The sequence below is a fragment of the Cyprinus carpio genome, chromosome B5 (assembly GCF_018340385.1).
Source record: "Cyprinus carpio isolate SPL01 chromosome B5, ASM1834038v1, whole genome shotgun sequence".
Lineage (NCBI taxonomy): Eukaryota > Metazoa > Chordata > Actinopteri > Cypriniformes > Cyprinidae > Cyprinus > Cyprinus carpio.
This window is the reverse complement of record NC_056601.1, coordinates 4,960,344-5,104,522: the sequence shown is the minus strand read 5'-3', so window position 1 is coordinate 5,104,522 and position 144,179 is coordinate 4,960,344. Positions and strand designations below refer to the sequence as shown.

General features: G+C 37.1%; 5 protein-coding genes and 1 pseudogene across 12 annotated transcripts in view; 5 read left to right on the top strand and 1 right to left on the bottom strand.

The window, feature by feature from the left end:
• The window catches only part of LOC109095783 (globoside alpha-1,3-N-acetylgalactosaminyltransferase 1-like), a 27,363-nt gene extending 9,395 nt beyond the window's left edge, over nucleotides 1-17,968 (top strand). Inside the window, exons 2-5 of the mRNA XM_042723784.1 lie at nucleotides 5,374-5,409; nucleotides 15,744-15,773; nucleotides 15,874-16,011; nucleotides 16,391-17,968. Of these exons, the coding sequence (XP_042579718.1) occupies nucleotides 5,374-5,409; nucleotides 15,744-15,773; nucleotides 15,874-16,011; nucleotides 16,391-17,081 (895 nt within the window). The 3' untranslated portion in view covers nucleotides 17,082-17,968. The remainder of the gene's footprint in view (nucleotides 1-5,373; nucleotides 5,410-15,743; nucleotides 15,774-15,873; nucleotides 16,012-16,390) is intronic.
• A 28,045-nt stretch (nucleotides 17,969-46,013) lies between these two features.
• On the top strand, nucleotides 46,014-64,759 carry LOC109090452 (globoside alpha-1,3-N-acetylgalactosaminyltransferase 1-like). 3 transcript variants are annotated; one of them, XM_042723779.1, is made up of 8 exons: nucleotides 51,269-51,670; nucleotides 51,872-51,976; nucleotides 58,426-58,461; nucleotides 58,912-58,938; nucleotides 59,697-59,744; nucleotides 60,026-60,055; nucleotides 60,162-60,299; nucleotides 62,630-64,759. In XM_042723779.1, the coding sequence occupies exons 2-8, from the start codon at nucleotides 51,918-51,920 to the stop codon at nucleotides 63,318-63,320; spliced, it is 1,029 nt and encodes a 342-aa protein (XP_042579713.1). In that variant the 5' UTR covers nucleotides 51,269-51,670; nucleotides 51,872-51,917; the 3' UTR covers nucleotides 63,321-64,759. The 3 variants fall into 3 exon arrangements, with proteins under 3 accessions (XP_042579711.1, XP_042579713.1, XP_042579712.1); XM_042723777.1 differs by lacking the exons at nucleotides 51,269-51,670; nucleotides 51,872-51,976 and adding an exon at nucleotides 46,014-46,140 and having other exon boundaries at nucleotides 62,630-63,503; XM_042723778.1 differs by lacking the exon at nucleotides 51,269-51,670 and having other exon boundaries at nucleotides 51,698-51,976.
• A 1,553-nt stretch (nucleotides 64,760-66,312) lies between these two features.
• On the top strand, nucleotides 66,313-92,981 carry LOC109090450 (globoside alpha-1,3-N-acetylgalactosaminyltransferase 1-like). 3 transcript variants are annotated; one of them, XM_042723780.1, is made up of 7 exons: nucleotides 66,313-66,423; nucleotides 76,784-76,813; nucleotides 76,922-76,957; nucleotides 77,161-77,205; nucleotides 77,432-77,464; nucleotides 89,545-89,679; nucleotides 91,840-92,981. In XM_042723780.1, the coding sequence occupies exons 1-7, from the start codon at nucleotides 66,365-66,367 to the stop codon at nucleotides 92,528-92,530; spliced, it is 1,029 nt and encodes a 342-aa protein (XP_042579714.1). In that variant the 5' UTR covers nucleotides 66,313-66,364; the 3' UTR covers nucleotides 92,531-92,981. The 3 variants fall into 3 exon arrangements, with proteins under 3 accessions (XP_042579714.1, XP_042579715.1, XP_042579717.1); XM_042723781.1 differs by lacking the exon at nucleotides 66,313-66,423 and adding an exon at nucleotides 75,732-76,203; XM_042723783.1 differs by lacking the exons at nucleotides 66,313-66,423; nucleotides 76,784-76,813; nucleotides 76,922-76,957; nucleotides 77,161-77,205; nucleotides 77,432-77,464 and adding exons at nucleotides 85,655-85,712; nucleotides 85,759-85,980; nucleotides 88,336-88,371; nucleotides 89,205-89,228.
• A 5,788-nt stretch (nucleotides 92,982-98,769) lies between these two features.
• Nucleotides 98,770-109,948, top strand: LOC109090444 (E3 ubiquitin-protein ligase RNF128-like). Its single transcript, XM_042723776.1, has 7 exons — nucleotides 98,770-99,360; nucleotides 100,600-100,850; nucleotides 104,830-104,901; nucleotides 105,101-105,183; nucleotides 105,305-105,401; nucleotides 107,825-107,996; nucleotides 109,205-109,948. The coding sequence occupies exons 1-7, from the start codon at nucleotides 98,937-98,939 to the stop codon at nucleotides 109,300-109,302; spliced, it is 1,197 nt and encodes a 398-aa protein (XP_042579710.1). The 5' UTR covers nucleotides 98,770-98,936; the 3' UTR covers nucleotides 109,303-109,948.
• Nucleotides 109,949-112,793: 2,845 nt separating this feature from the next.
• On the top strand, nucleotides 112,794-128,045 carry LOC109090448 (TBC1 domain family member 8B-like). Of its 4 annotated transcripts, none has more exons than XM_042723771.1 (21): nucleotides 112,796-113,196; nucleotides 115,836-115,946; nucleotides 116,048-116,166; nucleotides 116,298-116,520; nucleotides 117,879-118,119; nucleotides 118,195-118,402; nucleotides 119,163-119,330; nucleotides 119,479-119,580; nucleotides 119,913-120,063; nucleotides 120,138-120,352; nucleotides 121,256-121,373; nucleotides 121,676-121,961; nucleotides 122,307-122,433; nucleotides 122,805-122,903; nucleotides 123,419-123,487; nucleotides 123,598-123,838; nucleotides 123,970-124,035; nucleotides 125,502-125,582; nucleotides 125,988-126,029; nucleotides 126,326-126,423; nucleotides 127,276-128,045. In XM_042723771.1, exons 1-21 carry the CDS (start codon nucleotides 113,070-113,072, stop codon nucleotides 127,840-127,842), a joined length of 3,459 nt encoding a protein of 1,152 aa, XP_042579705.1. In that variant the 5' UTR covers nucleotides 112,796-113,069; the 3' UTR covers nucleotides 127,843-128,045. The 4 variants fall into 4 exon arrangements, with proteins under 4 accessions (XP_042579706.1, XP_042579705.1, XP_042579708.1 ...); XM_042723774.1 differs by having other exon boundaries at nucleotides 112,802-113,196; nucleotides 125,502-125,513; XM_042723772.1 differs by lacking the exon at nucleotides 125,988-126,029 and having other exon boundaries at nucleotides 112,794-113,196.
• An 11,474-nt stretch (nucleotides 128,046-139,519) lies between these two features.
• Nucleotides 139,520-140,388, bottom strand: LOC122137352 (annotated as a pseudogene).
• Between the last annotated feature and the right edge of the window lie 3,791 nt (nucleotides 140,389-144,179).

Genomic DNA, 144,179 nt, shown 5'->3' with positions numbered 1-144,179 from the left:
TTACATATGAAATATACCACAAAGTTTACCAAAAACATTTTTGAATATAAAAATGAAACCTGTTAATATATATATATATATATGAGACAGATCCTTACCATGAAATATTAATTTTTAACTTTTGAAATGAAACTTATCATTATGAATATCGCCTTCAGATATTTTGATAAGACTCGAGTGGGGGATTGGTGTGTGGAGATTCTAAGAAATCCACATGGTGATAGAGATTCTGAGAAGAAGTCAACGTATTTAAATTAAACCCAAGTGTTGTTGAGAGATTCTGAGAAGTCACGTACTCAAAATACGTTATATTAATAATGATAAGTTTCATTTCAAAAGTTAAAAATTAATATTTCATGGTAAGGATCTGTCTCATATATATATATATATAAACAGGTTTCATTTTTATATAAAAAACATTCAATTTCCCCTTGTGAGTAAAAACATTTTTGACTGATCGAGCAAGCCATTAGGAATGGCACAGAATAATCATTTAGAAGATTGCTGGTAATCAAACAGTTGGTGGTTCCCACTGAATTCCATAGTAGGAAAATAAATACTATGGAAGTCAATGGGAACCACCAACTGTTTGATTAACAGCAATCTTCAAAATATCTTTTATGTTCAACATAAGAAAGCAACCCATACAGGTTTGGAACAACATGAGGGTGAGAAAATGATGACAGATTTTTCATTTTTGGGTGAACTATCCCTTTAATAGAACGACTAATTATACAGGTCCTTCTCAAAAAATTAGCATATTGTGATAAAAGTTCATTATTTTCCATAATGTAATGATAAAAATTAAACTTTCATATATTTTAGATTCATTGCACACCAACTGAAATATTTCAGGTCTTTTATTGTTTTAATACTGATGATTTTGGCATACAGCTCATGAAAACCCAAAATTCCTATCTCAAAAAATTAGCATATTTTCATCCGACCAATAAAAGAAAGTGTTTTTAATACAAAAAAGTAAACCTTCAAATAATTATGTTCAGTTATGCACTCAATACTTGGTCGGGAATCCTTTTGCAGAAATGACTGCTTCAATGCGGCGTGGCATGGAGGCAATCAGCCTGTGGCACTGCTGAGGTGTTATGGAGGCCCAGGATGCTTCGATAGCGGCCTTAAGCTCATCCAGAGTGTTGGGTCTTGCGTCTCTCAACTTTCTCTTCACAATAGCCCACAGATTCTCTATGGGGTTCAGGTCAGGAGAGTTGGCAGGCCAATTGAGCACAGTAATACCATGGTCAGTAAACCATTTACCAGTGGTTTTGGCACTGAGAGCAGGTGCCAGGTCGTGCTGAAAAACGAAATCTTCATCTCCATAAAGCTTTTCAGCAGATGGAAGCATGAAGTGCTCCAAAATCTCCTGATAGCTAGCTGCATTGACCCTGCCCTTGATAAAACACAGTGGACCAACACCAGCAGCTGACATGGCACCCCAGACCATCACTGACTGTGGGTACTTGACACTGGACTTCAGGCATTTTGGGCATTTCCTTCTCCCCAGTCTTTCCTCCAGACTCTGGCACCTTGATTTCCGAATGACATAAAAATTTTGCTTTCATCTGAAAAAAAGTACTTTGGACCACTGAGCAACAGTCCAGTGCTGCTTCTCTGTAGCCCGGGTCAGGCGCTTCTGCCGCTGTTTCTGGTTCAAAAGCACACGCCTGTGCACGGTGGCTCTGGATGTTTCTACTCCAGACTCAGTCCACTGCTTCCGCAGGTCCCCCAAGGTCTGGAATCGGTCCTTCTCCACAATCTTCCTCAGGGTCCGCTCACCTCTTCTCGTTGTGCAGCGTTTTTTGCCACACTTTTTCCTTCCCACAGACTTCCCACTGAGGTGCCTTGATACAGCACTCTGGGAACAGCCTATTCGTTCAGAAATTTCTTTCTGTGTCTTACCCTCTCGCTTGAGGGTGTCAGGTCGGCAGTCTTACCCATGATTGCGGTTTTGAGTAATGAACCAGGCTGGGAGTTTTTAAAAGCCTCAGGAATCTTTTGCAGGTGTTTAGAGTTAATTAGTTGATTCAGATGATTAGGTTAATAGCTCGTTTAGAGAACCTTTTCATGATATGCTAATTTTTTGAGATAGGAATTTTGGGTTTTCATGAGCTGTATGCCAAAATCATCAGTATTAAAACAATAAAAGACCTGAAATATTTCAGTTGGTGTGTATGAATCTCAAATATATGAAAGTTTAATTTTATCATTACATTATTGAAAATAATGAACTTTTATCACAATATGCTAATTTTTTGAGAAGGACCTGTATGTGGACACCACAGCATCATGTAACCTATGAGAGAGCAGACCAATTTACATAAATGATGTTGCTCGTGCTGCGGGCAACTCTCTTATTCATCTCTACGCAGACAACACCGTTCAGTACACTTCAGGCTCAACATTGGAAAACGTTTTAGAAAAACTCCAAAAGAGTTTTGAAGACATTCAATTAGCCTTCTGTGATCTTCAATTGTCTTTAAACTCTAGTAAAAGAAAATGCATGATTTTTAATCGGACACATTCTGTATCTTCGTGCCCAATAAACATCACCACCCTAAATGGGTCTAAGCTGGAATATGTGGAGAAATATAAATACCTAGGGGTCTGGCTAGACCCCTCGCTTTCCTTTCAAACCCACATAAACCATCTCCAGTCAAAGATCAAGTACAGGATTGGGTTTCTATTTCGAAATAAAGGTTCATTTACTCTTCCTGCAAAACAGGCACTTGTGAAAATGACCATCATCCCAATGCTTGACATTAGTGATGTTGTCTACAGAACTGCTTCTAATTCTTTACTCAAGAAATTGGACGTTGTTTACCACAGTGCTATTCGCTTTATTACTAAAGCCCCATACAACACCCACCACTGTACTCTTTACTCACTAGTTGGATGGCCTTCGTTACACAACCGGCGCCTAAATCACTGGTATCGGTTAATTTATAAGTCCATATTAGGCAAAACACCATCTTACCTAAGTACTTTAATAACCATATCAGTGCCTGTATTTAGTAAATTCGAGTAAGTTCGAGTAAATATATCTCTCTAGACCCTACAAAATCCCGCACCTCTTTTGGCCGCTCTTCTTTTAAATTTTCTTCTGCAAATGATTGGAACACTTTACAAAAGTCTCGATCACTACTTTTAAAGTTTTACTCTCAAATTTACTGACGGACCACTGTACATGTTGATGCTCTTTGCGAACAAAGTCTTATGTATTTTTTTGCACATATTCAACTGAATGGCTGTTATTGCATTTATTTGCACATTATCAATTTACCCATGTTGGACTATACTATTATCATACTGCTATTTTTCTTGCACTGCCATTTTACATTTTTAAACTATTAAGTTTTTTAATTTTTATTTTTATACATTGTCCAGTACTTTTAACTGAATCTGAATGTCTTCTATATTTATGACTGTGTATTTGAATGTCGGTATGTCATGTGTAACTTCATGTTGCCTTGTACTCTGCGTCTTATCTCGGCCAGGTCGCGGTTGCAAATGAGAACCTGTTCTCAACCGATTAACCTGGTTAAATAAAGGTAAAAAAACAAAAAAAACAAAAACAAAAACAAAGAGGAGAGCAATAGAGAAAGAAAGAAACAGAGCAATACAATACAACAAAAATAATCAAAGAAACTGTCATAACAGTAGTGTAAGCAAGTATAGTTTGAAATAGTTTAATAGTAAATAAGACAATTCCACAGTATTTGAATAAAATAATACTAATAAGAATACATATTTATTTGCAACAACTGTTGGAGCGCTGAATGCTGCATGCACGCGCAGTGTTGTCAAGGTAACTTTCTGTCAGTCATTCCCTTTGCCAAGGGAGTTCCAAATGCTTTTAGGACACATAAATGCCCTACACCCTTTAAAGAACACACTTCAAGGGCTCCGCCCTTCGAAAAGAGTAGGGCATAGGGATGCTCACTTCTGTTTGGAATTCACCCAATATATTAAGCAGGTTAAACTGTGTTCTTTGTGACAGTGTCACAACTGTGTGGAATGGAAGGATGCCAGATGGAAGGGTATTTTGAGATATATGCCGTAACCACCACCACAGCTGTAAAATGTATTTTGTCATCTTTATTTCCTACAAATACAAAAGCAACAGTTTTTTTTGTTCCTGTTGGATTTTAATATTCTTCCAATACTGGGTATTATGGCCATCATCTGTTCTTCATTATTTTGCAAGCCTTGCTGTAGGCTGAGTAGAACTCAAATGTTAATTTTCTTACTCTAATTAAGAAATTTGTGTGGAGCACTTTTTATGATGGATGGATGCACTTTTTTGGGCTTCAAAATCTCCACAGCTATTCACTGCCATTTTAAAGCTTGGAAGAGCCAGGACATTTTATATATATATAACTCAGGTTATATTAATTTGAAAGAAGAAAGTCATGTACACTTATGGCTTGAGGGTGAGTAAATCATAGGATAATTTGCATTTTTGGGTGAACTATCCCTTTAAAACTGCAGTGAAAGATGCATCAAAACACTTGGAGAACGCGTAAGATTCTGTAGAGATTTGCTTGTTTTCTTAGTAGTCATTTGATAAAAAAAGAATAAATAAGATAATCATCAAAAGTTGCATGTTAGGATGTATAGAAAGCTAGTTTTTCTCAAAATGTAGCATATATCCTAAAGTATAGAATTATTCCTTCAATGTTTTCCCCTAGTTCTCATACAGTTTTTTTTTTTTTTTTTTACTGAAAGACATGAATTTTGCTTGTATAATATTTTTGTTCTACAATTATGCAGACCAGTGTTTGAACTGACATGTGTACTGGACATTATGAATTCATTGTGCTTACTTTTAAATAAAATATGTAGACTCGGGGCCTAAATATTGATGTTTGTGAAGGAACCTCCTGCTACTGCTAAAATAACAATCAAATCGAAGCAGCGGCACATTTACCTCCACGTAGACTAAATATATATTCCTGCAGGGATTTCAGTCTGACTAAAAAAAATATCAAAATCACTAAGCACATTATATAGCATATATAATATTGTCCAATCATAACATCAGTGCATCAATGCAATAATAATTCACCACATTTATTACTGTTACATCAGTTATGTAAATGGAGAGACAGACAGTGGTATGTTGCAGCAGATGAACAATACATTTTAATCCATGACTTCACTGCTGGTGGAGCCCCATCTCGTTCTTTTCACAAATGTGCGTTATGCCACTGCTACCATCTAAAGACATTAATAAATGTATTAAATGAATATGGTAATAAAAGAACAAAACTTTAAGTTTGTTTTGTAGACAGGTAAGCACGCAGAGATATGGTCAGTTTTACATTATCATTTACATCCTGTTATTCTGTTTCTTCACAGACTCGTTTATCTGGGCTTTACATCCCGCTGGAGCAAGTAAGTGTAACTAAACACATCCATCAAAACACAAAGTGAGAATGTCGATCAAAAGAATTTCAGTTGAATTAACAACAGTTTACTGAGATGTACTTAATCCACGAAATATAATGCAAAGTAATGTTTAATTTTATTAGCGTAGTAGCAGGACTACTGAAAAATAAACAGCAATTCCTTAGTACCTATCAAGTATTCTGTTTATAGACAGTTACACCCAACCCCAAGTATGGAGTGATTCTGTATTATAACCTTCAGGTATATTTCAGATATAAAAAGCAGAGAAGGTGGTTCATGTAAGTAAAATTTATTATAGAAAGAAATAAACAAATATGGGCTACACAAAATAGTATAGGCAGCTGTAAAAAAAAAAAAAAAAAAAACACCTTTAAAATATGTTTTTTATTAGGAGTACAAGGGAGCCCCTTAAGAATTTGTACTCACCACAAGGGTGAGTGTAAACACACTTCACTTTTTATCTAGACTATAGACTATATCAGTCTCCAAACTCTGTCCTGGGGCCCATTCTTCATACCTTGCTAAATTTGTTAGCTGGATTTGGATTTGATTGTTGACAATTTGGCATGATTTTGGATTATTTGGTTCTTTGACGCTTATCCTGGACTTGCTGTCATAGCAACAGGTCTCTAAACGTAAACCTGCTCGGGTTTATTTCATGTGAACAGGATTAGATCGCATCTTTTTAAGCAGAACTGATACTCAAAATCTGTCCCAAACACTGCTACTTTATTACAAGAGCATCCTATTGATCGCAGGACAATAATATTTAAAATAATAACAATTTAAAAATTAATTTAAAAATAATATTATAATGTTGTGTAATCTATTATACTACAGTATAGACACAGCCAGTTTTACTCATTTAAATATTTATTTGTGATAAAATAATTACTTTATAATTGTATTCGAGGCTTACACACGTGCTATATAATTAATCTGAGTCATGCATTAATTTGAGTGCTGACAGCTATTATGGGAGTGGCTTGATGGAGCGCAGGAGATGCAGGTCGATAACTGGATCTTGACCCTTAAGAAACTTTAATTATTGCTGTCACATAACAAATCTGCTTCAAAGATAAAATTACATGAATTGCTAATTACAACACTGAAATAAGTAGAGCCTGTACAAATAGCTACTAGAAACTGTGAATATAAATAATTGCAAAAATAATAAAATACTAAATAAAACAAATGAAAACAGTAAACATTTATATAATAACATTTATGTAGTTTTGTTCACTTGGCTGTTTCCTTATAAAGGTCTAGAAAAGTTTAGTCAGGTGTCTTTTTTAATTATATGATGTCATTACGTTGCTGTCTTGCCGCCAGCCAATCGCTACATTGCTGACCGTGGTTTCCAGTATCGATACATCTGCCCTTTATGGGGAACATGAGAATACGCAGTAGTCTTAGACAACTTAATCCAGATATTTGAATCAAATACGCAAATTTGATTAAAGAACCAAATTAGCCAGAGATCAGTTATCACGATTAGAAAATCTGGCATCTTTCAAATCATCTCAGATGTATTAATCAGGGTAGAAGAATGGGCCCCTGGAGGGCCAGTGTCCTGCAGAGTTTAGCTCCAACTTGCCTCAACACACCTGCCTGGAAGTTTCTAGTATGAATAACAAGACCTTGATAAACTGGTTCAGGTGTGTTTAATTATAGGGTGGGTGTCCTGGGAGCTGTTTCATAAAAGATGCTAAGAAAGGCGGGGATTAAAGTCCAAAACCTGACTTGAAATGACCTAACAACGAACGAGTGCTGCTGACGCTACACAGACGGAGCAGAATAAAACAATAGCAGAATAATTCTGAATAAAATATACATTCTGCAAAAATATTTGTTGTTGGACATAAAATGTGACACAAATAGAATTTTAAACCTTCATATAAGTGTTTATGATATCAGTAACTGTAAATCAAATAGCTCATACAGCCCTACAAGCTGAAATGATTTAAATGTGTGTTCCTCTTATCAGTTAAAATGTTGTCTGGTTTCTATTATTTATTTTCATTTTTAACTCAGTGATTTTAACTTTTAATAGTGTTTTCAATGCTTTAAAGAGCCATTTTAGATTGTAATGTTTTAATGTTCTACTAGTAATAACCATAAAAGGCACAGCTGTCATAAAATCAAAGAGAAAGGCTGCATGGCTAGAAACTGCTGATCAACTGAATTCACAAGTAGCAACTGTGCGTTTTGGGCACAATACATCAAATACAGTTGGTTGTAGCCTATATTTTTATTTATTTGTTTATTTAAGTTGCATTTTCTGTATAGCTACTTTTATTTTTGGACTTTTGGAGAGTCAGTGGTTATATCAATGTGTTCCTATTGGTCAGTGTTAGAGGAACTCAGCTTAGCCTGACAGTTAGCCTGCTCCTGACCAGGTTAGTTTCTCAGCATAAGTTGCCACAGTGACTGAGCTTGAGCTATGACAATTTTGCTTTCGGAAACCAAATCAAGTGACAATAAGTCAGAATAACTGAAATAAGACTCACTATAAAAAAAAAAAAATCTGTAAAATTTACAGTAAAAAAACAGCAGCTGAAATTTTACCGTACAAAATACGGTAGCAACATTTGAGGTTTTTATGGTTTTAACCACTGATCTATATATGACTGGATCGCTCATCGCGTTCTAAACTGCCAACCGGCAGTGAAGCCACCAGAAGTGTTCGATCCGCCAATCCCTACCGGCAGAGAGCACCATTGAGTCACATACAAACCACTGACCAAAAATCACCCGATTTGAAGCAAATCAGTCAAACGGGATTATTTTTTATGTTGTGTGCATGTAAATTCATTTTTACTTCAGATGTTATCTGCAATGTTTATGGTCTTTTTGGGCAGTATAAGAGATATATTTAAACCATTTAGGTGGGTGTGTCTGCTGCGCACTGACTACACAGGTAACTGATCCAACACAAAATATAGCCCATTTCTTTATGTAGGCTACATAATTATTCAAGAATTATTAAACATGAACGTGTTAGTATCAGAAATTGATTTGAATATATTACAATAAATAATACAATAGCCTCTGTTAATATTGCTCTATACTGAAATGAAATTCTTAACTTACTATCTTGGAAATAAAGCCTTTAAATGTCTTTAAATCTGTATTTAGTCAGTTATTTCTCTGAATAAATTATGAGGTGTATATTTTTAATGTCCTGATTGAGCAACATCTATTTCAGACTCTCCAAGATCGCTTAAATATGTTTACTAGCATTACTGTTTCCATGTAAAATGTTGTATGCTAAATTAATAATTAATTCAACCACCGTTTAAATCATTACCTGCTTCAAAGTGAATGCTGTTAACAAAATTATTGCTGAAACATTTGCACTTAGCGCCGAATTACAAATAAAAACACTATAATAAAATAATATAAACAATGAATAACTGTACAAGGCAAATAAAGGTATACAAAGCATAAGCATCTTTCTTCAGATTTGAGAATGAGCACTTTGTCATTTGTTATATATATATATATACACAGTACAGACCAAAAGTTTGGAAACATTACTATTTTTAATGTTTTTGAAAGAAGTTTCTTCTGCTCATCAAGCCTGCATTTATTTGATCAAAAATACAGAAACAAAAAAATGTAATATTGTGATATATTATTACAATTTAAAATAATTGTTTTTAAATTTATTATACTTTAAATTATCATTTATTTCTGTGATCATTCTAATATGATGATTCATTATCAAAGTTGGAAACAGTTCTGCTGCTTAATATTTTTTCAGAACATGTGATACTTTTTTAAGATACTTTGATGAATAAAAAGTAAAAAAAAAAAAAAAAAATAAGAAGCTATGTTTTTAAAATATAAATATTTTGTAATAACAATACACACTACTGGTCAGTAATTTGGGGTCAGTAATTTTTTTTCTTTCTTTTTTCTTAAATAAAATCAATACTTTTATTCAGCAAGGATGTGTTAAATTGATAAAAAGTGATAGTAAAGAAAATGTATTATTAGAATATATATTATTAGAATTTTTTTTTATTTTGAATAAATGCAGTTCTTTTTAACCTTTAATTCATCAAATATATTAGACAGCAGAACTGTTTCCAACACTCATAATAAATCAGAATATTAGAATGATTTCTAAATGATCATGTGATAGACTGGATGTTACATGTGACACTGAAGGCTGGAGTAATGATGCTGAAAATTCAGCTTTGCATCACAGGAATAAATTATTTTTTTTAAGTATATTCAAATAGAAAACTATTATTTTAAGTTGTAATAATATATCACAATATTACTGTTTTTTCTGTATTTTTGATCAAATAAATGCAGGCTTGATGAGCAGACGAAACTTCTTTCAAAAACATTAAAAATAGTAATGTTTCCAAACTTTTGGTCTGTACTGTATATATATATATATATATGTTGAGGTCATGTCCGTCTGATGTTTATCATGTTCATGATGTTCGCTACTGTAATGTACGTAGCTTTTTAATAAGTAGGGGAAATTCCCGACACGTTTACATGCCTAGGGTGTTTGCATTGTAAGAATTTACAGAGATACTTCAGATTTAAAAACGCTGACTTGTTATGTGATGTTTTCTCATTAAAATCACACAATTTCCTATTAATTCAATAGAATGTTTAAGCACACTAGGGATTACCAATATGGCAGTGCGGCGGCTTCACTTTCATGACGTCATGAGCAATCCAGTTCTCCATTATAAATCAGTGGTTTTAACTTAAATTTACAGTTAAATACCGTAATTTCATTAACATATAATGTTAATATACCAACCTATTGAAGTACTGAAATCTGTTTTGTACCTTTGTAATACACTGATAACCACCAAGTGCAGGTGGTAATGAGAAAGTCACATGATGAACCAAAGCCCATCACAAGCAGCTTTTAAATAATAACATATATAGAGGGTGCACAGTGTCATTCACACAAACACTAAACACCATCATGGTAACACACATGAAACTGAAACAATGCAATAAGCATTAATTTAACAACATTAGGTGTAACACACAAAACTAATGTACAAAAATGATAATAAAAAACTAAGAAACATAGTTATTTCAACAAACAATTGTCAATTTACGGTTTGTCAATTTACGGTTATTCAGCGTATATACTAGGGGAAATTTACTGTTAATCATTTAACAGGTTTTTACCGTCATTTTTAACAGTGTAGCTGGCTTATTTGTTAAACTAGTTTTAGTAAACAGCCCCCTGCAGAGTTTAGCTCCAACTTGCCTCAACACACCTGCCTTGAAGCAGGGATGGGCAAAGACACATCAAGATATATTTTAAAGTATAATTCCAAATACCTTAATTTTAAGTGTATCAAATTAAACTACAAAATGCAGCAGCCACACCATGTATTAAAATAAACTACTGTATTTTTGTATTTTAAAAATTCTAAAAAAATACTTGTACAACGGAGCATGAAATTTCCTCGCAAACCTTCCATCAATTGCCCTGTGTGATCTATCCCTTCACAATTACACTGACTCAGTTGATTAAGTAAACCATGTTTGATAGCAACAGCTTTTCTCTGCCCGAGTCATGCAATAAAGCAAATACAGGCAACCAGTTAACAGATCAAATATTGACATATCCCTGTGATCTCCCAGATGAAGGTTTAAAAGGTAACCAGTGGTTTATTGTTTAACAGTTTGCAAATGACTCATAATTGTATACTTGTTTGATAACACTGACATAATGACGAGTCCTTCATAAGAAGACAACTGATGGTACCTGTATACATAACTAGTTTCTAACTATTAATCATTTGATTGTTAATCATAAATATAATATATTGTGTGTCAGGCAGTCATTCATGCAATGGCATGCAAAATCATGATCCTACTACAGCTACTTCAATTAGGGTACAAAATTCAGCAATCAAATATTTATTTATTAGTCATTGGACACCTATTCGTAGCTGAAAACAAACATTTTAGCATTTTAACGATTATTAAATGATCAACATGTTTCACTTTAAATATGATTTTAAATGCAGCCAGAAACGTTATCAAAAAGTAGCAACAGGACAATACCGTTCTAAAGTTTCCAATTTGTTTTATTCAACTTATTTTTTTTTAAAGAAATTAATAGATTTATTCAAAAGGATTTGTTAAATTGATGCTGAAAATTCAGCTATGACTATATAGATATTTTAAAGTATGGTAAGAAAAATGTAAAAAAAATTTAAGCCTCACAATATTATAGTTATTTCTGTATTTCTGATCAAAAAAATAACTTGTACTATAACAAGCACATACTATAACACTACAAATGCATTAGAGCATGTAACAAGATCGGCTCCTTAAAGGGACTTTGTTTGCAAGTAGTTAGAACAGAAACCAAATTCAGGAAATTTTGAAGTTCAAACACTCAAACATACACTCATTAGAAAAAGGGAAGTAAATGTGTAAATAAGGGAGAGTCAGTTAACCACCAAAGCAGAACCATCAGTGCTTTGGTAACAAGGGTTCCACAGCTTATAGCTGCTTTCAGTAGTTTGTTAGTGGAGAAGTTGTAACAGTTTCTTCTGGGTTGAAGACAGCCAAACTTCAGATGTTAGCCTGATTCAGTTGTGGTTGGGAGACAGTAGCGGCTCCTGACCGTAAATTTAGGTGGGGCAGATTCTGTGTTGAAGCACTAATATATGAAAAATATTTTTTACATTTTATATTATAATCTCTGAACACATGCGGACAAAGTTTTGGCAGAGATGCCCTTGCGTTATCTTGAGGGTGGTACGCTAATGTTGATTGACAGGCTCGGAGAACATGCAAAAAATGCTGTATTATAATTGCCTTAATATAGCATTTATCACCTCCAAATGTTGATTTAGAATGTTACAAGTTGTGGAGCAATTCAGGTGAGGAAAGACGATCATATGTCTATTCTCAGAATAATAATAAAACCAGCACAATATAACCATATAAAGGCTATTCATGTGAGCACATTTAAATTAAATGATTTATACTTTGGTAATTTGGTCCACTACTCCACATAGAAAAAAAATAGACATGCCAACTAGTTACTGACCTAGGGCCCGTTCTTCGTACGTCACTTAGCCTTTTACAACCTAGAAGAAATGTCACATCCAAGATGATATCATTGCGCTAATCAGGATCTGGCTAATTCGGTTCTTCGAATGCACCTGCTGTTGATGATTAGTATGGCTGGATTGAGTTATCTGAGATAATTGCATGTTCATGGGTTGGTTTAAAAGGGGTTATGTATCGATACTTGAAACCATGATCAGCAATGCAGTGATTGGCTGGTAGCAAGACAGCAATGTAATGACATCATTTAATTAAAGGGTAAGTTCACCCAAAAATGAAAATTCTGTCATTAATTACTCACCTTCATGTTGTTTAAGACCTTCGGAACACAAATTAAGATATTTCTGATTGAATCTGAGAGCTGTATGACCCTGCATAGATAGCAACGCAACTGAAATGTTCCCAAGTCCGGACACATAGCAAGGAGATCTGTAAAATAATCCATGTGACATCATTTACATTTACATTTAGTCATTTAGCAGATGCTTTTATCCAAAGCGACTTACAAATGAGGACAATGGAAGCAATCAAAAACAACAAAAGAGCAATGATATATAAGTGCTATAACAAGTCTCAGTTAGCTTAAACGCAGTACACGTAGCAAGGGCTTTTAAATAATATAATAAATAAAAAGAAAACAGATAGAATAGAAAAAGAACAGAGCAAGCTAGTGTTAGAGGTCTTTTTTTTAATTGTATAATAAATGAAAAGAAAATAGAATACAAAAAGATTGGAAAGATAGTTTTTTTTTTTTGTTTTTTTTTTTTTTTTTTTAAATAGAATTAGAATAGTGAGTGCAAAAGTTAGAGGGTAAAATAAAGATGGAAGAGATGTGTTTTAAGCTGATTCTTGAAGATGGCTAAGGACTCAGCTGCTCGGATTGAGTTGGGCAGGTCATTCCACCAGGAGGGAACATTTAATTTAAAAGTTCGTAAAAGTGACTTTGTGCTTCTTTGGGATGGCTCAATCAAGCGACGTTCACTTGCAGAAAGCAAGGTTCTAGAGGGCACATAAGTCTGAAGTAATGAATTTAGGTAAAGGGGTGCAGAGCCAGTGGTGGTTATGTATGCAAACATCAATGCCTTGAATTTTATGCGAGCAGCTATTGGTAGCCAGTGCAAATTGATAAACAGAGGTGTGACGTGTATTCTTTTCGGCTCATCAGTGGTTCCTCCGCAAATACAAAACTAAGATAATACAATACTTTTTCAAAACAAAATAAAAACAACAACCAAACAATTCGTCTCCTCTGCATCACCCTGGTGCCATTTTGGAGAATATCCATAAACGTATGCTGTTGTGTGTCAGTTGCGTCACGCCGATACGCTGTTTCCGTTCAGATCAAATCACAACAACGTAGGAAATGGATCCGGTGTGATGCTCAGCATACGTTTATGGATATTCTCCAAAATGGCACCAGGGTGATGCGGAGGAGACAAATTTTTTAATAACAATCTCCTTGCTACGTTTCTGGACTTGGGAACATTTCATTTGCGTTGCTGTCTATTCAGGGTCAGACAGCTCTCAGATTCCATCAATAAAATATTAATTTGTGTTCCAAAGATGAACAAAGGTTTTACGGGTTTGAAACAACATGAGGGTGAGTAATTAATGACAGAAATGTCATTTTTGGGTGAACTAACCCTTTAAAAAGACACCTGACAAAAAACATGACAAATTTCTGGACTTTTTTAAGGAAACAGCCAAGAGAACAAAACTACATAAATGTAATAACAGATAAATGAAATGTGCACTGTTTTTTTTTTTTTTTTTTTTTTTTTTTTTTTTTTTACAGGATTCTCAATTATTTATATTCACGACTTCTAATATTTGTACAGGCTTTACATTTTTATTTCAATGTAGTAATTAGCAATATTTCACATTTAATTTTATATTTGAACAGATTTGTTACGTGACAGCATTAATTAAAATCGGGTCAAAATCGTGTTATCTGCATCTCCTGCGCTCCATCAAGCCATTCCCATAATAGCTGTCACCCCTCAAATTAATGCACGACTCTACATTATCTGTGTGTAAGACTCTAATACAATTATGAAGTAATTGTTTTATGACGAATAAATCTTTCAGTGAGTAAAACTCGCTGTAGTATTAAAGACTACACAACATTATTATATTATCTTTAAATTATTTTTTAAATGATTATTATCTTAAATTATTGTCCCTGGATCATTAGGATACTCTAGTTATAAAGTAGTGGTGGTAGCGGACAGATTTTAAGTATCAATTCTGCTTTAAAATATGCAATCTAATCCTGTTTACATTAAATAAGCGTGCTCCCTAGCAGGTTTAATTTATGAACCTGTTGCTATGACAGCAACTCCGGGATGAGCTTTAAAGAACCAAATGATCTAAGATAATGCCAAATCATCAACAATCAAATCCAGCTAACTGAGTTAGCAACGTACGGGCCCCTGATGCAGACACATAGCTAAAGCGAATTGATATCGTCTTGGTGGAGCGAGGTTCCGCTTAGTATCATGTATACTGTACATGCCTGCTAAAGCCATGAGCAGGATTTTAATATATACTGCTTGCTTTATGACTTAAAATAGTATTGAAAATCTTAAAAATATTTTTTTGTAGAATGCTGAACACATTTACAATTTATTATTGTTTCAGTTTATATAGAGGTCTATTTTGGTGGGACTCTGCCCTTATAGACGAGCCGCGCCTAATGGGAGAGCTCTTTCCCAAGTGGATTGTGCAATATAGCTTGTTGTAACTTTTAGGTCCTGCCGGCCCAGCCCATGGTGTCTTGGTCAGACTAGATGTCTCCCATCTTCTCCACACAAACCGCAACTTGAAGAAGGGTCCAGGAGTGCAAGGGAGGGAGGTCACTGAGTAGTGGCCTTTTAACTTCTGGCAAGGTGACACCTTCTGAGATTGGCTTGACCATCGAAAAAGGTGTATTTTTTGGAGAGAGTTGCTTTGTTTGGAAACTGGCTCATTTGCATGATTAGAGTGGGCTGGCAGATAGGGGTCCCTTTATTCTCTCATTAATATATATCAAGAGTCCCATTGAAGTTATAAAGATGTCCTTTAGCCCATTACTCAAGAAATTAACAGACGATCATTTTGATATGAAACTCAACACCAGGAAGAATACATATTCTCAGCTAATGATCTGATCATAAAGCATGCATAAAGCATGTTCATGCTCATGTTCATAGGGTTAGAGCACTGAGGAATAACAAGCTTCTTATTTGTTTATTGTACAGGCTTTTATACACACGGCCCAATGTGTTTGAGTAAGTAAATAAATACTGAATGTATGCAAATAGGTTTTAAAATATCAGTTTTCAGTGCATTTAGAGTTGCATTACCTGCAATTGTGTGTGATTTTTCCAGCTCAGAAGGCAACTTTCTTCCCATGGCACCATGGTTAGCCCCAATTGTACGGGAAGGAACTTTTGATCCCACACTGATTGATGCGATATATAAGAAAAAAAACATCACCATAGCAACTGCAGTCTTCGCTCTTGGAAAGTGAGTTCCTTTTTTTCAGCATTCTTTATTTTCTAGGTGTAGGCTAGTATATTTAAGGCATAGTTCACCCAAAATGCTAGGGTCGCAGTTGTGTACCTGCTTTATTTATTTATTTAAAATATTTGTTTTGCTCATGCCTATTATTTTATGCCCTAGTGGTCTGCACCTAAAATAAAAGGCCTGTTTTATCTGTAGATATTGTTACAATTTGTTATATGTTAAATATTGGAATTTGCTATATGTTTGGGTTTTTCCATTAAACTTGGGTTCTTTATTGCACTTTGCCTGGGCATTATCAATGCCTTTGTATTTTTTATGGGGAAAAATTTAATTGCCATTTAATTTTTTTTTTCTAGCTCTCTCCTTCTCTGTTTTTCAGGTACACACAGTTTCTTAAAGATTTCCTGGAGTCCGCGGAGCAAAATTACTTTGTTGGATTTCGTGTACATTATTACGTGTTCACTGATCTCCCGGAACAGGTTCCTGCAGTGAAACTGGGCAAAGACCATCATCTGACGGTGTTGAGAGTGGCTAGTTCTAACAGATGGCAGGAGATCAGTTTGCGCAGGATGGAAAGGCTGGAGAAACTGATTGAGAGTCCATTGTTGAAAGAAGCCGACTACGTTTTCAGCCTTGATGTGGATTCAAAGTTCTATGGGCGATGGGGGGTAGAGTCTTTGGATCGTCTTGTAGGTGCCATACATCCATGGTATTATAAAACCCATCATGTATGGTTCCCATATGAGCGCAGGCCTGAGTCTCAAGCATACATTCCTTATTCTGAGGGTGATTATTATTATGGAGGAGCTGTGATTGGTGGCTTACCGAAAGATGTATATCAGCTTGTTAAAACCTGCAGGGAACACCTGGACATTGATGCAGCTAACTCCATTGAGGCGGCATGGCAGGAGGAGTCTCATTTGAACAAGTACTTCCTGTATAACAAACCCAGTAAACTGCTTTCACCCGAGTATCTATGGGATGACAGAAAATCTAAAACACAAGAGATAAAAATCATCCGTTTCTCTCAAGTTAATAAAAACTACAATGAAGTTCGTCCAAACCCATAGCAGCTGTTAAAGAGATAGTTCACCCAAAAATATATAATACCCCATGATTTACTTACCCTCAAGCCATCCTACAGTACATGTGTATATGACCTTCTTCTTTCAGATGAATACAATTGGAGTTCTCTGGTGAGAATATGCAAGTCTTACGAGAACGTAGTTTTGTTTACAGCAAAGGACAATAATTCCTCAGACATTTTTCTTTACAAATCCTTTGTTTGTACCTCTAAGTCTGTCACAGTCAGCAGCTGGTATGCCCTTGATAGCCACCCAAGGGCACTATTCTGAACTATTGTTTATTTGCATTGGACTCCAACTACCATCAAACTTTGCCTGAACTATTAAGTCTCATTGCCTCCAGCTCAAATACGGTTATCTAATAAGCATACGTCCTATTCTGTGTACTAAACTCCTGAAAATGGAAGGCTTTTTATAAGAAGCTTTTTAGGGAATTTACAGACCTCATGACATCACAAGACATTGGAATACACCTGCTCTCTATAAGGGACTGAAGTGCAATGAGGAAATCAGATGCTGATTCTGTGGAACAGCTTCTCCGGTGCCAGCGGCCTTGCCATTGATGCTTCTAAACAACCGAGCTTGCAAATTATATATATTTTGTTTTTATTTTTGTTTTTATATTAGTATGTTGTTTGTAACATATTTAACCTATATACATTAAACTTATACTTAACTATAACTAAAAAGCTAGCCTGCCAAAATACTTTAGCAGAACAGACCACGGAGAGGTCTTCTGTGATCTATTTTGTAAGTATGAAAATTTTAATGCTTATCGGCCTGTTTTCACCTTTTGTGATGCTTTTTTGCTCTTTTGTTTCATGTGGATTATGAGTGTGGATTACTTTATTAAATGCTGCATTTGGATCTTTCATAGAGTCTGTGAGTGTTTCTTGCAGTGGTGGATGAAGTACACAAATCAAGTACTTCAGAAAAGTACAGATACGTATAATAAAATATTACTCCAGTAAAAGTACTCCATTTTCAGTTTTACTCCAGTGAAAGTACAAAAGTACTCAATTTTTTTTTTTATGTAGGCAAAAAAGTACTGATAGATTTATTTAGCAATTTTATATTAGCACATTTTTTTTATAATCCTACTGCTCAAAATACCTTGAATTTTATTAGAGAGAATTAATCATTGGTACATTAATTATATGAGAATTAATCTCATGCTGTTCTTAAATGGTTCTGATTTGGAAGTTGAGGAAGTAAAGAAACTTCCCAAGCCTAGTCATCTAACTCCTGCAGGAAAGTGCCACATCTCCCCAGCTCACCCCACGCTGAGAATCGCCACCTCCATCTCCATCGGCTCCTACCGCCTGCCTAACTCCAAATTCCCCGCGGTCCTCTGAAGCTCCACCGGGGTCCTCAGCCCAAAAGCGCCGGCCTCTCAGCAGTCAAGATCGCTGGCCACTTGAAAATCAAGGCCACCAGTTGCTCCGAAGTCAAGCCCGCCGGCCGTTCCTGTGGCAAGACTGTGGGTGGTTCCTCAGTCAAGCCTGCCAGCTCCTGAGTTCCCTCCAGTGCCTGCTCCTCGTAAGCACCCTCCAGAGCGCCCTCCAGTGCCAGCACCTTGTAAGTGTTTCCCTGATCCCCTGTTCCACACAGGAAGGGCTCAGGATTTCCCATTAAGCCCAGGAAGGGCTCCTGATCCCCAGTTCCGCCCAGGAAGGGCTCCAGATCCCCAGTCAAGCCCATGGAGGGCTCCAGATCCTCAAGTAAGCCTAGGGAGGGCTCCTGTCCCCAGTTTAGTCCAGTGAGGGCTCCAGTCCTTCAAATTTGGCCTAGTGTCGGAAACTGAACTGCCTACTCCGCCATGGCAACCCAAACTGTCTGCTCCACCATGGCCTCCTGAACTCCCTGATCCACCCTGGAGGCTCTCCTTGTCTCAGCCCGGCACCCGCCCTCCCTCCCTGATGGTACTGTTATGGTGCAGGATGCGCCTTTTGCGAGGGGGGAGTAATGCTATGGGTTATGTATATTTTTTTGTCCTGTTTTCAGTTCACCTGTTCCACTGTGACCTAGTTTTACTTTGTCTCCTAATTGTCATTCTGTTCACCTGTGTTTGATTTAATCATCTCATCAGTTCCTTTGTTTGCTCCCCTCCAAATACCCGCCGTTTTCCCTTAGTTGTTGTCCGTTCTCGTTGATGTTAAGTTGCCAAGTGTTCCTGTATTTTCTTGGATTTACCTTTATTAAATCTCCAGCATTACGTCTCCTTCCTATACAGTGTATGTATAGGCCTATATTTCTATATCAGAGCACAGAGAGAAGCAGGGGAGAAATTGCAACAATTAACTTTTTTTTTTTTTTTCAACGGTGAATCAACAGTGATATAGAATCAACATTACAGTATAATGTTAATTCAATTATTACTTTTTTTTTAAATTTGAAGTTTAACCACAGTGATGCAGAATCAAAGTGTACATTGATGTAATGATTTTATCATAGTGTTTGAAATTTCAAATTCGAACTTTAACGATGCAAAATGCTGTTGAATTGATCTCACTTTGTAATGTTTACTTGAAATGATGTAGCCTAGTGAGATCCAAGCAGATAAGTAATGAGTATGTCAGAGATCGATATTAGAAGGAATAACAAATTCATGAAAGAACAACAAAAAAAGAAAGAAAATTTGAATATATAAATATAAAAATTATAATAGGAAGGAAGTTTAAACAAAATTGAGATTAATACATGCATATGAAAATCAAGGAAAATATAACAACATTGACTTTGTTTTATGGTTGCCTGCTGACTGCATTGGCACGCCCCAAAGCAGAGGCATTGAAGATATGTTAATGAAAATATAATTTACGGACTTAAAGGGAATGAAAAAAGAAAATTAATAAATGGTGGTGTAACGGGGATGACGTGTCGTGAGACGTGCAGATCCATGTGCAAGCTTTTATTAGACAGAGACGTGGTCGTAACAGGCATGGATCAAACACTGGCAAACAGGTATATAGAGGGCAAGACAAAGAATATTCCTAGGGCAAGCGTGGGTCTTTGATGAGCGAACAATATCCAGAGGGCTAAGCAAGAGGGGTAATCCAGTATCCAGAGCAAAAGGGTCAAAACCTTTGTCCACAATGAGGCTGATGAGTCGCAGTCACTGACACCTGCACACTTCCTGGTAGGTGAACGACTAACTTCACTGCCGCCAGAACCATTCCCTGCAGACTATGATTATACCACTGTGAGTAAGGACGAGATGACAAGGAGGTGGAGATACAAAAACAGACTCATGACCAATCTGTGGAATCATTGAAGGAAATCTGCTAGACCTGAAATCTGAACATTCCTGCAGCACACAGAAACCCACTGAGCTGAAAACAGGTGACATTGTTTTCATAGGAGATGCCAACATGCCAAGACAAACTTGGAAATTAGGAAACATTGAAGAGCTGTTTCCAGGCAGAGATGGCAAAGTTAGATCCTGTGCTGTTCGCACATCCACAGGAACTGTATTAAGGAGACCCATTCAGTAGTAACTTAAATTAGATTAATATGAGTCATAAATGCTTGGTATAATGTTTAATTCATTGTTTTCAATAATAAGAACAGAAACTGTATAGTAATTTATTGGGCTGTTCCCCTTTAAGAAAACATTGCCCATAATGCTATTCAGACAGAGAGCGAGCTGAGAAGAAGTGAACTGAGTATATGTATGCTGCTAAAGTGGATTAATCCCTGTAAAACTACAGTAAATCAGTTCTTTTGTTTTAATTCAAGTCATCAGAGTTCATTATTGTTTGTTAAGCAAAGAATACATGACACAGCATGATGGTGTTTTGTATTTGTGTGTATGATACTGTGCACCCTGTATATATATTAGTATTAGCATTCCAGTTTGGAGAAAAGCTACTTGTTATCAGGCACGTGCACACATAGACATCAAAGGGGGCTTGAGCACCTGCCCTTTTTCTTCCTCGAGAGAAAGTGTCCTTTTTCTGGGGAGTGATTTTTTTTTTTTTTTTTAATAAATGAATATATGTATATATGTGCTTGTGTGTGTGTGTTTCTGTTTGCGCACAGCTTTCCCTGTCAAACTAATAAAAAAGTCTAAATATCAGGTCGAGTTAGGAAATGTTCCGATGCCTTTCTCCCTCCCTCTCCCTCTGCAGCACAGCAGTGTAGCACACATTGATTGGCACAAGCACATCACAGAGCAAAGAGCCACAAAAGTAAACCCCTCCCTCCCTTTCCAGTTGTGTTTGTCTTGGTGTGGAGGTGAGTGATGATGAACCAAAGACTAAGGTAAATGTGCCTCGAATTTACAGCTAATGATCCAAAAGACAAATATCGAAGGCAATTATAGTTAATTTGTCTCGCTAACATCCATGGCTCATGAGAGCTACGATGTAAGTTAGGCAACAGGAAGTCTAGTAGGTTAGACCAGTGCACATTCTTTTACTGCATGATTCAGTTTATTAAAATGCATTTAGAATAATCACAAAATTCAAGATATTGGGCCAGAAGTGTGTGTATATATGCGCATAGTTTATCAGTATCACGCGAAGACAGACGTTTTTTCTAAAAAGAAGCATGGTTACAAATGTGCTATTGATTTTATAAAGCAGTTCAATAAACAAGAATTTAATATTAAGATACTTACATTTTAGACACAATATTGACTGTTTTTGCTCTATTTTGCCAACAAATATAATCCCGATTTGCATCTCTGAGCAACATGACAGTGTTTCGTTCCTGAATGAATCAGCTGTTTAAATGATTTGGTTCAATCGCAAGGACTCATTTATTAACAGTTACTTGCTGCCACCTACTGACAGTTTTAATTTCACTTTTAAAGTATATTTTCATTTAAAAAATAAAATAAACCATTTCAAATATGAGTATTCAAAGTTTTATGTTTAAAATATCAAAACATTTTTTTTAAGTATTAATGCATTTGTAAATGCTGGTTAAATGCATTCATGTCCTGCATTAATCAGTGTAAATGCATCTACTGTAAATGCCCCAGCTTCTGTGTTTTCTCTGCATTATTATTCTAACGGACTAATTCAATTTAAGAATTTGACTGAAATGATGGTGCACACTTTAGAAATAGCTTTAGAAATGTAAAAATGCCAATAAAAGGTAAAAATCAATTTAAACTTATTGGAAAAGATTACTTTCTATCAATGCTGTGAATATGAAGAATATCAAAAACTTTAGAAGTCAGCTGTCCATGGTAGTCCATAAGATATCAGCATAATGCATTAGGCAAAATATAATCTAATTATCGATAAAATCCCAGAAAATATTGAGGTATATTTTTTGGCAATATCGCACACCCCTAATATATTTAACGTTTTGATTAGAACAAAATAAAAATAAATATGAGAAGTGCCCTATTTTTGCACTTGAGCCCCTGCCCCTCAACATGTCTGTGCACGTCCCTGCTTGTTATTAACTTTGACCCACCATATGGCTTTCTCTTTATCACCTGTGTGTTATGGTGATTGTAGTTTTGCTCACATATTCCTTGATGTGAATATAAATCACTCTTTCTTTGTGACTGTATCGAACATTCAGTTTTCCAAATGGGAAACAAAACCTAATGCAGGAAAATTGAAACAAAATGTTAATTTAATTCATCATCTGTTGGCCTGCTGGGTATGTGCTGCATGTATTCTTTTGAAATTTGTAGCAGTGTTCCTGTGGCTCAGTGGTAGAGCATTGCATTAGCAACACAAAAGGTTGTGGGTTTGATGCCCAGGGAACACGTGTTAGGTAAAAAAAAAATGTTAACCTGAATGCACTCTAAGTTGCTTTGGATAAAAGTGTCTGATAAATGTAAATGTAGGTTTACTCTTGTATAATGTCTTATGGGAGTTGAGATACAAGTTGAGGTATAATTCTTAAATTGGAATTCAGTTTTGTTGTTGTTGTTTTAGTCTGGTCTAAATACTGTATTGAAGCAAATGACAAAAGTTTCTAGAGTATGTGTATAGCACATAAAAGGGCATGTCCTGGCTTGAAGCCTACATACCCAGTATTTCAGTGCTGTAAAGTCTATGCTTTGTGCAACCCTATCCTCAGTAAGTTTGAATGAGGGTAGCATGTGTTAACCTGCCCTATAATTTTTTAAGAGAAACACTAAAGAAGTCATCATGTTTATCTAAATTATTGGTTTATTGTGTTCTTTTTTAAAATGTAGTTTTCAGAAACAATAGCCTGCAATTGTATTATTTAATGAGAGAAACGTGAACTAATGTTTACAAAGATGTAAATGAACAATAAGTCTACCAGTATGTTTAAACACAGATACTGTGGTCATTTAGAATCAAGCCCAATACGAATCTAATATTTAATATTCAATGTGATATGCCATTTAATTTTCATCCAAATGTAATATTAAGTATTACTGGACATAAACACTCCAATACACTAAACTGGATTCACAGATTTTCCTTTAATATGTGCCAATATGATTTGAGGCCTTTTTTAATGGATATGTTGTTTTAACAGATTCACAAGTTCAGACAGATTGTTTGTAAAGCACATTATCATAAATCTTGCACTTACTCTGAAGGCTCCAGTAAACATCCAAACAATAACATGCATTTCATAACCTTTATTTTTAACTGTAGTTTCCATGCCATCAAAACTTTGCACAATGTTCGTCCTCTAATCATTCTCCTTCTGTGGGTGTGTTGAATAGTTTGTTCATCTTTTTGGCATTCAGAAAGCCAGGCAAGCAAATTATCTACTTTGCAGTTTTTTTTCTGAGTATTTAATATGACTGAGTCACACTGACAAAAGATGTAATTGGTCTTATTTAATAAGCCATTATTATTAAATAAGCCTGTTATTTTGTTTCGTTATGGTTCATTTATCAGAACTACACCACCTTAATCAGGTGAGGTTTTCACAACTGTTCACTGTAGCTGTACAGACAGCTATACAGTCGAGTTGTTGAAATTAACTAAATTTTGTAAGAGCAGTAATTGCAATGGGACTACTGAAAAATAAAGTGTAGTACTTAATACAGAAGAAAGTTTTCAGAATATACACAATTATACCCAACAGTAAGCATTGTGACTTGCTAAAAAAAAATGGGCAAATTATACAGTTATTACATGCAACTCATACACTCATAAAAAACAACTTCAGAGAAACATTAACTTGCATTAACATGTAGTTAAGGTGAGTGTTATTCATGCATAAATCCATATGACTCCAGTTGTAGTTAAGGTTAGTTATTCATTGGTTCATGATTAGTTCCTATACCTTCACAAATCATGTTTAAGTATTATTTCAGATATTAGTACATGATTATTCATGTCCCTTTATTAAAAAATGTTACTAGAAAAGGATAATATTCTATAGTAATCAAATTTAAACTAAGTTCTAAACCTAAATCTCATTTTCCTGCCCAGTCACAACATGGTAAATGTAGTATTACACTGACGCATCTGAAGAACAAAATCACGTCATACCTCATCTTATTGCTGATGATCTGCTGCTGCTGCTCTATGTTATCATAAAATCAACTGAATATGGTACACAGAGTGTTAATTTGTATATTTACTATCCACCTTATTTTTCCGTAAGATCGCTGTGTATGCATTTGTACATTTAATGTGTCAGACTTCCGGTGTCATTGTTGGTGTGCAGCTGGACATTGAGGCAGCATAGCAGGAGGAGTCTCATTTGAACAAGTACTTCCTTTATAACAAACCCAGTAAAACTGCTTTTTATCTGTGAGACGACAGACAATATGAACCACAAGCGATAAAAAATCATCCGCTCCTCTCAAGTTTATAATTACCGTGATGTTTGTCTAAACCCATAGCAGCTGTTAACTGAAACATACATGCCATGTGTACCAGATGTTCCTGGTTCACTAACAAAACATTAGGCCAAATATGTTTCATTATTTATATATCAACATTTGTACTGACCAGATGGTTATTTGGACAAAATATGTTACATTGCAAGACAATGTTTGTCATGGTTTCCAACAAAAGCTACATGTTACAGATGACAAATTCTGAATGTTTATATATTGTTTATAGAAAGTTTATGTTTTTTTTATTGTACAGTAAGTCAATACTGCCATATAGCCCATGTTTGTGAGCTATGCATCTCAAACTTTAATATTATTTTCTTACATTTATATGCTACAAATTAAAGTTGTTTTAAAATGTACAACTTCCATGTGTAAATCAGTGACATAAAATAATGCTGTCAATACCCCAGTTGAAAAAAAAAATTTTTTTTTCATAAAATATTTCTAATTAACCCTCTGGAGTCTAAGGGTATTTTTGGGGCCTGGAGAAGTTTTGTCATGCCCTGACATTTGTGCTTTTTTCAGTTTCTTATAAATATCTAAATGGCTAAAGTCTAATCTCACTGTAATCAGCACAAACTAGGCTATAATAATATGTGAGCAGCATGTATGTACATGATTGTGTTTTTGAGAAAAAAAAAATGTTATGCGTGGTTAGTGAAAAACTAAAAATGTTAAATCACTTGAATAAGGCAATAAAACACATACAGAAAATTGGTTCCCAGGAATTTTGAGAACTGGAGCTTGTAGCCTAGAATTTTTTTTTCTAAATGATGTGAAAATCATCTTGTTTACTCACTTACAGAAAACAATATATTGATTTAAATTTTCTAAGACACTTTTTGTTGGTAAAAAAGTCATATGCGAGTAGGCGTCAACTATCATGAATTCACACCTGAGAAGACAAAGGCCTGCATAATGAGCTGCATAATGAGCCATTCAGCCAGGTGTGTGACTGAGAGGGAAGAGTTACAAGAAAGAATGTGAAGACAAAATAAATGTATATAATTTTATGTTTGTAGTTTATTTAGAATATATTTAATTATCCCACAACATAATTTAATATTCACTTGTGAGTGCAGTTAAACAGTTTATTAGCAACAATCAAAGCTGACTTTGAAACTGAATTTTTTGCATCATTACTCCAGTCACACAATCCTTCAGAAATCCTTTTAACAATCTTATTTTCTACAAAAAAAACATTTATTGTTATTATTATCATCATTATTATTATTATTATTATTATTATTATTATTATTATTATTATTAATGTTGAAAAGAGCTGAGAATATTTTTTTTCAGGTTTTTTAGGGGGGATAAATTGAAAGAACAGCAATGATTGTTACATTTGTTACAGTTACATTTATTGTTACATTTATATTATTTACATCAAGCTTTTGAATGGTATAGTAGTGTATATTGTTATTGAAACTTCATAATATTTCACTTGATTATACATTTAGTCAGGAATTATAGTTTGGAAAAAGTCTTTGGAAAAAGTCTAACTAGTAAAATGTTTACACGTTATGTGAAAACTAGTACAAGTATATAAATAAATAGAAAGAGACTTACTCATGTTTATGAACTCTGCTGAATAAAGCGCTTCATTCTTTTTTCTGAGGAAATACAAATCTCAAATCCTCAACCACATCACATCTTTTTGGGGTGAATTATGTCTTATTCCTCTCATCGCGAAGCAAAACAGTAAAATAATAAAAACTTGAAGAACAGTCTCGCTGCGTTGTCTTCTGTTGTGTGGGCGTATTCAAAAGCCGCGCGCTTCAGTGAAACATTTGAATCTCAAAAGCGCGCTCGGCGCGGGGGGCGTGGTCGCATTAGAAGATAATGAAGGGAGACGTGAAAAAAACGGACATCGCGTTGTTTTCATATGGATTACTTTATCACAGAATATTTGTTTTCAGCAGCACTTGTTTAGTTTAAAAGTAGACATGTCAGGCTTTCTATAGATATCTCTCTCATGTCTCTTCGTTGAGTATTCACAGAGTTACAGTTCATTTTAATTACGCATTTGTATCTGAAGATCAGCAGCAGACAAAGGCTGCAGACAGCACTCCTTGTTTGTTATCTTTATTTTATAAGTGCACAAAGTTTTGTTGTTATTATGTCTGTATACAAAAAAAAAGTAGACCCTTTACAGATTCGATTGATGTATTGCACTTATCTGTACGATCAAAACTGAAAGTGTAATTTAAGTTCTTTTCGGGGTTATCAGGAGAAAATACCCCAAAACGCGTATACGCGTCTGCAGACAAAACTGGTGTTGCAAGCAGTTCAGTCTTAGTAAGGTTAAGCTGAAGGTGATGGTCATTCATGCAGCCAGAAATGTCACTCAGACAGGCTGAAATGCGAGCAACTACCGTCAGGTCATCTGGTTGGAATGAGAAGTAGAGTTGATCAGCGTATCAGTGATAGGAAAAGCCATGCTTCTGAATGACAGATCCTAATGACGTCATGTAGAGGGAGAAGAGAAGTCCAAGTACTGAGCCTTGAGGAAACCCAGTAGCAAGTTGTTGTGACTTAGAAACTTCACCCCTCCAAGACACCATGAAGGATCTATCAGAAAGGTAGGAGTTAAGCCACTGGAGTGCAGTTCCAGAGATGCCCATGGATAGGAGAATCTGGTGATTAACGGTGTCAAAAGCAGCAGACAGGTCCAGCAAAATGAGTACTGAGGATTTTGAAGCTGCTCTTGCCAGTCGCAGGGCTTCAGTAACTGAGAGCAGGGCAGTCTCAGTTGAGTGGCCACTTTTGAAGCCAGATTGGTTGCTGTCCAGGAGGTTGTTCTGTACAAGAAACATAGAGAGCTGGTTGAACACAGCTCGTTCTAGTGTCTTTGCAATGAATGGAAGAAGGGATACCGGTCTGTAGTTTTCTAAAAGTGCTGGATTTAGAGATGGTTTCTTCAGCAGTGGGCTTACCAGAGCCTGCTTAAATGCTGAGTGAAATTGTTCCAGAGTGAAGAGAGGAGTTGATAATGTGAGTAAGTGAAGGTATAACTGAAGAAGAAATCGCTTGAAGGAGGTGAGTGGGGATCGGATCAAGTGGGCAAGTAGTAGGATGACTGGACAGGATAAGTTTGGAAACGTCCATCTCTGAGAGTGGAGAGAAGGAGGACAGAGAGTGTGTATTAGTCGTTGTGAAGTTATCCTCAGTCTGCAGTGTGGAGAATTGGCCGCTGATGGTTCTCGTCTTATTTGTGAAGAAAACTGCAAAGTCGTCAGCTGTAAGAGTCGATGGAGGAGTAGGAGGTGGATTAAGAAGAGAAGAGAAGGTTTTGAAGAGTGTCCGAGCGTCACAACAGTTGTCAATTTTGTCGTGGTAGTATGATGTTTTAGCAGTGAAGACGTTTGCAGAGAAGGAAGAGAGGAGAGACTCATACACACTGAGGTTGGTAGAGTTTCTTGATTTATGCCCTTTCCTCTCTGCAGCCCTGAGTTTAGAGCGATGTTCACGGAGAACATCGGACAGCCAGGGGGCAGATGGGGTGGAGCGTGCTGGTCTAGACGATAGTGGGCAAAAGTTGTCCAAGCAAGAGGTTAGAGTGGAGCAAAAAGTGTCAGTAGCACTGTTTGTGTCCAGAGCTGAAAACTGTGAGAGTGAAGGAAGTGAGGTTGAAACCACAGAGGATAGGTGAGATGGAGAGAGTGAGCGTAGGTTCCGTTGAAAGGTGACCTGCGTTGGAGCGTGTGCCTCTTCTAGGCCAACCGGTAGTCTTTCTCCATGGCCTCACCAAACTCCTCCCAGACCGGAGTTTTTGCCTCCACAACCACCCATGCTGCAGCCCGCTTGGCCTGCCGGTACCCGTCAGCTGCCTCAGGAGTCCCACAAGCCAGCCAGGCCTGGTAGGTCTCCTTCTTCAGCTTGACGGCTTTCCTTATTTCCGGTGTCCACCACCACGTTCGAGGATTGCCGCATCAACAGGCACCGGAGACCTTACAGCCACAGCTCCGAGTGGCCACATTGACAATGGAGACGGAGAACATGGTCCACTCAGTTTCAATGTCTCCAGCCTCCCTCGGAATCTGGTCAAAGCTATGGCGAGTTGAAAATCTCTCTGACAGGGGGCTCAGCCAAACGTTCCCAACAGACCCTCACAATAAGTTTGGGTCCGCCGAGTCTGTACAGCTTCCTCCCCCGCCATCGGATCCAACTCAGTTGACAGCTCCGCTCCTCTTTTTACCCGAGTGTCCAAGACATACGGCCGGAGGTCGAAATGACCACAAATGGCCTCGGGTGTCCTGGTGCCACATGCACTGATGGACACCCTTATGCTTGAACATGGTGTTCGTTATGGACAAACTGTGACTTGCACAGAAGTCCAATAACAGAACCCCACTCGGGTTCAGATCAGGGGGGCCATTCCTCCCAATCACGTCTGTCCAGATGTCACTGTCGCTGCCCACGTGTGCGTTGAAGTACCCCAGTAGAACGGCCGAGTCCCCGGTCAGAGCACTTTTCCAGCCCCCCACCCAGAGACTCCAAGAAGACCGGGTACTCTACACTGCCGTTCGGCCTGTAAGCACAAATGACAGTGAGAGACCTATCCCCGACCCGAAGGCGCAAGGAAGCAACCCTTTCGTTCACCAGGGTAAACTCCAACACATGGCAACTGAGCTGGGGAGCTATGAGCAACCCCACACCAACCAAGCTGCCTCTCACTGCGGGCAACTCCAGAGTGGTAGAGAGTCCAGCCTCTCCCAAGAGGCGTGGTTCCAGAACCCAAGCTGTGCATGGAGGTGAGCCCGACTATCTCCAGTCGGTACCTCTCAACCTCCCGCACAAGCTCAGGCTCCTTCCCCGCCAGCGAGGTGACATTCCACATCCCTAAGGCCAGTTTCCGTGTCCAGAGATTGGGTCGTCGGGGCCCCTATTAAAAATATAACTAGATTTAATTAATTTCAATAATAATTTTATATATTTTACAACAGCACACAAATGAGAAGAGACTCAGAGACTGTGCTGCAGAGCTGAGTGAGGTATATATTCAACCTTTCTCTGTTGAAGTGCACAGTTCCATCTTGCCTGAAGATGTCCACAATAGTGCCAGTGCCAAAACAGGCTGCCATAACATCTCTCAATGATTACAAACCTATTGTACTAACAAGTGTAATCAGTGGTCAAAAAAATTTCATGGGGGGATGGTGTGGTCAATTTCTTTGGGTGGGCGTGGGGTTTTTGGGGTTTGTCCCATAGTTAATTTTACACAATGATTACAAAATTTGTCTAAAAAGATTTTTATTTAATGAAAAATTTGCCTTCTGAAACAAACTATTATTATTAAGCTTTTTTTTTCCTTCTGGGGCCTGAAATGGAGGAATTTGGGTCAATACTGCTAATTAAACAATATTTTGCTGAATGTGTTTTTGTGCTGGAACCTTGGCTGATTTAGGACTGTCATGGATAACTAAAGATGACAATACCACCGCCCGTAGGTGGCAGCAAATCCCTATTTTAATAAATGATTTATTGAATCATTCAAATCAAACGATTCGTTCAAAACGGCTGATTCAATTAGAAATGAAACAAGTGAATGGACTGTTGAATCACTAGCTCACGAATCGCTCAAAACCAGATTCATTCAAGGAATGAAACACCACGTTGCTCTACACTGTTGTATAAAATTATTAGCACATTTATGTGCTGATATTCAGAAAAGTACATTGCTTGTGCAATGAATATAAAAACATAAAAAACCCATACATGGGTATGTTTTCTTTCATTGCTCGAATTATAAGGGCACTAACTGCACTCTAATGGTCTTCATCGTGCAGTGAATGCCTCTGACCTCTCAAGACGTGTTTTTGTTTGTTTTTTGCAAAGTCTGTGACACTCGTCAGCTCTTGTCTCTCAGTCCCTCACAGTCACATACAGCACAATGACATGTCAGGAGAATGTCTTTAAATTCTAATCAAGGAAAAAAATTATACCTTCTGTTGTCTTCTTCAGCTTGTGCGCAGTTTGTTACAGTACCGAGCTCTGATTGGCCAATCGCCGTTATTAAGTTCGTGAATTATCATTTAAAGTCAGCATGAAATCAAAATTGACTTTATTTACTTTACTAGCGCACATTGCTATTCTTAATGTAAACAATTAATCAGTGCAAGTTAATCCGCTGAAAACAAATGCAAATAATCGGAACATTTAGTTCAGATTATTATGGGGCAGCTGTGGCCTAATGGTTAGAGAATTGGACTTGTAACCAGAAGGTCACAGCTTCGACCTTCTGGTTACAAGTCGAACCTGTACATACCAAAACTTAGTACATTAAGCATAACAGATCCCTATAATGCCCCTGTGGTTCAAGTCTCGGTGCTGGCAGGAGTTGTAGGTGGGAGGGAGTGAATGAACAGCGCTCTCTTCCACCCTCAATACCCATGGCTGAAGTGCCCTTGAGCAAGGCACTGAACCCCCAGTTGCTCCCCGGGCGCTGGATATAGCTGCCCACTGCTCCGGGTGTGTGTTCACGGTGTGTTCACTTCTCACTGCTGTGTGTGTGCACTTGGATGGGTTAAATGCAGAGCACCAATTTCGAGTATGGGTTACCATACTTGACAAATGTCACGACTTTCTTTCACTTACTTCTGCTCTGGACGTCACATGACCATTCTGTTTACACCACCATGCTGACAGACAGGGACAGATGGGAGCGAATATGAATGGCGCCAGCAAGAATTTCAAGGCAACAAAGTTCACTGCGTACTTTAATTCAAAAGACATAGACCTGTACATAGCAAAACTTAGTACATTAAGCATAACAGATCCCTATAATGCCCCTGTGGTGCTTTTAACATATAGCCTATCTATAAAGGAACAGATAGATTTCCTGACCTGCAGTATCCTGATATCTACAACTACTTTCCCTCCTAACGTTACTCCGGAGAATCTTTAAAAGCCTACAAAAGCCTGGAGGGGTACAAATGGATGAAATAAAATTTTTGGATGAATATTCCACCTGCTATGTTGTCACTGAGTAAGTCAAATGTGTTGTTAGCTAACGTAATTGACCTTAGCTGTCCTTGTAGGTAGCCAGTTTAGCTATATCACCTTGAGTACAGTAGACATCATAAATGTCATGAAATCTTACCAATTTAATCCAAAATTTTGTGTTGGGGTATTGGGGTAAAATAATCATATTTTCTTGACTGGTAAGGACTTTAGCAGCTGCATTTTGCATGTTAAAGAAATATGGTTCACCCAAAATTTATATTTACTCACCCTCAGGCCATTCAAGTTGTAAATTTGTTTGTTTCTTCATCAATCTGGAGAAATGTACCATAACTGTACATCACTTGCTCATCAATGGATCCTCTGCAGTGAATGGGTCCAAACAGCTGCATGTTTACAGGTGCTGGTCATATAATTAGAATAACATCAAAAAGTTGATTTATTTCACTAATTCCATTCAAAAAGTGAAACTTGTATATTGTATTCATTCATTACACACATACTGATATATTTCAAATGTTTTTTTCTTTTAATTTTGATGATTATAACTGACAACTAAGTGTGGCGACTGAGTTCGGAAACAGGGACACCAACTAAATAAACCAAAATAAACCTTTAAATGGTCTCTCAGTCTAATTCTGTAGGCTACACAATCATGGGGAAGACTGCTGACTTGACAGTTGTCCAAAAGACGACCACTGACACCTTGCATAAGGAGGGCAAGACACAAAAGGTCATTGCAAAAGAGGTCTGTGTCCAAGCACATTAATAGAGAGGTGAAGGGAAGGAAAAGATGTGGTAGAAAAAAAGTGTACAAGCAATAGGGATAACCGCACCCTGGAGAGGATTGTGAAACAAAACCCATTCAAAAATGTGGTGGAGATTCACTGCAGAGTGGACTGCAGCTGGAGTCAGTGCTTCAAGAACCACTACGCACAGACGTATGCAAGACATGGGTTTCAGCTGTCACATTCCTTGTGTCAGGCCACTCTTGAACAACAGACAGCGTCAGAAGCATCTCGCCTGGGCTAAAGACAAAAAGGACTGGACTGCTTCTGAGTGGTCCAAAGTTATGTTCTCTGATGAAAGTAAATTTAGCATTTCCATTGGAAATCAGGGTCCCAGAGTCTGGAGGAAGAGAGGAGAGGCACACAATCCACGTTGTTTGAGGTCCAGTGTAAAGTTTCCACAGTCGATGATGGTTTGGGGTGCCATGTCATCTGCTGGTGTTGGTATACTGTGTTTTCTGAGGTCCAAGGTCAACGCAGCCGTATACCAGGAAGTTTTAGAGCACTTCATGTTTCCTGCTGCTGACCAACTTTATGGAGATGCAGATTTCATTTTCCAACAGTGCCAAAGCTACCAGTACCTGGTTTAAGGACCATGGTATCCCTGTTCTTAATTGGCCAGCAAACTCGCCTGACCTTAACACCATAGAAAATCTATGGGGTATTGTGACAAGTCACAAGTACCCATGTTGTTTCTGGATCAGAGGTGGCTGGTTTGAACAAAGATGACTTTTGGGAGTTGCCTGATGCTTATACTCAAAATACTATGCCTGTGCATAGTGGAAACATCCCAAGACAAAAAGATCTGAAGGGGTGGCCACATCTGAATCATGTGTCTCTACCTGAAATTGACTCTGATGTTGAACTTCTTATAGGAATCAATGCCCCAAGGGTTATGGAGCCGATTCAAGTGATCTGCAGTGTCCATATGCAATAAAAACCAGGTTGGGATGGACAGTAAATGGTCCACTAAGAGAAGATGGTGGTGACCAGTCTGCCTTTAAGTATCCTGACGTTACGGTCAACCGGATTTCAGATTCAAACTTGGGAGAGTTGTGGCAGCAACAATTCAAGGTTGATTTTCCAGAGTGTAACGAAAACGAACAGGTTGGGCTTTCAAGAGAAGATCACAAATTCATTGAGGTGGTAACAAACTCGTTACAGCTTGTAGATGGTCATTATGCTATTGGCTTACCTCTGAGGAAGAAAAATGTTTGTATGCCAAACAACAGGACAATTGCTGAACAGCGTGCTTTGAACCTAAAGAAAAGGTTGAAGAGGTTTGTTTCATTTCATTCTGAATACTCCGCTGTCATGAAAGACATTATCTCTAAAGGTTACGCAGAGAGAGTGCCAACGGAGGACTTAAGACGTGGCGATGGGAAGGTATGGTGCATACCCCATCATGGTGTCCATCACCCGAGAAAGGGAAAGCTTCGGGTTGTCTTTGATTGTGGTGCTACATTTCGAGGTATATCTTTAAATAGCCAATTGTTACAGGGTCCGGATCTCACCAGTTCTTTGATCGGGGTGATTTCCAGATTCAGGAAGGAAAGAGTTGTGATCACAGCTGATATCGAAGCCATGTTTCACCAGGTGAGGGTACCAAAAGATGATACAGACATGTTAAGATTTCTTTGGTGGCCCGATGGTGACCTTACGCGGAATATGGTCGAACATCGTATGGTTGTGCATCTCTTTGGTGCTACTTCATCACCCAGTTGTGCAAACTTTGCCCTCAGACGGTGTGCTGAAGACAATAAAGACTTCGGCAAGGAAGTAACCGAGGCAATCCTGCATTGTTTTTATGTTGATGACTGTTTGTTGTCAGTAAATTCGGAGGAAGAGGCTGTTTTTCTTTATCGCAACCTTGTTGCTATTTGTGCGAAAGGAGGGTTTTCGTTGACAAAATGGATGAGTAATAATCGAAATGTTCTGGCAAAAATCCCAGAGGAATTCAGAGCAAAACATGTGAAGGACTTGGATTTGGAACAAGATTTACTTCCGGTGGAAAGAGTCCTAGGAGTACAATGGTGCATACAATCTGATGCCTTCAAGTTTAAGATTGTGCTGCAGCAAAGACCTTTGACCAAAAGAGGGATCCTGGCTACCATGAGTTCTGTCTATGATCCTTTAGGAATCCTATCTCCTGTAATTTTATATGTAAAAAAGATCTTGCAAGATTTGTGCAGAAAGAAATTAGGCTGGGATGAAATTATTCCAGCTTCAAATGCTCAGACATGCATCAAGTGTTTGGATGGATTGCGTGAATTGGAAAGCTTCAAAATCGATAGATGCTTCAAACCAATGGATTTCGGAGAGGTAAGAACAGCACAATTACACCACTTTTCTGATGCAAGTGAAGACGGTTATGGAGTAGTTTCTTATCTGCTTTTGCATAATGTTGACTCACAAGCACATGTTGACTTTGTTATGGGGAAAGCTAGAGTAGCTCCTTTGAAGCTAGTATCTATACCTCGAATGGAACTCATCGATGCGGCAAGTCGAATGGATTCATTGTGGAGATTAGAACTGTGCATGGACCTTCAACACTCTGTCTTCTGGACCGACAGTACTTCTGTACTTAAATACATCAAAAATGAAGTCTCTAGGTACCGAACCTTTGTTGCCAGCCGAGTTTCGGAAATCCTTAAGTGTCTGTGTCTCGATCATCACAATGGTGGTATGTAAACACTGCAATGAATCCAGCAGATATAGCTTCTAGAGGTTTGAGAGTGGAAGCATTCCTGAAGAACAAGAATTGGGTGCTTGGACCTAAGTTTTTTCTTTTGCCTGAACAGGATTGGCCGGTTAATCCTATTGACCTAGGGGAATGTTCACCAGATGATCCAGAGATAAAGGCAAGTGTTACAGTCAATGCTTTACAAATAGAGAACACAGACGTTACAACATTCTTCATCCAGTATTTCTCCTCTTGGATTCACTTGAAGAGGTCGGTGGCCTGGATCCTTAGATTTAGGCAATTGCTTTTCAATCTAAGTCAAAAGAGGAAATCACTAAGTATGTACTTAATGCAGTCTTGCATGGATGAAAACCACCAAAGACAACACTTAAAAGAGGAAATGGAAAAATGTAAAGCACAATGTGACAGAAGTGAGCTTTCTGTGGTAGAGCTAAGTAAAGCTGAATTAGCGGTAATTGGTTACTGCCAAAGGAGAAAATACTCTGATGAACTTTCAAGCTTGCAAAAGGGAGAAAATGTGAAAAAGAACAGTCACATTTATAAGCTCAATCCTATCATCCAAGATGGTGTTTTAAGAGTTGGCGGACGTTTGAGTAGGGCAGTTATGCCTGAAGAGACAAAACATCCCGTTATACTTGCTAAGGATTTTCACATCTCAGATATTATTCTTAGACACATTCATCAAGAGGTGGGTCATGGTGGTCGAAACTATATGCTATCAAGGATGCATCAGAGGTACTGGATACCTGGTGCCAGTATAGCCATAAGGAAGATATTGTCCAAGTGCGTAATCTGCAAGCGTTTGCAAGCAGCTCCAGTGCATCAACAGATGGCGAACCTACCGGTGAATAGAATTTCTCCAGATAAACCTCCATTTACGTTCGTTGGAGTCGACTGTTTTGGACCCTTTGAAATTAAGAGCAGGAGAAGTATTGTGAAGAGATACGGAGTTATCTTCACATGCTTAGCCATTCGTGCTATTCATATTGAAGTGGTACAATCATTGGATACTGATTCCTTTATTAATGCACTGCGAAGATTTATCTCCAGATGTGGACAAGTCTTGGAAATGCAATCTGACAATGGTACAAATTTTGTGGGAGCAGTACACGAGTTAAGACAAGCAATTGAAGGCTGGAACCAATCTCGGATCAACAATATGCTTTTGCAGAAAGGAATAAAGTGGATTTTTAATCCTCCAACTGGTTCCCATCACGGAGGTATATGGGAAAGAATGATTAGGTCTGTAAGGAAAGTACTTTATACCACCTTAAGAACACAAACTCTCGACGAAGAAGCCCTTCATACAGTTCTATGTGAAGCTGAGGCTATTATTAATGGACGTCCCATTACTAAGGAATCTACTGACGCCAATGATTTGGAAGCACTGACACCTAATCATTTGCTGCTGCTAAAGACTACTCCATCATTACCTCCAGGGATCTTTCAAAAGGATGATATATATGCTCGTCGTCGATGGAAACAGGTGCAATATATATCAGATCTGTTCTGGAAACGATGGATAAAGGAGTACTTGCCTCAATTGCAAGAGCGGCAAAAATGGTCATCTCCATCTAGCAACTTCGTTCCAGGTGATATTGTGCTTTTGGTTGATGACTCAGCATCACGTAATTCATGGATAACGGGGAAAGTGATTCAAACATTTCCAGATAATCAAGGCTTTGTTCGTCAAGTGAGACTTCAGACCAAGACAAACTGTTTGTTCAGACCAGTGACAAAAATCTGCCTTCTGCAAGAGGTGGATATTTGATATTTTCCTGAAATGGAATTACTTTTAACACAGAGACGGACTTATTACACGTATTACATTGACATGCACATATTTCTCACTTCACATTGATGATAAATTCACTCCGTGCTGACACTCTGGACTTTAAGGACTATAAGGACTCACTCAGTACTGAAGAATTGATGTATTGTAAATGTGCAAACATTTATGATTGATGTAAAGAAAAAAAGGACAACATTCTTTTGTATTTTGAGATCTTGTACTTATAAATGTCTCCTACTGGTATTTAATATAATTATTAATTTATAATAATTAGAGGAAGGTATGTAGGAGCCATGTAATGGGAAAATCATGTGACCTAATGTTTATGGGAGTGTCATTCATTAAGTGGGGTTAAAAACACCTGTGGGGTGTGTGCGGGAGGAAGGGAAGAATGTTGTTGACCGTACAAGCCTGTACAAACCTGTACAAATAAAACAACAGTTAAGCTTTTAAGGAAACGCGTCACGAAAGTTATTCCTCCACTCAGCTCCTTAGCGGTCTTTGGATTGTTCTTTATGTGCCGCTACAATATATATATATATATTTATATATTGTAAGAGTGGTTTCCCTACAGTGGTTCAGGCTGTAGGATTGCCGAAGGACTAAAGAAACGTTATCAGCACGATGGTATAAAACTGTACATTTCTAGTCTGTTACCACCCACTGCCACTTATACCAATGACGGAAATAAGCGCAGTTACAATAGCTAAATATGTGGGAGAGCGTTGCTATTAAGTGACTATATTGTATTGCAATAGGTAGCACTTCAAAGTTAATATTGAATCAAGATTAGTTAGCACATAATTAATAATTGAAATGGTTTAATAACAATATTTTGTTATGGTTACACTTGAATTGGTTACAAAATAGATGAAGGATAGTAAAACATATAGTTAATTGTACCTAACATGTATGTAAAATATTACCTGAGAGAGAAAGAGAGAGGGGAAGATGGAGAGAGGGAGAAAAAAAACGGAGAGAGGGCAGAGGGCAGAGCCCTGAGAAGAAAGCTCCAGCAAAGGAAAGAGTCAGCAAAGAAAAGCCAGCAGAGAGAAAAGAGACAGAGCAACATTTACAGTCTTCTTTTATCCCTTCCTTGACCAGGCCGCTGGATTCCGCTTTTTGGGCTGGCGGGTGGATCCTTACCATTGGTGATCGTCCCTCCGTGATCTCCCATCTCTTGTTGGCGAGGGTCTTTTCAGCGCATCATTCAAATGTGCTCCAGAAAGAGATTTGAGCTTCTCCTTCCTTTTCTCCAGCTGCTGCGGTAAGTCGATTCTTATTTGCCTTTTTAGAAATGTTGAGGGAAAGCTTAGATGCACCCCATATAGGCATACTTTTTTGAGCAGTGGCACATGCTTCCTCTGAACTAAAAGTATGCCTTTTCAATTCTAAAAATGCAGAAATACAAAAGTCAGAGGCAATATTTCAGAATCTTCAATCACAGCTAGATAAATTACTAGCTGAACAGTTAGCTCTGAGTGAAAAATGTAAAAATCATATGGGCACCATTGCAGATCTTAAGGCAAAGCTAAATGAACAAGAGTTCATGTCTCCCAAAACACTCAACAGCGATGGGGCTAAAAAGCATTTTCACTTCTTGGAAGAGGTGACTTGCTGTGATGATTCTAGAACTTTTAGTTGCCTGGACCATGTGCCTTGGGGGGAAGGATGGGTGAAGGTACCACAGAACAAATGGTCTTTCTTCCAGATCTTTCTATCTGTTTGTTTGGCTCCACGAGGAGATCAAAGCCCATAGGTTTGGTGCATCTGCATTTGCATTGCGAGAGTTCCTGAAAGTCTGGCTTCACAAATAATTCATTTTATAAGGAAATAATTTCACTCCTTACAGTCCTTCCCTGGTCCCTTGGAGCAAACTCTGAGCGGTCTACAAGGGGACATAATTAAATGATTTCCTTGTGATATTCATTACAGCCAAAGTTTTTGCAGAGCAGGCAACACTAGTTGATGAGTAGAGTTGAGTAGAGTGGTCACCTGAAAGAACAACATAAAGACAGGTTGAGAAAAGCACTGCAGAAATCACATCAGTGACACACTCAGTCCCTTGAGCGTAGACATCCTGTGTCGCCGCAGTCTTTTTGGTCAGGTGTGTTTCCTCCTGTACTGGCTGTGGTGAAACTCAGTCTGTAGGATTACTTGATGTATCAGGTCCGTTGAGTTGATCAAGCATGAGTTGAAAGTGTCCTTCTACTCTGGGGAAACATCTGTGTCCAGTGTCGTCCTCCCCAGGATGTTTATCTGACCTGCTGAGAAACTTTCTGTCACCTTCAGGCAGAAGGTGGGATTGCAGGGTTTGTCAGATCTCCATAGGTGAAGAAATAATTTCACTGATGATGCTCCAATGTGTGCAAGTCATTTAAACAACTTCTGAATGATCATGCAATAACTGTACACTGATGACTTTGGTGATGTTGTGGGATGAGAAAAGAGGTTATAAAATAAACAAAAATACACAAAGGAACGATCATGTCAAAAGTGCGAGTGGTAAATAAGGTCTCCATTTTTCAGAGTCAAATATTCAGTAAATAGGTCTAATTTGATAGCCAAATTGTTTAATACCACTAGGTATTTGGTCTGAATGAATAAAAGGGAAGTAGCAAAATCAATATAACCAGTATATTTACCAGCGGTATGCATAATTAAAATATATCACATAATTAAACAGAAAAATATACAATTTCATCATTACCCTCATAAAATTGCCTATATTGATTGTTTTAATAGCAAAGCATTAATGCAGACCTAAAGTTTCATCTAGGTCAATCAGAGAATGAAATGAACAGAAAAAGAGATTTAAAACCTGTAATTAAACTATTTTCAATCATTCTCTGTGCATTTGATGTGCAGGTCGGTCACATTTGATAATCCAGGTCTGATTAGAAATTATCAGATCCTATTTATTTAGGTAAATTTTTGTGGTCACTAGACATATGTTGTAAACTAGTGGGCCCCCTAGTTTGCAACAATGCTAATGATTGGACATGAAAAATATTCTGTCCTAAGAGACCAATTGCATTACTGAATAGGTCTCATTTTAGAATTTGTAAATAGAATTTGAATTAATTGATATGTGACTGTAGCCATGCAAGTCCTATGCACATTACAGTGTTTACATATAGTAAGTTCATAAGACCATTGCACAAAATTTTAAAATTGCAAAAATGTTTGCCATAATTGAAATTAAAAAAATATTTATTTTGACCTATATGTATGAGGTGAATAATGTGTGATCAATTTGAATGATGTGAGTAATTTAGACATGGATGTCCGTATGCTCAATACCAGGTAAGTGTATTGTGTAGTTGCAATAATGAAAGTGTGTTCTGTATGTTTGTGTGTATGTATGTGTATAGGAGATGGGTGATGTCTAGTCTACCATAATTTGCGTTGCATAATTAAGTTCCAGTGCTACACTGGGAGGTCATGTAATTACTTGTACAGTGCTGAGGTGTGAATGACCACTTGTAGTATCTCCACACTCATCTCCTTGTTGTGTGTGCAAGTTGGGATAGGTAGGACCAGATGTCGCTTGTGGAATTTGTCCTTCAAAGATGGCAGCAGTAAACCATAAAGGGAAACAGCTTAGTCTTGAACCTTTTCACAAGTTGCTTGAAGACTGGTGGATCTTAATTTTCCTGTAATGGCCACAGCCAAACAGTTGTTTCAGATGGTTGTAATCCAAGATTGCATACCATCAGGACCAAATTTGTTTAAGTTTACCAAGACATATATTATTGTCATGATCATGTTTTGTAAACAAAACACCAAAACAAACTGAGTGTTAATGGTCAGATCTAGAAGCTAGTGTTTTAGCACAGTCTAAGCATGTCGCGCCTTAAGCTGCTGTTACAGCATAATTTACACAGTCTGCTGTGTTGCAGGCATTATGATACCCAGATCTGCTGGGGAATTTAACTTTTAAATGAAACTGTTTACACTAGTCAGATCTGTGCTTAGAGCATTAGCTGCCAGATTTGGTGCTGCATTGTTAGCTTAGCAATTGCCATTTTCTTATCCTATTCATACATTTGACCATTTCCATCTCTGCAGTCTGTAAAGATTCATAAATCTCTGCCGGATTTTAACATTACACACAACTTTAATCACATGTCCAGTAAAATTATCTTTCTGATTACATTCCATATGCATTGCCCTTCCCAGAGAGGGATGGTTTCGTTTGCTAACACTTGAGGCACTGTGTTTGTGGTTTTGTTGCTAAGAAAAATACAAAATTTAGACCTTCCCTTGTTACTGGGTTGCAGATTAATGAAATCAAATTTAAAACATCTTATGGCCTTGGATGGATTTGGTCCATTCGTTTTAGTTGGTAAATTCTGGACATGTTAATTTCTCTCATCAAAGATTTTTGCACAAATAGAAGATAAATAAGTTCTTTTCTCATTAGTTTGATAATTTCCTTTCATTTTCCTTTCCTAGGAGTTTTGCTTCTAACCACCTTCTGTTTTTTTCTCTTTCCCCAGCACTAAAAGTGCTTCCAACTTCTTTCTACTTACGCATTCCCTCTTTCTACATTCTGATCATTCTACTTTTCTTCTACAACTTTCTTTCTTCTTCTAAATCAATGCTGAATCATCATGAGATTAAACGCCATTCCTGGCCATTGTAATATAATATATTATAAGCTTGTTATAATATAAATTATATTACATTAAAAATAGTATAAATTAAAATACTTTTTGTTACTGGTCTCTAGAGGCCCTTTAAAGCAACTTATTCAGAATGAGTGGTTATCATCTCACTGATCTTTCTGAAGATAAACTCTTGATTTGGCCCTGTAACTACAGCAGTCCTGACATGTGTGCACAGCAGCAGGCCAAACTGGAAACCAGTTACAGGTTTTGCTGCTGTAAACATTCAACGCATTGAGAGCACATACTGTAAGCATGGGTCAGATCATTGCTCAATCAAAAGATTTTTGTGACTACAACGTGGAATTGGAAACAATTTTCTTTGTTTCTGAGCTGAGATGTCACTAGTTGCATTCTTTTGAGAATCTATTTGAGTGTGAGAAAGTTTGGGGGTCTATTTAAAGACTAGATGAAGGTACATCTTGCTGATATGTGAGGAGAGCATTTTCATTGTTAAGACAATTGTGAAATCACACTGTGGCCACATGGCAATTCTATGCTCCTGTACGTGATTTAACTGCAGCTATATGGAAAATAGCAGAGTGTACCACTCAGGAGACAAACAAATTCAACATAGATAGACACACATGCAACTTAAAATTGCTATGCAACTCCAGTATTATAGTTATTCCAAATTTACACAAGACACATTGTCTAGTATGCATGTAGCATCTACAACTTTAAACCTAAGTGTTTCACACACTTACAGTAAAGCAGTCATGTGTTTTTTAAAGAATAAACTCAACTAATCTGTGTGTACATTTTAGTAGCACAAACAATTATAATGTGTGTTCTGTACACACAATGTTTAGCACAATTATACATTTGAAAATGCAAACAGGATTATTGAAATTTGGATGTAAAAGAAGTTGGGGAGCTGGGCAAGCCCAGAGCAAATGCAAAGTACACATGTTGTTTTAGATTTATGGTCTCTTCATGTTTGTCTGTCTTTTTAAGACTGAGAATCATACAAGTGTGTAGTAATTTTTGTAAAATCTAAAATAAAAACAAGCTATAAGACTGAACTTTAAGCAGTGTTGTTGAGCCAAATATTGTGAGATCAGAGATTTTACTACTATTGAGAGATTTTCAATACATTTAATTCGGTTAATTCGACTATTTGACTAATTCTTCCTCAGGAGAGGTTGTGGATGTCCTTTGAATGTGTTTAACCCTCAGGCTTGAGTACAAGCCTCTTAGTAGCATCAAAATTGTCAATACATGCATTATAGTTTTTTAGATTTAGAATTACTAATGTCTCTTTTATTCACAGTCACTGAGACTTCTGCATGGCAGCAGTGGGATTGAGACAGTTTTTTGCCAGATTAGAGATTCCTCAGAGATTCTCAAATTTTTAATTTCATTGCACTGTTTTGCCCAACCTCATTTTGACACACAAAAGATTATAGTGAGAATTTAATTATCTTTTCAGTTTATCCAATCATAATTTCTTTTAACTTATTTGCACATAAATGTTTCCTTTTCAAATGTTGCAAAGTTATAGCTGTAAAGCCAATAGACAATAGTTACAGGAAAGTATTAAAATCAGAATTTAGGTTGCAATTTAAAGCCCTCTTTTGAGCACCAGAATAAAATTTGGATGATGTAATTCCAATTTTAATTTTGGATCAAGAACCTTCATTCCTCATCTACTCATTCATGTGGTTTCATCTAATTCTTAAGCCCCACCGGATTTCTGCAGTCTCCGGTCTAAAATGAGCATTTCGACTCTTTCAACAAAAGTATGTCTATATGGGGTGCATCTAAGCTTTCCCTCAACATTTCTAAAAATACAAATAAGAATCGACTTACCGCAGCAGCTGGAGAAAAGGAAGGAGAAGCTCAAATCTCTTTCTGGAGCACATTTGAATGATGCACTGAAAAGACCCTCGCCAACAAGAGATGGGAGATCACGGAGGGACGATCACCAACTGTAAGGATCCACCCGCCAGCCCAAAAAGCGGAATCCAGCGGCCTGGTCAAAGGTTTAATGCGTATTCGGTCTTTTATTTGCGCTTCTGAATTTATCAGGATTTAGTTTTAATTTTAGTCTAGCTCCATGTTTAATCTGACTCCGATTTCACGTGATCATTAAATTTAGGCAATATTTCTATCAAAAGCTGATCACAGATATCGATTGTTTATTAATTTAGATATCTGAGTATTCTGAAAATCCCATACTTTCAATTATTCGTTCACTGCAGACCAGGGTATTGCTTTAGAAGTAACATTTCGGCCGATTGAATGCTCTTCCCGGACACAACCAAACTCGTCAGTATGATCTTAAACATTGGATGCAGGGTAAATATCTACCTTTAAGTCGGTCGCGCCCTGCTTACTCGTACAAAAAGCATAGTTTTTATATATTTATGAAAACTGCAACTTTTATATATATATATATATATATATATATATATATATATATATATATATATATATATATATATATATATTTATATTGACTCTTCACAAAATGATTAAATGTGTGAAACTGGACAGCTGGACAAACGAGAACATAATGTTATGTGACATAGCCTACACTCTTAAAAATAAAGTTGCTTCAGGAGGCCTTTCTGCTTCACAAAAGTTTCTTTGTGCCAAAAGAAGGTTCTTCAGATTATAAAAGGTAAGAAAGAGATGGTTCTTTAAATAACCTTTGATTGAATGCTTCTTTGTGGAAGCAACGATGGTTCATATATGGCATCGCTGAAGAACCTTTCAAGCACCTTTATTTTTAAGAGTTTATTTTAGACACAATATTGTCTGTTTTCACCAGTGATGCAATGAGATCCAGGCAGATGAGCAATAATTCTAACAGAGATAAAAAAATAAATAAAAAAAAGTTTATTAAAATGTAAAATTATAGTGATAACAAATGAATCAAGTAAATGTTTAAACTGTACTAGCAAATAAGTTTCAAGACCAGATAGAGAAATGAATTGGTCACATTTTATTTTAAGATACAATTCTCACCATTAACAAACTATTAACTATGACTTCTGCCTCAATAAACTCCTAATTTGCTGCTTATTAATAGGTAGTGTAACATGGAGTCAGAGGCGTTCGGATCCACATGAAGAAGTTTATTAGAGAGAATGGTCAGACAGGCAGAATTCAGATAACACAGCGTCAGGTATGTCAGGGAATATTCAGAATCAGTATTAGTACCAGGCAGAGGTCGGGGCAAGCGGCAGAGAATCACAGGAGGTAACACAATCCATGATCAAACACGGAAGGAACAAACACTAGGGAAAATGCTCAGAAATGCCAGACAGAACTAAACAAGACTTCGAGTGTGAGTGTGGATGAGTGCAACCTTTATACTTTCACTGATGGGAAACAGGTGAGGTTCAATAATGAGTTCCTAGGCAGGGGTTTATGGGAAATGAAGTCCGGGGTGTACTGTGTCGTGTGAAAGTCTGTGTGGTGAATAAACGGATGTGCAGTGACCGGATCATGACAGTTAGTAAGGTAGTTGTTAAGTTTAGTTATTGGGTAAGATTAGGGATGTAGAATATAGACATGCCAACTATGTGCTTTATAAGTACTAATAAACAGCCAATATGTTAATAATAGGCATGCTAATAAAATTGGTCCCTATACTGAAGTGTTACCAATGAATCTAAGAATTAACATCTAACATATTGTATCTAATAGATAAAGTTTTTTAAGATCAGAGAAGTGAAAGAAAATCCCCAAGAAAGTACAATGCAAGGAGAGGAAGAAGGCAACATGCAGAAAAAAAGGCCCCAGTCTTCTAAAACTAATCATTTTATATGCTGTGCAGGACGCAACTAGGGAAAGTACCTATTGAAGTTCTTGCATCCATTAAATGACACACTCAACATAATTTAAAAAACTAAGTCTTACTAAGTCACCATAGCCCATGTAAGGTACACAGGATAACGTAATAAGCAATTGTGGTTTTAACACCTTCAGGGAGAATATAACAAAATAAACATATCAGTGGTGTTTTATTTCTGAATTTATCCTCAGTGCATATCATGCTTTTTTTTAAGTGAAAAACTTTGGGAAGCATATCAACACTTTGTATATGCAAAATAGCACTGTATTTATTTCACCTTGCTATACCAGTTGAGCAACTGGATTGCTGTAATGTCCACAGTGCAAGTTTGTTTAATAGTCTTTTATTTAATGTGTCCCCATAGCAATACACTCCTCCTACTATCTCTTCCTGTTTTATTCATCTGTCCGACATTCAGTTCTTTGAGTGGCTAAAGACACACCTAACTCAGGAAAGATGAAATACCTTCAAAATGCTAATACCTTTCTTCTTGTGTTGGCTTGCTTGTCACTAACTGGGTATGTATTTACTTTTTTTGTCATTTGAAGCTGGCTTACTGTTATCTTTAATGTGTTTGGATCTAAACTACAATGTATCAGTAGTTTAACTGTTTAGGAGTTGAAGGGGTAATTTTCATAAAGTTACAGTATTACAGATACAGTATTAGATTTTTTTACAAAAAATTTTTTTAGAAGCAATAGGGTTTAGCAGTGTTGAAGAGAGAGAACTGGAACTAAAAAAAGTGCTGTTGTGGTGCATTTGCATGATTCTGAATTCTCATGTGACCTGATGTCCCCTTATTTGCCACCAGCTGTAAGACCACTGAAGAAACTGTACATTAACACACAAACCGGTTTCATTTAAATTTAAACCCAATGTCATAATATCTTTGAATATTCATCTCAAAGCAACCCAACTAAGGTTTCAGATCTAACTTTAAATCTAATGGGATTCAATTTCATCCAACACACACACACACACACACACACAAAACAATACTGATCCCTGCTATTATTCATAGTTGTCATGCCCACCATCTCTATCTTCATTTTTCCTTTCAGTTGTACAGCCATTAATAGGTCTACTTCCCAATCAAATGTATAGGGCTGCATTTCCCAAAAGCAATGTAAGCTGAAGTACATCATAGACCCATTGAAACCAATGGAGCTACGATAAACTTAGGCTGATGATACACTTTTTGAGCAATTTTGCCGGGCAACTTTTTTTGAGCAATATTACTTGGGCACTTTCCCATTGAGAATGGGTTAACAAATTTCTATCTGGATATCTTAGATCGGTCGTGGGCCCTGTGTCTCACCTGGTTGCCCATTGATGGCAGCATTGCTCAAAAAGTTGCCCCGTGTATTATCAGGCTTACGATGCTTTTGGGAAACGCAGCCCAGATTGTTTAACATGTCAGTATAGAAGCTCAGTAAGTCTAAATCAACTCATCTTTGTAGACTGGCTCTTATTTTCTTGGGTTGTACTATCAGACAGCTAGCTGATTTTACATGATGACTGTGACAGACTGACCAATGCTTTCTCCTGGTTAGATTTTATCCATTTCTTCCATTAATATTAGGGTTAGGTGTGAGAATATTATTTGCTCATTATATAACAATAGACACATTGTTGAAAAGTCCCAGCAAAGCTACAGTATGTGGTGTATGTGTGTGCAACTGCAAGAAGATGGGAATTTGCCATGTAAGTGCTTCGAATCAAACTCAGAAATTATTTTGCACAATCATAAGAAGTTTTTGATTTCAGAAATGTTACTAATATATTTTACAGTTCCATGAAAACTGTAAACGGAACAGTTTGTAACAATTTAGGGGGTTGTAGCTTGTTTTGTTTTAAAATATTAATATAAATATACCTTGTATTTTGAAAACGTTTTCCCATGTCACTGTCTCACTTCAGCTTCCTGCACATTCTGTACAGGTGTTCCATCCTGTTTGATATTTGTCAGTTTTGAGTGTGTTTCGTTTCATTAAACAAATTGTAAGAGAGATTATAAATTCCAAGTGATCAAAGGCTTAGAATGTTCCAGTTCAGCTCATATTGCAAGGGTTACACCAGGGCTGCGTTCAGCCCTGACAAAATGGTGCAAAACGTTTTTTAAACTAAAATGGTGGTGCGTTGAACAGTCTGTTCTGATGACGCAAGAGTTGCAAATATGGCAGCTGAGAAGGCCATTATTTGTGCTCTTTTTGAAGAATTTTCAGAGCCTGATGAACTCGGTATAAATACGTGTTTAATACTGCAAAATACGCTTGATGTTACAGTCACTGCCCTTGCCCTCCAGAGAAGATCCCAATCGAGTGAAGAGATTTGTTGAAACTGTGGTTCCTAATTATTGTGATCCAACATTTGCCTCGCAAACATTTCAGGTGAAGAATAATCCGAGACTGTGTTATGATCTATATGAACTTATTATTTTTATTGTGAGCATTAGGCTTATCATTATTGCTGATCACTGTTGTTGTGCTATGTTATTGTAATATTTACCATTATATAACCAGAGGAGTATAGAAAAGTTTATTAAAGTGTCACTCCACAATACAATAGCAAAATATATTAATATGTATAGTATTTTTATGTTACATTAATCAGTGTCTAGCACATCTTCCTAAGAAAAGGATATGGATCAGAAGATACTGCAATTACTAAATGATATTTAGACAGTCTTAAAGAAGTTCCAGATCTATATTTGTGCTCTTATTATTTTTATTATTTTGCCTTTAATATAAATAAACGTGCAAAAAATATACTTGCTCTTGTAAATGTTAATTACACTGTGCGAGCTGTCTCTTTAATACCGCGTGGTTTATATACATGTTGCTGTACGTCTGTCAAACCCCGTTGCACACCGTTTCCAGGGTACATGTTGTTCAAACCGGAAACCGTAACAGGTTTGAGCTTGAACTTAGGGTTATCAGGAGAGCAAAAAGAAATTATTGGAGAAAGTTCTGCAATAATATTGGGGGAAACATTGAAATCAATGAGGTTTGGAATATGATTAGAAAGATGGGAGGAAAACAAAGAAATAATAGTATTCCGACGATAATTCATAATGAGGAAGTAGTTGTCTCTGATAGCAGGAAGGCAGAGATACTAGCACAAACATTTGTGAAAGTACATAGTAATGAAAATATATCAAATGACATGGTGAAGATAAGGGAACAGAGTGTGAGGAAGAATCCACATATATTGGAAGTTAAGGAGTCAACTGGAGATCCATTGGATTATGAATTAACTTTGAATGAGTTAAAAAGAGCAATTGCTGGGACCAAACAAACTTCTCCAGGGAGGGATGAGATATGCTATGAAATGTTTAAGCATTTATCAGATCCTTCATTAAATGTAAATGTAATTTAATTACTTATTACTTTATAATAAGGTATGGAATTCAGGAAAGCTTCCAATGAAATGGAAACATGGAGTAATGCCAGGAAAAGATCATATGCAACCCATTAATTATAGGCCTATAGCTCTAACCTCAAATATATGCAAGATTATGGAACGTATGGTAATGAGCAGGCTGGTTTATGTTATCGAAAGGAGGGATATCTTCTCCACTTACCAAAGTGGCTTCAGAGTAGGGAGAAACACTATGGATTCTGTGCTGTGTTTGGAAGCTGACATAAGAAAGGCTCAGATAAATAAAGAAGTTTTGGTAAGTGTCTTTCTTGATGTTGAAAAGGCATATGATATGTCGTGGAAGGAGGGACTTTTAATTAAGCTGGATATGATGGGAATAAAAGGTAAAATGTATAACTGGGTTATGAACTTTCTGTTAAATAGAACTATTCAAGTCAGAGTGGGATGCGCGTATTCTCCGATTTATTCAATTGAGAATGGAACTCCTCAAGGAAGTGTAAGCAGTCCTATTTTGTTTAACTTAATGATCAATGACATCTTTTCTAAGATAGAACCTGGGATAGGGAAATCCTTATATGCTGATGATGGTGCAATATGGAAAAGAGGTAGGAATGTTAAGTTTGTACAGGAAAAGGTTCAAAATGCTGTCAATTTGATAGAAAACTGGGCAAATAAATGGGGCTTTAGGCTCTCTATGGCAAAAACACAAGAAATTTGTTTTTCAAAAAAGAAAACTAACCCTACTATAAATATTAAAATGTATAGAGAAACATTGGAGCAGACATCAGTTGTTAGGTTTTAGGAGTATGGATGGACTCAAAATTAAATTTCAGAGTACAAATACAGAAAATAATAGATAAGTGTAAAAAGTGATAAATATAATGAGATGTCTAGCTGGAGCTGAATGGGGAGCATATCGGCAATCGCTCAAAAGTATTTATGTGGCACTAATTGGAGCAGCTATAGATTATGGTAGCATGGTGTATAGTTCTGCCTCAAAAACTCAACTTGCTAAGATTGAGACAATTCAGAATCAAGCATTAAGGATATGTTGTGGAGCAATAAGATCATCACCAGTGTCATCACTTAATGTTGAGACTGGAGTAATGCCACTAGGAATGAGAAGGATTAAGTTAAGAATGAGATGCTGGGCAAACATAAAAGGTCAATCGGAAAATCATCCAGTTAAGAATGTTTTAAGTGATTGTTGGGAATATAACCATAAAAAACTAACAAGTTTTGGATGGTTTATTAATGAGGAGGCAAGAGACATGGGGATTAGTAATGTTAATATTGCCACCTGTGTGGTTCTGCCAGCAATTCCTCCTTGGTTTTTCCCATGCCTTCTATTGATATCCAGTTACACAAAGACAAACATAATGAGGAGAATATCCTGGATAGCATAACAGTACAAGATTACATAGATCATGTATATTATAGTGCCATCCAGATATATACTGATGGCTCAAAAGATCCAGATTCTGGTACAACATCTGCAGCAGTATTTATACCTCAATTTAAAGTCAACATTTTGAAAAGCACATCAGATCACATTTCAGTAGTTAGATCAGAATTAATAGCAATTATATTAGCATTACAGTGGGTTGAAGAAGTTCAGCCAATCAGATCAGTTATATGCACAGACTCTCTATCTGCAATTGAAAGTCTAGCAAGTGGTATTTCTACAGCTAGACAGGACTTAATTTTACAAAGTCTTTTTAGAACCAGACAATTGGGAATCAGTATTCATTTTCTTTGGATACCAGCTCATATGGGGGTGGAAGGAAATGAAGAGGTGGATAGTTTAGCCAAACAGGCCATAAAATTTCCAGAAGTTGATATTAAAATTGCATTGAGTAAGACTGAGATAAAAAGTATAAAAGCAAAGGAAATTAGGAAGAAATGGCAGAAGGAGTGGGACAGTGGAAATAAGGGTCGACATTTATACAACACAGTTGGTTTAGAAAGAAGAAACATTGGAAATAGGAGGAAGGATGTGTAAATTTCAAGAATGCGCATTCGCCATTGTTTACTAAATCAAAGTATGGTCAGGATTGGGAAACACCAGACTGGGTATTGTGACAAATGTAGTTCAGAAAATATGGTAACAGTAGAACATGTATTATTAAAATGTGAGGCTTATGCAAGAGAAAGATTTAAATTATTTCAGGCATTAAGAGAAATGGAAATAGAAGTTTTTTCTATCCAAGCATTATTAGGTAATGGCCTAAAGAAAGTTAAAATATATGAAGAAGTATTTAATTTCTTAAAAGATACTCATTAAATTAACAGGATTTAGGTCACTACTACCATAACGTTATCCACACTCCACAATCCAGTAGGTGGCGGGAATGCACCATTTAAGTTTGGTTTGCCAACCGCCATTAAACTTGAAAGAAAGAAAGAAAGAAAGAAAGAACTTGCCCCAGGTGTGAACGCTCGTGCAGCATAATCATCAGTGACGTACATCCGAGTCAGCGAGACGGGAGGGTCAAGGGAAGGGCATAAATATATGAAGTGGAGCACAACCGCTATCCTTTGTTTTCCTAATTTCTCTAAACTCTCTCTTTTAATGTTGCTATAGCATTTGCTCACATATTCGAACACACTGGGGTATAGTTTACAAAAGCAAATTACTTGGGTGGGGCATGAGTGTTATCTGACCAGGTACGTCATAGCCCTTCAAAACTATTGCATACACCAGAACACATTTTGTGTTGAGTAGAAAACATTACATTTTCACGTCTGCATTCAATGGCTCTCACAAAGAACTCTGCAACAGAACCCTTCATTAAACCGTGACAAACTTGAGACAGATTAAAGCCAGTTGTACTGTCGTTGGTAAGATCTCTTTTTCTTGCGGTCTAGTTGATATTCAGTCCACGAAGTGAACAAGGACAAACACAGAGGAATAATGAAGTTTCAAAATACTAACACTTTACTTCTTGTGTTGACTGGCATCTCAGTTACTGGGTATGTATTTACTCTTTTGTAATCTGTAGCTGCCTTAGGCTACCGTTGTCTTTGTATGGTTCTTGAAATATTAAACTACAGTGAATTGAGCGGTCCTTTTTTGTTCTGTTGTTTTGAGTATTATTCAGTACTGAGTGTAAATGCTCAGAAAATGCTAAAAAACAAAAAAAAATCCTCACACTGTTAAAATATATATTAAAAAAACAAAAAGATTCATGAAATAGCCTACTCCTCACTTGACCAATATTGTAAGAGGACGTCCGGAAGCCTATAGTAGATTCATAGGTAAGTTTGCTGGAAAAAATATTTATTTGAACTGCTTGGATTACAGTTCAGAATCAAATGTAAAAAAGGAAAAGATAGAGTATAAAAGATGAAACTGAGAAGGTCTTTACGCCTTTTTTTTTCAACAAGCGTTTCAAATTTACATCCTGTGAAAACGTTGACTTTACAAGCCTGTTAGATATTTATCTTATCTAAGAAATATAAGCATAACGTTACTTCTTTTTCCGCATTCTGCTCCGTTGTGCGCACATCCGGGTGGATAGAGTGTCCCATTTGTCATTTTAGCGTTCAGAAGGGTGCTCGCGAGCGCCCCCTTTGCGGCCGCACTTCTGCTGAGCCCGCACTGGGGCAAGCTTCGCAGCAGACTTTTTTTTTGTTTGTTTGTTTTGTTTAATCTTTATTAAATCTTTACGATAAAAAAGTACGACCACACAAATAGAGTCATTAATACAGAAACAAGTAACGTGTCAGATATGCATAACGCACGTCAGATTTTGCTGCTTTTAAAGTGGAACGTGCTTAAGTTTGTCATTGATGGAAATCACGGAAAAGAAAAAGAGGAAACACTCGAGTGTTCTAGCCGCTGATTAACTTTTGTAGCTTGAATAAATATTAATCTATATAGTTTATGCATATACAATTTATAGTTTACGTTAAGATTGTTGTAGATTCACTTAAAAGTTGTTATATTTTTTCAGAGCCTTTAAATGTTAAAAATAAAACTTTTCAATTATACTGTAATGTTGAATGGCTATAATTAATGGCTAAAATTGAGAGGAAGCTGCATTTAATAGAAACCTCATCAGCAGTATTATCAAAAATGTGTTAGCAATAAAGAGATGTTTTTAAACATTTAAAATATACCATCTTTATGCCGTATCAACATTCATGTGAAGGTTCAGTGTGAAATTATGACAATATATTAATAATCAATTTTTTTCGATTAATTACAGAAAAAGTGTAATAATTATTATTTATTTTTTTTGATTGACAGACAACTCAAATGTTAACCTTAGATATTGCTGTTGGTAATATTAATTAATTTTAATGCTGAATATGCATTTAATTTTATATTTTCATTTTATAGACCCCCGTAAAGAGACTGAGATGGCCCCCAACCCCATTGGTCCCCATCAAATTTTCAATACGATAATCCGGCCCTTATTTGAAACTAATGGAATAGCCCTGATTTACGTTGATTAGCCCCATAAAACCTACTGTTTTTATTTGGGGGGGGGGGTGTTTGGGGTCATCTGATTTGTGACGATGCATTCATACATTAATTATATTCATTAAAATTATTAATTTTACCATGGTGAATATGCCGAGGTAACGGTTGCTGCACGACCAGTTTGAAAGTTCTGCGAGATTGCCACTAGAGGGAGAAATGCGACAATCGTGTCCGAGTGTCGTGATGGTTCCTAAACTTGCGAATATCGAGCGTCTAGCGCAAACCCCACTTTATGCCAGTGGGGCGCGTTTCCAAAAAGCATTGTGAGCCTGAGTAGACTGTAGAGACATTTAGTGCAACTGGATTTATGATAAACTTATGCTCACAATGCCTTTGGAAGTCTTTTCTCTGTGATTACAAAATGAAGACAAGCCTTAGAAACCTTCACCGAGTGTGTCTAGTACAGTCTATGGTCTAGTAAGCGTCATCAACCTACAAACTCATCGACGATATTGATGGTTCCGGGCTTAATGATGTAACTATGAGAATAAATAACTGAATTCAGTCGCTATAAAATAATTAGAAATAATAATGTGAATCTGTGAAAATATATCGGATCTCTCCCGTTGATCTGGCACATCCCACTCTCAAACTCCGATCTCTGATGCTTCCGCGTGAGCTCTCAATTATCAAATATCATTTCCCTCATTTCCATGTTGCACACGCAAAAGTAAAAATAAATAAATAAATAAATAAATACATATAATAAATAAATGCATGAATAAAAACATTTAAAAATAAATACATTAAATATAAAAATGAAAGTATAAGTAAATAAAATTTAAAAAGAATAAAAATAAATGTAAAATAATTAATAATTTAAAATATAAATTCAGGATTAAATTTTATTACAAATTAACTATTTTTGTTTTTATCACATCATTTATTTATTTATTTATTTTCCTTTTATTACATTTATTTATTTATCTATATATTCATTTACTTATTTCTAATTTCTGCAGGTTTAGTTCTCCATAAAAGCCAGTGCCCTTAACACCAGGTGCAGACGTCATTCCCGAAACTTTGCAATGTGTGTGGCCAAAAACAAAGTTGTACATTTTAAATGAATAGACTAGAAAGCTTGCAAAGAGTGCTCATAACCACTAAAAAGCGGTCACTATTTGTTAAGTGAATATATACACAATGTATTATAACCATAGACTGTATTTTTTTTTTTTTTTTTTTTTTTTTTTTTTTTTTTTTTTAAACTTTTTTTTTTTTATTGAACACAGAACAAATAACATACAGAGCACAGCATAAGACAGTCAGTGTAATATAAAATGTGACATTAATTAGTAACAGGGGATCTAAAAATAATCTCATAATATTTTAAACATGTTAATGACTTTTTGTTTTTTATCAATTTCAATGAAGATATAAAACAATCAAATTCAACTAAAATACTTTAAATATTGGGGATGAGTTTAAACATTTTTGTTTATGTATATAAAATTTTGACAGCAATATGAATAAATTAACAATGTATTCAAGACCTTTGTTAACATTATTTTCATAATACACAATAATATCCTTTAAAGAAAAACAGTATTTATCCTTTACAAGAGAAAAAATGAAATCTGCCAATTCCTTCCAAAACTTTTGGGTAATTTTACAATCAAAAAACAAATGTGTTAACACCTCTTTCTCATTTTTACAAAAAGAACACAAATCATCAATATCAGAGTATCTTGAAATTATTGATTTAACAGGGTAGATGGTATGCAAAATTTTAAAATGTATTTCTTTAGTTTTTGTTATTGATACAATATTTAAATGGGATTAACCAAGCAGTCTTCCAAATAATAATATTATCAATAATAGAGTTCCAAAAGAATTTTCCTCTAGGTATTATTTTATTTTGTTTTTGGAAAACAGTATAAATATGTTTGTTATTGCATTTTTTACCAATCAGTTCAAGACCGTTTAAAATTAATTTTGGTTTTGTCATTACTATAGAGTTGTAGTGAATATGACTTTTAACCAGATGAACAAGAGTAGGAGGAATAGCTTTAATGACCAAGTTAAATTCCTTAAAATGCACAGGAAAATTATGGATTCGCATGAATTGTTCATAAGTTAAAAGATTCCCAAAATTATCAAACATATTCATAAGATGATTAATATCCCTGTTAAACCAATTCCTTAAAAATAAAGATCTATTGGCAATCGTTATACTGCTATTATTCCAAATGAAGGCAGTGTGAGGAGAGAAATTGTGTGAATAGCAAATTTTCCAAGCTAAAAGCACTTGCTGGTGGAATTTTGACAATTTAAGAGGGAGTTTAGAAATATTAAAGTCACAAATTAACAGAAATTCTAAGCCACCTATTTGGTTAAAGAGACTGTGTGGGATGTGGTTCCAAAGGGAGTAACGATTAATCAAACATTTTTTAATCCAATTGATTTTAAAAGTTCTATTAACGTCTTCAAAATAAAGTATTTCCAGACCCCCTTCAGCTTTCTTATTAGTAAGAACCCTTTTCTTCAGTCTTTGAGATTTATTTTTCCAAATAAAAGAATAAAACAGATTATTGATATCTTTAGAATAAGAGTCTTTAACATATAAAGATAGGGAGGGATAGACAAATTGAGAAAAGCCTTCTGCTTTACATAATAGGACACGACCATAAACAGAGAGATCACATTGTAACCAACAGTTTAATAACGCTTTGGTCTTTTTTAATCTAGAGGAGAAATTTAAGCTTTGTCTCTCTGTAACATCTTTTGTTACAATAATTCCTAGGTATTTGACAGAGGATTTCACTGGAATATCACTAATAACTTTATCATTTAAATTGTGTAAAGGAAGGATTTCACATTTGGATAAATTTAGAATTAGGCCAGAAGCCTTAGAGAAGATATTGATGAAAGAGATAGCAGTAGGGATAAGAGATGAGCTCTTTAGAAATAAGGTTGTGTCATCCGCCAATTGTGAAATTTTAATTTCTTTACCAAAAATTTGGAGACCTTGAATTTCTTAATTATTAACAATACCAATGGATAATAATTCGACAACCAACAAAAATAAAAAGGGGGAAATTGGACAACCTTGGTGTACTCCTGGGTTAATGTTAAATCTTTTAGAGGTGGAAGTGTTAAGTATTACAGAACTATTAATATCATTGTAAAACATTTTAACTACCTTCAAAAATGTATTTCCGAAACCAAAAAGCGTTATAGTTTTAAATAAAAATTCATGTTCAATTGTATCGAACGCTTTATAAACCATAGACTGTATAAAAACATGGACGTAGTGTCCGTGACGTCACCCGACGACTCTCCCGGACAATCGAAAATGGGCAAAAAGGCGGGAGCTGGTTGCTGAAGCCACGCCCACCTAGCTCGACAGCGGTGACAGCAGCAGCAATCCACCTGTCACTCAAGTGACCACGCCCTTAATTTGCAGAACTTTAAGGCTTAATATAATTTAAACGGATGAGTTATAAAAAAAAGTCGTCATGAAGGGCAAAATTAGCTATATAGACCAACCTCATTTTTTGAACCACGCTTTAAACATGTTTTTTTTCTGCTGTAAAGTTGTCCATTTTAACATATAGGGAGTCTATGGGATTGACTCCCTTCTGCAGCCAGCTTCTAGCGGCCAGTTGACGAATCACAGTTTAAGTCACTTCTATGTTGGTTTTCACAAGACCGGAAGGTTGCTGCTTGACCTCAACCCAGGCCTTGCTCTCTCATTGGCTGTAGCTTGTCGAGACACCTGACACCACGTGATGTCGAGTTGGCCAACTGGTCCAGATATTTAGCATGTTAGATATTCGTTTGGCATCTGCGAGGTGTATCGTTGAGTAGTTCACACATAAAATTTGGCAAGCGCTGATTACTTGCAGATTTTCCCCAATCATAGCCTGACCTGTCAGTGAGCTCATTAATTTGCAAATGGGCTTAAATTGGGCTTACAATCCTGTAGTGTGAATTTAGCATTAGACTGTTGTTGCCCAAACAATGCAGGTAAATTCCTTTTGCTTGGCATCTTACTAAGTGGGTAATGTTATGTAATTCCTTTTTGAAATATGTAGCTTTTATTCTTGTCTGTGGTGATTGGGAATTAAATTAAATCGAGTCCCTGATGTGTGGGTGTGTGTGTTTGTGTGTGTGTGTGTGTGTGTGTGTGTGTGTGTGTGTAAATTGACTATTTTTGTGAAAATAAAACGCAGATCATATGGTGTCAAGATGAGCTCATGCACATCAGCAATGAGATGTCTGGCATACGGAAACATTATACTGAAGGTTTTGTTGTGAACAAAAAAAACTTTTCAGTATTGCCCTCATCATATTTCAACAGGCGCCAAACAGTTTCTCTTATTTACAGAGGTCTCGTAATTACTTGGAAGTGAAAGAGATAATGTCAAATGTAAAATGAAACTTCTAACATTACTAACATGACAGATATATCCATCTTACCATTTTCATATTTAATCACTTTGGGTTTGTCCATTAGTTGACTGAATATACCCCACAGGTTATACACCATATTGAATTTTAGGCAGATTAAAACAATCTTTAGCTATAGTTTTTGCCATGATGTACTGTGTAAATGTCCTATACGTCATGTAATTTTCACAACTCACAACTTTCAAAACTGTTTCATCAGCTGAACATTCAGTATGTTGTTTAATGATACTACAATACTTCTATCCTAGACTCATTTTCATTCCTGTCAAAAATTAAATATGTCGCTACAGGACTAATAAGCAGTTAATTTAAAATGAATTTATAGGAATAGATTTAACCCTTAGAAGCTTTTCTAAACGTGTGTGTTTGGTACAGTATTTGGGTGTGTAAGATCACTGTAACACTTCAAACTAATGCAACAGGATTTGCATTTGTCTGTGCATTAAATTTGATAAGGAAATTCCCTCAGAAAAATTGTGGTCAGCTTCACTTCATGTTCTGTTATTGTGTTTCCTCACAGACTCGTTTTTTTGGGCTACAACTCTATCTCATTTGGGTAAGTGTTTTTTTTTTTTTTTTTTTTTTTTTTGTAAATGTAACTGCACCAATAAAAAAAAGAAAAAAAAAATCAGTAAATATCTGTAAAGCATAACCAGTTAATAACTGCTCATTACTGGTTCTGGAAATAAATGGGATACTCCTGTCAAGGATTAATAAGTAATGTATTTATTTTGCATAGTTCATAACATGAGAATAAAAGACACCATCTATGACTGAAACTGTAAATTGATCATTAACCATGTTATCATGTTTGATTTATTTGTGCTGTTTGAGTACATTCAGAGTCAAAGTTATACTGTACATACAGCCCTTTAAACTTTAACCTCACTTTCACCAATACTTTGTAAAGGCAGCATGCATGCTTAAAAAAGATCATCATAAAAAAAACAAGATAACCAAAGAAGGGATGCAGTGTTTCTGCATTGTGACTTTATCTTTGTTTCAGATATAAAGAGATAAGATTATGCTCCAAGTAAGTACTGTCGCTGCTTATGCACTCACTCAAAACATACACCCATACACATACGCACCAAATCATTCACAGAAGCAAACATACACATTTATGTATATACTGTTCACTCAAACAGTACAACTATTCCAAAATATTTTAAGAATGCTTTGTCTGGTACAGGATGCTCTTGAATGCTGTCTATGAATGGAGAAAGTAAATAGCTATAGTCCTGTGGTAACCTGCTTTTCTGATTGTAGAACACACAAAAAAACATAGATTTTTTTCTGTGTAAAGGTGTGAACATTATTTTAATAAAAGAAAATCATACTTTCCCATCTTAATAGCAAATTGACTTGTGGGGATTTAAAGAGTTAGAAATATATTGAGTTGTATTTAACCCAGAAAATTCCTTTTATATTCCACATACTTTGTAATCAAATGAATGTAGTAGGCTACTATATAGAGGCTACCATGTAAACATACAAATACACTCACATACTTGAACATGTCTATAAATGATTTGGTCCATAGAGGTTTACCATTGCCCACAGTTTATAAGGTAGATTACATGTTAGTTGTTATGTATCTACGTCACACATACATGTTCTTTTTGTCTTGCAACTGCACACATTTTTTGCAATTGTTAATGGTGCTTTACTGTGAAGTAAGAGTTCTGTGGACAAATAGAATAGAATAGAAACATGCAAACCAACAAACACAACAAAAGTTTTAATATTAGAGAACGCAGTTATTCACTGATTCTTCATCCCATTTCTTAGCCTAACAAAAGAGCACCAGGAAAACCCAAGCTTGCAATCACCACAAGGGTGAGTACAAACAAGTTCTTCAACAGTTTTGCTCTAATTAATTGTGATATATTTGTGGATTTGTCATACAGTATGCCACAGCTCATCTGTATGGTGCCCCACCATATAATCATTCACTAGAAAGGCCTCAATATAAACTAAATGCTTCAGCTATGTACAGTAAGACACACCATCCACAGACGTTTGAAAAGTAGGCAGGAGGTCAGAACAGTTTAGAATAATGACAAATTGCAAACTGATCACAACTGATTATTTTACACTGTTATTATTTTATTGTACAGGCTTTCATACAATCAGCCCAGAGTAGTTGGGTAAGAACATACACTTATTTAACCTTTTTTATATTATTTATTCATGATGTTATAATACTACTTTGCATTTCATGCACATGTATGTTTATTTGCTCATTTAAAACAGCCTCAATGGCAAAGTTATTGCCGTGACACCATGGTTAGCCCCAATTGTATGGGAAGGAACTTTTGATTCATTTCTGATTGATTCAATCTACAAACAACAAAACATCACCATTGCAACTACAGTCTTCGCTCTTGGAAAGTGAGTTTTTTTTTTCTATCTCTTCCTCTGATCTTCACCGGCTTTGAATTTAATTGTAGCATTTAATTGTAAGTGAAAGTGACGTGACATACAGCCAAGGATGGTGACCCATACTCAGAATTCGTCCTCTGAATTCAACCCATCCAAAGTGCACACAAACAGCAGTGCACACACACACCGTGAACACACACCTGGAGCAGTGGGCAACCATTTATGCTGTGGCGCCTGAGGAGCAGTGTGGGGTTCGGTGCCTTGCTCAAGGGCACCTAAGTCGTGGTATTGCCGGCCCGAGACTCAAACCCACAACCTTAGGGTTAGTAGTCAAACTCTAACCATTAGGCCGCAACTTCCCCCTAAGAGTCAGACAATTAACAAACATTACTGACACAGCACACATTTTATGTTTTACTGTTGTTGTTTTTTTTCGGTGACGTACAGTTAGAGGAAAATATGCCTAGTTTTATCTGGCCATCTCCATGTTTTTACCCAGTTTCTCCACTAAGCCTGCATGCCAACCTGTTTTTCTAGTGAAGTGACAGATCCTGTTTCTGGAGTTTAGCTCCAGCTTGACACACCTGAACCAGCTAATCAAGATTGTCAGGATCACTAGAAACTTGGGGTGTGTTCCGCTTTGCTTATAGACAGATACTCATAAACAGTGCATAAATAATTCATACAAAACAATTAAACAGAAGAAAGCAGGGTATGTTGCATAAAAACCTCAACGACTTACGTAACTTTCAAGATAAGTAGCCATAGTGTTACAGGCCTCATGCAGAAGGCCGTGTTGGCAGATTAAAAATTAAGTCCCTGTAATAACAGCAAAAATTGACAGGAGCAAACATGTCTGTGTCACACATAATCCCCAGCAATTGTTTTTTTTTTCACATTGAAATTCAATAAAGTTTTATCAATCAAGTATATTAATTTCTTTTCTCATTAAAGCACAAATGTCATTCTTTTTCTTGTCAAAACAATGCACAGTTTACCTTTACATTTTTCCCACAAAAAAACAAACAAACATATATTTGAGCTTCTCACTTTGCTCCTTTAAATCTACTCAGACAAGTCACAAGGTATCTGATGAGCATAAAGTCATCACACATGACTGAACATGTAAGGCCTAAGAACCTGAGAAATATATGTAAACCATACACATTTAACATTCTAGTTACTGATCTTATAATCAGATCTGCCATCATGTTACATTAACATTATTTTTTCCTTCTATATTGGCAGGAAACAGAATTGCATTACATTCGTTGGCACTGGAATGTCTGTTTGAAACATTGTCTGGAGAAGTGCATTGATATTTATGTCACACAGGAACTCTGATTAACCAAACACAAATATAACATGAATAAACAAAATAATGAACATCATAACCTGGTAACTGGAGCCTGTATGAATCAAATTAAATGCATTTCACGAACACATCACAAGAGTCCATTTCACAGCGTCCATGGCAGATGATCTACGCATATTCAATATCTTCAGAAACTGGAACATTTATAAACAATATATTTGCAACATGAACATACACATAGGAATTAAATAACTTGTGTGGATATTGTTTTGTTGTTGTGAAAGTCATACCTGTTAAAACAGGTAAAATTTAGCAGACAGGAGCAAACGTGTTTGTGTCGCACATAATCCCCAGCAATTGTAAGGGCGCTGGCGCAACACTGCTCCTCTATACGAGTCCTCAGTTCATTTTCGAAATAGAGTCCCGATCTCACTCAGCAATAGACAGTGATTTACACTTGACAGTTTTCAGCTCCCCATTACATTTAACATATAGATTATATGGAACCTGAAAAACAGTGTATGGAAAATAAACTTTTCCTTCCAAAATCAAAATAGCCTGAAATGTGTACATACTTTAGGGTGTCACAATAGCAACTTAATCTCTGAACAAACCTACTTTAAATATTTAGCATCAAAAACTATAATTAGTGTTTACAAATACCTATGATGTTAAGCATTAAAAAAGTGCTGATGTTTTGGGAACTGAGGACCATGAGTAAGAATTGATGTTAACTAATGATAAGTTTTTTTTTATATATATCCTGCTTTTCCGCATGTCTGAGCTAATCCTGACATTACATAAAGGCAGGTGTGTTTGAACTAAATTCTGCAGAAAAGTGTCCCTTTAGGAGCAGAATTGGACACCGCTGAGCTAATGTTTTGTATGGTCTCAAATGTACAGCATATTGCAGTTTGCCTTACAGCCTCCTTATGGTGAATACAATACCAAAAGGGAAAAAAAGAAGGAAAGGTTTTCCCATTTAATTCATTGCTTTACATTTAAGCCCCTTTTTTTTTCACAGATACACAACGTTTCTTAAAGCTTTCCTGGAGTCCGCAGAGCAGAATTACTTTGTGGGATTTCGTGTGCATTATTACCTGTTCACCGATCATCCAGAACAGGTTCCTGCAGTGAAACTGGGTGAAGGTCGTCAACTGACGGTGTTGAAAGTGGCTAGTTCTAACAGATGGCAGGAGATCACTTTGCGTAGGATGGAAAAGCTGGAGAAACTGATCGAAAGTCGATTGGTCAATGAAGCCGACTATGTTTTCAGTCTTGATGTGGACACAAAGTTCTACGGGCGATGGGGGGCAGAGTCTTTGGGTCGTCTTATAAGTGTGATACATCCTGGTTACTATCAAACATCACGTAAACGTTTCCCATATGAGCGCAGGCCCGAGTCTCAAGCATACATTCCTGCTGCTGAGGGTGATTATTATTATGGAGGAGCTGTGATCGGTGGCTTTGTGAAAGATGTATATAAAGTTGCTAAAACCTGCCGGGAGCAGTTGGACATTGATGCAGCTAACTCCATTGAGGCTGCATGGCAGGAGGAGTCTCATTTGAACAAGTACTTCCTGTATAACAAACCCAGCAAGGTGCTCTCACCAGAATACCTGTGGCAGGACTTCAAACCTCACACAAATGAAGTCAAAATCATTCGCTTTTCTCAAGTTATTAAAAACTATGCCGCAGTACGTCCAAACCCATAATAGCTGTTAACTGATACATAAATATTTATGCACTTTATATGCAATTAGTATGAAAATGCCCACAAGTTATGCATTTAAATGTAACAGATGTTTTTGATTGATTAACAAAAGGTTATTTGGATGAAATGCATAACATAGCAGGAAAACAGTTTTACAATTAAATGGAATCAATAAGAGATAAAACAGTATGTCATTATTGTCATACTTTAACAGCATGAATGGATTATCAAATTTATTTCTACCCCTCACCACTCTGCCATAAAGAGTAGCCAACTGATCCCAAATGCTGGTTCATACACAATTATCAGCACTTTTGCAAAGATGATAGAGAAGGCAAAGAAAAGATGCTTTGCGCATCAAAAAACAACAATGCTGAAAGATTTGAATGATGTTTTCCATTTAGTAAAATAAACACGATCTAACGCTGTGAAGTAGCACTGGGAGTGTCTTGTTGTATATAACACATTCTGAATATTTTGTACACTTGTGAGAGATTGTTTCACATTTATTCTCATTTACATCACCCTGGATTTTGGTAATGTGTGTTCTAGTTCTAATGTATGTGTTTTATAACCCTTATGTTTTTAAAAATTCCTGACAGATATAACACTACAGTGGCCGAGAGGTCTCGTTGCATTCAAGTCTTTTGCAAATCTAAATTACAAATAGTAAGTTCAAAGTCAACTCTTATCTTAAGATATGTACTCATCTCCCTAAACAACCATCTATTGGATCACCACATCTTGTAAAAAAACATCAGGCTATCAGTGATGGGATATCATTGAGAGGGATACCACCATGGCATTTCATTACATGGCCAAACGTTACTCTTAGCCCAAATAGCAGACTTTAATTTCATCATGTCTCAATAATTGGTTTATATGCTTTATTTGCTTTGGGTTTCATTTAGTGCTTTGGAAATTGTCTCAGAGCACCTTTAGAGTGTGCTAGGTGAAAATCCCCCATGAGCCAACACACAATAACACTGACATGGAAATACTCCCTGTCTGGGAATAAGCATGAAGCACTGGAAGGAACAAATAAGACCAGATAAATTAAAGCACTAAATGTATAAAGTCACTTCCTAATGGTCTAACTGAATCATTAACTAAAATAATTGATTTTTTTATTCTTCTGTTGTTTTAAGCAGATATATTTTAAACTGTTTAAACTTACTATTTCTCTCATTAAACACTGGCCTTCCCAATGCTAGAAAAGCTGATCAGTTTTTTTTGTCATTTAAAAAACATTTTATGCAATGCAATAAGGGTTTTACTGATCTTATGGAAATGTCATGAAAATTCAAAGTAAGTTCAGCCAGATAATAATCAAGCAAACAAACACTGTGACCTCGTGGTTTTTTCGTTTACTTTTTTTTTTTTTTTTTTTTTTTTTACATATTTACTATTATTCTTTGAATAAAGGGAATCATAAATGTCTCCGAACACGTACATGTGCTTTTACTTGAATTTCATGTCTGTCTGCATTATAGATGCCTTGCTTGATGTAGTGCTAGATTACATTTAGTGACACTGTAGATTGTATTTCCGGTATTAAAGGGATTGTTTGGCCAAAATGAAAATTCTGTCATTAATTACTCACCCTCATGTCATTACAAACCCGTAAAACCTGCGTTCATCTTCGGAACACAAATTAAGATATTTTTGATGAAATCAAAGATACAGAAGATACAGAAGATACAGAAACAAAGGAAGGAAATGGTTAATATAGTCCATGTGACATCAGTGGCTCAACCGTCATTTTATGAAGTTATGTCAAAAATATCCAAATTTCTTTTCCAAAGATAAACAAAGGTATAACAGGGTTGGAACGACATGAGGGTGGATAATTAATGACAAAATTCAAATTTTGGGGTGAACTAAACCTTTAATTTTGAAAACTGAATTAAGAATGATCTTTTCTTCATTCATTCACTGTTTGCTACAAATGTTTTCTTACATGCTACCTACATTTCTAGATGATGTGCTGATTACATGCAATCAAAATGTCATTGGATCTGCCAGTATCAACCTAACAAATTATATCAACAGAAGCCATGTTTATGCATTAGATGAAGTACAAATATGTCCTTGAAATTACAATTGCAGTTTACCACATCTTTCTAGTATATGCCTGCCAAGAACTTTTACTGTATCCCTCTCTCCACCCTGTTAAAAATTTCGCATCAAGGTTAAAATGTCTGTGTAATGTTACACATAATCAAATCAAACAAGGGACAATGTTAAAAACTTAAAGGTAGGCCTACGTGTTGGTTCTGAAATGGTGCAGTTTAGTACCTTTTTCTAAGAGTGTAGAAGGACAAGATTCTTCATCAACTGTTTTTATCTAGTAAAATTTTATGTGTTATATTTATGTGAGAGGTTACTTCACTGACAAGATGTTATACCCCTAAAGTACTCTTTTTTTTAATTAGAGTGTTCCTCAAACAGGTCAGATAAGTAAATCAAGGGCATGTCAGAGTTTAAATAAATTACTTGTTCTCATATGTTAAACCTGGTGTAACTGGTTTCCCCCCCAATTCTAAGGCTCATTCTTTCTGTCTATTGTTGCCAAACCTTTTCTTCCCATTGCTGATATTGAGGTTGGTTTCACTGTCATAAGCAAGGTTCATTTCTGAGTCAATTCACACATTTTTATGTATTGCCTTTACTTTGTTTACTACATCTTATAAGTTCCAGATCTCAAACAAGTGTTCATGAGTTTCAAATTTTACATGCTCAAATACACCACAGTAAACAGGAGTTCTAATAATTCTGTCCTTGTGAGTCCTTTGATAGGTTTCAGGCTTATTATAATAAAGTATTCATTTTTATTTGTACTTATTTTTTGCATTTTGAGTTTATTTTGCCGTGCTGACCCAGTACAGAGCCCTACCCTAATGTGTCTATTTGACTCAGAAATGTCCATGTGACTGTGACAACAGACTCCTCCTTCCTTGATCTAAATATCTATTGCTTTATTCCTCTCGCTTATGGTTCAGTCTTTAACTTCACATCAATGTGGACACAAGTATTCCAGGAATAATGGTGCTCCGACAGAGTTTTCTCATCATTCTTGCATTCTTTGGAATGGTATTGTGTGGGTATGTAATTATTTTTCAGTAGTATTTGATAGATTGCCTTGGTGTTTGGTTTGTGAATTGTTGTGACAATAATGCAGTATCAATGAAAACTCTTAACTGTCTAGAAGCAACTGAGTCATTTCTCAGAAGCTGGTAAAATTACCACTGCTTGACATGAGCCCAGGATAAAGTATTTAGCATTTTTATGTGTATATTGTTTTTATTTCCTACATGCACACATCACAGAAATGCAAAAATGATTCCCTTAAAAATGCAACTACAAAATGTCGGAGCAACACAATTATTATTATTAAACATATTCTTAAGTTGTGTGATCTTATATATATATATATATATGTGTGTGTGTGTGTGTGTGTGTGTGTGTGTGTGTTCTAATATGTACCTTTAAGGTACCAAAATGGTACCAAATATGTACCTTTTGAAAAGATACAGCCCCAGTGACAGCTTTTGTACCTTTATCTCTGAGAGTGCTATATGTTAATTATATAATTATATATAAGAACAATAAAACTTCTGACATTCCTATACAGAAAAAAACCCATAAGAATAACATGTAAAACAGGTTGCCATTCTGCTGGTATGCAAATTTTTTTAGCACAGCCCACTGCTTTTTTCATTGTAAGTGATTCTGCAGCAGCCAACAAGGAAGTCAGGTTTCCATTCTGTTATGTATGTTTTATTTACAGACTTTTACAGCAACATCCATCTGTGTGAAAAATATCTATACATTAACACTGGCCTGAAAACAACAGCGTTACATAAAATTGTGAATGCTGTGGGATTATTAGCAGAAATCATATCATGTGTCATACTCGCGGGGACAGTATGCTTGAAAATAATATTTCATGTCTTCCATTGCATTCTTTAAGTGTAGTGTGCCAGCTACCCAATAGCAATAAGCTTTGTGCTTTTTAGTAGGCTTACTTTTAATGTAAGTCTCAGCTCTCAAAATCAGTTTTATATCGAAACACAAATTATGTGTTTTACAATAGTGTTTTTCAAGCTCTTTAATGATCAGATTGCTGTATTTATGTGAACCAAATTCCTTAAATTATACTGTTTTCTTTGTGAAAATTCCAAACCAGTAGGCTATAGCTTAATTTATAATGAAAATATAGTGTCATTATTGTAATCGGCGAGACTCACATGCCGCTTAAACTGAAGCGAATACAGCGATCTGTCACGCCACATTAAAAAGCGTGAACACATTATTGTAATATATTGTTTGTATTTCGCTATAAAACTGACAGATTTTGAAAGCTGAGACTTGAATATCTCCCGGTGCTCCCAATCTGGGCCATTTTCAAAAGGCTAATATACTCTCAAAATATTAGAACTTTAATCTTTATTCTTGAAACATTTCGATTTTAATCTCGTAATCTTATTTTTTATTTTTTATTTTTATTTTTTTATCGTGGCACTAAAACGCCGTCGTACTAAATCCGGGGATCACTTAGAGCCTGTTATACTGTATATCCTCATATCGCCCGTCCCAAAAACGTAGTTTTTGTCAGTGTTTATTTAAAAACATCCAGTTATGCAGAATATAGATGGTAAATATTGTCAATGCAATATGTAACAATATAGGCTATGATTTTTCTAAATTCAACATATTAACATAAAATGATAACTGCCCCAGCCGGCATTTCAACGTTGAAAAACGTCAGGTACCATGGTTGAATCAACGTTGAATTACCTTTCGATTTTGAAAATTGCATCAACGTTGATATTGTGACGTTAATTCACCCTTGAAATCGCGACCTTGTTTCACCGTCTTACCTTCATAATGGGGGAGTTATGGTCGTTCTGGAGACGTTGGATTAACGTTTAATAGGTGTTGATTTTGCAAAGTGAATCAGCGTTGATAACACGACGTTGTTTCACCGTCGTACCTTTCAACATGGCTGAATACACAACTGTACGTTCAGTTAGAGCCTAGTTTGCATTTAGATCAACACTGTACATAATAAAGGTTAAAAATCAAACGACTGGCAGCAATGGCTTTACAATCAACTTCAATAAACTACCACATGCTCAAAATTGTAAAACAGCAGTTTTATTTTGGAAATATACTGTATAAAACAGATGAAAATAATCCCAAACTTTATTTTGCAGTGTTTATGCATGGATGCATTGTTAAAAACCTGTAGAGTTTGAATACACCTTCTGGTGCTACTTGGACACGTCATCAGTGAAAAACCCGGGGTCATAGGGTGTTTCGGGTCTTTAATCTTCATACACCCTCACCCGGGCGACCCAACCGGGGGGTGATCAGTCCCCGGCTTGTGTCCAAGTGGCATGTTTTGCTCCACGGATACCCCCCTACGGATCCACAGCCACCGAGAAGCCCTCTCTCCTAAGATGTTTGCGGTGGCTTTTTTCAATTGCAGTCCTTTCACTCCAAGGAGTTTGAGGGTTCGCAGCAGTGAGTGGCCAGCGAAGCCACCCGAGCTCGACTGGCTCGCAGCGAGTTTTCCAGCCGTTGTTCCAGCACTCCGAGCTGAGCCCTGCATACTTAGCCCTCTTACGCTCGTGGGCCTCTTCAATACGGTCTTCCCAGGGGACAGTTAGTTCCAGGATAACCACTTGCTTGGTAGACTCAGACGTTAGCACCATGTCTGGGCGGAAAGAAGTGGCTGTGATGTTGCCTGGGAACTTAAGCTGTCTTCCAAGGTCAACCTGAAGCTGCCAATCACGAGCAGTGGAGAGGAGCCCCCCCCGTAGAGCTAGGCCGATGGAATTGTTCCTTCTGCCCAGCTCTAATGAAGGTGATTGTTTGTTTGGGGGCTGCCTGGGTCTTGCTGAGCTGGATCGCTGTGCAGATGGAGTCCGCCAAAGCCTTTAGCACCTGGTCGTGGCGCCAGCGGTACCGCCCTTCCCCTAGCGCTCTTGAGCAGCTGCTCAAAATGTGCTCCAGTGTGCCCCTTTTCTTGCACAGCTTGCACTCAGGAGTGTCTGCCAGGCCCCAGGTGTGCAGGTTAGCTGGGCTTGGGAGGACATCATAGACGGATTGGACAAGAAACTTGATCCGAAATGGCTCTGCTTTCCAGAGCTCTGCCCAGGTTATTCTGCGTGGATCTGCATGTTCCCACCTGGTCCACGCTCCTTGTTTGGACATGCTGGCCATTTTGGTGTAGCGTTCTTCCTCCACCTCTGCTCGTATCTCGTCCTGAATCAGTTTGCGCCTCTCTTTTCTACGAGCCAGATCATAACGTGGCTTGGGAAAACAACCAAGACCTGCTCGTCCCCCATTGCCACGGAGCCCACCAGCGTTTTGTGCCTTAGTCGTGCCTCAGCTTTAGTGACGGCTTCTTGCGCCTGCCATTTTCTCCCGGTCTTCATGAGGATTCCTGCTGCTGCGACTTTTGTGTCTTTGGAGTCCCTGTACATCAATACCTCTCTGGAGCGGGTGACTTTGAACTCCTCTGATAGTCCACTCAAAGGAAGATGCAACTTGGTGGAATGGCCGTAAAGGGCAATGCTGCTCAAGGACCCAGGGAGCCCCAGCCATTTTCTGAGGAAAACTGGCTGATAGACTTCTCTAGAACCTCGACTGTTGATGTTGGTACCTCGTAGACTAACAGGGGCCAGAGTATTCTTGGCAAGACTCCATGCTGGTAGATCCAGGTTTTGAATTTTCCGGGGAGGCCACATCTGTCAATCGCTGTGAGCCAGGTAGTCAGGTCGCACTTGGTTTGTTTTATGGCAGCTGAGTCCTTCAGGGAGCTATCAAAGAACTTCCCCAAGCTCTTGACTGGTTTTTCAGTCACTGATGGAATCATGGTCTCTCCCAGGGCAAAGCAGAAACGGTCGGACACTTTACCCTTCCTTAGGACCAGAGACCTGGACTTGGCAGGCTTGAAGCTCATCCTTGCCCAGGAGATGAGCCGTGCCCCTGGAGAAGCCACCTGCACCCTGGAACAGATGTTGTCATCACTGTTAAGTCGTCCATGAAGGCTCTTATGGAGGGCTGACGGGTCCCAGATTTTGACTTGGGCCCTCTGCATTCCACCTCGGCCGACTTGACAATCATGTTCATGGCCAGTGAGAAGAGAGATACAGAGATTGTGCAGCCAGTGATTATCCCCTTTTCAAGTTGATGCCATGAGGATGTTACTTGGCCTGAAGAGACTCGTGCGCTGAAGTTGTTGTAATAGTCCATGATGAGGTTGCGGATCTTGACAGGAACATGGTGTCTTACCAGTGCAGTTTCAATGAGCTTGTGTGGAATAGACCCGTAGGCATTGGCCAGGTCAAGCCAGAGAGTTGCCAGATCTCTTTTGCTCTCCTTAGCCTCCCGGATCAGCTGTGTCACCACCCCTGTGTGCTCCAGACATCCAGGTACTCCTGGGACTCCTCCCTTCTGGACTGAGGTGTCAATGTAGTTGTTCTTCAGGAGGAAGTCTGTCAGACGTTGGGACACGATTTTGAAAAAAATCTTGCTTTCAACACTGAGCAGCGAGATGATGCGAAACTGATCAATGTTGCAAGAGCCCTCCTCCTTCGGGATCCAGACTCCCTCAGCGTACCTCCATTGCGCAGCAACTTTCCCTCTCCGCCAGATCACCTTCAGGATCTTCCAGAGACGTCTGAGGAGCTGCGGGCACTGCTTGTAGACCTTATAAGGGACCCCGCTGGGACCGGGAGCGGAGCTGGATCTTGCCGCTCTAACGGCTTCTTCCACCTCTTTCAGCGTGGGTTCAGCGCTGTCGAATTGGATCCCTGGTTCAGGTGGCGCCACCAAATCACTGCAAGGTTCAAGGTCATGGTCCCTCAAGGTGTCACTAAAAGTGGCGTGGAGATGGTTGTCGATCTCTGAATGCAAAACTGAATGCAAAACAAATCACACAATATTTTCACTTTACAGTTCAATAACAGTGGGGTTGGAAACAAAGTGCACAACACTATTCATTAAACACTTATTTAATGTATTCAGATGAAAGTTTGCAATATTAACAAATTATTCACAAGCAGCGTTTTCAGAGCCCCCAGTTACACAGTTTTAATCAGAACCCTAGCTATACAGTGTATTAGTAAAACAAGTCAAATCAAATTAAGTACATTTTTATTAAACTAAGTAAAATCACAATCTATCACAAAAGGTCAATGAATCTCTACCAGAAGTGACAGTGCAATGTAGCAGATGAACAATTTCTTACCAATTTGCCAATAATAAGCTGGATCCTTGATGACTCTACAAGGGGAAAGAAGAAATGGTTTACTGAAAAGTTCTTAAAAAGCAGGATTTCATTTTATACCATTTCTTTTAAACTTTTTATACCAAGTACCACTTCAGAAAATATTTGGCTCTCTAAGTACCACCATAATGACCAACATTAAATTTCAGCAGCCTAGTAGGCCTAACTATTCAGCTACAGCTCTGCACAGTTAAAAAATGAGCCAGTTTGATTCCTAATAAGAATATTTATTGTTGTCAGCCACTTTAACATTGTAATTACACAGTTTGAACATTAACACTGCACTGTGCTTACATACAGGTAAACACAACCTGTCCACATTGCGTGGATATGAGTCTGGCCTCTCTGCGCTCATGGATAACTTTCTTTTCAGAAAGTGAATCCACCCCTCATGCCCTCCTCTTTCTCTCCTCCCAGGAGCCTGTGAGGAAGAAACAGCGGGGCAGTTGATCCCAGCACTCGGATGAGATCGAGCTCACGTCGGCTCAAGGCCCAGGTGCATCAGTCTCTCCTCAGAGAGAGTTCTCGCCTGTCCACTACTCCCACCTAGACCAGCGTCCTTCTGCCAGCATGGACGACCTGTTCTCATTGGGTGGGTCTGAAGATGAGCCGCTAGACAACAGCATGTCAATAGCGGCCTCAGACGCTGAGGATTGGTTGGGCTTGACTCAGGACCCCGCCCCTTGCCATTTACCCAGCTGGTAGACACCAGGACTTCTGTGGACACCAAGCTGATCCATGTCCTTTCTGGGCTGGAATGATCTGCGCCTGAGGAGCCTGCACACAGCTGACTAGATGAGTGGTTCTTGCTGGGATGCCACCAGGCCCCTCCCCAGAGGGCTGCACCCTTCTTCCCTGAGGTCCACGATGAGCTCACGATGTCGTGGCGTGCCCCTTACTCTGCCCGCCTCAGAACATCTGCCTCTCACGCCCTCATTGCAGTTGATGGTGCAGGGCAGAAGGGCTATGAGACGATCCCTCCAGTGGACGAAGCCGTGGCCACAAACCTGTGCCAACCTGCCACCATTGGATGGAAGTCTAAGGCGACCTTCCCATCCAAGCCATGCCGGATGACTTCGGCTCTCGCGGGGCGAGCATACACCTCAGCCGGCCAGGCTGCTTCGGCACTGCACTCCATGGCGGTGCTTCAAGTGTACCAGGGGAAGCTCCTCCACACCATGGACGAAGTGGGGCACAACCCGGCAACATTTAAGGAGTTGTGCAGCACTACGGACCTGGCCCTTTGAGCTACTAAAGCCATCACCCAGGCTATCGGGCGTTCGATGGCCACCTTAGTTGTGTTGGAACGCCACCTCTGGCTGAATCGGATGGAGATTAAGGACACAGATAAAACTATCTTCCTTGACTCGCCTGTCTCCCCTCTGGTCTCTTCGGACCCCGTTGTGGATGGGTTTGCTGAGCGCTTCACCGCTGCACAAAAGTCGTCCCAGGCTATGTGACACTTTTTGCCCAAGCGCTTGTCTTCGTCTGCCTCAAGTTGCCCTCAGGAAGAGGGGGAGGCTAAGTCCCGCTGCAGCCGGACCACCCTCCAAATTGCCTCGTCTTGCCTTCCCGTCACCCCGTTCTGTTCCGGGTGCTCGAAATGATGTGCCCGAATGTTGCCTGCACAGAGCCCAGCATAGCACCCTGGCAGCGCGCCGCTGTTATAGCAGATTCAGTTAAACACAAACATACTCAAAAAGAGAGCAAATTTCCTCTTCCATTATTTACGAGCACCAAAGTTCCTTACAGCAACTCTGTGCCCAAACCAATACAACCCCTCGTCACATGGGCTGAGGCATGGCAGGCCATCCCCGGAGTGTCAGTGTGGGTGCTGAAAACAATAAAACAAGGTTACATACTGTAATTCGCTCGGAGGCCCCCTTTATTCAACGGCATGGTCCTATCCTCTGTGACAGGCGAGGATGTGCATGTCCTTCGCTCAGAGGTAAAATCTATGCTGGCGAAAAGGGCCATTGAAGTGGTCCCCCCAGCACAGAGCTAGTCAGGCTTCTACAGCCTGTACTTCCTCATCCCCAAAAAGGATGGTGGTCTCAGACCCATTCTCGATTTAAGACATCTAAACCGTGCCCTGACAAAGCGCTCATTCAGAATGATCACTTTGAAGCAGATCCTCACGCAAATACACCCAGAGGACTGGTTCTTTTCCCTGGATTTGAAAGATGCTTACTTTCACATCCAGATAGCCCCCCATCACAGGTGCTTCTTGAGATTTGCTTTCAAGGGAGTTGCATATCAATACATGGTTCTTCCGTTCGGACTGTCCCTGGCTCCCCGCAGTTTTACGAAGTGCATAGATGTGGCTCTCTCCCAAGCTCCTGGTCAGTGCAATGCTCGCGAGCCGCCTGCAGTGAAGCTGCGCTCATCGACACAACCTGTCCACATTGTGTGGATATGAGTCTGGCCTATCTGCGCTCATGGATAACTTTCTTTTCAGAAAGTGAATCCGCCCCTCGCACCCTCCCGTTTCTCTCCTCCCAGGAGCCTGTGAGGAAGAGACAGATGGGAGTTTGCATACTGAATTACCTTGATAACCTAGAGTGTTTGGGGCTCAGGATAAATTTTTCCAAGAGCTCGTTGTCCCCCAGCCAGCGTATCACATTTCTGGGGACAATTATCGACTCGACCTGTATGAGGGCCATAGTCTTGCCAGATCACGCTCTGGCCATTCGGCAGCACATGGAAACCTTTATGCCTGGAACAGTTCTGCCGCTCAAGAGGTTTCAAAAGATGCTAGGTCTCATGAGCTCAGCATCGGCAGCTCTGCATCTGGGCCTGCTCTACATGTGGCCACTACAGTTCTGGCTAAAACCTCAAGTCCCGCCCCATGCCTGGCGGCGAGGTTGGCACATGATCAAGGTGAGCCAGGCGTGTAGTGCAACCCTGGCCCCTTGGACAACCCCGGCTGGTACGAGCAGGGGGCAGCAATAGGGATAGTTGGCAAGTGGAAAGTCATCTTCACAGATGCTTTCAAGATGGGCCGGGGAGCCCTGTGCGAAGGCCATCCGACCTTTGGCATCTGGACGAGTGTAGAAAGCAAGCTCCATATCAACCGCCTGGAAATGTTGGGTGTATGTCGAGCTCTCTACGCTTTCTTACCACTCCTGGCAGGGAGCCACATCTTAGTCCGGGTCGAACAACATGACAGTGGTGTCCTTCACAAATTGCCAAGGCGGGCTCTCCTCAAAACCCCTATTCACTCTAGTGAAAAGTGTCCTAGAGTGGGCCCAGCACCACCTGCTCTCGTTGAGGGCAGCGCATGTGCAGGGCGCTCTGTACATAGGGGCGGACATGTTGTCCCAGAGCAACCTCCCTTCAGAGGAATGGAGGCTCCATCCCAAGACTGTTCAAAGGATTTGGGAAGTCTTTGGGAGGGCAGAGGTAGATCTCTTCACCTCTGAAGAAAATTCTCATTGCCCAATCTATTTTTCAAAAGTCAAGGGTGCTCTGGCTCCACTCCATACAGAGACCAGATTGTTGTTCTCTCCACACTTCCTCCTTCTCTGGATGATCAAGAGTTGAACTTACTTGTCAGGGCCTTAAGAGCCTACATTGACAGTTCTGCCTCATTTCGACAGTCAGAACAGCTCTTTGTGTGCTTCGGAGGCAGCACCAAAGGTCATTCTGTCTCAAAGCCTAGGCTATCCAGATGGATAGTGGATGCAAAAGCTCTCGCCTAATCGTCCTCCGGGATCCAATGTCCAATAGGGGTTAGAGCACACTCCACAAGGGGCATGGCCTCCTCGTGGGTCTAGAGGCGTGTCTATTGCAGAGATCTGTACGGCGACCGGCTGGGACTCGCCGTCCACATTTGTCAGCTTCTACAACCTGTATATTCCTGTGCTACAAATGCAGGTCCTGTCAGCATAAGCCCACCGTCATGGTCAGTTTTTGCTTGTTGTCCAGGCTAGGACCCCGAATGCGTCCAGGTCCTTGGTGTTAGTTTAAGTCCCCTACACGCTATCAGGCCCCTTGGCGCCTGAACTGTAGGAGGTCAGCAAGATGACTACATCCCCGGTTGGTCTGGGATACTTTACGTTTTCATTACAAGCCGTTTTCAGTGCTACCCGGTCATCCTTCCTGATAGCACAGCGTGATTTTATTGTACCCGTAGTGTCTTAGCCTAAATGGCTTACGACACAGTACGAGTGTAGTATCGAAAGGGAACGTACTCGGTTACTAACGTAACCTCGGTTCCCTTAGATAATTTGCCGTGCTATAAGCAAGGACACCTCATGTTGTCGCTTCAGTTGAATTAAATCAGTTTGCCTGGGTGAGACGGCTGCTTATATAGCCCGATGTCCCGCCCCTTTTGGTGGGTTCGGGTGGGCTCGCTCACCATAGGCTCGCGCGGCTCTGCCGTGCCGCCATTGGTTCGTTTCTATTGAATTCCACGAATCAATTGTCATGCAGTTTCACTGCGTGATTGAAAAAGGCTTCAGAAATCGGAGAAAAAGGACTTTTCCCCGTAGCGTCTTAGCCTAAATGGCTTACGACACAGTACTCGTTCCGTATCTAAGGGAACTGAGTTTATGTTAGTAACCGAGTACATTATATGCATGTAAGAATATCTATATTTTCAGTAGACTTCAGAAAATGCTTTTGCTAAACTAACATAATACAACAATACGAATCCGTTAGGTAACAAGGCATTTAAAAGGTACTATTGCTTAGTTTAAAACCCTGTAACAATGAGGTTAATACATATTAAAAACACAAACCAAGACATTCTTATCTGTGAAAGGCTATGCAGTTTCTTCAGGAATTTAAATTTAGGCATTTTTTGCAACCAGATGCTGTGCAATATTGTTGCATCTTGAAACTCATTGATTTTTATTGTGAGTGACGACATATAGACCGTTCCAAGATGGCAGATGTGTCGACATGTCTTATAGATAGATAAAATAGAATAGATAGAATATAAAATCTGAAACTGCATTTTTATGCCCCCTTTTAAAAATGTGTACATTTTAATTTTATTGTCAAGAAGATGTGTAATCACGCAAATCATTATGCTGCAATTTCTTTGTGTACATGACAAACATGAAAAATAAAACTTAAATGTGATCTCGGAGAAAACCAAACAGTCATACATCTTTACAAAGATTGCTCCTCATGAAGTTATATGTCTTTCTTCACAGGCTCATTTACCTGAACACCAACCAGAACAGGTGAGTTAAGTGCAGTTAGACAAACACGGTTCAGATGTGTATGTGTTATTCTCTTGATTTGGGAAGTTTGCATTGCTAACATTTATTTCTTTATTTATTACTGTTAAGTTGCAAACCACAGATCATAGAAAAAGTCATCACCAAGTAAGTAATGATGTAATTCATACACATAAACACCACATTTTAACACACACACAAAAAATGCTCAGGTAACAAGGTACAATTTTTGCATTATTTCTGAGAGTGTACATACAATACGTGCTTATACACATCAACTTAAGACACACACATTCAAACCATATGATTAAATGCAGATAAATAACAGTTATTATCTCTGTTATTATCAGGAAAAATTGGAAGCTTAAGAACTTTGGATTGCGCTCACCGGTGGGGTGTGTAAAACTTCATCTTCTTATTAAAAGAGACTTTTTTTTAAGTTGATCCTTAATGACATAAGACAAAAACATTCTTGGTTCATGGTTATTTTTATTGTTCTGATCCGATCAGATCAGAGAGATGGAAATAAATAAACTGGGAAAACCATGTTTTAAATTTGTATTAACTCCATGAACCGATAAAATGACTGTTGTTCTTTCTGCTTATTCATATGTATTGCAGGCTTGTGTACAACCAGCCCAGTGCGCTGGTAAGGTGAGTACTATGTTTTTAGCATCAACCTGTAATAGCCCATTTGCACTCATGAATGGAATGATTACAATGCTGTTTGTGTGTTTGAATGAAGCGGACAGATGTTGCTTCTGTAACGTCATGGCTAGCCCCAATCATCTGGGAGGGAACCTTTGACGCCACACTGATTGACTTTATCTACAAACAACAGAATCTCACCATAGCGACCACAGTCTTTGCTTTGGGAAAGTGAGCACCTCATGATACCTCTCATCTTGTATCAGTATTTCTCATTTGTTTCTCCTCCTCTGTTTTTCTTTGTTTCTGAAAACAGTAATGATTCAATGATAAATGAATTAATTATAACATATCTCCATGTATTTGTTTTCTCTGTTTGTTAGATACACACGTTTTCTCAAAGATTTTCTGGAGTCAGCAGAGCAGCATTACTTTGTTGGATTTCAAGTTAATTACTACTTGTTTACAGATCACCCAGAAGAAGTTCCTGAAGTTAAGATGGGTGAAAACCATAGGTTGATAGTTCGAAAGGTTCCAAGTATGAACAGATGGCAGGATATCAGTATGGGCAGGATGGAAATACTGGAGAAACTAATAAAGAATGAACTGGCCAGTGAGGCAGACTATATTTTCTGCCTTGACGTAGATGCAAAGTTCTATGGCCGCTGGGGTGTGGAGTCTTTGGGTCGTCTGGTAGGTGTGATACATCCTTGGTACTTTGATGCTCCAAGGGATAAGTTCACATATGAGCGTAGACCAGAGTCTCAAGCATACATTCCAGTTGAAGAGGGTGATTATTATTTTACTGGCGCTGCATTCGGTGGTTCACTGGAGGATGTACATCATCTCACCAAAACCTGCCGGGAGCAGATGAACATTGATATTGCAAACTCCATTGAGGCGTTATGGCACGAGGAGTCTCACTTGAACAAGTATTTCCTTCATAACAAACCCAGTAAACTGCTTTCACCTGAATATCTGTGGCGGGACATCAATGCCTGGGCGGCCCAAATAAAAGTAGTTCGCTTCTCTCATGTAGCTAAAAACAATGCAGAAGTTCGTCCAAACGCATAGCACCTGTTGCTAGTATTGAGCTACACTGACATGGTGTGTTGTCGCAGGCCTCCCACACTGTGAATCTGTAAACAAGTAATATTGACAACGGGGGAGTCTACAGCTGCCACCAACAAATGGATAATCAGATACATTGACAGATATTTGTGACCCTCTCTGTGAAATCCAGGCTAAAGTCTCAAAATCGAATTATGAGATAACAAGCATCAAAGTTTGACTATGTTTTCCATCTTTGACATGGTCTTAGTCGGTAATAAAAATATCAATGTTACATTTTCACAGAATGTTTTTTACCTTATGAAGGATGATTTTATATAGAAAACAGTAAATCACCAAAAAATGACTTTAGCTGGGTTTTTACAGACAGGGTCACATTTATGAGCACAAAGTGCATTAGGAACTAGATCCGCCAAAGTAATCTTGAATAAACACTCACAATATGAACTATAAATACTCTTGAGTTTATTATACAACCAAACACAATCTTAATGTGTATTGAAACCCTTTGTTTAACCTCTTCTTTAAAGAGACTCAAGGGAGGAAGTCAGGTAAATAAATACAGGTAAAGTTAAAACCAGTGGTGAACTTGGTATTTTCTGGCTACTACTTCATAAATATGATTTTACTTTTTAGTGTGATCTCATTAATATTTATAGTAATTTGCACACATGGTTGCACCTCCCTTTTTGTATGTTTGGGTATACACTGAAACAATATATGACATGTGACATATTGACATCATAAAAAGATGTATGTATGCACAGCTTTGACAACATCAGAATGTTTACAAATATTTTATACATTGACATTATTTATATCACTATATTATGAATTTTTCAGTTTTAATTCTGTTTGTTTGTTTGTATTTGTATAAATAAATGTGTTTATGAATATACACTTAACATAAATAAACACATGATTGGCTATTGTATAGATACCAATGACACACTAAACAAAACAGCTTTTCAACAATATAAAAAAACCATAATGATTAGATAAATGTTAAGCAACACGAATGAAGCATGCTGAAATAAAAGTTATGTCATTGGACATATTTTATGTCAATGATTAAACAAAAAATATTTCAATATTCCTTGAACCTATAAAACGATTCATAGGAATTCGTACATCTCTAAAGCTATGGTAATAGTTCATTAAAATATACAAAGTCTATGCAAATGTACAAGAATGTATGTGTTCTTAAACCACATTTTGTGTATAATACTAATGGGGTCAAATTCCAAGTAAACAACTTCATATATAAAAAAAACAAAAAATATTTAAAACTTTATTTTTTAAACACAAATTACAAATTAGGTTTTAAACAACTGCAGTTTTAAATCATTTTATATTTATTTTTTTATATCAGCCCTATCTTCGACGCTGTTCTCATTTGTATAGTTCCGCACACGTCATCGCGCACCGTGCTCAGAGAGATCGCTTGAGGCTGCCACTACAATCATGTGCAGCACGAAAAGATTAAGATAACGCATAAATTCCTCATACTTTATTTTAGGAAAAAAGCATCTCCTCACAGTAAGGATGCGCTGTGACACGTTTTCATGTCAAGAGCAAAACTCTTCACTCCCGTTTCCATGCAATGTATTATTCTCTAAGGATTGTTACTAGTTTTTTTACTGCGATTATTCACATACTACACAGCACAAATGATGGACTCAGAAAGAGCAGGTGTGTTACTGGTTGCTGTTTTAATTTATTTACGTATAATGCAAAACACGTTTGTATGGTTGTATTCCATGCTTTTTCAGTGCAATAGAAATGTGATGGCAATTCGTTTCCCCTTACTGCCGTCGCATTCTACTCGCCGTTTCTGGATGAGGAACAAACTGGTGGCGGCGGGTCGTGTTTTCCCCGGAAATGCGATGCTTTCTTCCCCCCGCCATCGTTTCTAATCTGCGTATTATTACAGTTTTTTTTGCGGTTTTTGAATTAAGTCAATGACTAAACGGTGAACTTTACATTCTTCCTGGTAAGAGAACGAAATACACCTTTTATTCAAAGTATAATTAATGAACTCCCCCAACACAAAGTCGACTTAAAACGTGCCCAAATGGAATTAAAAGTAGAACCCCACTCGTTCAAAAAAATCTTGATTAATTATGCCTTATATGGGTTTTTTTTTTTGTTTGTTTAGCAACGTAGATACTAATAATGCGTGGCTGTGGGGGAAATTATTAGTGATGCATAGTCCGATTCATTTCCTCGAAACGGTTCTTTTTGGACAGATCGGCTCATTGAACCGGTTCAAAAAGCTGATTAATCGGTTCCTGACCAGCACGTGCCCATAGACATCAAAGGGGGCTTGAGCATCTGCCCTTTTTCTTCCTTGAGAGAAAGTGTCCTTTTGTCTGGGGAGTGTTTTTTTTTTTTTTTTTTTTTTTTTTTTCGAGCGCGTGCGTGTGTGTGTGTTTCTGTTTGCCCACAGCTTTCCCTGTCAAATAAAAAAAATCGAAATATCAGGTCGGGTCAGGAAATGTTGAGACTTTGTCCCCTCCGCGTCTCTTCGCAGCACAGCAGTGTAGCAAGGACCACAGAAGTGAAGCCCACCACCCACACCCAAAGAACCACACAAGTTAAGCACTCCATCCCTTACCAGTATTGTTACACAAATTTTTAAATTTAGATATCATCAACAAAAGAATAAGCTACCTGTGCCTCAAATTTACAACTAATTATCCAAAAGAAAAAAGTCAATTATAGTTAATTTGTCTTGCCAACATCCATGACTCATGAAAGAGCTACCATGTAAGTTAGCTAAAGTTTAGCAAAGGCAATAGGAAGCAGGGCCGTGCACAGGGGGGAGGCCTGGTGGCTAGAGCCACTGCCCCTTTGCCCTCATCGGCTAAGTGCCCCTCTCACCAATCCCCCTCAGAGGCGGACAGTAGTGAAGTATTTTTACTCTGCTGTAAAAAATAAATAAATAAAAAATCCTTCACAAAAAAAAAAAAGGAGAGAAGGGAGGCTGCTAAAAGCAGTTCAACATTGCAAACATGAATACAAAACTCCAGCAAGCCAGCAGGTGAATCATCATATAGAATATTTAGCAGTTTGTCACACTTTAATACTTGTAATTAAGTATATTTCCCATTATGATCACTTGTCTTGATACTAGTAACCTATAACACATAATATTTTATTAAAACCATATTAATAGTAGGCCTATGAATAGTTTTAAAAAAGGTAGTATAAATGTTCTAAAATAGTTGTTTATTAGTATATAATATAGATTTATGATGTAAAATATTAAATGTCTAATACTTATAGGGGAGAGTGGGGTAAGATTAGCAATTTTTTTACTAATGTGGTCCTCAAGATAAGCGAAAATGATGCAGAAGTTCAATGAAAGTATCTATCCTATCCAAATGAAAGTATTCCTATCATTTTAAATGATCAGAATGTATCTATGACAAAGGGTTCTAAAAAAATATGGCTTCTTATAAAAAAAAAGTGTTCCCATGGCTCAGTTTGCCCCGGGTTTGGGGTAAGTTGAGTCAGTTGTGTCATCTGTGTGTAAAATGACCATCTGACTGAATCTGATTCAAACTCATGTGAAATAAATAATAATTTAAAAACTAATTTAATAATTTCCTTTTACAGACAGTCATATTTTTTTTCTTAAAGTTAACTTTAACAACATAAAACCAAGCAAATAAAGTTTAAATTTCAATATTTAAGTGTGTTTCTGAAACAATATGTTGAACACCAAAGTTGTAGCCTTCCTAAAAACAGACTAAACAGAGAGTTAGTTGGCCATTAGTGACTACATGTGGAAAGATATTTTATTTATTTATTTTTATTTGTTTTCATAGCAATATCTGGCAACACTGCCAGAGCTTAAACTGATAGTAATCGAAAGAGCCCACAGACATGTTATTGCTGACAGGATACCACATACGATAAGGCAAACGTAAAAAAAAAAAAAAAACACATCATGATATTATCTGTCAGAAATGTTATAAACGCTATCGAAAAAGTAGCATATAACATTTAGGCAGAGATCTGTAGAACAAGTATGTTATGTCTATGCTATTTCATGTTGTTAAATTTTGTAAGTTGTTATAAGTCGTGTCAACAACATTCATAAGGGCACTAGACAAAGTTATCATCTATATAGCAATGGTTATTAATGAAAACTACACTCTAAGAAAAAACATACAATTTGGTACCAAAGAAGGTACAGACCCTTGTCACTGGGACAGTACCTTTTAAGGGTACAGAATTGTACCTTAATATAAAGGAACAAATTTGTACCATTCCTAACCCTAAGGTTGTGGGTTTGAGTCTCGGGCCGGCAATACCACGACTGAGGTGCCCTAGAGCAAGGCACCGAACCCCCAACTGTTCCCTGAGCATCGCAGCATTAACAGCTGCCCACTTCTGTGTGTTCATGGTGGATGGGTAAAATGCAGAGCACAAATTCTGAGTATGGGTCACCATACTTGGCTAAATGTCATGTCACTGTCACTTCACACAACTGTGGCAAATATGTTCCATCAAGAACTATTAAAGGCCATTTTCATATTGAATAACATGCACATTCAACAACCAAAAGTTTCAGTTGTTGAAAATATCAGTAAATATCAGTAAATGCAAATACATATCAAATACAAAGACGAAAATGATCATTGTGGATTTCCGGAGAAGTTCAACTGATCATCTTCCTCTGCTCATCAGTGGCTCTGCTGTAGAGAGAGTCAGGAGCACCAAGTTTCTTGGTGTGCACATTTCTGACGACCTCACCTGGTCCATCAACACTGTGAAGAAGGCGTAACAACGTCTTCACTTCCTGCGGAAGCTGAAGAGAGCCAGCCTCCCACCACCCATCCTCACCATCTTCTACAGAGGAACTGTGGAGATTGTCCTGGCCAGCTGTATCACTGTGTGGTTCAGAAACTGCAAAACAGCAGCACGCAAGACCCTCCAGCGCATAGTGAGGACAGCTGAGAGGATCATAGGGGTCTCCCTCCTCTCGATGCAGGACATCTATCAGGCACGCTGTGTACGCAGAGCCTCTGCCATAGTGAAAGATTCATCTCACCCCTCCCACCATCTGTTTGACCCTCTGCCATCAGGCAGAATACTAAGCAGCATCAGGACCTGCACTGCAAGGTTCTGCAACAGCTTTTCCCCCCAGGCTCTCAGAATCCTGAATAAGCTGATACCAACCAGCATCCTACTCCCATCATAAACTGCCTTCCTGTCCCATATCTACAGGAAAGAAAAAAACATTGGACATTTGCATACATCTGCACTCTGCACTTTTACTTAGCTGTGCACTATGGACACTCTTGCACAACTATACAATGGTCAATTTACATCCACACTCAACTCACCCAATGTGCACTAAAGACACTTTGTGCAAACGCACATATTCTCACATAATTCCTGCTCTGAGCCACCTCAACTGTGCACAAGCACTTTATTCTTAAACACTAACATTTATTACATTTCTACAATTTCACATTTCTACCTCATTTAACACTTCTGCCTTGTTATATTTATTGTCCTCGTCATGTTTATTGCTTGTCATATTTTTTGTGCTCTTATGTCGAATCCCTATTGTCATGAACACGTTTATACTTGTTTTGTCAGTGTCTTTGCACCTTGGTCCGTCATAAATGACATTCTGTTCTTCTGTATACTGTGTATGTGGAAGAATTACAATAAAGTAAAGTTTAAGTTGAAGTTGAAATACACACAAGTGGTTGAACAGTAAAATATTTCTTTGTGTAAATGCATCTTTCCAGATTACAATAAAGGGTTTAAAAATAATAGAGTATCACTTAAAAATAAAAAAAAGCTGCAAAACATTTCACAATACAATTAAACCTTGTTACAGTACATAAAATACAATTACACTAAAATGTTACATTATGTAACAAAACTAGAAAACTTTTCCCCCCACTTTTCACACAACATCCTTGCATTTATTTAACATTTTCAAAAAACACCATCCTCAACCTCAACTGCTTGGCAAATTTCAGATCCCTCCATTTTTACAATTCTGAAGATTCTCTTCTCACTGAAGAATTGTGTACAGTCAGACATTCACAAAACTAAATGAAGAATCAGTATTAGAAAAAACAGAAGTAAATTGATTGCATTTATATCCCCACTGACCACTTACAACTGTACCTTGAATATTTTTTATCTTACTACAGATTCTTTGCATGTAACAGCTGTCTGATTGTGACAATAGTTCACTTTCTCCCTCAATATCACCAGATGTAAAACCAGAGCAGCATAAAAAAAAATCCACATCTAAAAAGACATTTAGCAACTATAAATACATACATTATTCATTCCATACTTTCAAAACATGCAAAGTCTAAAGAACTGCATCTGTGCACGGGTTGGTGGGGTTCAGTCACGTTGCTCAATAGGTGCAATAAACCACCATGGCACTTCAAGGTTAAGCATTCATTTACAATAATTCAACAGTATTATTTTATGTACTTCAAACTTATACAAAAACTACAAGAATTAAGAATTTGACTGAAAAGATGATGCACACTTTTAGAAAAAAATGGCTTTATAAAGGTAAAAAAGACCATAAAAGGTAAAAATCAATTTAAACATATTGGAAAAGATTCATTTCTATCACTGCTATGGACTGATTACCACACAGAATATGCAGAATATCAAAAACTTTAGGAGTCAGCTGTCCACGGTAGTGCTTATGACAGGGGTGTCAAACTCAATTCCTGGAAGACGGTGGCCTGGCAGAGTTTAGATTCAATCCTGATTAAACACACCTGATCCAACTAATCAAGTCCTTAAGGCTTATTTGAAAATTAGGTGTTATATGTGCGTTGGAGCAGAGTTGGAACAAAACTCTACAGGGCTCCGGCCCTCCAGGAATTGAGTTTGACACCACACTCAGCAAAATATCATCTAATTATCATTATCGATAAAATCCCAGAAAATATTTAGATATATTTTTTGTCAATTTTGCACGCCCCTATTATATTTAACGTTTTGTTTAGAAAAAATAAATATGAGAAGTGTCCTTTTTCCCACTTGAGCACCTTCCCCCTAAAATGTCTTTGCATGTCCCTGCCTGCTTTTTTCTCAATGTGAAATTTCTTTTCAAAAGCCAGTTAGACTACTCTGGTGTGCTGAAGGATAAGAATCAGTCATTGGCTGTTGGGTTGTTGTGGTTGTAGTTGTTATGGTTGTGTCTTAATGTAAAGCCCCACCCTTAGGTTGTAGTTGTTATGGTTGTGTCTTAATGTAAAGCCCCACCCTTACCAGGATGTATTTGACTTTCAAATCTCTTCCGCAGTACGACAGCACACTGTTTCATGCCCAATATTTGCACTCTCTTTTTCCAGTTCAGTCCAAGACCAAGCTGATATGACAATGCGACTCCGTCAGATTTTTTATGTCTTCCTTCTTGGAATGTTTGTTGGCTTGTCACTGAGTGGGTATGTATAAACTTTTAAAAATATGTAGCTGATTCACTCACATGTTTGGAATTGGAATGTTAAGTGAATTAGAATATCAGTTGTGAAACTGTTTATGTATCTCTTTATGTAATCAGCTAATCACATGGCAGCAACTCGATGTATGTAGGCATGTAAATAGGGTTGGGAAGGTTAAACATTGTAACACAAGTTAAATTAACTATTTGAGTAGGTTAATCTAAGTCAGGAGTGTCTGATCCTGCTCACTCTTCTGTAGAGTTTAGCTCCAAGTCCACCCCAGTTAAACATGGCTGAATCAGCTAACCAATTTTCTTGCCATACCACAAACCTCCAGGCAGGTGTGTTGAGGCGAGTTGGAGAGATGAGAGAGTCTCCATAACTCATTATCTCATTTACAATAATACAAATTAACAGGAAACAGCATTCTTCTTCCTTAGCTTCCTTGATGTTGCCATTTGTTATAAATATATCTATTTAAAAAAAAAACAAGAGCTCATATACACAAATGTCATTGACTCTGTGTGGAAAAATGTTCTCACGCGAGAGCGTGTCAATTCCATGAGATTTGGCACCACTGGTTTTCAAAGCTTGAGATCAACTTACCTCAACTTACCTAGGCTTTTTCACATTATATGTTGAATCCTGTTAAGCTGATACAAGTTAGATATAAATCTGTCTTTGCATTTCCATGGCAAAAATCACGCGCATGGCTTTATGATTTGCATTTTTGTTAGTCATGACTAGCTTGTGCACTCTGCAGATTGCTAATTGAACAGGCTGCCCATATATATATATATATATATATATATATATATACACACACTGGGCGATATATCTAACGATATAATGATGCGCATCTAGACAGAGCCGTAGATCACTGACAAGGTACGCAATAACGCGTTCATTATCGAAGGCGATACATCTGCGATAATGAACACGATATTGCGTAGCTCGTCAGTGATCTACGGCTCTGTCTATTAAATGCCGCTCCATTTGAAAGCAGTTGATGGCGATTTAGCGCTAATCAGGGAACCGGCTTTACTGACTAGATGCGCATCATTATATCGTTAGATATATCGCCCACCAAATGCCTCATTGGTTAAAAATTCCCAAACAGTTTACATTTAATATTAAATGAAATAAATTACATTAAAATGCAAAGTAATCATTTTGGTAATCTTAAATACGTTTCAAATGTACTGTTACTTTATAAAGTTATTTATAAGTTATTATAAAGACTGTCTGAATGTTGAACTGCTCATCAAACGATGATGGTGAAACATTTGAAGGGACATACAGGTGTTGTTTAGTGGAAAATCCTGGATGCATACAAATAACATGACACATCTTGCACAGTCTTGTGTAAACCCAAACACAACAAACACGCTCTATATGCTTTCTGAACCAGGTATTAAAAGCCAAGTGGTTACATAAAAGATGTAAGCTTTAATGGTGCTTATTAGTGAGACCCTTTTACTTTCAGTTTAAAATTGTTGTACTGTAACTTGCTTTTACAAAACAATAAAAGATATGATGGCACACAGATTCCTTGGATTAACAACACTTTAATCCAGACCTAATTCACTTCCCTATCTACCTTCTAGTTCTATATCTCCCCCTTATGTTCATTCTTCAACAACTATTTAAACTGCGAGCAGCCAGTTTTTAAAGCTTTGATGGGTTTCCTGAAGGATAAATGTTTTTATTTTATTTTACTTTTTTCTACTCAAATGTTGGGTTGAGCTATTTTTCCATGTCCTCTGTTGTGTACACATATATAGTGCATATTGTAATTCGCTTTGGAAGTTACTCTTATAGTACTATTATGCATTCTTTAGGAGTAAAGAAAGTTGTATGACAAGCTGTTGTACCCCTAAAGTAAAAATTTAAAATATTTTCTTCTGAGAGTGAATATTCATGGAATATGGCAAAGATTTTAAAGATTTAAAGGCACAAATTATGTATATTATATAGCTAAACATACAAAATCTAAAGACAACATCTCAATGGAATGAAAGTCCTGTTGAAATGAGCTTTTCTATTTAGCTGAACCAGCCTGAAGCATAATTTATGATCATTTTGTGGTCAGATCTTTTGACTGAATACTGAAATGTGTTACTGAAACAGTTACATAGAGTTCCTTTTTTCCATTCAAAAAGATAAGTAAAGTAGATAAGTAGAACTTTTCTGCATGAGGTTGACAAACACCATTTCCAGCACCTCATTTGCTGATGAGGAAAAATACTTAAAATTATTTAAAACCTATTGTTAACTTAAACACTTAAAAAAGTGTGTGAGTGTTGACCCATTTCCAAAAGATCTCTGCTTATAGGATTCTCGTGTCTTCTCTTACAGGCTCATTTACTGGGGATTCACCTCCATTTGGTTTGGGTAAGTAGACTATATTCATACACGTTCATGTTTCAGTCAGATTAGAGGAATAAATCCTTTTATTAAAATGTCACAATGAAAAGGATTATATGGCTTTAAAAAACATGAAAGTGTGAGAACCGTGTCAGTTGTGTGAGAGTTGGCAACCCTGGTTAATCTACATGAACTTACCTCAAGATGCTTTTTCGGATTTAATCTTGAATCCTTTGAAGCCGGTATAAGTCAGACACGTCAAGCTTGAAGCAGATGGGCTACAGTAGCATAAAACCACACAGAGCAGGATTGCCAGGTCTGCTAAACAAAACTAACCTATTTGTGTTTTTGTCTGTAGTCTTCCACTCTGTTGGGGGCCCCTTCCATTAAATAGCATTCTGGGGAGATAGCTTTAACCCATGGACAACAGCATATAAGTAGGCTAATTTCACTGTAAAACCACAGACTTGGCAACTCTGACACTGGGTAACACTCTTGTCAGCTAACAACAGGAGATTGTAAGCTTCAGTTTATTAAATGTCACAATGTAAAGGCTTTAGTTCAACTGGAATCATGCCAGTGCAATTATTGTGTACCACAATTATTAGACAGACACAATTGGAAAACACAATTGTGGCTCAGCCTTGCCCAGCATTTATACAAACTGTGCATCTGCTCTATACTGGTGATGTGTGACATGTAATCCTTCCAAATTTCATTATTAAGCATAACATCTGACATATGGATGGTAACATATGACATATGATGCTAAACCCTGCTGTTGTAGTTCGATACTGCGAAACATGGGAGGAGGTCTGTTGAGTTATGTAGTCCATTCATAATTGTGTTTTGGTTTGCAGAAATCATCTAACAGGTAACCTGGGGTAAGTACTCATTTAATGCATACACACATAGACTTATTATTTTTAACATACACATAAGCTCATGCACACATATATATATATATATATATATATATATATATATATTATATATATATATATATATATATATATATATATAAGGTGCTTTTAAAACAGAATTCACTGTTTAATACCCTGATGTTGTGTAATTGAAGAATGCAGTTTGTTGAAAATATATGCCGCTTCTGAAAATTATTTACAGTGTACACATGCTTACATAGAAACACCGATGTTTAACTGCAATCAGTGACTGATTACGTGTATGTGTTTAATATAGTCGGACAGATGTTGCTTCTGTGACACCATGGTTAGCCCCGATTGTATGGGAGGGAACCTTTGACTCCAGAGTGATTGACTCTATCTACAAACAACAAAACATCACCATAGCGACCACTGTCTTCGCTTTGGGAAAGTAACAAAGTTACATACTTCTCAGACTCTCAAAATACATCCTTTTCTCTCTGTATTATTTTTCTCTTTTTATTTTATTAACTTTTATGTTAATATAAAGTTCTTGGAAGATTTTGTAAAATCCTTAGATTTTGTAAATTTAACTAGCAACAAAATTATTATTGTTATTATTATTATTATCCTTTATTTTACCAGGAATTATCCCATTGAGATATAAATCTCTTCTACCAGGAAGTCCTGGCCAAAATGGCAGAACAGAAAGTTTCACATACAGATTAGACACAAATAAAACAAAAAATATTAAACATATCATCCAACATCATATTAAAAAAATTACATAAAACATTCACAAGTTTCTTCCAGGTAGAACTCTAAAAGATTTCTAAAAATATTTAGAGATGGAATTGTTTCTTACATCATAACACTCTGCATTTCATTCCATAGCCTAGGACCCTATGAGGAAAAGCATACTCTAGGAACAGTCAAATGTAATTTGTAAGATTTTCTAGTGCTATAATTAAAAATAAAATGAAAAAAAAAAAATAACGAATAAAATGACAGCATATCAAATAATAATGCCTTGGCAGTAAATAATAACATATGCATTTTTCTCCTTTGGGACAAGGATGACCAACCAACTATTTTTTACAAAGTACAGTGATGGGAAGGTGAAGATGTATTTGTCACAAATCGTAATGCAGCATGATAAAAACTATCCAACTTCCTTAGTAAGGACAAGTTTGCATGCATATAAACCACATCACCATAGTCCAACACTGAAAGGAAACAACTTTGGATAATTATTATTATTATTATTATTATTATTATATTTTTTTGCAATTTTTTTTTTCAGTTTTAATGAAAATTGCAGTGACTGAAAGGAAGATCATCAGCATATAAATGGATTTTTGCCATGTTTATCTTCTGAGCTAGGGTATTTATATAAAGTGAAAATAAAACAGGAGCTAAAATAGATCCCTGTGGGACTCTATTTATTTTTAATTTTATAATGAAATTTTCAGCTGAGACACACTGCATTCTTTCTGTCAGATAATTATTGATCCAATTTAGACTCATTTTACTAAAAACCAAGCAACTGAGTCTCTGCAATAAGATTTTGTGATCTACAGAATCAAATGCTTTAGATAGATCAACAAATAGAGTACAGTACTGTTTATTATCTAGGCATGTTATAATATAGTTTGTAGTCAACATAGCAGCTGTAATAGTACTATGACCTGAGCAGAAACCTGAATGAAATTCATTTAAAATATTATTTTCCATTAAAAACTGTTTTACTTGGTCATTTACAAGAGATTCAAATACTTTCGCAATAACTGATAGCCTTGAAATAGATCTATAATTGTCTAATTCAAAAGGGTCACCCCGTTTTAACAAAGGGAGAACCATAGCTGATTTCCATGCATGTGGAATTGCATTTGAAGTTAAACTTAAATTAAACATAGCAGTAATTAGTTCTCCTGTGTAATCTGCCGCAACTTATAAAAACTAAGGCTCTATATTATCCAGCCCTGCTGATTTTTTACAATCTAAATTTAATTGAGCTTTGTGATCTTGTACTACTAAAATAGGAGTAAAAGTAAAAAGCTGAGTAGGATGACATAAATCAACACCCCCTTTGGTTTAATGTTCTGCTAAATTACTAACCTCAGAAGTTAAACCAGCAGCAATAAAATGACTATTAAAGGCATTAACAATATTTTCTTTTACCTTTATGATTCTTTCCTTAACCTTTAAATATTGAGGCAAACTAATAGAAGATTTTAACCCAGAGACTGATTTGGTCAATTTCCAAAATTTAGTTGGATCATTCAGATTTTCATTTATCATGTTTAAATAATAATCACATTTAGAGTTCTTAACTAATTTTGTACAATTATTTCTTAATGTCCTATAACGTACCCAATCCAAATGGTTATTTGTTTTCTTTGCTGTCAATTTAATGCCCTTGCTTAATAAAGGTATTCATTTATTTAAAAAAAAAAAATATATATATATAGATATATATATATATATATATATATATATATATATATATATATATATATATATATATATATATATATAATATATATAAGTTCAGTAACTTACACACATAAAATGGATATGTTTTAATATCTGTTTCTCTCCTTTTTTCCAGATATACTCGTTTTCTCAAAGATTTCCTGGAATCAGCAGAGGAGCATTACTTTGTTGGATTTCGAGTCCATTTCTACCTGTTTACAGATCAACCGGAGGAAGTTCCTAATGTAAAACTAGGTCAAGAACGTTACCTGACAGTAAAGACGCTTCCAAGTATGAACAGATGGCAGGACATCAGTATGAGCAGGATGGAAATACTGGAGAAATTAATAGAGAATGAACTGGCCAGTGAGGCAGACTATATTTTCTGCCTTGACGTAGATACAAAGTTCTATGGGCGCTGGGGTGTGGAGTCTTTGGGTCGTCTGGTAGGTGTGATACATCCTTGGTTCTTTAATGTTCCAAGGTTCCTATTCACATATGAGCATAGACCAAAGTCTCAAGCATACATTCCAGCTGGGAAAGGTGATTTTTATTATACTGGTGCTGCATTTGGCGGCTCATTGAAAGATGTACATAATCTCACCAAAACTTGCCGGGAGCAGATGAACATTGATACTGCAAACTCCATTGAGGCGTTATGGCACGAGGAGTCTCACTTGAACAAATATTTTCTTTATAACAAACCCAGTAAACTGCTTTCACCTGAATATCTGTGGCGGGACATCAGTATGAGTTCAGGCTCAGTGAAAATAATTCGCTTCTCTCATGTTGCTAAAAACAATGCTGAAGTTCGTCCAAACTTGTAGCACTTTTGTAAAAGTTTATATCCACATCAACATGGTGATTTTTCACAAGAAAAAAAAATCTTAATAGTTAGTTTTGGGTCAAACTTGTTTTAACAGCCCTTTTTTTTTGGGGGGGGGGGGGGGTATAGATTGCAAATTTGTTAAAAAACAAACATGATTCAGGTGAGTTATGTTTCCATAGAAACATCTAGCTGAAAGACATTGTACAGTTTTGATCATGAATGTCAAATCCTGTTTTTAGGATGTCGATATCTTCTCTGTCTTTTTGAAGTATGAAAATAAGACCGGTCTCTTGACATCAAGTAAAATGTGTTTTCTCTCTGTTTGGAGAATTTGTTTACTTGTTTTAAGCATAAAATTCATTAAATGTTTTATGCTTATAATGCATTTACCTCAATATACCGAAAACACACAATACTTTCATAATAAACTCAAATAGTAACACTTGTAATGATGTATTTCTTAAGCCATAAATGTATTAAAAAATGTAGCTGCTTATATAATTATGGTACATTTGAGAAAACTTTAAACATAATACAACTAATGATAATACATGATTCAATGTATTGAAAAATATCCAATTTACTAAATATTCCACAAACTGTAATTTTGCCTTTGTCTTGTACTGTTTCACGTGTTGTGTTTGTAATGTTTGCAGTAAAACGTTTTAAATTTATCACAATGAAACAGGTATGCACTGTAGTCCTGAAACTGTATTGCAACCTGCCACTCATGCAATTTAATCCTCCTATTTGCACACCTGTACATCAGTTTGTAATCTTTTAAACCATAATTTAAATATAGATCCGGTATCCTGAAATTTTATCCTACCCGTCAGATTTTCCTACCAGTAATAGCCTATTGCGTCCTTTTTCTCTCGCTGAACAACAATAGGCTATTTAATGTATCTGCATTACTGTAGGCCTACCTATTACTGGTATAGGGTTGGGGTAGCTCTAGACTTTAATAAAACAGAATCTAATAGGTAGGAAAAATTATTTATTGTTGGTTTCCTGTAGCTGTATTCCTTCTAGCTTCAACCGCAAATATAACACGTAATTGCTGTATTTGCATTACTGTAAGGGTAGGTTTAGGGTTGTGGTAGGTGTAGACGTTAATAAACCATAATTTTACAGATAGCATTTGTCGTTACTACCCACTGTTTTATTGGTAGCGCAAATTGACAGAATACCGGCTTATCCAGAATCAGATATAATTATAACAGCTGTTACACCCTTGATCAAACACCCTAGAGACCATGGAAATACCAAAAACGCTTTAATATGTTATGTTTTAATAAACAAGCAAGCAACTGATAGACAGAAAACAGCGCAACACTGTATAGTTTTCTCGTTTTCATGTTTTTATCTTCCATAATGACTACTCAAGGTGGAAAAAAAAAATTTTTGGTGGTTTTTTTTTTTGTTTGTTTGTTTTTTTTGACATATCTCTGTCTCACAACGAATCTCTGTGCTCAGTTTGTCATAATGAGAGGATTCGCGAGCATGTAGAACTCAGTACTGGACAAAAATCCAGACTTTTGAGCGTTGAAACTCCACCGTCGGCATTGAACTTACAGTTACAGGCAGTTACAGGCGCTTTGCAAAGACAGCTGTTTAAGTGGAAGGGAATATGAGACTGTTTACTTTTTTATTCCAAATACCGCTTTTCATTCATGTTTCTTTATTTGTAACTTAAACAGTGCTTATCATACAAATACGACTCATTATATGACATAAAAGGCCTTTGTGGCAAAAACAAAAGGTTAAATTTTTGGAAATGTGTCTTGGCAGAGCATCACTTTTAACAAAAGGATAGCCTACGTTTCAGTCCAGTCACTTTTTATATCCTACTTTTAAATTTTCGCTGCTGTTCTAAAAATATTTCGTGGAACTCGCAAAAAGCACTGGAACACGCACTTTGAACACGCACTAACTAACAAATACTATTTTAACATTTTCATTAACGTCGGTAGGCTGTGCAGGAGTTGTAACTGTCTGTTGTTGTTGTTTTTATTATTCTGCAGAAAGCTGGATTCTAGGAATGTGTGAAGCTTTTACTTCGAAGAGCCAGAAACATGATACATGCGAGAACAATAAACACTGTAGTGTCAGACCTGAGGTGAAGGTGCCCGCAAGTGGTGATCAGGTGGAGCTGCAGGCAAACCCACAACACCTGCCTTGTAGGATATTTTTTTATCCTGCATTTCCTGGATTTACGCATTTGCGTATTGATTTCATTATTAAGCGTGTTGGGCTGAATCTCAGCCTTTAAAAAAAAAGCTGGCTGCTGAATTTTACCCTCAATGGATACCACACTGATTTTCGTATTTTTAAAAGTAAAATTATAGCATATAACCAGAGCTGGGTAGTAACGGATTACATGTAATCTGGATTACGTAATCAGATTCCAAAACTCAAGTACTTGTAATTAGAGTAAACTACTTTTTAAAATACTCGTAATCAGACTACAGTTACTTTTTTATGGATTACATGATTACATTTAATTTACACAATGGTAATAAGTTGTTCACAATTCACTGAATCTCCTAAATTTCCTCTTTTTTTTTTAATGTTTATATTTTTTCCTATTAAACATATATACGTTCGTGATTCTTCAAGTTTTTCCGGCGGAGAGGGGGAGGGATGTCAGAATCGCGCTCAAAAGAAATCAGTAAGATAATGGAAAATGGAGGGGAACACAGCCTTTAATATGTTCTTTAATATATTTTTTGTAATGTTGATTTTTCTTTATTGTTACTACCTTATGCACGTCAAGTGTTTTGAGATGAAATATTTAACTTAGATATGATCTTTAATATATATATATATAAGCAATGTTATTGTTGTGAGTTTCATGTTCTTTAATATTCATTTTTGTTTGTCTTTTCCTCATTGTTACTATGCACTTAAAATGTTTTGAGATGGATAGAAATTCCATTGCTGTGTGAATTTAGTCTTTTTCAAAATTCATGTTTGCAATGTAGCTATTTTTTTAAAATGTTTTTCATTGATACATTCATATACACTTCTAGTGTTTTATTAGATTAAAATTTGACCTGGCAGTATTATTGCTGTGAATTTCATGTTTTTCAATATTGGTTTTTTTAATGTAGCTGTTTTCTAAATTTACTTAATTATAAGTAAATTCCTTTAAAATCATTAGATGTGATTTTGTTTTATTCAGTGTTACTAGCAAACACTAACAGCAAGGTACATTAGTGTTAGTATTTTTTAAGTATTAACTGTCCATACATTGCATTTGAAAAATAAGCTATTGTGGCCCTTGTTGGTGAATTAAATATATTTTGTGGAATATATATATATATATTTTTTGTATATATCAAAATAGTACAAGATTAGACTAATTCAATATATATGATATCAAATAAGGGTTAGCACAAATGTAATCTAAATGTAATCCAAAAAAGTAATCAGATTACGTTACCAAAAATGTGTAATCTAAGAGATTATATTACTGACTACAAATTTTGTCATGTAATCTGTAATCAGTAACTGATTACAATTCATAAGTAATCTGCCCAGCTCTGCATATAACTAATATCGATTTGTTGTTTTGTTATAGAATACTACTAATTGTATGCCTGATACTAAGAAAAATGTTTAAAACTATTAAAAATAAACAATGGTAAAATATTACAAATTATTCGATTATCTCTAGTTTGTTTCTACACTAAAAAGAAGAGGGAAGAGTTACATGATGTCGAGGGCAGTCAACAAGGCTGATATTTCCCAAACTCTAGCAGGGGAGGGCGTCTTTCAACTAAAATACTGCGGAGTTAACTAAATATAGCCTAAGTAAAATTACTGCTTCAACGCATCTCTCAGTAACTACATAGCTACTTTTCATTCAAAGCTGGGAAAAAAAAAACATTAAGCAAAATAGAAATGTTACATTTAATTTCACATATTAAATGTTGTTTAATGCTAATTTTGCGTGTTTTAAAACAAATAATATTTGCCTTTTAGATATGTATCCAATTGTTTATGCATGAGTACGTTTCTATTGCAAATGGTAATAATTTCTATTTCTGTAAAGGAGTAAGAATACTGTGATAATCTCTAATTATCTGTCCATTTGCTGCTGGTAAACATTAGACTTTTAGGGTAAAGTAAGGATAATAACTTTAGAATTTTTCACAAAGTAATCTTGAGTTCTAGCCAACTTGCAAACACTAAAAAGGGAACTAAAAAAAAAAACATTAAATTAATCAAAATGATGTGTTCAGATTTAACAGTTTAATGTATAAGTTAATGTATTATTTTTCTATATTGACATTTCACAAAGTAAAATATTTAGGAAACCACTTTACACTTCAATCATGCTCACATAAGTTTACGTTTCCTTTTATTTAATCAGCCAGTGATTTTACTTTAAATACTGATATGGTAACCTTTCCTTTAACAGAATGTTGACCAAAAATATAATTTTATAATTTTCATAATCACAATTTTCCCACCACCACTTTAATTCCAAACCTTTTAGTTGGTTACAAAAGTGGAAATTCTGAAGAGTGTTCACACTTTTTCCTGCCGGCCTCACTAGCACCTCTTCCGGAAGCAACCTAGTTTTCCCAGGAGGTCTGCCATCCAGGTACTGACCACCCTGTTTAGCTTCAGTGGGTGACCAGGCGAGAGCTGCAGGATGATATGGTAGATATTCTGACAGAATGTTCATTTTTGGGTCAGCTCTCCCCTTTCAGATAGAAACTTTCAGCTACAGTAATCTATTTTTATAATAACCTTCGTAATAGTAACATTTTTGAAATACTTTAACTTCAAATTCTGTACTTTTACATCCATGACAGTGTTTTAAACTGCTTACACATACAGTACAGGTCAAAAGTTTGGAAACATTACTATTTTTAATGTTTTTGAAAGAAGTTTCTTCTGCTCATCAAGCCTGCATTTATTTGATCAAAAATACAGAAAAAAATGTAATATTGTGATATATTATTACAATTTAAACTAATTGTTTTTAAATTTATTATACTTTTATCATTTATTTCTGTGATGCAAAGCTGAATTTTTAGGATCATTATCACATGATCCTTTAGAAATCATTCTAATATGATGATTCATTATCAAAGTAAACAGTTCTGCTGCTTAATTATTTTTCAGAACATGTGATACTTTTTTAGGATACTTTGATGAATAAAAAGTGAAAAAAAAAGAAGCTATGTTTTTAAAATATAAATATTTTGTAATAACAATATACACTACTGGTCAGTAATTTGGGGTCAGTAATTTTTTTTCTTTCTCTTTTTTAAATAAAATCAATACTTTTATTCAGCAAGGATGTGTTAAAATTGATTAAAAAAAGTGATAGTAAAGAAAATAAATATATATTAGAATATATATCATTAGAATTTTTTTTATTTTGAATAAATGCAGTTCTTTTTAACCTTTTATTCATCAAATATATTAGACAGCAGAACTGTTTCCAACACTCATAATAAATCAGAATATTAGAATGATTTCTAAATGATCATGTGATAGACTGGATGTTACATGTGACACTGAAGGCTGGAGTAATGATGCTGAAATTTTTTTTAAAAGTACATTGAAATAGAAAACTATTATTTTAAGTTGTAATAATATTTCACAATATTACTGTTTTTTCTGTATTTTTGATCAAATAAATGCAGGCTTGATGAGCAGAAGAGACTTCTTTCAAAAACATTAAAAATAGTAATGTTTCCAAACTTTTGACCTGTACTGTATCTTCAAAACTTTGCCTCTTTTAAAAAAAAAAAAAAAAAAAAAAAAAAAACTTTACACACAAATCCAAGAATTGCACACGCACAAAATGCCTCACATCTCTTGCAAAATAAAGCACTGCATTCAAAATATAACACCTCAAAAACAAACTTTTTCAAACATCTTTGTCATAATATTAATTCCGGTTAGATTGTTGTGTGCTACATAAAGAATTGTGTGTTATGTTTAGCAAAACAAGTGTTTTATGAAATTCAAAACATAGTCAGAGGCCGAGAATTTTAGTGTATGGTTTTGCAGATTTGGTGTGTGGTTCTGGTGTTTGAGTGTCATGTTTCAGAAACTGTAACAAGTAAAGATTTTGTGTGTAGGCAGTTAAAAAAAAACTGTAATAAACCATATAATTCAGTCACTTTGCAAGAGCAAGCGAGAAAAACAGTGTGTATTGCTTTAAGAGAGAGGTGGGCGTGGCTTCGGGCGCAGTGACCTCAGCGAGGTAGCGTGTCCGTGCAGTTGCGTTACTAAAACACCTGTAGGCACTCGGTAGGGAGCTATCGGCTACGTGAGTTTGCGGAACCACTTTTGAGTCATTTTAATAACCGGATTTGATTTCAAACTGTTCTTTGAACTGAACCGGAGAGAGCAGCGGCAGGGCTGGTGTGCCGAACATGGGGCTTCTTGCGAGTCGGGATGTGTTTTCGTGGCTGCTGGTGATCTCTGTTTTCCAGGTGTCGAGTGTGCGTTTGGCGCAGGCCAGCTACCTGTGCACTGCATTCCTGAATATATCCTACACAACCCTTGAAACAAACCAAACCACCTCGTTGCGAGAGGAGATGGGGCTGTATGGGCAAGACTCACCCCAAACCTCTGTAGTTGGGAACGTGTATTTAGCCGATCCGATCTATGGCTGTGAAGATGACACCGTTTATCGGCGACCGAACAACTCCACGGGCTGGATCGCCTTGATCCAGCGCGGTAACGCATGCACTTTCACCGATAAAATTAACGTCGCGGCCATGAACGGAGCTGCAGCTGCTATCATTTTCAACGACTATGGGGCACAAAATCGGGTCATTCAGATGTCCCACCCAGGTAGGTGAACCAACGGGCTCAGGGCGACAGATGGGGTGCAATACATTTTAGTATGCGTGTATATAAAAGAGTTGCATTGTCACTCATTATGATCAATTCTGGCATCTATTAGTTGCCTGTTGTACTCTAACCCGGGCGTTGTGTTGTGTAAGTTGTGTAAAGTTGACGGCTGATAGGACCTCCTGTGACAGAATCGCATTTTAGAGCTGGTGCGATCTGGTTTTGAACGCACAAACCTTACTGAGCCTGAGGAGGTGAAATTCGCTGAGCAATGACTCAATTTCCTGAACACCTTTCAGATGATCTGTTATAAACGTGTTTTATCACGTTGTGCCATGTCATAAAACGAAAGGGTGTGTATACGTAGACAAGTAGCATTTTTATATTTATATATATATATATATATATATATATATATATATATATATATATAATATATATATATATATATATATATATTATTAGTTTTGGTTAATATTTAGAATTTATTTTATATTTTCAGTTTTCTTTGCTATTTTGGTAGCCTAATTTTGTCATGTGGGTTTGTCATTTTTATTTGTTTTAAAATAGTCATTTTTTTATTTTATTTAGTCGTTTTAGTACATGGGTTACACTTTATTTTAAGGTGTCTTTGTTATTATACATTACTACTGAGTACTATTAATTAACTACATGTACTTACTATATGGTTAGGGTGACTTGCATGTAATTACGCAGAATTTATTTGTATTATAATAATAAGTACGTTACATGTAACAAGAACACCTTAAAATAAAGTGTTACCACAAAGTTAAACTAAATGAAAATGAGAATTGTTGCCTTGTCAAATAGCTAAAATAAAATCAGTTTTATTTTGATTTCAGTTCATGTTTTATTTAAAGTAACGAAATGTGTTATTATGGTTTTAGCACTGGATGGTAGATTTCTAAATTATTATTCTCATGCAAACAAGTCATTTTTTGGAGTCTAAAATATAAGAATTCAGGGCTCACATCTCATTAAACAAACTCTGTCCTTGACCTCTGTGTCTCATGCATGACACAAGTGTGCTTAATTTCCTCTCCCTTAATTTTAAAATGTATTTTATTTGGGTAAGTGTTAGTAAACATGTTTGATGTTGCATGTCTGTTGAAGTCTTTCCTTCTCAACCAGCAGGTTGCCAAGCACTACAGTGTGCTTTGCCTTGCGCAGGCGTGCTGCTTGTGTTTTCAGTATTCTCTCATCTCTGTGTGTTTCCAGGCACGAGCATTGTTGCAGTCATGATTAGCAACTTGCGTGGGATGGAGCTGGTCCAGCTGCTAGAGAAGGGCGTGCCCGTTTCCATAGCAATAGAGGTTGGGAAGCAGCACGGTCCCTGGATCACTATGAGTCACTATTCTGTGTTTTTCGTCTCCGTCTCCTTCTTCATCGTTACTGCGGCGACTGTTGGATACTTCATCTTTTACTCCGCGCGGAGACTGACCAGACTCAGACATCAGAACTGCAAACAGGTACTGCAATTTGATTGGCTTTAAACAACAATCCTATTAATATACTGTGCAAAATACAAAATCGTATGGTGGCAGTTATTAGATTTTTTTGACTAGAAATGTTAATTGAAGAAACAATGTTTTGCATAACCTATGGCTACCTTTGTAAATGATTGTTTAGGGAAGTGTAGTGGGTTTTCAGACTTGCACTGCTATTCAAAGGTTTGTAGTGTGTAAGATTTTTTTTTAAAAGGATTCAATACATTTATTCAGCAAGGATGCATTCATTTTATCAAAATAACAGCAAAGCATTTATAATGTTACAAAGATTTTTTATTTCACTGTTCTTTTGAACTTTCTGTTCATTAAGAATCTAAAAAAAAAAAAAAATCAGAAATATTAAGCAGCAAAACTGTCTTCAACATTTATAAGAAATGTTTTTTGAGCACCATATCAGCATATTGATGCTGAAAAATCAGCATTGCCATCCATCACAGGAATAAATTACATTTTAAAATATATTAAAATGGAAAGCAGTTATTACAAATTGTAAAAATATTTCACAGTATTACTGTTTTTTTATTATATTTTTGATTAAATAAATACAGCCTTGGTGAACAACATGAGACTTATTTTAAAAACATTTAAAAATCTTACTGATCCCAAATAAACAGCTGTTACTGTTTCTTATTAGGTTTTGTTCTAGTATATAAGATTTTGGATTTGAAAGTGTGGTAACCAAAGAGTGACAACCACATTTGAAAGTATAGTGAATCACTTGAAATACATTATGAAGTAAACATAGCTTCAACTATTTTATTGTAGTTACAGCATTTTCCTTTATAGGGGGATGTGAAATGGTCTCACAATTGGCATGGTTGATGAGAAAAATCAGGAAGGTCTATAGAATGTAAATTAATATTCATTCAAAAATATGAATTTAAAAACCCAAATACTGACAGTATGAACAAGTGGAGATTTTACAAGACCTTGTTTACCACAGAAGCATAGTTTGACACTCCATGCTTGCTTGTTCATTATTCCAGTATATCTAGCTTCTAGTTTCTGGTTTCACGTTACTGGGTTCTGAGATCATTCTTTTTTCAGCCCTAATGTCACCACTGTATGTGTATGAGTTTGGTTCTAAGGTGTTGTTAGGTCTAAATTTAGTATCAAGGAAATGTTTGATCTTGGATAAAGTTTAACTAAAATCACAATCTGTTTCTCTTTACGTTGTCAGAGATTATCCCACACACACACACTGAGAAAGACTGGATTTTTTTTTTTTCAGTTGAAACTGATGAAAGTATACTGGGAATTTTTATGAAAATCTTGTTTCTCAAAAGGAAGTACCATGGAATATTTAATCATAAGAAAGCCAAAAAAAATTATTGTGCTCAAAAAGTACTAGTTTCAGTGGTTTGTTATTGTGCTCAAAAAGTACTCGTTTCCGTGGTTTATTTTGCTCAAGGGAAAAAGGGAAGAAAAGAATAAAAGGAAGCCCTGGTAAATGCATGGTTTTGCTTTGTACCATCAGGAAAATCAGACCTTCATTTCTGAGTATGCTGTTCAGCTTCTCGTCTGAGCTCTTGTCATTGCAATACTGCTGTAACGCTCTATTGGCCGGACTTCCAGCTAACACACTAATGTTGCCTATACACAACATGCCTTTCAGAGTTGTTGGATTGACAATTTTTTTTCCACACTATACAACTGTCTGTCATCACCAATGTCATTTCCAGTTAAAACAAATTTCACACTACAGAACTTGGATTGCAGACAGGTCTAGAAATTGTAATTAGAAATTGCTAAATATCTCTCAGGCATCAGTGACCCATCAGCGCTTTTTTTATTTTTATTTTTTTTGCCTTTATTATGATAGGACAGTGAGTAGACAGGAAGCGAAGGGGAGAGACAGTGGCATGAGATCAGGAAAGGTCTGAAAGCTGGCACTCAAACTCGGGACGTCCCGAAGCACTACAGCACTATGTATGTCAGCACACTGCCCAAGAGGGTGTCAGTGCAACACAAAAGATCTTTGATCATTGAGACATACAAACGTAGCCATCATCATTTGTGTGAATGAGCACCGTGTTGTGTGTGTTTTTTTTTTTTTTTTTATATTGACTTTTGTCTGCAATCATTAACTGCCGCAGAGCATGTACAGAATGTGGGCAGCACAAGCCTCTGCAGGTGATCTACAACAAAACGGTCAACGAGAGAGGGTCAATGTCACATTCCTCTTTGTGTCGCTCCAGTGGCTACCTGTAGCCACCTGCAGAAATTTCAAGGCTTTGATGTTGGCCATCAAGACTGCCATTTGAAGTGAACACTATAAGTGTATGCTCTCTCCCACCATTTACAGCAAGAAACTGTGACAGTTGTGCGTCCTTCACAATGAGGGTACAAAGTCATTTTCTAGAACCTTCACCCTCTCTGTTCTTCTCTGGACTGCCTACCTCTTCCCTGATCTGCTGAGACTTTTACAACTTTTACAAAACAGCTGAAGACATGCCTCTTCTGCAAATGCCTAACTAATTTACAGTCGTGAAGGTAATTCCTGTAATAACTCGTTATATAAAACAAGTGAAATCCTTTTCTTTTCTTTTCTGCATTATACTTTAGCTTGTGTACTAACCATTGTATACTTTAAACTGCCAATATTAATAATTATGATAAACTGCTTACAATGGCACTTATTTCTACATCTGCTAAATAAATAGATTTTAGTAAGTGAAAATAAGTTGTATATGTATAGTTGCAGGTGTAAATGTATTTAGTAAAAATTTAATTCTTTAGTTAGAGGTTTGTGTGAGGAATAAAAATGACTACATTCTTTAAAACTTACTTAAAATTGAAAATGTCAACACAAGAATTTTGTGATTCATATTCATGGAATTTTTTTTGTTTAAACATTTGATGTTTAGTATGGGCATTAGTATGATGTTTGTTTCCTCACTAAGACCTTTGTGTGGTCTTGCGTGAATGCATGTATACTGTTTGGGATAGCTAGTCTATAAACCTTAGTCAGAATTGTGCCAAATTTAATTTTTTGAAAGGAGTGAAAACAAGGCTATGACGGATAGAAGTACAGCGTGTTCAATAGATTGTACTGTTGTTGAACAACATACCACTTGTTCAGCTGATGAAATATCTTTCAGTAGACAAAACCTTCATAAAACAGTTCTGAAGGTTCAGAGTTGTGAAAATGACCTGATCTATGACATTTATACAGTGTGTGCCATTGGGAAGGCCGTAAATTTATCTCACAGCATTTTCTTCCATGTTAAATTCAACATGGCATCTAACCTGGCTAAGGTCTATAGTGTGTGTGTGTGTGTGTGTGTGTGTGTGTGTGTGTGTGTGTATATATATATATATTTTGTTATTGTTCTGTTTTTGTTCTGTTTTGTTAAATATATTAATTTCAAATATTGAATAAAAAATAAGTCACACTAAAATACTCTATAGAGCCATTCACACAGAACTTGTTTTTGCTTTAAAAAAAAAAATGCAGGCAAGTGAATGATGGGAAAAAATACTTCATAAAGTGGTTCATTATGAAATCTAACCAGCAATCAGGTTCCTTTTTTGAATCTGGATTAAGCTCTTTTGTATGTGTGAATGTGGTTTAGCTAGAGCTTCTTTTTGTTTTTGGTTATCTAATGCATTGACATTCATACATTTTTAAGTGTGTCTCAAGTGTCTGCATTCTAAATGCAGCCACTATACTGTATGTGCGAATCAACTGAGTGAACGGGATAAGTTTATTTTTTATAAAAGGTAAATGTAGATGTCCCTTTAAATTTGCTTAATAATCCTGGGTCTTAAATTTTCACAGCACAACAAACACATACAAAAAAACAAACACATAAAAATATACAATATTCACAAAATTTCAACAAAACAAAAACACCACTTGAAAACCCAGCGAGACCAGACCAAAAACACCAAGACACGCACACATCCTGAGCTCTGTTTGTCTGTTCTCTTTTTTCAGAAAAAGCTGAAAGCTGAAGCAAAGAAGGCTATTGGCCAGCTGCAGGTCCGCACACTGAGACAAGGGGATCAGGTACATCACAAAAAATAGCTTCTATTTATATATATATTTTTTTTTATTATTGGATTTGTGTTATGTTTTAATTGTCGTATAGACAAAAGATTTTTAATGGCTTGTCATCAGCAGGATAACTGCAGATATACAACGAACTTGAAGGACCGTCAGTTTGAACAATGTTTTGATGATTTGTGCATGTGTGTGTGTTTTACAGGAGACTGGCCCTGATGCTGATGCCTGTGCAGTGTGTATTGAGTTGTATAAACCAGGAGATGTACTATCAGTTCTTACATGCAAGTATGTCTGTCTTTCATTCCGTTCCATTCTGTTCTCCCTCAATCACTGTTTTCACTATAAATCTGAATTTTTCCAGTCTTTCTGGTCTTAATGTTGCCGTACGGTGTTTTTGTGTTTGCAGTCATTTCTTCCATAAATCTTGCATAGAGCCATGGCTGCTGGAGCACAGAACCTGCCCAATGTGCAAGTGTGACATTCTTAAAGCCCTTGGAGTTGAGGTGAGTTTTCACACTAAGGGTGAAGTCCAGCTTTGCACTAGCAGCAAATTAATCTGTAGTATAAAAAGTCTTAATGGATACTGCCTGATAAGATGTCATTTTTCAGGTTTCAGACACAGTCTTAGTGTTAACGCAATAAAACAATAAGAAGATAAAAGCTGAACAGTTGAAATGCAAACAAACAGTAACTATTTCCTCTTCCCTCTGTTTCAGTTTAAAGTGTTAGCATGGCAATATAAATTCTTGAGAAATTGCAAAATGAAGAACATAATTACTAAGCATTAGGCATTATTGGTTAAAAAGGATCAGGAGACAAAGTCAAATTCTCTCTGTTCATCATGTGGTAGGCAAAGAGGAACAGATGTTCATAAGCTTTCTCTTTTTTTTTTTTTTAATCTTGGTACCATGTGAGATAAGTCATGTGTGTAGAGCATTTGAGTTCTGAGTCATGCAGAGTGTGACAGGGAGCAGTAGTTCATTGATGTTTGTGCTGACTAATGTTGGGTGCTGCTGGGAGAGATATGGTGTTCTTTGGTCTTTGGTCACCTACATAAATGAAATAATTTACTGTGGCTGTGTGTGAAGGTAGATAGAGCACCATAAGCAGTGACACACCTCAGCTCAAAGTTTGTCACATGTTCAACTAAGGCAGTAAAAAGATTTTGTTGAATTGCTTTGCTTGTTAAGATTATGTAAACCTATGAGGCAAAAATGTACAAGTATATTCATATATCTTAAAACTTCCAGTTACATGAGCTCAAGCTCTTATCAATAAAATCCATGCAAAAGTTAATATCAGATCATTTTAGAATACAGTATAGAATGTACTGAATATTCTTCAGTTTTATGCAAAACAGAAATAAGACAAATAGAATCTCAGATCTCTGTCATATGGCCAAAAATAATTTTTTTTTTTTTTTTTTTTTTTTTTTTGGAATAGTTGTTTGACACATGAAAACTGAAAAAATGTATCTTACAAGATAACACGATGTAACCTTGCTCTCACTTGAAATGTGTCCCCACATTAAGTCCTTGAATTTGAGGGTATTGGACTTGGAAAGTCCTTGAAAGGTCCTTGAATTTGAAGTTAACTAAGGTGTAAGAACCCTGCCAAAATGTTTGTCTTTCTTTCTTCAAAGAAAAGAAATGAAGGTTTTTAAAGCAACAGCTTTCAAATGCAAATGGCACACTTAGAATCAAGTCCAGACCGTTTGCCTGCTTAATTGATATAGAAATAACGAAGGAATAGCCTACATCTGTCCATTAAAAATGGCTTTTGAGTCAAATGTCCAATTACTTATGGTTCCTTGAAAAAAGGGGAGGTACATATTAAAGAGCTGTAATTCCTTAACCTTTCCTCCGATTACCCTCAAATTAAAGTTCAGAGTGTGCACTTTAAGCCCATATTCATTATATAACTAACTTGAATATGTTTTGGTCAACAGCTAAAATAATAAAAATTGTGCCTGTGTCCAAATATATATGGACCTTACTAAAATTAAAAAAAAGAATAAATAATATCATTGTGTAGTACTGACTTATTACAAAAACATTGCTACTTTTAATGTCTAGGCTAAGGTGGTATTTGCCTCTCTGCTGCAGTGAGTCAGAACTGGGATGCTTAGTCCTGCTCACCTTGGTGAAAATATCTAACAGATTGGCCAGCACACCTATGGTGTTGCATTCTGTTGCCCATACTGTCCTTTATAAGTCCCTTTGATCCTGCTCCCATTCCAGACAGGAGTACAGCCTAATTCAACAGGGTTACCTGTGGGCCCATCCTTAACTTCCACAAGCAAAGATGTGAAAAAAGTACAGTGTGCTGTCTCTTAAATGCATGTATTGCTAGCTGCAATACATGCATTTAAGAGACGGCACACTCTACTTCTTTCACATCTTTGGACTGAACATTGGCTGACAGTTTACTGGTAAGATTGGGCTGATACCCAAGGGATGGATTGTTCTGTACACCGGAGCACCTCCCACTGTGCTTCTTGCACCTTGGGAGCTCATCTTTGTTCTTTCTGTTCCAAAGATTCTCCTCACAAGCAGCTTACCTGCTGTAAAGAGTGTTCATGAAAAAGTGGTGTTAGTAAATAACTGCTCTTGACCGTCCTGTCATGAACCTTGATTACAGTAACTGGAGATTGGGTGGATCCTCTCTCACTTGTTGTTATTAAGATTGCTCTCACAAAAACTGGATGACTGCTTAGTCACCGTGCCTTGCATATACGGAAAGTATTAGAATTAGCTCAGTGTGTTCTTCCTCCTTTGGCAGTGTGTATTATTCATTCCCCCTTCAGGTCAAAGTGTATAATTGGAGGAAATGTCTAGTTTTCAGTTTGGAACATTCAATCACTGCACACACAAATTTGGCCCAATGTTTGCTGACATGTTCTTTTCTGAATTTCTCTCTCTTGTAGATGGATGTTGAGGAGCAGCCACAGATTTCAGTGCCTGATTTCAGATCTTTTTCTACCTTTGAGGACCTGCAGAGTGAGACCGTGTCTCACACACACAGTGAGACAGCATCCTCTGGATATGCATCCATGCACAGAAACGAACACCTCGGTTCTGCTGAAGCCTCACAAAATGGTAAAAACCATTAAAAAAGCATACACACATTTCTCCCAATATTTTGGAACTCACTCGCAACTTGCTGTGATTAAACTAACCTTTCACATACAAATTTACAGAAAGGCAGAGTATCTGTGCTGAATGTCACACGTTACTGTTACCAGAGTCATAGAAACATTCATTCATTTACATAAACATGTTAGTTGTGGGTATGAATAAAAGGACACACTGTTCGAAAACTATATATCAGTTCCACCAGGAAATGTTTTTTTTTTTTTTTTTTTTGTGGCCCAAAAATGAATTTCCTGCAGCTTTTCTTAAAAATTATGGTGATATTTGCAAGATTATTGTGTTGTTTTGCAGTGATAACCACCAATAATCATGATGTACTCAAGTAATTAGTGTTAGGCAGTGTAAGTACGTGTAAGTAAGTTACTGAAATTGTGGTCCTGGTCCCTCATGCACAAGGCAAACGTGACACCCGCATAGAAATATACAGGTATACTTTGCTGAAAATGCAGAAATACTGCGTGTTAAACAGCTTGTTCACTTTCACGGATCAGTACAGTAGCATATTTAGTAACACTGTCTATTTTAAATTTAACAGTTCATGTTATTACAGTTTTTTTTTTTTTTTTAATAAAAGTATGATCAATGAGTGCATTCACTCGAAATATTAAAAACTCCATATCCAGTAAAATAATGTACTTATTTAAATTTAATCTACTGGTGAAATATACATAATATTATTTACTAAAATACATTTTATTATAAATTCACTTTACTGTGAAATTCACTACAATACAGAGGCAAGGCATTAATTTGTTTTGACTTGGATTTTGATCAGCAACATTGCTTTTCCCCCTCTCAGGATGAATTTTTTTTGCGTAAATAAGAAAAAAATGTAAGGTACCACAAATAATGCAGAGTTGACTTGATTTCGTGTTAAAATCTGTGATCCCAAAATCATGAGATCCCGGAGGGACTGTTATATTGTTTTTATGCTGTGTAATTTATTATTTTGAAATAAATCTATGTTTAATCACTTATATGCCTAATAAGTGTCTATACTAGTTTAATGCTTCCCTGGAGTTTTTGCTTGGATGAAGTTGTTCACAGTGTACCTTCAGTATGAGGTTTGAATATTGAAAATATACTTCTGAAACCAAAGTCTGTTGATCTGAATGGAGTGATTTTGGTCTTTGTTTTGTCTGATTGGTTTGCAGGTGTGCAAGAGGAGGAGTTGGATGTGTCGCCTCACTATGACAATCTTGCCTTCGAGGGTGACGTTCACAGCCAGAGCCAGAGTGAAGTTAGGACCTGAGCAGCACAAACAAACACTGATAAAATGCACTCACACAGATTAATGAGGGGTTTTGATTTGAGGACTTATATATAAGCACTGCTGAGCCCTTTTCTGATTAGTTTCTGACTAAGTGCCTATAAATTCTCTCTCTCTCTGTGTTTGTCTCTGTGGGTGATCCCAATGATTTCTGGGTCAATCAGAGGTCATGTTTTAATTGTCTGTGGTAAATTCAGGGTATTATGATTTCTGATTCAGGGTTTGATTCCCACTGTGGTTGTATTCAGGTTTTGAGACTCCCAGCCTTCCATAAGCATGATGATGAGCAGTTGTGGAGACACACAGAGAGAGAGAGAGACAGAGTGCTCCACCTGCTGTAAATCAGTGGACTTAATGCATACTATACTTTTCCCGTTTTTGTGACTTATTAAATTATATTGTTCCAGTTTTGATGGAAATTTTAAATTTCAGAAATATTGTGCCTTACACACACTTATGTGTGCAGATGTATATTACTCATTGCATAGGCCTAGACATAATGGGGGTGGTTCTAAAGGAATGAGTTCTCATAATTTGAATATTTAAATAAGGGATGAAAATATTTCTTTACTCTTTCAAATGAATAGTACAGAGATTAACACTGCAAATAAAATATTTTATGAAATTGCCTGTGTGTGTGCTTATACTTATTCAGTTATTAAATTATTTTTATAGTTAATTTCCCTTAACTATTATCAAATGTGTATTCTTCCACAGACAATAAAATAAAACAAACCAAAAACGAATAAATAAATCTACACCGCAATCCAGTATAGTCTGCTACTTGAAACGAATTAATCACGTATTGATTCTTTTTAGTGAATCAAAAACACTTAACATAAATTGGAGTTGCTATTTTTAATCTGATTCACTAAACTGCAAATTATTACTTTTGACATTGCACCAAGATCTAGCCTACTGTTCTTTGAGACTTAGAATAGAATAGAATAGATTTTTATTGTTTTGAACAACGAAACACTGTTTAGCAGATCACAAGGTTTTGACATTATAAACAAATATAAATAGATACAAATAAAACTAAAATAGACAAGAAGAGCGGTATTCCAGAAGGTAATATATACAATGGTTATTGCAAGATATTGTAGTGCAAACTGAAATTAAACAAAACAGTGCAGAATACAGCATACATAGTATTGGTGTATACTATAGGAATGTATATCAGGATGTATGAATAATAAACAGTGTAACAGTATAAGATTTGTGTAAACATATGAGAGGTATTTACAGAGTAGTGCAAATATGCAGTATGGTGTGTGTGTGTGTGTGTACTATTGTACTTGTACAGTAGACCTGAGACATTAGTTTATTGTTCGATAATGCTTGGGAGTAGAAGGGAAGGAGGATTTATGCATTTGACTGCCTGAGGGAAGAAACTGTTCTTTAATCTGTTAGTGATGTCCTCGTTTTGATTGTTCTGTATCTCTTCCCAGAGGGCAGAGGGGAAAACAGGTGATGTCCAGGGTGAGTGGGGTCCATTTTAATACAACTGGCTTTCTTTCTAAGACGGCTAGTGTAAATGTCTTTGAGGGGAGCTAGTGTTGTGCCAGTGATGCGCTCTGCCACCTTCAACACCCGCTGCAAGTCTTTTTTATTTTCTTCTGTGCAGCTGCTGAACCACACTGTTATGCAGTAGGTCATAAGCCTCTGTTTGTTGAACAATAGAAATTGGTCAGCAGGTGATGAGGGAGGTGTGCCTGTTTCAGTTTCCTAAAGAAGTACAGTCTTTGCAGTGCCTTAACCACCTGATGGGAGATGTGTGCGGACCAGGTGAGGTCGGCTGAGATGTGCACACCAAGGAACTTAAAGCTCACTGCCTTCTCAACCTTCTCACCCTGTATGCAGAGGGCAGAGTGCTCAGTACGCCTTGATCTTCTGAAGTCAAATATAAGTTCCTTGGTTTTGATATGTTTAAGTCCGTCCAGATTATTGCAGGAACAGCATTTTGTCAGATACTGGACCTTCTACTTATAGGCTGTTTCATTATTGTCTGTAATCAGTCCCACTATAGTGATGTCATCAGCAAATTTGACAATGGTGTTGGTGGAATGGATGGGGGAGCAGTCGTGTGTAGAGCGAGAAGAGGAGGGGGCTGAGGACACACCCCTGTGGTGTGCCAGTGTTCAGGATGAGAGTTGATGATGTGTAACCTCCCATCCTGACATTCTGAGGTCTGTTGCGCAGGAAGTCCTGTATCCATGTGCACATAATTGAACTAGGCCTAGGCCCAAGTTGCTCAGTTTTTCAACGAGTTTGTGGAGGATGACTATTAAAAGCTGAACTGAAATCCACAAACAGCATTCTTACATAAGTGTTTTTCTAATCCATGTGTGTAAGTGCAGTGTGGAGAGCTTTGATGACTGCATCTTCTGTCGATCTGTTTGCTCGGCAAGGAAACTGGTTTTGGTCGAGGTCGAGAGTGATGACAGTTTTGATGTGAGAGAGTATGAGTCTCTCAAAGCATTTGGTGTTGATAAGGGTTAGAGAAACTGGATGATAGTCATTCAGGCAGTTTACTGTGGTTTTCTTTGGAACTGGGATGATTGTCGCTGACTTGATGCAGGTGGGGACAGCAGACTGTAATAGTGAGAGGTTGAAAATGGTGGTAAATACCTCTGCCAACTGGTCTGCACAGGCCTTCAAGAGCCATCCAGTGACTCCATCTGGACCAGCTGCTTTCCTCGCGGTGACCCTGCAAAGAGTGGATCTGACCTGATGCTGGTGTAGCTGTATCGGGTCATCCTTTACTGGCAGTGAAGGTTGGCTGCTGACATCACTGTTCCGCTGGTCAAAGCGAGAAAAGAAAAAGACTTAAATTTGTGTAACTGATGAAACAAGTGAAGTGAAAAGTGGCGTGACATACAGCCAAGTCTGGTAACCCATACTCAGAATTCGTGCTCTGCATTTAATCCATCCAAAGTGCACACACACAGCAGTGAACACATACACACCATGAACACACATCTGGAGCAGTGGGCAACCATTTATGCTGCGGCGCCTGGGGAGCAGTTGGGGGTTCGGTGCCTTGCTCAAGGGCATCTCAGTCGTGGTATCGCCGGCCCGAGACTCGAACTCAAAATCCTAGGGTTAGGAGTCAAACTCTCTAACCACTAAGCCACGACTTCCCCAAAACAAGACACACAAGCTGAATTGTAATCAATGGCGTTTCATAAAATGTAACAATGTTTTGTTTCTTTAGAGTTTTAAATATATACATATATATTAAGAACGTATTATTGAACTATTAACACTTTAAAAATGTAAACACATCATTGGACTTTTGATATTACTTAATAAAGAGAGCCAGACTGGGTTTTTTTGTTGTGGTTTTTTTTTTATTCTCATCTCTATTCCTGAGCGACTTTGTCATGGAGGTAAACCTGACGAGCTCCAGGTAAAACTTAAAGCGCTGTGGTCGGTATCGTGACAACGCGTCGTAATAAACATATGTTGCTGTCCCTTTAAATAATTTGAAACAAAGTCCTTAGGTGACGCGGGGATTATGGGAAGTGTAGTGGATAGTTTTCAGGGCAGCGCTTTCCTCTGCTCAGCGGGGCAGATGTGGAAGACTACAATCCCAGCGGCGCCGGTGTTGCCGTCTTTGGCTCAGTTTCTGTCGACGTGGGAAAAGCGGCGCAAGAGCAAACAACAATCAAGTCTATGGGTGTATGCGCTTGAGATGATACGAGTGTCGTGCGAGAGGACGCGTGTCTCTGAAAACAGACTCCAGCATGTGGCTCAGACCCGAAGAGGTGCTTCTCAAAAACGCGCTGAAATTATGGGTGACGGAGAAATCCAACGATTACTTCGTGCTGCAGCGCAGACGCGGATACGGAGAGGACAGCGGCGGATTGACAGGTAACGTTAACGTTACCGGGAGCGCGCGCGGATATCCGTGTTCAAGCGCTAGGCATGGAAAAGCCTCTGATGCTTAAACTGATGTTTTAATATGTATCCAACTGTCATCTCTTTTTCGGTGTTACACCTTTAAATACACTTCAACTGATTTCCCAAACTATTGATTTTTAGATTTAACCCCAAGTGCTTTTGCAACAGGTCAGGAGTTAATGCAGTCTTGCGGAATGGATGGTTTTTGTAAGTTTGACTCTTAGTGGACTGATGATGTGCTCTTTTGAGTGCTGACGTCACCACTGCGGTAAACTGGCCGTGTGCATGAAGGTAGGCTCCTTAAAAATGCGAGATATTCCTCCAGATATTATATATTTAGAAGCCGAAGCCTAAACGTGTTTAATACGGAGACTGTTCATGTGGGTCTGGGCTGCTCCTTCTCTTTGACAGGAGTTGTTGCGTCACGCTGTGACGTCAGATTGTTTAGGTTTGAGGTGGATCAGCGTGTTTACTGGAAGATGCTTTCTCTCCAGTGTCACTCTGAAAGAAGGCCGTATTGATTTGTGATGCGACTTGGGAATATCTTGTCAGTAAAGGGCAACATGATAACTGCAAGTCTGATATCATTTCAAGCCAATTTAAACTCTTATCTTTTAAAGATACATTAATTTTTACAATTTGAACATTAGATGTTACACATAAACAACTGTATAGTTTTAAAGTTTTGAGTAATATAATTATAATGATGTTCATTTGCATGACAACTAGGGTTACACTTTATTTTAAGGTGTCCTTGTTCCAGTGTAATTATACATTTAAGCCCTGAGTAATATTAATTAACTTCATGTACTTACTATATTTTTAGTGTTAGGATTAGGGTTTGGCTTAGGGTTACCTGCATTTAATTATGCCTAATTTATTCTTATTACAATAGTAGGACACAATTACTTGTAATAATTGTTTTATGTATTTTAAGCTTTCATTCAGAGATTCTTTATATATTTCTTTATAGCCTACAATACATTGTTTGGGTCAAAGTTATTTTTCTTTTATGCCAAAAATCATTAGGATATTAAGTAAAGATCATGTTTCATTAAAACCTAATTTGTGATTAGTAATTTGCATTGCTAAGAACTTCATTTGGACAACTTTAAATGCAATTTTCTCAATATTTAGATTTTTTTTGCACCCTCAGATTCCAGATTTTCAAATAGCTGTATCTCGGCCAAATATTGTCCTATCCTAACAAACCATACATCAATGGAAAGCTTGATCCTTATCCCTTTAAAAAATGACCCTTATGACAGATTTTTTTGGTCCAGGGTCACATATATACAATTGATCCACTATAACAAATTGACTGAGTATGGAAAAAATTGAGGATAGTCGTACGTTTGTGGCAGGACCACAGCTATGTGATGAGAAATGGTGCTCAATTTAAAATCTAATCCTGTAAATTAAATGCAAATTGGAAGGATGACTCTACATATTATTAAAGCGTTGAAAGCCAAACTGAGCTGCTGCGTTTCAATGCATTAGAGATTTATAGGCATTGGTCTGCTGGGAATTGTCTGCAGTGGTCACTGATGACAACAATTTATTAATAAACTGAACTGAGCTGGATAATGGCACTAGTTTTGCAACATCGACAGTGTTATTGAACTGAATTGAAACAACACTGCACAAAATTGAGATGAATAATAACACTATTATCTTCTGTAGAGCTGCTTTACAGCTGAAATTGAATTTGTTTTATAACTGAGGAATTTTACAACATTAACAACATTAACATTATTTTTCTATTATTATTGTGAAGCTGCTTTGAAACAATCTGTTTTGTATAAATAGGACTTGACTTAATAAATAAAACAATAAATCATTAGTAATAAGCATCATAGCATCACAGAGTCGCCAGCACAGAAGAATTTATGGCCACAATTGTTGTTGAGTTGATTATAGGTTTTACTGTAATTAGTGACTATTTTTTTCTTTTGGAGTTCATCACCATGGAAACCTTTGCTTCATGGCTAAGGGCCATAATACACCAGCTTCTCTCAGCAGTGCAGAGAGGACAGATTTTCAGTGACTAACATTAAATTCCCTTCTAACATCCTGATGTGCATCAGAGACATTGAAAGAAGTAAATCAAGTGCCAGTCAAGCCTAATGTTATTCTATATTGTTTTGTCATAGTAACGTATAATGTTTTTGAAAGGAGTCTCTTATGCACACATAGGCTGCATTTATTTCATCATAAAAACAGGAAAAACTGTAATATTGTGAAATACTATTGCAATTTAAAATCAGCAGCATTTCTCCAGTCTTCAGTGTCACATGATCCTTCAGATATTATTCTAATATGCTTATCTGATGCTCAAGAAACATGTCTTATTATGAGATCAGTGTTAAAAAAAAAGTAATAAATGAAAACGGCTGCTATTTGTATGAATGTAATGACTACTCCATAAATGTTTCATATTTTCTTGCTGTTGTCTTTTTATGTTTTCCTATACAGTTGTAATTCAGACTGCAGATTTAAAGAAATATATATATATATATATATATATATATATATATATATATATATATATATATATATATATATCGTTTTAGTAATGTTATGTTTATTATTTAATGTCATTGTTTTAGGCCTGCTGGTTGGAACTTTGGACACAGTTCTTGACTCCACAGCCAAAGTCGCCCCGTTTCGCATTTTACACCAGACGCCCGACTCTCAGGTGTACTGGAGCGTTGCCTGTGGTGAGAGAGATGCTGCACACAGTGTTAATGTGTATGTGAAGGCTCAGACTCTCTTCATTTAGATCTTTATATAATGTGTGTGTGTGTGTGTGTGTGTGCAGGAGCATCTTTAGAGGAGATCTCACAGCACTGGGACTGGCTGCAGCAGAACATCATCAGAACTCTCTCTGTCTTCGATTCTGGTGAAGACATCACCAGTTTTGTCCAGGGAAAGATAAGGGTGAGAGGATTATTTGTCTCCAAAGCACTTTTGAATGTTGTTTTTTCTTGTTTTTGTGTTTTGTGCTATTTTAGATGTAAGTCCCAGTCTTGCATTGTTGACTTCAGTGGCGGTATGTTGTGTTTGTATAGGGTCTGATAGCAGAGGAGGGCAAATCAGCCGGTGACGAGGAGGACCCCGAACGCTTCCGGGAGGCTGTGCTGCGATTTGAACGTCTGTTCGGTTTGCCTCAGAGAGAGAAGCTTGTGACGTATTTCTCTTGCAGCTACTGGAGAGGACGAGTGCCAAACCAGGGCTGGATCTACCTCAGCACCAACTTCCTGTGTTTCTACTCCTATATGCTGGGAAATGAGGGTAAGAAACATGATCGCCTGTTTACACATAATACCAAAAGCTGGCTATTTTATGATGGTTATGATGTCTGAACAATGCATTTATTAGCAAAGGGATTTTAGAATTGTTTGGTACCAAGGCCCCACATATATTATTACACTTGTGGCCCCCTGGGTGGTCCCTGGACCCCCATTTGAAAACACCTACACTACCTTTCAAAAGTTAGGGATCAGTAAGTTTATTGAGCCTCTAATGCTCATTAAGGCCACATTTATTTGTTCAAAAATACAGAAAAAAAACCTAATATTGTGAAAAATTATTGAAATTTCTAATATTGGTTTCCTATTTTAATATTAGTGCTGTCAAACGATTAATCGCATCCAAAATAAAAGTTTTTGTTTTCATAATATATGCTTGTGTTCTGTGTATATATATTATGTATTTATAAATACACACACATACAGTATATATTCTGAAAATATTTACATGTATTTACATGTCTTTATTTGTATTCATATAATTTCTATTATAAATCAATGCATTTAATATATAAAAACATATTTCTCTGAAATATATACATGCATGTGTGTTTTTATATATACATAATAAATATACACAGTATACATCCATATATTATGTAAAAACAAAACTTTTATTTTGATGTTAAAAAAGAACAAAAAAAATTTTTTTCTAATGATGTAAAAAAATAATTTAACAATAATCAATAAAATAAACATACATTAACCCAGATTAACACAAAACACATTAAAAAAAAAGTCACACCAAACACATGCTAAAACTTGTCTATATTGTAACACAATATTTTTATTTTGAATAAACACTGTTATTTTTAACTTTTTATTCATCAAAGTATCCTGAAAAAAAGGTATCACGTGTCCCAAAAAAATATTAAGCTGCACAACTGTTTAGAACATTGATTATAAATCAGAAATTCTGAATGATTTCTGAAGGATCATGTGACACTGAAGACTGGAGTAATGATGCTGAAAATTCAGCTTTGCTTCACAGGAAAAAATGTCAAAACTTTTGAATGGCAGTGTATATTAAGATTGCATATCAATGAATATTCATTATTTAGCAGCTCAAACAACTCCTATTTTTTCCACATGCAAAGAGGTTAACCAATTATAACAGAGGACATTCACATATCAAAGTCCTAAAGAGATTCCTCACCCAAAAATTTAAATTCTGTCGTCATTTACTCACCCTCATGTCATTCTAAATCTGTATGGTTTGATTTCTTCTGTGGATTATAAGAGATATAACACCTTATGTGCTTCATATCTAATGTTTTTGTCTTTATAAGTGTTACAGTTGGCATCTGCCAAAATCTAATATTATTATGCATTCTTGCTTAGTGAAACTGATGTATCCCTGGGATGAGGTGAGCCGCCTGGAACGTACGTCGAGTGTGTTGTTGGCGGAGAGCATCCGTGTGTGTGTGCGTGGAGAGGATCATTACTTCTCAATGCTCCTGAGGCTCCAGCAGACATACCTGATAATGCAGCAGCTGGCTGAATATGCCATTGTTCGCTTCTTTGACAAAGAAACATTTAATGCTGAACATCCACTAGCCAACCCTCTTCACATCATGCAGAAGTGCGTTAGTTTTATTCCTCTGTTACCTATTTTTCTTTTACTGGACGATGTCTGACTCTACTGTAATCGTTGCAGGGCTCTGGAAATCCATGCACGGAATCAGTCATTTCGATCATTCTTCCGGTTGCCGCAGGAGGAGAATCTTTGTGAAGTGCACGAGAGTTTCCTCTGGGTTCCATTCAGCCATGTCAATACGCTTGGAAAAATCTGTGTCTCTGAGAACTATCTGTGCTTTGCAAGCCAAGATGGGTCTCAGTGCCATCTCATAATCCCTCTATGGGAGGTGCGTATACTGCTCATTTTTCTGCAAGCTACAAAGAATGTCATGGTGAAGACAAGTGCCCTTGAGAAAAAGCAGCATGTGCAATATTATTAAATGTGCACTTGTATTTAAATACACGACATATAACTTTGAGTAGAAATTACAGTAAAGTATATTTTAGTTTACCATAAATGCTTGTCAGAACATTCGGCTGACGCTTTACTCTTCATACCATATTTCAAAGACAATAGAAGTAGTACAATTGTACAGTATGAAGATCGGTTGCATGAACTGCTTAAACTAGTCTTAAAAAGTTAGTCATCTAATTTGTTTTCTTAAAGACTGGTCATGACTTCTTAAAGTCCATTACAAAAAGATAGATTGCTCAGCTAGTAACAAAATGATAGATCGGTAACTGCTAGCTAGTCAGACTGTTTCTTAAGAGACAGTCTTAGCATAGTGCCTGTGTTTATGCAACTGGCCCCTGTTTTTAAGTTAAAGTTCAACTACTGTTTTATGTTGATGTTGAATAATCTTGTGTAAATTATACTTTCAACACCAAAGTGATTTCTATTAACAGAGGGTAAAAATACATTTTGAAATAGATTTTACCTACAGAATCTAAGCAATCAATCCACCCCTTTCTGCCATGAGCATATTCTCGTAGTTCTGCCTTTAGACTTTTAGAGTTTTGGAGAGTTCATAAGTTTCTGCTGTTTTGTTATCACTATGTTTGTATTTCACTAATGCCGATTTATGTGTGGTTTCGGCATTAATGTAGGTGTTTAGTGTGGAGCTGCCAGATCGTGGTAGTCGTGCCCTGACTGTGTGTCTTCGTGGCAAGAGGGCTTTGCGTTTTTCTGAGGTTCGGGATTTTGAGCGACTTGCTGCCACCATCCGCAGAAAGTGTGGGACAGCAGGAAGCCCCCAGCACTACATCAGTAATCCGGTAATCGCTCTACACTCCATCCACTATTAGAAATAACTTGTCATGATAATCATTTAAAAATATCCCACATTTCATGGTATGATTTTGTGATAACTGTAAAAATGCCAGAGGAGACACTAGATTGTATGTGTGTGTTTTTCTCTCTGAGGATGAGGAGGGTGTTATGGTGGGACAAAGTCAAGCCGTCAGCACTGAAGCTCTTATGAACGTCTTTCATCCACATGATGCAGAAAACCTTGACCCCAAAATGGTACAGAGAACCTCATTGCAATATTGGTGCAATGTTAGTTTAGTAAAGATGATTAATGTTATCAAAAGATGTTGTATACACTTCTGTTTAAATGTTGGTTGTCAGTAAGATTCATATATTCATTCAGCAAGGACACATTAAATTGAGAGTAAATGCATTTATGACGTTACATAGGATTGCCATTTCAAATAAATTCAATCCTGAAAAAAATTTATTGTGTGAAGACTAGAGTAAATGGCTGTTGAAAATTCAGCTCTGCCTTCACAGGAATAAATTACATTTTTAAAATATATTCAAATAGAAAACGTTTATTTTAACACTGTGATTGACAGCTGAAGGAGCGAATGAAGGAGCAGTCGTGGCAGATCCATTTTGCTGAATATGGCCGTGGATCTGGAATGTTTTGCACCAAAAAAACACGGGATCTCATTGTACGAGGAGTTCCAGAGACTCTCAGAGGAGAACTTTGGATGCTCTTCTCAGGTGTGTGTTGTTCTGGATGTGTGTGGGTGTATATGTGCCACAGTTTTGTGCATACATGTTTGCTTGTGTTATAGGTGCAGTACATGACATGACCTCTCATCCCGGATACTATGGACGGCTATTGGAGGAGTGTATGGGCAGCAGCTCGCTTGCGTGTGACGAGATTGAGAGAGATCTGCATCGCTCACTCCCAGAACACCCAGCATTCCAGAGCGACACGGGAATCTCAGCTCTTCGCCGCGTCTTGACTGCCTACGCTCATCGCAACCCCAAAATCGGCTACTGCCAGGTGAAAACACACATGTAACATTTTCATCTAGTCTAACACATGGTCTTAGCATCAAATTGCACAGTCCATAGAACATCAGATTCATCTTCTTCACAAATTTGTTAAAAAGCTTTCTCAAAAGCATCACGTTGCACACAATTTCAAGCAGCCCAGGTTTGTGTTGGTATAGTAGTGTTTATGAGGTTCATGGCATAAAATCTGTGATAAATTCTCAATTTAACAAGTGTTTACATGTCAATCGGATGATCCTAGCATGTCTAAAGGCCCTTTGTTTTGGTCTGATTTTGATTTTTAGTATAATGGGGACTTAAGTGACTGGTTGTAGCTTTATGTTGGTGTACAATATGTGTGTATGCAACATCCCCCTCATGCACAGCCTACAGTATCATCTGCAAGACTAGCATAAACACAATTATTCATTACACACACACAAACAAGATTGATGGTTGTTGCACATTGCATCAATATTTGATATTAAATATTTAATAAAACAAGGAAAATGAAAACCAGCTGAATCTATGGTTATTAAGAACATAAATAGAACTCATTCAAAAATATTTCTGTGTGCAAAACAGAAAGGACATGAAATTTGAATAATTTTTTGGTAATCAAATATACAATATGGAAATATACAAAGCGAAGTATTCAAGGAATATGGTGAATGCATAAAATAATTTGTTTTGGGGGTTTTTTTGCTATGGAAGCCAAATTATTTTTGTTCATATTCAATTTGCATATACAGCTATGTCACAGAATCTTAGAGGGACTAAAAAAATCTCTCTTTTTACATGCAAATTTGTGGTTTTCACTTTATTCACTAAAAACTCTACTTCCACTCATTCTAATAATAATTTAGTTTTCATATATTATAACTGTATCATGTTGTTTTGTCGGTCTGTCCAGGCGATGAATATCCTGACGTCTGTGTTGCTGCTGTATGCTAAAGAAGAAGAGGCTTTCTGGCTGCTGGTCGCTGTGTGTGAACGAATGCTCCCAGACTACTTCAACCGTAGAATTATTGGTATGTGTGTGTATGAGGTAGCTGGTTATACACATCTCATACCCGAGAGATGATTGAATCATCTTAATATACTTGCAGGCTGCCGTTGTAACACAATGCCAATGGTGTCGTAATTGGATGAGCTTTGTTAGGGTGCTCCACAATTTTTTTTGTTCATGTTAAGTACTTTCTCCTATTCTGTCTGTAATTAGATTTGCCTGTACTTATTTGTGCCATTCTTTTTGTTTCTGCAGTGGCAGTTTACTGAATCTGTTTATTTTTGAATACAGTATTATTCATGTCTCAGTGTGTGTGTTTTCCAGGAGCCCTGGTGGACCAGGCTGTGTTCGAGGAACTGATCCGTGAGCATTTAACCCAGCTGACCGAACACATGACGGACCTGTCATTCTTCTCATCAGTGTCGTTGTCATGGTTCCTGACTCTCTTCATCAGCGTACTGCCAATAGAGAGCGCTGTGAATGTTGTTGACTGCTTCTTTTATGATGGTATCAAAGCCATCCTGCAGCTTGGCCTTGCTGTCCTCGACTACAATATGGACAATCTGCTTTGTTGCCATGACGACGCAGAAGCTGTCACAGTCCTCAACAGGTGATTGGAACGTTGTCCTCTTAACATGGCCAAAGCATGATTGTAGCAAGCTGTGTTGTCATTATGTTATGTGCAATATAAAATTAAAAGGGGAAATTTTAAACAGAAAAGGGGTCACAAAAATATATTTACGTATATTATATTATAATATATCATATTATTGAAAGGAACATTTTTCCATGCTGTGTAACTCATGCAGCAAAGATCAGGAATGATCGACCTCAAGAGTCTCTTTGGATGACAAGCTGCTGTTTAATTGTAAACAGCATCAACCTCTTTCATTTTTGCAGTGGATTTTTAAATTTACAAACTTAACCTGTATTTAAATCTGATTTTATCCTTCAGGTTTTTTGACAGTGTCACAAATAAAGACAGTCCCCTGCCAGCTACTGTACAGCAGGCATCTGCAACAGCCAATGACAAATCAATACAAAAGGTTGACATCAGTGATCTCATCAAAGAGTCATATGAGGTAAAGCTACACACTTTAATATACTGTACTGAACATTAAAATCTGTTTTCTTTTTGATATCTTTAGCTCTGGTTTTGTCAGAACATGTAGTAAGCGCAGATTTTTTATTATTTTTAAGGTAGTAAGTGACTAATAAAATTAATCTGATGTCTTTCTTAATGCTTTAGTAATTCACACCTGAACTCACACCTGATTTTATAGCAATGTAAAATCTGCTTGTGCAATGACAAGGGGTACATTTTTCTGCACTTTCAAACTGGTCAGTTTTATGGAATGATGAAAACCCCCCTCTGACAGGAGTTCTGTGGTCAGCAAACCACACGTCTGAAATAGACGGTTGCTCTGACTAATGAAACTTTTTTTTTTTTCAGAAATATGGAAACATTCGAACAGAGGAAGTGGAAAACATGCGGAAGAGGAACAAGCTTTATGTCATTCAAACACTAGAAGACACAACAAAACAAAATGTAGTAAGTACAAAACCTTAATTTCATAATAATATAATATAATATAATATGATATAATATAATAAACTAAGCATTACAATTTCCAAAAAAAATAATAAAAAAAAAAAGATATAATGGAGATCTAATGGAGAAAAAAGAAACATACAAAATAGAAGTAGAGTTATGTGGTTTCATCCCAGATTTGATTTTGCAAAGTATACACTACCGTTCAAAAGTTTGGGATCAGTAAATTATTTTTGAAGAAATGAATTTTATTCAGCAAGGATTCATTAAATTAATCAAGAGAGTCAGTAAAGACATTTATAAATGTTACAAAATATTTCTGTTTCAAATAAAAGCAGTTCTTTTATTTCTGAATAAAATATTGTCAAATATTTTGAATTGTAACAGAACCTTTGAATGGTAGTGTAATTTACATAATTTTTCTTACACATTGTTTGCACATACAGTGGCAGTAAAGATTATTTTCCATTGTAAGATGTTTAATTGTCTGTCATTTTTGTGTCTTATTGCTGCAGCTTCGTGTTGTTGCTCAAGATGTGAAATTCAGTGCTGCTCAGCTGGATGAGCTCTACATGCTTTTTAAGGTGAGTTGCGTTAACAAATTTGTGTACTTCAATGCATGAAGGCCTCAAAATGCTGCTCCAGCCACACAAATTGTTAAAGCTTGTGTCTTTTGACTGTTTGTATGTTATAGAGGCAGCACTTTGTGAGCTGTTACTGGTCAGTATGTAGTCCTGCCCTGCAGAACCATGACCCCAGCCTGCCATATCTGGACCAATATCAGCTGGATCAGTCCCAGTTTAGTAGCCTGTTTAACCTCCTGCAGCCGTGGACCACACACACACATGTGCGCTCACTGGCACGATCAGCCTTCCGGCTTCTGGACGCGAATGGAGACGGACTTGTGAACTTCAAAGAGTTCATATGCGGTCTGGGTAAGAGGAGCCTTCCCTGAACTAAATTGACTGCCCTTTGAACTTTCACCTCAGTACATAGTAGCTTTCCTTAACCTGCCAGATTAATTCAAGTGTGTGTGTGTGTTTGTGTGTGTGTGTGTGTATTGCAGATATCCTATACAACCGATCTTTCACAGAAAAACTAAAATTTCTCTTCAAACTACACATTCAACCAGGTAAATTTATTGTATGACCTCTGCCACTGTGTATAATAAAAGCTTAGTGTTAACATAAAATATGATTATGCATATATATGGTTAATCTTCATACTGTATAGTCCCCTCTACAACCTTAAAGGAGTAGTTTACTTCCACAATAAACATTTCCTCATAATTTACTCACCCCATTTTCACCCAATAAAACAATCCATTACTTTCTTCAGTCGAAAAGGTTTTTGAGGAAAACATTCCAGGATTTTCTCCATAAAATGGACTTCATTGGCGGTCAAGTGAAAGGTCCAAATAGCAGTTTCAATGCAGCTTCAAAGGGCTCTACATGATCCCAGCCGAGGAATAAGGATCTTAATTAGTGAAATGAAAAAAATGATATACTTTTTTTCTACCACAAATGCTCATCTTGCACTTGCTCTGCGATGTGCATCTGTGACTTTCACGTGTGGTTAGTTCTTCATCTTTGTACTCCGATTTAAAAAGGTAGGGTAGGGCAAAAAGCTCCATCTCATTTTTCTCCTCCAACTTCAAAATCATCCGACATCGTTGTTTTACCTTTATATTTGTAAAGGGCGTTTGACATTCTTTGCACATTCGCTTTGTAAACACTGGGTCAGTACTTCACACACGTGACCTTTCCAACGTGACTGCATAATGCGTGATGTTAAGCTAGTGCATGACGAGCGTTTGTGGTTAAAAAGTATAAGTATATGCTTTTTTTTTTTTTTTTTTTTTTTTTGAAAAAATTCCTCTGCTGGGTTCAGGATCTTTTGAAGCTGCATTGAAACTGCAGTATGGACCTTCAAACTGTTGGGTTCCTATAACATCCATAATATGGAGAAACATTCTGAAATGTTTCCCTCAAAAACCTTGATTTCTTTTCAAGGCAGTAGCAAGTCTTGGTGCTTGCTCTGCCGCAGCAGCATAGCAGATCTATTCTGCCAAGACCAAATACATTAACATTGTCATGTACATTACCATGCCAATCCCTCCGAGAGCTGTCATGACAGAACCCTATTTAATCTGTACATCTGCCCCCTCTATGAACCTGTGTTATCTATGTCTAATCTCTACATCTCCTCATTATTTGCTGTATTTGTAAATTTTACATTTTGTTAGTTAGTTAGTTATTAGAAACTTTTGTTTTGAACCAAAGGATCTTAAAGTACATTTAGTACTTTGTGATGCTTATGCTTGGCTGAAGGGCGTAATAGCAATATAGGGCCAATGTAGTATGAGTCTGTATCTGTAACTGCTAAGATACCAGCACTTTATCTAAATAACCCTTCACTCTTGATGGAGTTAAGTTCGTGTAGCATGTTTGTGTGACTGTGCCTTTTTAAAACTATATGCAATGTTGACAAGTGCAGATTTATCCATAACTTATGACAGATCATGACTGACACTTTTTTTACCGATTCGAATAAAAGTAGAATGTGTGCATATATGCATATTTTCTGTGTTTTCTTCAGGGACCCAGGAGTGTAAGATTTTACCGTCGTCTAGATTTTTTCCTCCGGCTGAAGATCACTCTTTCTCTACTCGTCTTTCTGGTCAGCTTCCACTGCTTTCTGTGGCTCCTCAAGCCTCCTTTCTTTCCATTTCATTCATTCATTTCTTTCTTTATTCATTTATATTCACATTTCACTCTTCCTTCTTCCGTCTGGGTGTGTTATAATGTCACAATTTTTTTTTGTTTTCCTATGTGTATTTTTAAATGTTTGTGTGTTGTGTGTAGCATTTGTATTTGTGTTTAAGAGGGACTTGTCTCACCTAACTGCCAGAAAGCTTTGATTTCTAGAAACACACCTCATTTTGGTGTTTTAACAAGAAGCAGCAGAATCTCAAAAACCCTGCCCACCCTGAAAACCATGTAGACTATGTGTATGCATGTATATCTGCATGTGAGTGTCTCTGTGTTTCGTGGGCTGTACATTTTTTTCCTCTCTTCCATGTAGACTCTGCAGAGGATGGAGTGATCAGAAAATGTCCAGAGAGAGGTGAAGTATTCATCCCTGTCCTCTAATCATGTTCTCGTCATCATATCACAAATAAACCATAACAGGGTTGTCAGGGTCACTGTGCAATGACCAAATGACTGTACATTTTTGCTTGGCTATTTGATAAATAAATGGACAAAAAATATTTGAGATTGATTGCCAGGCACTTAAATCAAATATAGAGTTTATTATGGGTTATTATATAAAAATAATTGACCACAGAATGCTGTCATTGATGAATCAGAATAAAGTAGTCTAGGGAGCTATTGAAAAATCTGTTGTATTTTGCCCCTCAGGTCGTGCTAAAGTTGATCTGCAGGAATATCTGAAACAGTGGCAGGAAGACTTGCAGCGGAGAGAGGAGAATATTAAAGATCTGCCCAGAATTAATCAGGTAAACACACACTGAAGATGTGGTCAGAATCTGAAATGTCTTTGTTTCCTTTGTTAATGGTATTAAATGGCTTTGTTTAGCCATTTAATGATGACTGAACGATGGCTTTTCATGCCTTTATAACTGCGATTTTTCCAGTTCATGTATAGCTGATCTGTGTACATTAAAGGGATAGTTCACCCAAAAATAAAAATTCTGTCATTAACTACTCACCTTCATGTCGTTCCAAACCTGTAAGACCTTCGTTCATCTTCAGAACACAAATTCAAATATTTTTGATGAATTCCGAGAACTCTCTGACCCTCCCATAGACAGCAATGATCCTTACACAAAGTTTAAAAACAAAGCAAGGAGATCGTTAAAGTAATCCATGTGACATCAGTGGTTCAACCATAATTTTTCAAAGCTACAAGAATACTTTATTCAACAATTGATCTCCTTCACGTCACACTATAGTGCCATTTTGGAGCACATCACATATGTAAACAATGTATGTACATAGATACATTGTCTATGCTTTGATCTGAATGTAAACAATGTATCCGTGTACCTACGTTGCTCATTCTTATTTAAGTACAGCACCTGGTTGGCTTTGTCCTAATCAGTGATGATTCCACAAGTACTTTGAGTTGTTTGTCAACAGTGTCATCAGCGTTCATTCTCTGCTCACTGACCTTGTTCAGAGCAGTCCTGTTCCTGTCCTGAACACATACAAACTCAAGTGGAGACTTGTCTAATTGAAGTGTAATAGGCATTTTTGCCCATGGTAACATCTATAGTGATTTGTTGTCATTTCTGACCATAGAAATACAGTTCAGTTTAATTAAAGAGACTGTATCGACTGTGTTCCAGGTGCAGTTTATTGGTTTGACGAAGACTCTGTATGGTGTGTTCCATGGCACCGAGGAGGAGGAGAGTCTGTACCGCGCTGTGGCGCGAGTGACCAGTCTTCTGCTGCGCATGGAGGAGGTGGGGCGGAAGCTACAGGAGAGCAGCCTGCAGAAAACGCCCCAAACTACACCCACCAGCACGCCTCAGCCAGAGACATCCCCAACATTACCCACCAGCCCTGAGAACGAAACCCTCGCTGAGGGTGAAGGCGACCAACCCGAGTCTCCGGCTAGTCCACAAGAAACTGCCCCATCCCACTCTGACATTACCCCGACCTCAACCTCACGTCCTTCCACACCCACCAGCAGTCCCACCGGAACCAGCAGCCCCGTGTTGGACACGCCAACAGACACCCCCAGCTCGCCCTCTGCGGTCAGAGACGGGGACTGGAGTTTCTCCTTCGAGCAGATTCTTGCGTCTCTCCTGAATGAACCGTCTGTCGTTCGCTTCTTCGAACGGGCCGTTGACACAGATTCTCTGATCGCACACGCATGCAAAAACCAGCTTAAAGTTGCACACTTTAAGTAACACACTATATCAGAGCAATCACAGCAAAACACTGCCCTAAAAGCCATAAACCCTCTCCCTTCCTCTTTCTCTTTTTCTGTGTGACTTGTACAGGTCAGTGTTTGTGAAACACTTATGTCTGTTACAGATGAGGAAATCGTTTTATTTATATACAGACACACATATGCAGGACAAGTACAAATCAAAGGGACCCCCCCCCCCCCCCCCCAAAAAAAAGAATTGAGGTATAAAATGATTGAGATTGCACAGTATTAAGAAAAACAGGAATTTTGATGTAATATAAAAAATTAGTGTTCGATGTTATCTGATTGGTGTGAGATATTGTGATATAATATAGATGAGGTATTATATTATAAATAATAGAATAAATGGCACGTGTGATTTGGGATGATGGCATGAAAAGGCTTTGCCTGCTTTATCCATTAAGTAACCTTGAAACAGCTTACACGCACATGCACTACGTCTGTCCTTCCCAGCCTGACCTAATGCACATAAGCACATGTAGGACCACAAAAGGAAGGATGATTGTAAGGGAAATCAAAACACTATACTGTCGAACTGCTAATGGCTGAAAAAAATTCTATTGTTTGAGAATTAATTAAAAATATATTTTTCCATAACACATATGTCGCCTTACATTACATACCTTGCTCGAATGAGCTATGAAATTCTTTCGTTCTTTTTGTAGAGGCTTGATTAGGAATGCCCAGAATGGTTATGCTAATGAGGAGGCGGAGTTTAGTCCATGTCATATCACATTCCACTGCACTGAAGGTCTTTATTATTCCAGATTATAGTCATGTAATTCTGATTCACTGAATGTGTTTGTGTCTACAAACCAAAATCTGTGGTTTATGCCTTATTCGTTTTTGATTCAGGACTTCAGTACTATCACAAGTGCTTCCATTTAATGAAACCTATTTCATCTTTAAATATTTTTCGCAAGCATTTTGGAGATTAGTTTCAAAATATATTTGAATTCCGTCATAAAACAAGAAGTATATTTTCTGTCATTATTTTACAGATTAAAAAAAAATACTATAGAGAACATACTGAAATGCTTTAGCAAGAAAAATATTTAGAACTGTTGCGCTGTAAATGATATGCAAAGTGTATAAGTAATTTTTCTGTCAGTTCATGTAGTCGACGCTGTAAGAAACATTAAGTGATAAATCACCCATCGTAAGAGTTGTTGTATGATCCTTAAAATGGACAAATGGATATGCAGAATTGTTCTTAATTTTGAATTTTGTGTAAATGTTGAGAGCTTGTGGTGATGAGTGCAAGAAAGGGAAGTTGGTGATTTGTGGTTTTTCCGTTTGAAGTTGTGTCAGGTCTACACCAGCTAAACAAAGTTTTTCATTCTGTGTGTAATAGAGAAATTATGTTCTTCTAAAGCTAAAGGCACCTCAGAGTAGGAAGCCGCAGTGCTTATTTTCCATTCGATTGGTTGTTCATCTAAGGAAGATGTTGTTTTGCTTTTGTATTCTTGCACACTAACCACAAAGTCCATAGAAATACTTGCAGAAGGAGTTGCATTGAAAGAGGAATTATTAGTATTACATCTCAAGAGTCGCTCTCGTGCTGTTCTTGCTGAACATTTGATGTTCGCTTCATGTACTTCAGGGTAATAGTGTGGTCGTTTTTTATTTGTAGTTAATTTTTTTTGTTTTTTTTTTTTTTTTGTCTTTAAATATATAACTTTGTTACAATCTGTTTGTGCCTCATAAACTGTCATTATGAAGTTTAATGATAAAATAAAATGTATGAAGAAAGGATCTTCCCTCTCTTTTTCTCTCTGTCTTTAATGTTGTCTAGGAGCAACACTGATGTTGATTCAGGAACATGGGAATATCACACTAAACCTTCTGGTACTCTGAGAACAATATAAGCAGGATGTCCACAGTGCTGTCAATAGTGTGATCAATCCCGACTGCAGGCATGCAGACAGGTCCCTGCTGTGATCTGCTTCAGCCTTTGATAAGGTTACAAGGCCATTTTATGATGGCCTGCTGGCACAGCTTGACATCGTGTCCTCTGACCCCTGCCACTATGGCAGCACCTGTTGTGAGACATGCACAATTTTCTTAAAATCATTTACATTTAGTCATTTTGCAGACACTTTTATCCAAAGCGACTTACAATTGGGGGATACATAAAGCGAAATCCTTTAAATCCATAATCGAAATTATGGATTGAAATCCATAATCCTTAACAATGGAATATGGAAGTATTGGCAGATATTTTCTTGTTGTGACAGATTATTGAAGAAGAAAAAAAAAAAACTTTATTCTTTTCATTGGTTGTTAGTTGGAGTTTAAGACATGTGAATTGAGGAGGAATAGGTTTAAGCAGATTTAATTAAGTCCATCATACAACACCAGAGAGAAATCGGCAGATCAGTTATGATATTTTAATTAGGAATTATGAGGTAAAAAATAATAATAATTATTATAAAACATGTATGGATGTATAGTTCACACACAAAACATACATTTAGAATATACAGTGCATTTTCATTTCATGTCAGCTTTAAGCAGAGGTTGTAGTCTCCCTTTGGGAGAAGGTCTCTGGTCATGCAGCACTTTAAAATGTAAAAGATACTGTTTCAAAACTTTGGATACCAACTTATTTTTGTCCTAAGAGCAGGTGTGGCCATTTGTAAATATAAATGGACCTGGCTTCCGGTATCATCCGCTTCCAGCTATTTTTAGCAGTACAAAACAGCTTGATTTGTTGCTTTATAATGCAAACTGGGGTGTATTGCTTTAATATTTTATATTAATTTAATATATTAATTATGAATGCACTGGTTTATAATGCAAAGAGTTTTACAGTTAACTGTACTTTTTTTATTCTTCTGGTTGTTTATTGGTTGTGGCTAAAAGGGATCCAGCAAAAAATGCAAACTAACAATGTATTAAATTTTATACCTTTTAGATTGTGTTTTATTAACGTCCTGCCCCAAACCTAAACCTACCCCTTACAATAATGCAAAAAACAGTAATTATTGTTTGTACAGTGTGAGAAAAAATTGTGCTATATCGATGTGCGCGCGCCCAGTAGTTTTTTGCTGTATCCCTTCTAGTCTTAACCTTGGTTTATTCCCTACAGAGGCTCATGAACCAGAAGTCTCTCACATTCACAGAAAATGGCTTACTTCCACGTTGAAAAATAAGCTTCCAAACAAAATTAAAAATGTCACATTTTATCATTCTGTAGCCTTTTGAAAGGATCTTATCTTTCATCTGTCTTCTGTCTGTTTGAAAATGTATACATATTTATTTCATAAGATTAGTGTATATGTATTTATTTATTGTGCTTGTCTGTGAGTAGCCTATCAAGTTATTAGCTTAGCAACACACTAACATGAGACACTTTGTGCAGCGCATGAGTGACTCTTAATGGAGCTGCAGCCTGTTTCAAGTCAGTCACTTTTGAGGCTCTTTTTTGGGTCAGAATGATGCTGCTTTTGAAGGACAGTGGACATCAAGAGGGGCTCACAAGGTTTTGGAGCAGAGTTTGAGAGGTAACAACAGCCCATAACCCATCAGTGACACTTTTTGGATCTGCTGAAATGCTTTTGGCAACATCTTGAGTCAATCTGTACTCTTGCCCAATGTAACAGATTTTTGAGCCAAAGCAGGTCAGTGCTTCTTCCTGTCCGTCTGCCAGACCTGTCTCAGGTTTCAAACCGGACACACACACACATACAAAGTGTCTCTGGGCACTCATTTCAGCTCTCTAAGAATAGTCTCCAGTGTTTATTTAAGAAGTGAACACACACATGGCAACTTTGCTTCATATATCATTCATGTTTACATGAGAATGTGTGGATGGTGCATTCATACATTACTAGTTCTCTGGTTAAAAACATTTAAGCAAGATATAGATACACCCTGTAAACACCTGGTACAGACAGTCAGCCAAGTCTAGATGATGAAACTGTTTGTAAGCGTTGACTTGTAAAATGTGTGATTAGTGTTGCCGCTGAAAAAAATATAATTAGTTTTTCCTCCACAGTCCAGTATCCGCCCCCTAAAAACCGCTCACAAAATTCAAAACGTTCACATTTTACCCGTAAGTCTCCTAAGTATTTTAATGTTGGTAACTGAAAAGCCTTTTTAATTCTTTTTAAGTGATCATCCTTACAAAAGCCCTTTTCCATTTTGGTAAAAATCATGATCCTGACGTAATAATGTTGAAATTATGAGATACTAACTCATAATTCTGAAATAAAGAGGTTAAAAAATATGATAGATCAATTCATAATTATGCAAATCGAAATGATGACGACAAAATGTCAAAAATTATAAGAAAAATGTTTAATTATGTAGAAATTTGTCATAATGACTCATAATTTCAACTTTTTATGCCATGATTTGTATTCATAATATCCTTTATGCCATAATTTTGACTCTTTATGTCATAATTATGTCTTAATGTATCATAATTTCAAAGCTTCCATTTAATTTTAGTTTATGATTCACTCATCAGTCTTTTGGGATTAATGATCAAGTTATTGCAATGTTCCCACAAAATGAATTCAAGTAAAGCATCACACCAGTTTACTTTCGGAATCCCTGATTCTGATGTCACTCTAAATGACACTTTTATTCTTGTCATGCGCTCAGAGCCTGTGAGCCAAAGAGGAGTCTAGTTGGAGTATTGTTTGCGTCTGGTCAGATTTTTGAGGTCATCCATCCTGGTCTTGTTGTTGCTGTATCGACTTGAATGGCTGGGCTCCTGCGCTGCTGGCTTGGTGATCCTGGGACAAGAATTTGCTGTTTTGTTGATCTTGACATCTGCAGCGTCCGGTTTCCCGCTACGCTCTACAGCCATGTTCTCGCGGTTTCTGCTTATAAACAGAGCGGTGCCTGCCGTGTGTCGGGAAGGTTTCCGTCGGGTTCTGAGAGGTTTGAAGTGTGGCTCTGTGGGAAAGGGGAGCCGCGATAGGGTGGTGGCGTGGGTGGAAAAATTACGTCTTAGCTGTTCGAGCGAACCACAGAGGTGGACAAAAATACGGGTAGTTTGGGCACAAACGGACACCACCCATCCTCACTAGGCGCTTTAGATTCAGTATCGCAGACAGAAGTGAGAGCGCCTGTATCGAGAAAGACCCATGGTGGCATTTGGTGAAAAAACCACCCCAAGACAAGGTGGTACATCTCCACACCACGAGGCTCTTAGGTTGAGTAGCAGACGTGAGCAAACACAGGCCCACGGCACAGCATAAATATGATGAAGATGGTTTTTTTACTGTAAGGTCGTGAGATGTAGCAGTTGACGGTTGTTGGGGACAGGAGCCATCTGTTGCAGGTATACAGTGGCTTGAGCATCGAATCCGTACAGGAAGTACTGTTGCCACAATGAAGCCCACCTCAAACAGTGTTTTGAAGATGATGTTGAAGACATACGTGCGCACCGTAGCAAGATTCCCTGCAACGGATCTTCCCCCTGTTCGTCACGTATGGGACCTTTTTACAGACATTTGGTGCTCAAAAGTGCTCTGGTTTGTCAGTCCCGTCCCCTGCCTGCCCATCATTGTGTTTTTGTTTCTGTTCCATGCGCACCCAGGTGCAGGATGTGGCCCAGGTAGATCAGTGTCGGAGTGGAGATGAAGATGATCTGAAGCACCCAGAATCGGATGTGAGAGATCGGGAAGGTTACATCATAGCATACACGTTCTGGCAACCAGGTTGTTTGGGTTGTCGCCAGGTGAAACGGGATTGCTCATCGCCCCCCAACCCTTCTCTGCGGCATCAGCACCAAGCACCAGCACGCATGCGGAAGATGAAGAGTACGGTGAGCCAGACTTTGCCCACCACCGTGGAGTGTTCCTGGGCACTTTCCAAAAGCTTCCCCAAGCGGAGTTCCAGTCTCCCCATTACTGTTGCGTTGCCCACCTGCAAAATGCACACAAAAATACAGAGATACACCAATTTTAATTAAGCTTATAACCAGTAATGGCCCGAATAATCACTAAACATGGCACCGACAGATGTGAAAATTCTACATTAATTAGTCTGAAATAATACATTGGCAAAGGTTTTCTAAATTAAGAAACATACGGGAAATGAATAAGCACAATCCAGTAAGCCCTTAAAATACATCTCTACAAAAGGGTTTAAAAATACTTGTATTACTCTACTTATGTATCAAATTTTTTTGCTTAAATTTACTGGTCCCCAAAAGAAAAGAAAATAAAAGGTCCAGCATGTATTAACACACACGTACTACTTAGTCATCTAAATGTGGTTGTGGGATCTTCTATTGAATATATATGTATGCATATAGTTAAAAATACCATAACCTAACCCATACCAGAAAAAAATTTAAAATCATTCATTTTGTGTCAGCCTATAGATTAATCAGTGAGTCTAAATTTCGTCTCCCCAAAAATATGGTTAAGATATTACATATGCACACAGATACACGCTAAACACACACATATATTATTAGAGGGGTGTGTTGAAGGTTCTTTGTCATGTTTGAGGGATGTATTTGGTCATGTGGCCCTGAGGTTTTCACTGACATGTCTTCATGCCTGAGCATAAGACCTGAAAACCAGGTGGACGTACTCGACCCCTGCACCACACACACACAACACACACACACACACACACACACACACACACACACACACACAACACACACATAAGGATCTTCCAACACACTTCATACTCTCTGTACTACATACTGTCTGTTAACAGATTATCTTAAACTAAACATTAAAGCATCTTAACTTTTTTTAATGTACAGTGTGAAAAAAAATATACTATAAATATGTTGTCTATAAGTATATCTACTTTCTCCCAGATAATATCTAATACAAAATATCTACTTTGTATTAAGTTGACACTGACTTCTTTTTATATCTTACTTGTCAACAAAACAATTAGTGATTTGATTAAATAATTTTCAAATGATTTTCTGTATAGAAAACTAAATATAATGTATTTTGTTATTATTTATTTATTTATATAATATTTTTAATATAAATTCTTAGCTTGAAAACCTTAGCCTTTATGTTTCATAGATTCCAATAATAAAATTCTAAAAGTGTTTTCACCATTATATATGGAATCTAAAAGCCTCTCAGTTGAGCTCCAGTACTGTGTTTATTTTAGCTTAGCAGTTTCACACTGAAACGCAACACAAATTCTGGCGAAGAACATCAAACAAGTATTTCTAAACTAATATATACACATTTTCTCAAATAATCAACCAGACACACTGTGTTTTAGTCATTCACAAATAAATACATACACAGTGATTAATCGCATTAGTCATAATACTAAATATAGGATTCTTTTTGCTTCCTAAAATCTGATGGATCTGACAATATTTTCTACCATTATTAAGCCATATCTTTACATATAAATCCATAGATTGATTCATGCTTGCAAATGAAAGGAATCAAAAACTGTTAAAAGTGAATACAAGAAAAGTCTGAAAGGTAATTAAATTTGATTTCATTCTGACAGATGCTATTTCTCTGTGCTGTCTTCTCTCGTTTTGTGTATCGGTCTGTCTGTGTGTGTATAAAGGGAGTGTGTGAGAGTTGGTTAATTCTATAGCTTGATACTCACCTTTCTTAAAAAGTCCCGAGTTAGAAAAACTGATCCCTCTCATACATAAAATAGTAATAAGTCTACAGGTCTGGACGCAGTGCTGTACTTCTTCTGTCATACATACACACTTTCTTCTGGTGTGTGTGTGTGTGTGTGTGTGTGTGCTTGTATGTGTGTGTGGGTTCCTTTGAGTAGCTGCACTCTAAATGAATTACTATAAATGTTGAGTAGCTTCTAACTTGATAAGCTACAATGTGTGAGTGTGTGTGTGTGTGTGTGTGTGTGTATGTTGGGGTAAATTTTTGGCAGGGAACACAATCCCTATAGGGAGAACTTTGAAGAGTGTGACCACTCCACCTGCCTAGTTTCTCAGAGCCTCTCGGATGAGATGACAGCTGTCAGGACCAATGGCAGAGAGATGCACAGGACACATGTCAGGCACATAACATTCCTCTCCTTTGAAGGAAAAGCGGATCTGAAAAGAACATAGTCTCTTTTTGTCTTTCTGCTTTTGTTTTTCCTTTTTAAAGTGTGTTTTGTAGCACCAGATGGAGAACATAAACAGAAGTTAAAAAGAGCAAGAGGTAGGCAGGAGCCAAGGACTGTGTCCCTCTGCTTGTATTTGATATACAGATGTTGGTCCATATAATTAGGAATATCATCAAAAAGTGTTTAGTTATTTCACTAATTTCTATCATAAAAAAATGAAACTTGATATATGATCAGTCATGTATATTCATTCATTTAAACACACAGACTGATATATTTCAACTGTTTATTTCTTTTAATTTTTATGATTATAATCTGACAAATACTAAGGAAAAATACCAATTCAGTATCTCAGAAAATTAGAATATTACTTAAGACCAATACAAACTAGAAAAGCATATTTAGAAATCTTGGCCAACTGCAAAAGTTCTCACCAGAAACATCGAAAAGTATGAATGGCATGTACAGCACTCAATACTTTGTTGGGGCGCTCCTTTTGCACTGAATATACTGCCGCAGCAATAGCAGGAGCGCGAGCATGAAGGAGTCGATCAGTCTGTGGCATCTGCTCAGGTGTGGGCTTATGAGAGCCCAGGGTTGCTCATGCATAGTGGAGCTTCAGATCTTCTGCTCCTGCATTTCTTGGGTCTGGAATTATCGCATCTTCCCATCATCGACCAATACCCCAGTAGATTTGTCTATGGCAGGGGTTTTAAAGTCAGGCGAGGATTGCTGGCCAGTTCAAGAACAGGGATACCGATGGTCCTTAAACCAGGTACTACTGGTAAGGGCTTCGGCACTGTTGGTGTGCAGGTGCAAATACGTGTTGCGAAAAAAGGAAATCGCATCCAAAGTTGGTCAGCAATCTCCATATAAAGTCCCTTATCTTGGTGTCCCGCCGATTTACTTTTCACGCAGCAGGAAGCTTTGATTACTTACGAGAAGTGCCCCTCTCTAAAGAGAGGCTTCCTGGTGTCAAAATCTTTAACTAGGCTATTACGTATGTGTGAGAACCTTGGACCTCAGGAAACTACACAGTGGACCAACACCCAGCAGATGACAGCAGCACCGAAAAACCATCACTGACTGTGGAAACTTTACACTGACCATCAAGAACCGTGGACTGTGTAGCCTACTACTCTCTTCCTCCAGACTCTGGGACCCTGATTTCCCAAAGCGAAAACGCAAAATACTTCCTTTCATCAGAGAACATCAAACTGTGGACCCATCAGGCAGCAGTACCTCACAGTACCCCTTATTCGTATCTTTAGCCATTCTGAACGCTGATCACTGATTGACTGCAAGAGGTGGATTGACCACAAGGCAATGCTGAAATGCCCTAAACCCCCAAGTACTGGCCACACGCTCTGTGCATAGCTGCGTTCTCGGAAGCAAACTTGAAATCGAGCTGTCCAGGCATATCCTTTGTGACTCCCCCACACATTTTTGGACATGGCCGTTTTGCTTCTCACAATCACTCTCCCAGGGTGACCATTGTTTCTGACGGGGATCCCAATTGCTTGCTACACTTTTTTCTACCACATCTTTTCCTTACCTTCGCCATCCTCTTGCGCCTATATAATGCTGCTTACGGACACCGAGCTCTGTGAACAGCCAGCCTCTTTTGCAATGACTTTTGTGTCTTGCCCTTTTTTGTGCAAAAGGTGTCCACCAATGGCCTCGTCTTTTGGACAACTGTCAATTCGTCACAGCAGTCTTCCCAGATGAATTGCGTAGGGCCTACAGAAGAACTCGACATGAGAGACCATTTTACAGAGCCTTTGCAGGTGTTTTGAGTTAATTAGCTGATTAGAGTGTGGAACAACCTCTGAAACCTTTTCCACAAATATTCTAATTTTCTGAGATACTGAATTTGGGATTTGTCCCTTAGTGTGTCAGTTATAATCATCAAAATGGTTAAAGAAATAAACATTCTAATTTATATCAGTCTCCACAGTGTGTAAAATGATTTATGAAGATAATATACAAGTTTCACTTTAAAAATGGAATTAGTGAAATATAATCAACTTTTTGATGATATTCTAAATTATATAGACCAGTATATGCCTATAATGGGTCTGACAGAGGACAGGGGAATTTTTACCATTCTCTAAGCCAAGGAGTGAACTGGATTTGGCTGTTGACAGAAGACCAGGAATGCACTCAAAACACGGTTTAGTAAAATATTTTATTCATTTTCTCTGATTGGCTATACTAATAAGTGGCTGATGCGAATGGATCATAGACTATTTTAATTATTATATACATAACTATGAATTAGCTTGGAATAAAGGAATAAACCGAAATGCTTATTTCACTGAAGTCACATGGAATCCATCTAAAAGAAAACAATATTGGTTTTTGATTGAATTTTTGTGAGTGCGTGCTGTGTGTGCTGTGTGTGTGGTGTTTAATAATGTGTGTGTGTGTGTGTGTGTGTGTGTGTGTGTTTAATAATGTATAAATATTCAGTTAATTATGTCACTGAAACCTGGTGACCACTGTGGCAAATGTAGGTCAGTCCAAATTCCACTAAATAAATACTTATCAGTAAGCAATTTTAACAAAACAGATTAAAAAAAAGATGTCATGTTGTAACATAAAAAAAAGTACTTAACTCATGTCCATGAACAGAAACATTAACAAATGCTGGTCCAGAGAGACTGACCTATAGCAATATGAGTGGATAAAAATTTACAGTCACTTGTGGTTTATGAAGACTGGCGTCTTTTGGAGCTCTAGCGCCCCCAAGAGGTAATGCCCCCTGTGTACAGACCTACAAGTAAAAAAGAAATAAATCTCGAATTGAAATTTGAAAGTGTATAGAGTTACTTGTGCAATCAAGAAAAACTACATAGAATAATTACTTTAAAACTTTTTTTGACACACAGGAGTTTTTTAAATAATAAATCTTCATAGACGAATCTGAATTTTGATAATCTATCTGGCAACACAAGTATTTGTAGAGATAGTTTGTGGAGATAAAGATATGACAGCAATTATAAACCGGTTAGTGCTGTGACAGTTTCTGGATGCTTTGAGTGTAAGCTAAATTGTGTTTTATCTATCATAAATTAACTATCTACTGCAGTGATTCTCAACAGTTTTTTGACTCACAAGGCAGACACTTTTGGCTGAGACAATATTTGATGACCTTCCTGAGCAAGCTTGCGTTGTAATAAAAAAAGGACAGTTAATGTTGTACATGTTTAATTTTTAGGTTTTAGCATTTTCAATTAAGATTATGATAATCTAAGTAACATTTACATCATTTTTAAAAGACTTTCGGAAGCCAGTTTGCGAGGCCCTGATCTACAAGATAATGAAGTAAAGCTGATGAAATAAATTGGAACATTTCGGAACATACATACCTCATTTTTGTTGACCATTTTGCAAAACAAAAATGTGCAAAATGTGTTAAATCTAATCTTGGTCATCAACCAGTGATTCTATCACAAATATTACATTTTTATTGCATTGTTTTTAGGGACAATATGAGTAGGCCTAGGCTATAAAATTTGCCTACAGCAGTGTGAATTTATTTCAAATATTGCTCTACTAAAATTGCTGTGGATTAATATTATATGTCAAAAAAAAAAAAAAAAAAAAAAACCAAAAATTTCAAAAAAAAAAAAAAAAAAAAAAACCCACGATCAATGACTTTAGCCCTCATTAACATTAAGTGTTTTTGTGAAATAGCCTATTTAGGTTTCGGAGAGTGAGAGGACCAGCGCTTCTAAAAGGAGCACAGTTTCTGAGAGATCCAGGCTCCCACTGGGGAATCCTTTGGATGTTATTGAGAGATGACGACTTGTTGCCCTTGCCAACAAGAAAGACGATTTTCTGCGATGTTGAGCAGGATGCAGACGCCGGACACCGCAGCATGAATATAGTGAACCACTGTTTTCTCTGTTGGTCGGGACACAAAGCAGTCGACTATGTTTGGGCACGGGTACGAGTCACACTTTACCAGCCGGAACTCTTGTATCACGGGTAAAAATCATGTAGAACAGATACATAAAGGCGGATTTCGAATAACACACGGAACAGCAGACTGATCATGTATGTCCACCAAAGGGCGCCAGTAATTTTCATCTTTTGGTTTTTATCTGCTCTAAGTCTTTTGGACTGGTGCGGCCAGCTTGGCGGCATTACAACTTTTTGTCGATATGCCGACGATGTGCAATGGTGCATGGCAACCAGCCAGGGCGGGGGCCGGTAGAGACAATGATCAGCTGTAGCGCCACAGTCGGATGTGGGAGATGGGGAAGAAATGGTCGTAGCAGACGCTGTTTGCAGCGGGGCTGCTGGGTGTTGCAGATGAAGTGCGCTTTCCTTCATCGCCCCACACGCTCTCGGCCGCCACCACCAGAACCATGATCCGGAAAATGAAAAGGACAGACAGCCAAAATCCGCCCAATGCCGGTGGAATGCCGGTTTTCACGCCGCTGATCCGGATAAGTAATAAGACGCCCCAGTTCATTTTTGGTTCCAGATCTGTAAAAAAAAAAAAAGACGGAGAAAAAAGTCCACTGTTATTAGGGAACACACACACACACAACTTTGTATAGCTATACATTAGCCATAGTGAGGCTACGTACATTGACACAATGCCAATCTCTAGCTCATTACTTCAGAAACTAAGTGCCCGTCTCACCCAAACCCTTACCCTAAACCTAACCTTTACCCAATTTTAACTTGATCCCTAAAACCAAGTCTTGACCCTCAAACAGGCCTTTGAAGGGGTCTCAGAAAGTGAGGAGCAGGCAAAATGCCCTTCCTCACTTTACAAGACTGACCTCACTTTGATGGTCTAAAACTCAAACTGCTCCCTCACAAAAAAAGCTGTACAATGCATGCACACGCACACACACACACACACACTACACACACGCACACGCACACACACACACACACACACACACAGCGACAGGTTAGAACAGAACGATTAGAACAGAAGCCACTCTAAAACGCTAAACGGGTGCAGGAAGGCATCATACAGTGATCAGCTTGTTATCTGACATATTTTAATGTTATTTAAATATATACACACACTACTTACAAAAAATGGCGCCATCAGGAAGATTTAAAAAAATATATTAATCAAAATATTTTTATTCAGCAAGGAGACATTAAAGATCAAAAGTGGCATGGGTTACATTTAAAATGTTACAGAATATTTTTATTTCAAATAAATGCAGTTGTTTTTTTGTTTGTTTTTTTACTTTATTTTCTTCAAAAATCCTAAAAAAGCATCAGTTTCCACATAAAAACCTTAAGCAGCACAACAGTTTTTTCAACACCGTGATCATTCGAATAATTGTGGTTGAGCACCAAATCAGCGTTTTTATTTCTGAAAGACTCAAACTGAAGGCTGCAATAATGGCTGCTGTAACTTCACCACCATATATATATATATATATATATATATATTATATCATATATAAATATACTCATATATATATAGTATATAATATATATATATATATATATATATATATTATATATATATATATATAGATAGTTTAAATATTAAATAGAGAACAGTTATTTGAAATTGTAGCTCAATGATTCGCAATATCACTGTTCTTTTTACTGGATTTATAATCAAACAATACTGCATTTTTGGTTGAAACATAAGAGATGCCTTAAACCCTAGTAGCCTAAAAACAGAACACACAGCAAGCAAAAATGTGCACCAGCACTGATGCATAAAACCCATATAACACATCACAAGTCTGGATTTAAGCCCCGTCTTATTTACTGTTCAATAAACCATGAGAAGTCAAAATAAGAAACACATAATGACCACGTCTGATGCAACGTCACAAATATAGATTCTTTAAAGCAATGCACAACCACAAGAATATGAATTTACATTATACCTTTGACAATGGACTTAAATGTCCTTGTCCTGTCCCTGTACTTCTAGCATGAAAGTGATTTTTCATGACTGTATGCTACCTGAATGTACCTCATTTTTTTTTTTTCTGAAACCATCATTTTTAACAATTTTACAATTACATTTTACAAGAAAAGCAAGTGCAAGGACAAAATACAACCACATCTACAGCAGAAAACAGCAGCAAACCAACCATAGAGAAAGTGAGAGTGAGAGAAAGAGATTTATGCAGTATTCAGACATTACCAGGCTCCGCAGGTGTGTGCTGTTAGTGGGCATGGGCAGAGCCCGTTGTAGAGGGTTCCTGAGACCCGCCGTGTCTCCGGTGTGTGTGTGTGTGTGTGTGTGTGTCTACTTAACCTTCTTCAGATGGAGTGTCTCCAGCTTGTGCACACAAACCATTTATGAAGGCACAGCCACCCATGTGAAGGTGACCGGGCGAACTCAGAGCCAATTGTCATTCTCCCATCACACAATGAAAGCGTGGGTTCAGTCACAGAACAAGAGTGGTGCGCGCTTGGATGTGTGTATTTCTGTGATAACGGGTCACAGAGTATCTTCCATTTTTTTGCCTTTCAACTGCCTCAGATTTATGTAATATAAAATGCTCTGACCTCACAGGACCGCGCAGCAGCAGAGTTTTCTTTTTTTATTCATTATGAAATCAGATTTTCTAGGTTTAAGAATTAAAGGTTTTAGAAGTTTAGAACTGGTAATAAATGGGTTTTGGTTAGAAATGTGTCAACAGAGCTTGTTTTGCAAATACTCTGAATATACAACCATTTTGAAATTCATTAAAATTATGTCTAAAATGAGTCTTATCATGTAATTTTGTTTTACATAATTGGTGAATATTGCTATATTTCTATAATTTTTGACATTTAACATAATAGAATATGATTGTAGTCTCCTCCTCTCTCTCTCTCTTCTCCTCTCTACTCTCTCTATAGCAAAATTAAAAATTGTTGTCTTGTAATGGTGAAATATCAAATGTACCATTTGCATTACCACCTTACAGTCTTCTACATCTCAATCAGTGCAAAGTGTTTTTATGTTTTATTACTTTTGGGTAGTTTTCCCCCCTCTACTACTAATAAATTGTGGATTGTGTTTTATTATTGTTTTAAGGAAATACAGCAATAGATGTCATCATACATTCTTAAAAATAAATGTTACAAAAAAAAATTTTTTTTCACCATTTAGAAGTACCATTTTTGATTCCCTAAAGAACCTTTCAAAGAACAGTTTTAAATAGAACCTTTCCTCCTCTTAGTTTAAAGAGCAATTAATTTTTTATTTTTATTTATTTATTTATTTTTTTGGTACTATAAAGAAACTAGGATCTATAGGTGTTAAAAGTTCTTCATGGAACTATCAATGCCAATAAGGAACCCTTATATTTTTTACAGGGTAGAGAAAAGGAACATCTTGAACATACATCAGAAATCAATTTAAGTGCCTCATGTCCCAAGATACTGCAGAACATCTTCACTTCAAATACAGATTTTTAGTTTCCCAGAGTATCTTCTGATTTATTACTATGTGTAGTATATTCCATGATCAGTGAGTGTTTGTAAACTTTCTAAATTAGAAGTAAATCAGGCAGATGGGGTGTTTCATGCCTGACTTTACTGGTTTGGTAGTTGGTTGATTACTGAGTTGCTGGATTTGAACATGGTGGTGGTAGTTGATTATGACAGGGTTTTAATTGGTAGGTTTAGTACTGTGTTTGATAGGGTTTGGTATTTGGCTGATGTTTACCTGCGGTTTGGTGAGGGTCCCTGCCAGCAGAAGAAGAGTGTTGAAGTCACACTCGCACAGGAAAGGGTTGCATGTTTCCCCAGTGCCCCAGATTATGCTGCAGTACCGGAGGAATTTGCATTGCTAATCACTCGTGTCACAGTCCACGCTGTTACTCACCCCCCACTACCAACATCTCCACACAAAAGATGCTTGTGCTGCCCGTCCCTTAACCATTCAGATCAGATCCAAGGCACACACCCACCAGCAGACACTGTGACGCAAATTATGTACAAACGCATTACACATGAACAAACATACCAACAACTCACCTACATAAGCTTGTACATAGGTTTGCTTTCACACACATTCATAACCATGTACATACCAGGAAAAGTTTACACAAAGTGCACACTGCACACTGCACACTGATCCAGTTTTCTGTATTCACAAATGTGTTAAACAAACAAAACTGTTTTTAGATAACGATGTATTATAAAAAGCACTGAAATTACATCCATAACAGCAGCTTCAAAAGATCATATTCATCCAAATGGTTATCCTTATTATCAATGAAAAACATAGAATTTAATTAATTGCTCTTCCATTTGAGACGGTATAATGGCACATAC

Coding starts and splice junctions, on each gene's coding strand:
- LOC109090452 (XM_042723777.1), top strand. CDS start 46,079: ATGAAATACCTTCAAAATGCTAATACCTTTCTTCTTGTGTTGGCTTGC. Junction 58,462..58,911: donor TACAACTCTATCTCATTTGG/GTAAGTGTTTTT, acceptor TCTTTGTTTCAG/ATATAAAGAGATAAGATTAT. Junction 58,939..59,696: donor GAGATAAGATTATGCTCCAA/GTAAGTACTGTC, acceptor CCCATTTCTTAG/CCTAACAAAAGAGCACCAGG.
- LOC109090450 (XM_042723780.1), top strand. CDS start 66,365: ATGGTGCTCCGACAGAGTTTTCTCATCATTCTTGCATTCTTTGGAATG. Junction 66,424..76,783: donor TTTGGAATGGTATTGTGTGG/GTATGTAATTAT, acceptor CTTTCTTCACAG/GCTCATTTACCTGAACACCA. Junction 77,465..89,544: donor CAGCCCAGTGCGCTGGTAAG/GTGAGTACTATG, acceptor TGTTTAATATAG/TCGGACAGATGTTGCTTCTG.
- LOC109090444 (XM_042723776.1), top strand. CDS start 98,937: ATGGGGCTTCTTGCGAGTCGGGATGTGTTTTCGTGGCTGCTGGTGATC. Junction 100,851..104,829: donor GACATCAGAACTGCAAACAG/GTACTGCAATTT, acceptor CTCTTTTTTCAG/AAAAAGCTGAAAGCTGAAGC. Junction 104,902..105,100: donor CACTGAGACAAGGGGATCAG/GTACATCACAAA, acceptor TGTGTTTTACAG/GAGACTGGCCCTGATGCTGA.
- LOC109090448 (XM_042723771.1), top strand. CDS start 113,070: ATGTGGCTCAGACCCGAAGAGGTGCTTCTCAAAAACGCGCTGAAATTA. Junction 113,197..115,835: donor GGACAGCGGCGGATTGACAG/GTAACGTTAACG, acceptor TCATTGTTTTAG/GCCTGCTGGTTGGAACTTTG. Junction 126,424..127,275: donor ATCTGCCCAGAATTAATCAG/GTAAACACACAC, acceptor ACTGTGTTCCAG/GTGCAGTTTATTGGTTTGAC.